At 45.3% G+C, this 144,179-nt stretch overlaps 6 protein-coding genes and 1 non-coding gene across 9 annotated transcripts; 3 read left to right on the top strand and 4 right to left on the bottom strand.

Moving 5' to 3' along the window:
- Window positions 1-21,336: 21,336 nt before the first annotated feature.
- Window positions 21,337-21,410, bottom strand: Trnan-guu (transfer RNA asparagine (anticodon GUU)). The gene has a single exon. It is a non-coding gene; the product is annotated as a tRNA-Asn (tRNA).
- A 27,079-nt stretch (window positions 21,411-48,489) lies between these two features.
- On the top strand, window positions 48,490-91,708 carry LOC128298952 (transcription factor AP-2-epsilon). Of its 2 annotated transcripts, none has more exons than XM_053034767.1 (9): window positions 48,490-48,534; window positions 76,904-76,933; window positions 83,309-83,542; window positions 83,633-83,797; window positions 86,813-87,020; window positions 90,497-90,695; window positions 90,923-91,187; window positions 91,356-91,523; window positions 91,598-91,708. In XM_053034767.1, the coding sequence occupies exons 1-9, from the start codon at window positions 48,490-48,492 to the stop codon at window positions 91,706-91,708; spliced, it is 1,425 nt and encodes a 474-aa protein (XP_052890727.1). The 2 variants fall into 2 exon arrangements, with proteins under 2 accessions (XP_052890727.1, XP_052890726.1); XM_053034766.1 differs by lacking the exon at window positions 48,490-48,534 and adding an exon at window positions 59,073-59,618.
- Window positions 91,709-95,253: 3,545 nt separating this feature from the next.
- On the top strand, window positions 95,254-99,742 carry LOC128298954 (mediator of RNA polymerase II transcription subunit 19). Its single transcript, XM_053034771.1, has 4 exons — window positions 95,254-95,939; window positions 96,017-96,165; window positions 97,057-97,164; window positions 97,242-99,742. Exons 1-4 carry the CDS (start codon window positions 95,723-95,725, stop codon window positions 97,530-97,532), a joined length of 765 nt encoding a protein of 254 aa, XP_052890731.1. The 5' UTR covers window positions 95,254-95,722; the 3' UTR covers window positions 97,533-99,742.
- Window positions 99,743-101,250: 1,508 nt separating this feature from the next.
- Window positions 101,251-108,904, bottom strand: LOC128298953 (polyadenylate-binding protein-interacting protein 1). 2 transcript variants are annotated; one of them, XM_053034768.1, is made up of 8 exons: window positions 108,008-108,904; window positions 105,998-106,299; window positions 104,591-105,046; window positions 103,566-103,736; window positions 103,258-103,476; window positions 103,073-103,177; window positions 102,709-102,995; window positions 101,251-102,633 (listed from the first exon to the last, which is right to left on the bottom strand). In XM_053034768.1, exons 1-8 carry the CDS (start codon window positions 108,048-108,050, stop codon window positions 102,507-102,509), a joined length of 1,710 nt encoding a protein of 569 aa, XP_052890728.1. In that variant the 5' UTR covers window positions 108,051-108,904; the 3' UTR covers window positions 101,251-102,506. The 2 variants fall into 2 exon arrangements, with proteins under 2 accessions (XP_052890728.1, XP_052890730.1); XM_053034770.1 differs by having other exon boundaries at window positions 104,591-105,043.
- Window positions 108,905-110,291: 1,387 nt separating this feature from the next.
- On the bottom strand, window positions 110,292-113,532 carry LOC128299495 (dihydrolipoyl dehydrogenase, mitochondrial). Its single transcript, XM_053035480.1, has 4 exons — window positions 113,481-113,532; window positions 113,045-113,194; window positions 111,092-112,264; window positions 110,292-111,018 (listed from the first exon to the last, which is right to left on the bottom strand). Exons 1-4 carry the CDS (start codon window positions 113,520-113,522, stop codon window positions 110,863-110,865), a joined length of 1,521 nt encoding a protein of 506 aa, XP_052891440.1. The 5' UTR covers window positions 113,523-113,532; the 3' UTR covers window positions 110,292-110,862.
- An 890-nt stretch (window positions 113,533-114,422) lies between these two features.
- Window positions 114,423-127,119, bottom strand: LOC128297873 (serine/threonine-protein kinase phg2-like). The gene is made up of 6 exons (XM_053033586.1): window positions 127,099-127,119; window positions 117,698-117,752; window positions 117,556-117,614; window positions 117,198-117,483; window positions 115,900-117,125; window positions 114,423-115,816 (listed from the first exon to the last, which is right to left on the bottom strand). The coding sequence occupies exons 1-6, from the start codon at window positions 127,117-127,119 to the stop codon at window positions 114,767-114,769; spliced, it is 2,697 nt and encodes an 898-aa protein (XP_052889546.1). The 3' UTR covers window positions 114,423-114,766.
- A 1,062-nt stretch (window positions 127,120-128,181) lies between these two features.
- LOC128309849 (probable salivary secreted peptide) lies at window positions 128,182-128,728 on the top strand. Its single transcript, XM_053046332.1, has one exon. The coding sequence runs from the start codon at window positions 128,268-128,270 to the stop codon at window positions 128,628-128,630; it is 363 nt and encodes a 120-aa protein (XP_052902292.1). The 5' UTR covers window positions 128,182-128,267; the 3' UTR covers window positions 128,631-128,728.
- The last annotated feature ends 15,451 nt before the right edge of the window (window positions 128,729-144,179 follow it).

Genomic DNA, 144,179 nt, shown 5'->3' with positions numbered 1-144,179 from the left:
TATTTCTCATCCTGGTTTCGCCGTCCCCCGTCCCATTCGCCGACCTTCTTCCCAGCAGCATCAGCTTCCCAGGACTCTTAATTAGGAAATCGAGTGACGGCACAAAAGCACCTGAACGGAACACGAACAGCCTGTCAAGTAAAACGTGCCCTGCCAAGGCGCAAGGTCTTGTGCTCGACGAGAGGACAAACATTATTTTGTAACAACAGCTACCAAGGGTGCCGCTTGTTGTTTTGCGTCAACAAACGGGCGTCGTCCGATGCTTATAACTCTCACCCCGATGTCCTCTTCAGTGGCGGCTGCAACCCACGGCCGGTGCTTGACGGTTGATCCAATATCAACAAAACCACTTAATTACGGCATAATACGGTCGGCGAAGTTGATGGATTTCAACAAGCAACACGTGACGCACTGAAATCAATATCCACCCGACAGGGATAGTGTTACCGAAATGAAAAAGTAAAACTTCATTTCTTACTACGAAAGGCGCGTGTTAGCTTCGCCAAAAAAAAGGACTGTGCGTTCTGCTAAAAAAGGTAGCTAACACTGATATAACCTGTAGAGTCGTTGAACTTACTGTATCAGTAAACATTCTTGATTTCAAAACATCACAGATTTTTGAAAACTGATGTTGAAGTTCCTCAAGGCTTGTAAGCCATTAACAAGTAGTAATTAACAACTTGTTCAAATATTCTATGATGATTTCTTAAACTATTAATACACTACTTCATTTTTTAACAAGTATTTTAATAACTGAAAAACCTCCATCATCTACCTTTGATTTTTTACTATTCTTCCAAATCTTCCTCCTTCCCAATAAACCTCGTCTAAGTCAGAAATCTCCCAAACTCCCGATAGTCTCAATGTCCAAAATGAAACGTAACACTCCAAACTGCCACGAGTCAGGCTATCAGCACTTCAAGCGTCCATCCGTAATGGCAGGCGTAATGTAAAGTATCATTACGTTGTTACCGGTTTGTTGGGAGTATTTTATGTTACTTCCCATCCGCCACGTGCCAAACTGCCAAAACATGGCCAACTCAATATTGTGAGAAATGGGTTTGTTATTTTTTTCTCTCTCTCGGATATCACGCCGAAGTACTTTTTTGTTGCTAACTGATCTGTTCAATTCGGATCCGTTTCTCACCACTTTTTAGTATTTACTGCCACTTGTGTTGCAACCCACGAGACCCCGGGTCCTATGATTTTCGCACTTGTTTTGGAAACACAACTTTTTTTTGCCAGAGAATTGATGCCCCTTTTTCTCGAGTGTGTAACAGAAGAATATTCGCTTCTTGCCATAGCAGAGCATTTTTTCAAGAGCCGTGCATCCTGCTAAAGCTTTCCATTTGTAACAAAAACCATACAGTACTGGGACTTACCTTCATTGGATTAATCATAATAATAACCACCTCTCGAGTACTCGCTGGGTGCTGCCACAAATCCACGATGAAGGTAGTCGCGCACACGTCGCTCGTGTGCATAACGAGTCTGTAGCAATGGGAAAACTGTTTGAAAAAGAAAAATAAAAACAACGTACACAACCATCGATTAGGTTCAGTTAGCACCAGGATGGACGCACACGCGGGAGAGAAACAGCCTCCATTAAAGGATCACGATGGATGGTAAAAAGAGGTACCGACATCGATTAGCCAATTAGTTTATGAAATTTAATTGGATACTTGCTCTCTTTGTGCAATCGCCGACCTAACCTTTTTGAGTTTGTTTCGCAACGTTCGCTTCTTTTAACACGTCTTGCGTCCAGCGCGTGTGCCTTCGATTAGGGAAGTCTTGAAGGCTTGGTGCGTTTGGTCAGCAGTGTCAGTACGTACGTGCCCTTTCATCATCATCATCATCAACTCTCGGTCCCAGAATACGTGCACAAGAGCGTCAGTCTCTTGTACGCAGCAAGCAGCCTTTCAATACACGTGATGGGGTAATTCCATGCCGTATCCTTCAATAGATCCTACCCCCCGGTACGAGACCAGTGTGCAAGTGTAGGGTGATCGTTTTTGTAAAACCGTTTGGTACCAAACAGACCGAAACGACCGAAATCGCATCGGTCTCATTTGCATGCGCAGATAAAACCATAAACGAAATTCATCCCCTCGACGAATTTCGTACAACAAATTGTCCCGAACAAATCCCCTTCCAAACGGCATAAAAAACACGAAGCCACCAGAAACAAAGTCGCACCCCTTATTACTATCCCATCAGTGCCGGAAACAACCGGAACCAAATACCCGATTATGAACCCTGCACAATCATCGCTCGTCTGCGCGGCGCGACTTTTGATGGGCTTGCACAGTGAGATGCTGCCGATGACTCGGCCGGTCCACGCGATAAGATACGATAAACCTAATTAAGCACTTAAAAGACCATAAAACCTGTTCCGGGATGGCGTTTGCTTTGTAGCAGCGGTACAGATCCAGCTGGGGCAGATAGTGTGGATTTAACGTTCGACGTGCGCTCTTGACTCCGGCACTATCTGGAGGCCACCATCTTGAATTGTGTGACTTTGTGTCCTTTCTGGGTGTAATACAGGGGATTTCACATTTAACATTCTTATCTCAACAGCGAGTTTTATACGATAAAGATTCCGAAACAGATGCTTCCTAGTGATGGTTGGTTCAAGGCTTTTTTTTAGTTGATTTACATTTGGCCTCTTCTACTACAGGAGTTTGTAAAACTAATTTTACAACAACTGATTGCACGTGAAGAGTCTCACAATGGCGCGGTTCTCGCTCGTCTAACACTAATGAGCATTACTTCTCAAGTGTTTCTAAATCCACACGGCGGATTTAAAATGCCACCCTTGGTATTGAAGTTTGCATTTTGCTCACATTCTAACCTTCCGCCTCAGCAAATATCGTGCTGTGAAATACCATTTAACGCCTCGCACATACCATATACCACCTACTGAGTGCTCCTGGAAGGGTCTTTCTATCTTCCCTCCCCGGTGTGGTGCTCACACCCTCGATGCAGTCAGTGCAATCCTTTTTTTCCCCCCGGAGTACTTCCAAATGCGGGCTAAGGTCTTCTCGTTCATTTTTTCAACCCCCAACAAGCGCTGGGGGAAATGGTTTGGGAAAACAATTTGTTTTATTATTCATGCGTGAAAATAACTTTATTTACATTTTACGCTCGCGCAACAATGACACAACATTGCTCAAGGTGCGTGTGGCTGTATGTGCCTCCGGTGGCATACCTAAATGTACCTATGTTCGAGGTGTCCATACACCTGACACTCTACCTCCCAGTGTTGAAGTCAATGTAATGATGCAGGGAGGTTTATTCAAAGCGATTGTTGCATGTCGTTAAACAATAAGGTGGACAAAGAAAATCGCATTCCAATGGGGCAGTTCCAAACGATATTTTACGAAATTATGACATTCATACATTCATTCAAGATTAAAGGTCCTAGTAATATAGCAAAAATACTATTAATATTACAATTACTTATAGAAATACTTAGTACTCTCCAAATCTGACCCCAAATTCTCGAACGTATTCAAGAATTCTTGAATTTAATGTGGAGTTTGGAAGTCGCATGTCTGTTTGGACATATTCCTTTCTGCAGGGTCCTTTCTGCAAGATATCATAAGATCCATTGAGCTCTAATGTGATTAACTACGTAGAACTTTAATTAATTGAAACATATTTGCCCGTTGTACAACAATATCAACCAAATAAATCTCTTTACATGAATTTAATCAACTCAGAAGAGATCCTTATCATCCTTATCAAGAGATTTTCATCATTTTCAAAAAAAAATTTTAAAGTCATTTTCTTCAAACCCATTTCAATTATTGTCGAGGAAAAGTTCCCTGGGTGCCATATTTCCCTCGCTTCGCTTCGCTCCCACAAACCCCTCCCGAAAACCGATATTAGACTTCACCATGCCATCCCCGCAGGGAGGCAGTGCGCAAATTTCTACGTGAAATTTATCCGCAATTAATGTAGTTCATGACCATTACCGCGTCCCAGTGTAATACCTTTCATTATCCTTGCGCCAGCGCCAGCGCAGTTTGTAAAATAAAAACTGGTTCAAATTATCCTCCGCCCGGCACGACGGCTGAGGCTTGCAAATCTTCCACAATCAACCCATGGCCCTGGTTGGCATGTCGTCAGATCATACCCTACCGATGGCAAAGAAAAAAAACCCCAATGAGCTAACGCTCGAACAAATCGGGTAAGATTGCAGCACCATGCGTCTCCTCCGTCCCTGGCCCACGCCGGGCTGAAGAACCCGGCACAACCCGATAGTTAGACGTTTGGAGGCCATTTTTTCCTTCGTGATGGACGACGCGGTAGCGTGGTGGCTAGCTTCTGCACATACCTGGGCACGCTCGGTATCCGCGGAGGCAAGCTCGGAGGCCATTTTTCTGGCCATTTTTCTCGCACTCCCCCAAGCGCAACACGCAAACTCGTGCTGGTTTGGGGCGAATCGCGCCATCCAAATTGTAGTGCACGGTTGTGCTGTAAACTGCGGACGACGATTGGCGTCGTGGTTCTGCAAACTCCAACGCGGTCATCATACGCACCCTGCTGCTGCTGCTATTGCTGCCCCTGCCCATATACTTCACCGCACATCATTACGCACCAAGCGTCCGCTTGATCTATAGGGACCGAAGGATGCTTTCCGGGAATTCTGGTCGGTCTACTCCCAGTGCGTTCTGATGGCTGGGAAGCAATTCACACAAGTAGAAAGGATCAAAATATAACGAGAGAGTATTGTGCCATTTTAGTCGCACCCGAGGCTATCGCTTAATCGATATGCGTGGGGTTCCCGTGAGCGTTTGACGAAGATCGTCCGTGGTACACGGATCCGTCATACCGAAAGGGTGCCCCGGAATCGATTGCACCGAACGGACAACAATGTGCAAGAAGCTAATCATGGATGCCCATAAAAATGCTGCTGCGTGAGCTGGTGGAAAATTGCAAAACATGTACCACAAGCTTTCCGTATATTGCACACCGGAGCACGATCATTATCGTATCGAATGGTAAGAGTCCGGGTGAGGGTCCATCATTCGAATCGATTGCAGCAATTAGTCTAGAAGACAAAGTTTGAAGTAATTGTTTGTCTGACGGTGAATTCACGCCTGTTTGCTGACTATGAAGTTACAACCAATTATCCTTCGTACTTGGTATGCACATTTAAAATATTGTAAGATCAAAAGAAGTAAAATATCAGAAGTATTTATATTCTAACTGCTGACTAAGAAGTTTAGTGTTGAAGATGACGTTATATGAGTTAAATATGTCCCGCTGGGAATACTTTGCAGTTTTAAAGCATAGATTTAATTTTTAGTTAAATTCAACTAATATTTATATAATATTTAAAACAATGGCAAATGGACAAATTCCAAATGAGAACATTTCCAACCATGTTCACCTTCCAAACTTTGTTTTCCAGCGCAAAAACCATACCACACACACGCAAAAAAAGTAGAATTGATTTTAAATCAGAATATGCAACGGCATTTGCTCTAGGCAATCGATTTAACATTTGTACGTAGCTGGGTGCACCGTTTATTTTTTTTTGTGTAATCCCTTTATTCCCTTGTATGATACGATAAATTATGCTTGCCAGCACCAAACTTGTGATTAATCCCGTAACCCGCAGCCCAAAGCGGGACAGAATTAAAAATATGCATTCGCTCGCCCAAAACCTAAAACCCACTGCGCACGGTAGAATGGATTGATTTTTGTTTGCTGGCCACATCTGTCATCCTGCTCGGGCCTCTCTTCTAGTGTCGGTCCCAGCCCCACCCCATTGCCAACCGCTCGCCGACGATGGCCAACGGCTGTTTTTGGAGCATAACAAATCCATCTTCCCGCAGGACCTGATCTGTGACGAGTTGTTTGGTCCACCAGTGTGGCCAGTGTATGTTTGGGATCTGCATGATAGATACAAGCGCCTACTCCAGCAGCACGCCACCACCAGGTTCGGGATGACTTTTTTTCCCTGGCCCCATGTACACCCCTAGGGTTCGTTCGAACAACAGTCCATGTGAGGAAATGTAGCAAAACTCGTCACGTTCCCACGCAATGATCTCCTACCAAACAAAAAAAAAACACTCCTATCTTGCGGCATACATATTTTTGGGGAATCTGAATTCCGCAGCACACCGAGACGGATTTGCCAAAAGCGACACGAACGTGGACCGAATCGGCATGCCATGGCTCCGACCGATACGGAGGTAAATACGGCAACATTGGAAGGAAGAGATGGGAAAAAAGCGAACTCCGGTAGCCTTATTACCGATTATTATACCTACCTTCGTCCTTGCTTTGGCGTTCTGAGGAGTTCCAGTTCCTAGCTCTATACGCCACGACGTTGGTACGGATTCGTGTTGGACCATTATCGTCCGACGATGAAGACGGCCAGCGGACGATGAGCATATTTAACGAAAATCACAGCAAATTTATTCCTTCGCTACTCCGCAGAGGGTCGAACAATTATCTAAAGGTGTAGGAAGAGATTAAAAAATGCACGATTCAGATTGGATAGCATATACACTGGAAGAATTGGAATTTCTAACCCTATACCGAGCAGCATAACCGTACGACACGATCTTTGCACGATGTCTTCTGAAGATGAGTGTTTCGAGAAGAGGAAGATGATGAAGTGTTCAATGCCAAGGACTTTACCAACCACTAACCCATAATTTCACACGAGGACATTCGTCTAACATCCCCACAAATCCACCCAAAATCCATCCCGGCCCGGGTTGTTGACAAACAGTGACTGACGGGTAGAAAACCTGTACCGAACGACGAACCCGAACGTCAGTTTTTCACCGCGCAGCACTGTGTTTCGTGGGAGAAAAGACCGATAATGCGTGTCTGCATGCGATACCGGGAAGCGTACACCTACAATTTGGCCGTTCTACACAGTCGAAACCGAAACATCAGCGTTACGCCCCGTTTCCCTTGCTGAGTTGAGCGTTCAGTTTGCTTGGCCGGAACGTCTGCCGGACTCGCTTTTTGCTCGGCGACTCGCGCCGGCTAGGTCTAAGCGACTAATGTCTGTCGTGTTGCGGTTGCCACATACCACCAGCCACCAGTCCTGCGGATTCCCATCGGTTTCGCTCGAAATTTGTGGGACCGCTCGATCGGCGGTGGATCGGTTTCGTGACTTGGAAGCATTTTTGCGACGCGCCACTGCTGGCATGGGATTAGTACAAACACAAAAAAAATACACCCGAAACCAGGAATCGTACAAACACCAGCCGATTTGCAGTCCCGTTCTGGTTCTGGTGGTCGTTCGATGGGGTAATCAGCGCAGAGTCCGAAACACAAAACCTCTAAACCAACCCTTTGCCGCCTTGCTTAGTGGAGGGCAGTGAAACAGCGAGAGCGAGCTTTAAGTTATGATTCGTAACAGCGATCCCACGTCACCCACTGCAACAGGGATGCTGGCAAGAAGCGAAGCAGACAGAAGGAACGGCGACAAGGCCCTGTGTGTGCTGTGTTAGTTTCCCAGTTTCTTTTGATATCAAATTATACGTCTCCGAATGTAAAACGGTCCGGCACTGACACTCCCTCGCTAAGGAGAATTGTTCCCAAACTCCTCCGTCCGTCAGGAGTCAATCGTTACTTCTGCTCACCGCACAGCGAATAGTTGCCATTATTTATTAGCTTCGGTATTTCTTTATTTTTTGTCGAAGATGATTCCTACTCGACCTCCGCAGGTACTTAACCAGACACTCCAACACTTCATTACTCGAAAGGGTTCGTTATTCTTCAAACTTTGTTCCCCAAAATTTTCTTCAACAATTCGCAAAATCTTTTTCCTCGGCCGGCCTGCTTTGATTGGTAGCAATAAAATCATTAATTTAATTTAGCTGTCTCAGTAGGTCTATCATTTTATTGATGTCTCTCGCCGATTGCTCCGCCGAACTGTAAAGCGCGGACTTGATCACGATGATAGTTTTCGGCACATATACACACCTTCCAAACTCGCCATTAAAAGAGTCAGCAACAACAAAAAAAAACCTTCCCAAAAATGCATCGTCGCTCGCATATCGCTCGTTAGCCGTTTTTTAGTCGATCGAGGCTTCTCTGCGGCACCGACTCCGACTGCAACCGAAACGTTCAAAAAACAGCGATCGGATGAATACTTTGTGAATTTAAGAATGGCAATTTGTGAGTTATTTGATTTAATTCGTCGGTTCTGCTAACCATTGATTCAATCGAAACCGTCGTAATGCTGGGAGTCGAAGGGAGTTGTGATTTCGTTGGAATTTCCGATAATGTCTACTCTCTGATGAGGAAGGTGAAATGCTTTCTTCCAAACATTCCAAGAAGCAGAACCCTTCTTTGGATCATTATTATCCTCAAGCTTTAAAAGAATAGCAAATATTATGCAAATTGTGTTGTAAAAAAGCACAAGCGATTCTTTGGTAGATATTATTAAGTTAGTTAATTACAAGAACCAAAAAGATATCGTAACATATTATTAGCCATTTAAAAAAGTTCATGGAATGTCTTTAATATACACGCTTCATATACGAAGATGAAATGTAGTGAGTTCAATTCCCAAATATTTTGTTTTGTATCCTTTAAATTTCCACACTCTGCTAAGTGTATACAATTTCCCATGATGTATGTTGCAAGATTTAGTATCTGACTCATCTAAGCTGTTTCAAAATCGATGAGTCTTGCAACGAAGAATTTTTTATAGAACGCATCATTACAAATTATCCAAATACAAGCCTCTAATAAGCGTTTCCTCCTTTTAATTCCCCTTCTCAGCATCGTATCAAAATTCAATTCGCGACAATGTTACACATCGGCGCTTCACTGGTTGTGAAAGATTTGCGACGATGAACCCCAAAACGATAGCGGAACATAAACGAGCCTCATTATCTTTCGCTGTCTGCAGCCCAAACCAAATGTTACCTTTTTCTCAGTCTTGTCCTACAATCAAACTATAAAACGTAACGCGATTTCGAATCCTTTAAACATTCTTTGACCGCACTCTTTGATGTTTGCCTGCCCTTACCAACCGTAACCGATCTAATTATCCCGGCGGGAGGCACGCAGAGAAAGGGGTTTCTGTTTTCGCCCGCCGATAAACATAAAAGCATAAAAGGGGTCATTCTTTGTTTTTCCTCTGATAGGGGAAGACATTTGAATTTAAAGTTTCGTTGGCAGAACAGATGTGACCACGCGAGCGAGCATACATCCTCCACGGTGACGATAGCAATCAATCACCGGAACGATCACAAACGGCGCCCGTAAGGCCGTGAGCAGGTTAAACTGTGCAGATGGGCAGAGAAATGTTTCAATCCCGGGCAGGCACTATGAATTGGGCTCCCGCAGAAGTCATCAACGATCCTTTCACCCTCGGGTAGTGTTCGGAACAAACCGCAACAAAACTCGGCCCCATAAAATGGGGCAGACACCCCAACACCCAAACGGCGCAGGAAAGTCGTAAAAATCGAACCGGCACCATAGCAAAACGCCACAGCATAAAAAGCAAATCATTATTCATAATTCGAAACGATCACGTGCTAACATGTATAAATCACTACCAATTCCGCGTCCGGGTAAGGGTGAGGGTAGTCGCGGCGTTTCGTACTCCTAGGAGTCGTCATTTCGACGGCAAGCAAACATCCCAAACGCCTCCAGCGAACATGATCTCTTCACGGTTTATAGCTCGCACGGGGAAAGGGGGCCTACTAGGCCGTCTATGGTGGCTTAATGTGATGGCCAAGAAGCGCCAGCGTGCGAGGTCCTTCAGGGCAGAACCGAAACCACCGTTAGCTTTAGGATCTGGAACCGTGCGTACTGGAATTAGGACCTTAAAGACAGGTTCGCTATAAACTATTTCGTTTAGAGCAGTCCCAACATCAAACTTCGGATCGGACCGACAAAGGGTGGGTTACGACAACAACGAAAAAACAAACCCACCTTTGACGCATCGGAATGAAACGGTTCCGAATCACCCTAGAGCTAGCGGACAAATTATCGGTCCCCGGGACTCCTGTGTTTCTTTTGTTCTTCCTGTGTTTCGGTGTGTGTGTTTGCGTGCGCCTTGTCCCTTTGGCTATGACTCGTGCTTGTTCAGTGTTCAAGCGCAGGGATGCACGTTGGGCATGGACCTATGGCCAGAAGAAGAAACCAAACAACGAACGAACGACCGAAGATACAACTAGCTTCCACGCGAACACAAACCCCGACAGCGATTTATCATTTTATTTAGTAAATAAAGCCACCGCCATGGCACGAAGTCGATGACCGAAAAATAAAATTAATTAAATCATGCAGTTCGGAAAACGGCACGGCAGTAGTGGCACGTGGTCGCCATGGCTGTCGAGCGGTGTCGAGTCCCACCGGTTGCCGCTGGCGACGTGGTCGTGTGCACTTTTTTCCACGCGTTGTTATTTTTTTTTTGTTCTTTTGTTTTTTGTTTGCGAACGAATGTTTGTACGAATGATCCGTGCTGATCTGACGCTGCGCTGCACAGATTGACTTGATAGCTTGATGTCACATTTAGCTGATGGATGCAGGGCATCCCGGGGTGGTGCTAATGTTGTTAATACTATAACGAGCAATTCTTCATCAGTTGGTGGGAAGTAAAACGATATAGGCGTTGGTGCAAGAGATTAATACAAAGATACAGTTGTACTAAAAATGGAATAATGAGAGGAACTGTGAACAACATTGTGCCGTATTGGTAGTTGTACGACTCGGCATTTTCATGAATTTCTGTTGGAATTTATTGTTGTCCCTAACCCTATTCTTAATCTAATATAAACTATTAAAGAGGGATGTCATAGGCTAGAGCTCACAATACTCAACCTCTACGTCATCCCACCAAACATGCAGGTTGCACCATCCTTTAATCAAGTAGTTCATTTGTTGGTGAGTCTTTGAAGCTTATAACTCACACAGCTGTAGTATATTGTTATAAAAAAGCAATATCAGTGTGAGCAATATCAGCAATGAACAATAGTGCCCTTCAAACGCGTAAAAATCAATACAAATGATAGGACTTTTCACTGGAACTACAGTTTCACGCTCCTTTTCTGCTTCCCGTCTCTGCTCTGCTTATATTACCTCAAACATCAACGTGTTCAACTGCGCACATTTGCATCATTATCAAGCGTTCTTCTTTCACTCACAAAACAAAAAAACACACAGGCTAATTTCCCTACGCTCTTAATCGCGCCATGCATCATGCAATGCGCACGGTTGTGTCCGCTGCAAAGCAACAAAAAACAAGTCAAATTTACGGCCACGCATTCTCCTCCCACGACGCAGATCATTAGGCTACGGTCTCTTATCGGCTTAACCTCCCAAAACATGCAAACCAAGGCCTTCGATTGCACCGCGATAAAGGCCCAAAGGATGGTGAGCGCGAGCGAAGAAGACGAACGTGGCTAATGTTGCACCCATCACACAAACCCGATCGCAACACGCACGAGACGCATAAAGCGAACAGCAGATCATCGACGCTGAAGGACGCGTGTTTCGGGATGATCACAACAGAAAACCATCCCTTTAAGAAAAACAAAACAAAAATGTGTAAATGCAATAAACGCGCCGCCAAACAACGACCGCGGTTGACGCGGTGTAGACGTTCGGCAGACGTGCGGTTCACGAACGCCCACACCCTGGCGATCTGTGTAAAGCCGGCCATCGTAGAACGGACCCTCGTTATAGCCCTTCTCTACCGGCGCCATAAACATGGAGCATTCTGCGCGGGCAGATAATTATAATGCAATGGACCGGAGAGACGCAACGTTTTCGCTGATCTTTCCCCCGCCGAACGCGACCCACTAATTCACCAACGATGCACACTAGCGCAAGGTTAGGAGATCAGGGGACCCCCCTGTGCAAAAAGCACATGCCAAAACATCAGCAAATGTGCAACACACATTCCTTCCACTTTTGAACGGTCTCGGTCGGCCCCTAATTGTGGGGGTGAGTGCATTTTTTCGGGGCCGGTTTCGGTTCTTTCAGATCGCGATGCCGGTTGGGTTGGAAATTTATCATAGCGTTCACGGAGCTTGATCGCTCCGCACTTGTTTGGTATTGCTGCTTCTTCGTACTCTGGATCGTTTATTCTAAGCTGGTCTAACAGATATACTGCACCGAAACGAGCTCGTTTTCTGATGTGCATTCTTGAGGTAATAATTATAGCCTCACTAATTTCTATCTTCAGATCGGTGGTCGGTTGAAGCGTGATTTGTTTTATTCCCTTCTTCTATTGTGGAGGTCAATTATTCAAAGCAGATTTTGAGTCACACTGAACATGGAAAAGAATAAGATTAAATTTAGGGACAGTTTTCATAACTTCCAGTTACAAGTAATTTGTATCGCATTGAATTCAGGAATACTTCAAGGTTCTTTTACAATTCAATCTAGTTTGACACGACGACGCTATCGCTTTGAAAAATCGTCTTTACGGTCAATCTGTTGTCCCTCTAGGATTAGCAGGTTGGCGAAAATCGCATTCACGGTATTTAGCGCTTTGTTTCCGACCACAACAGGGGAAAATATCGGGCGGTAACCTGCGCATATCGTACGCGATCCATCCGTGGCGATGCTGTTTGATTAATAGATTCAACCAGAACCCTTTCCGTCCGTGTGCGTTTCCGAGGCTGTTTCGTGGAAATATGCCATAAAATTAGCACGAAAAAACCGCACCAAGGGGCAACGATGTAGTAATGATCGCGAGCTCACGTCGACGACCTCCGAAAACCGACAGCGGAGTCCCGTCCCGGCGCTTGCGGGAATCGGGGATCCCGACCTCTTGATGTCGGGTGGTCCTAACCGTGCCTGATTACGGATGCCGACCGGGAACCGGGAAGAAAATCTCCAACGAGTCCAGATACATTCTCATAGCGCTGGTGCGCCAGCAGCGCTAAAGTGTTGTTTGTTTGCAAGCACAACGACCACAAAAAATGCCACTAAAACTAAATCATCGGATTCTAATTGTCCATCATTATTAAAGCATCATGTTTTGTGAAGGCACGATTGTTATTTTATGTCATTATAATGATGACGTTTTTCGAGACGATTTCGGCCCGATCCTGCTTGCGCGATGATCCCTCGCACGCATCGCTTTGATATCACATCCTCTCGGTCTCGCATTGAAGCGAAGGAGTTTAGGCCGAACCCACCATCGGTCTATAATCATGCTGTCTTGCGCACGGTTCTAGTGCTTGAATGCTATCTGACGACGGTTTGCGATAGGATTGCGTGAGGCGCCCCTGCATAGTGTACACGGTCCGGGGATCTTTTTCTACCTGTACATCATACTCTCCAAAGGGTCAAGTGGTTTTGATTTGAATATACAATTTAATGAATGGGAAGGCAAGTTTTCTGAATGAAGTTGGTTCCTAGACGAACGTGAAATACAGATTACACACGGTTTTTGAGATGGATACGGAACACTTCAAATGGTCGGTGATGGAAACAGTGCGTGATGGAAGCGGTCTCACATGGCGTGATGTACCAGAAACAAGCCGCACAGGGTAGATCTATTAAAGGCAGACAAGAAATAGAGCTTTAATAGAAACATACGCTAAGCAAAAGGAAGTTGTTCTGTTACTAATTGAACAATACTGAGCATTTTTAACTTTATCTCTTAATTTTTGTTATAATCATTTTCCAAAAGTTCTTTTGTAAAAAGTTTAAATTCAGGATTTTATATTGACCAATTACAGCATTTACTCATACAGTACTTTCGGTAAGATACGGTTCAACAACCTCAGACTCTGAGAGAATTTTCCTCAGAGAAAGACTGGTCGTAGCCTATCACCCTATCGCGTATCGCAACATCAAGATTGTGCTCCGTGTAGATCCTTGAACGAAGATAGCTAATATTTTGGAAGACTTCAGAGAAAAGTGCGATCTCCAATCTATATCTCTTCTCTTGCAGAAGTCACCCGAGAAGTTTTGCCACCTGGTCTATTCTCTGATAAGCATCCTGTACATAAAAGAGCCGTAAACCTTAGACGTCTATGTCTAATACTCAATAAATCGAAGAAGTTCTTTAAAGAGAAAATCATTTGCTGATATAAACATATTATTTCGCATAACTTTCCCATTTTATTTACACCCCAAGAGACTCTTATATTGATGCGCCGCATCAATAGCAGCTCCAATAGCGTAAACCGTCACCGGAAGTGCCGGACATTAAAACATCTTATGCAAACAACCACAAAACCCAGGCTCAATAATCATAAATACGTCGCAATATCGTCGCTCTGCTCCAATGTCGAGACGAAAAACTTCATTACACTCATTAACCGCTTCTCGACCCGAGGGAGAAACAACAGCCGTGTAATAAAAATTGAAGATGAAACATTACGCATAAACCAATCGACGGTGCGGGGAACAGTAAACTTACGATCGAATCCGGACCGAACCGTGGCCGCCTTGGGCTAGAATCTTTTCCTCTTTTTTTTTCGTTGGTAGCAACCATACCGACCGTAGGCGTATGTGAAAGAAAGAATTGGACGTAAAAATAACCCATCCTCCCGCCACTAGCTTTAGTACCCTCACAAGCGCCCGGACCGTAAAGCAAATGAGCATCTCCGCACAGAAACTCTGCATAAATTTTTATTTCCTCCCAAAAATCAATTCGGGATTCTGGTTGGGTTTATGCGAATCAAAATTTAAATCGGCAAACGCAATGCAACGCATCGGAAAACGGGGGTTTGCTCGTTGTTAGTCGCCCACCATCCGCCGAAGGGATGCTGCTGCCTTTTATTTACTGTGCACCCCCGCCAACACACCGTCCGTCCACCGTCGGACAGAGAAGACAAAGAGGCAACGGGCTGCATTTTATCAATGCTCCCTCCCAAGTCCCAAGTTGTGCTGGCAGCTTCTGCTTGTATTTCTTTTTTATCGATCCTTCTTCGCTTTGCTGCTTCTTTTTTTGCCCTTTTTACCATCCTTCCGGATCGCCAATCAGGGAACAAAACTGCAGCACATTACTTGCACATGCACCCGAAAAAAAAAGCCCGCCCGTTGGAAGAGCGAGAGCCAACGGGGCCGCAACCGAACATGTTCGATATCTTCCCGTACGGATCCCGCCACACTCGAAGCCCTTCGCCAAACGCATCCGATGCAACACCGGTACCGCATATTGCCGCGGAATGCAATCGCTCGCGGTCCTGCGCTTCGGTTCGCGGCTATTTGTGTATGTGTCCGCGTGCATTCGCCGGGATTGTTTCCACCTCTTCGGGGCCTCTTCCGCACCACGGCTGGGCGCGCTGGCTCTCTTTCTATCAACGCATCCCGGCGCACGGAACGCTACCCGGGCGACGTTACCGGGCGACTTATGCGTTCGTCTCGCTTGCCGCGCATTGCTTCCTTTGCTGCTTTTCATTACTTCGTGTGTGTACATGGGGCAGTTTCATGCTTATTACACCTTCTTATGTACACGCGGCGGAAGATGCGTTGCTACTGCCCTTTTTGTTTTTGTTTCATGTCGGTTCAATGTAGTTGTTTGGGAAGGTTGCACCACACTGGTGGATGATGATGATGATGACGGTTTGCAAAGCCAACGCTGCTGACGATGACGATTGAGCTCCGCAGTGGGATGATGCTGTCGACATGCCGCATGCAAGGAGTTGAAGGTGTGGAGTTGATTTGATTGGAAAATGGAGACGCACACACGGTAGTTTTTGGGCGGTCGATTCCTTTGAAATCATTGTTTTTGTGACGAGTAATGTAGAGTAAGAAGCAAAGATACTCAGTGTTTCCTTCATTTATGTAACTTTCATCTCTAGAAAGTAATACAATCAAATGCTTAGAAGTGCTAAATTTATATTTCAATGGCCTGTAGACATGTAAATCTTTAAACTCTTATAGCATTTAAGCATTGTCTCGCATTTTAATTTGCCAAATTTAGATAAAATGACTAGTATAACAATTATTTTTATTTCATTTATTGCAATTTTTCCACCAGTCGGAAAAGTTGTCAATAATTTTCAAAAATTTCCATGATTTTTTTGTTACAGACTGCATGTAAAGTCTTTTATTTTACTTGATAAAGGTAACAACGAAAAGTTACTTCTTCAAATAACACACTTGTGTAATTAAAAAAGGGGTTTTATCAGCGCTTATTAAACACTCTTCTATGGTCTTTGGTTAAGGACAATAAAAGCGGTGAAAATCTTTCTACAATGGGCAATCGCTTTCCTTCTGCGCCATTTTGTTGTCACACGCTTGCCACAGAAGACAATTGACCGTCTTCGAATCACCACCCATTGCGAGGGGTAGTTTACGGTATATTTTGGCCGAAATCGCCACAATGTATAACGCACAAGTAATGCTGGTCATATTCCCATTCGCCCCGAGCCATTTTGCTGCCAGGCGCACGCGCTATCAATCCAGCTATTTCATTTGCACCAATCCTTCGCAAAATGAGGGGCAACAACAGTAACAGTAAGAATGTGTATTGATTGTCCGGGTTTTGAGTGTCGTACGGAAATGCCCGCAGCTATTTTGGGCAAGATGCCCTGTGATAGAGCGGTTGCATCAAGCGGATTTGCAACGATGATGCAGGAATGTAGTGCTATTACATTGAACGGCTTCTTTGAGGTTGGAGATGAGTAAGCAGAGAAGCTACGATATGAATTCTAATATACTGATCTAGTTATTTATTTTTTGAACAATTAAATGTATTCAACACCTCCACTTATTATGGATTGTCAAACTTTAATCCTTTCCCTAGAATGATTACTGTTTGAATCGTTAGTAGAGCTCAAATGTCTTCAACACTGCTTGTTGCCCGAATATAACGAATAACACAATATCTCACCCATGAGATACATCATCGTGTAATATACACCCCCGAAGGTAATTATTACTGGATATTAGAAATTACCATCATTCATGCATATCAGTACCCAGCTCACGACTCCCGCATTAGAAACATACCGTACCAAACGAGATACTCCGGAGAGTAGTTCAAGGTAGAATGTACCATTATAAGTTGTAACATAAAATCACCCTTCAATTACTCGTGGTAATGATCGATCGTGCTTCGGAAAAAGACTCCCCAAAATATAGTGAGCTTGACTACATGTACACAATTTACCAATAAAGCATAAACTACACAATAAGTTAATCTCAACTCTGGGAAAACATATTCCTGCCATTATGACTCTGAAAGCTGACAGCATCAGTAGCACAAGCGTTCCCAGTCTCTAAAAGAGAGTAACTACCCTTCTACAGGGGAAACTTCAGCAAGCAGTATATAGTCGTTGGTAATAAGGTATCAATTGCTTCCAATACCAATCGTTTTCTAGCTTCCATTCCTCTCTGCACCCTCCCAGCCGCTCCCACCACAAGGGAAAATTACTTGCCATCGATTCGTCACTTCAAATAGCACAGATGTCCAGATGCACTGCCATCACCCTTGCCCGTTTTTAGTAGTGGTAACCGTGAGCGAGAAAACTTGATCCTCAATTGGTGTTGGAGGCAGTCTCATTCTAGGAAAAATCATATCCCATACTCGAACCCACCCCTACCACCTAGGAACCCTTAGGGTGATGAGCTTATCACGACTTTTCGCGCTCATGCACTACTTTTGCTCCGTCGATCGTAAGTGATTGCAGTGCAGTAGGGAATTGCACGGCTCTGTAAACCAATTCTATGTATACTTGCAATGCTAAACCTTGTTTAATTGTTTAGTCAAATAAAAGGTAAATAAATAACACTGCCCTTTCAAATAACTTAAATTCCTCCGGGCGATTTTCTTCAAAACAGAACGAAACCTCAAATGTGTAACCCCATATTGTGTTCTAATATTTAAGAAAACTCAGTTCATTCCTTCTCTTCACACTCCAATCCTACCTCTTCGCTCCTCATCCTCCTCCGGACCCACCCCACTCATTGCAAAGCATTTAAACAGGATGGCGATCGGGCTATCGGAAGGATCATTAAAATTGATCCGTAATGTGTAATTTAGCAGCGATTGAGCTGTGCGCAGGTTGACTGCGGTCTGTGCCGCGGTAATTGCCGGTGTACCATTCGTTTCCCTCCAACAATTTGCAAGTCACGACTCCCGCACCAAAATGACTCGTCCAACCCATCCCTCCTCCTCCATACTTCCCGCCCTATGTCCCACTTTCCACCATCCTGCAGGATGACTGCTTTTCAGGAAAAATCATACTCCATGCCGTTTGCTTTGCCTCTTCTTTTTTCTACTGCTTTACCGGGTAAGCAACCGCGTGTGGCAAATTATTAGTCAACCTGCGCCTGCCGTCGTCTTGCTTCTCCACCACCGTTACACTAATCGCGCCAGTAATTACGGCCCGGCCACGGTATCGTGCACCGCGTGTGCTGGATGGACTCTTTCTAAATTATTGTTTCAGTTTCAGGATAACACAGCGCATCCATTTTGCACGATACGCGTACCGTTTCGGGGTAAGGTTTCGCAGCACATGCTACAGCTCTGATCTTGGCCGCCACCCGATTGGAGCGTATGGGGTGCGGGATGGGGTAGGAAGCGGCCGGTTGGAGGAGGATAACTGATGGGGCAGGACGCTTATCTCTTGGGGCGGTGCTCGGGACCAAGGATCGCAAATAAATCGGCTCCAACAGCCTCCAAGGCTAGCCACAGCTGGTGTTCTCGTGACCGGTGCTGCGATCTTATTGGTTTGTTCTGTTAGTATCGATGTAGTGAAGAGTTGCGTGTGACGAGGAAAAAATGGCGTCAATATTCTGGTTACACAGAAGGGAAGCTTTTAAATAGTTCTCTCCAGCACAGCAAACAACATTAAGTTGAAGCCCTAAAAGATAACGTAGAGTTCTTAAAATAGTGTAAGAAACCAAGAAAACGACACTTGTTAAGTCATGGGCAACAGTATATAAAGAAAAAAGAAAATAAAACAAAACAATTGTAAAAACATATTTTAAAATATTTAAACAATTATTTAGCATCTTTGATTTTAACAAATAAAAAAAGATGAAGCAAAATTAACATCTAAATTTATTCCATTATGTTATTCTATTTTTTTTAATACTTTAATTAAACTTAACCATTCTTCTGCACCCTTCTTTGGGAAGTATTTTTATCGCTCTTTATCCGTACTATCATTGGCCTATTCCTTGCCGTTTCTGTCTAGTCAAAAAGCCGCCGAACACAATGGCGTCTGTCCAGGAGAACTTTATTAACGATCGCGGTTAACGATTAACGATCAACCACGATCTCTAGTCGATACGACAGACGGTAAAGCGAGCGAACTATGGCAGCAAAGCGAGCGAACCCGAAACAGATTAATGTGCAAGAAGCGCCAACCGTAGGGAAAGAACGAGAGCGCCCTGATGTTGTACTTTATATCGCGTTTTATTCTTCCAGCAGTACGCGGCCGGGGAGCAGTTTTAATTTGTGTAATTTTACCTCGCTTTACCGGTTTTCTTACCGTACCAAGGATCACGCTCGCGGAAAGAATCGTCGGGAGGACGATCTGTTGCCCGGTGCCATTTCGGTGGCCGTGTGGCCTATCTGCAGCTCACAAAAGGGAGACGGTTAAAAATTTTAATGCCCACCCTCCGGTTCGTGGTACTCTTCCTTGTGAGCGTCACCGATCACAAGTGTGCCCACCATCGTGAGATCTCCTCCTACAGGAGCATGTACCGGCTTGGGGCTGCTGTTGCTCCTGCCTAACGCTTTATTTGCTGTTCAACGCAGCCCGCGGTCCAACGCAATTGATGACTCGGCTATTGCTATTTCCCTAAAAACAAAAACAAAAAGAAGCAAAACAGACAACCCCGGCCCAAACGGCCCAAGGAGCCTGATCGGACCACGGCACATAAACGCACACGATTTCTGTTTTTCGCAAAGGGGCGGAATAAATCGGTAAAGACAAGTTCGCCATTTGTCGGACCAAACGGTTTGTGCCTGCCGCCGATGGAACGGATTGCCTGTTCCAGTCGGGACCGTACACAGTACACAGAACAACAGCAGCAACAACATCCACCCAAAGGGCAGATCAGCTAACAACGAACCCACTGTTAACTTGCTTTTTTTAATGTTGTTTCTTGCAAACAAGTACGCCGACAGGGGACTTTATTTTTACCAATTTATTAGTAATTTTTGCATTCTATTCTTACAGTTTGAACGTTAAAATGTTTCTTCGACAAATTTTAATTTTATTCTTTTAAACAATAACATTACATATTAAAAATGTCATGTTTTCAAGATATTCTATACAATTTGCCTTAATGTATAATACATAAGACTTAAGAGAACAATTTAAAAAAAAAAGATTTAAGAATCTGCAATATTTCAAAAACTACTCAAGAACATCAGTAAATAGAAGTAATTGAAGCTTTGGTGCTTGATGAAGAGCCCTGTAATATAAAGCTACCCTCACCCTCAGAGGGCAGCTGAAAAGGGACATAATGCAACGCAACATAAAAACGCCCCAAAACCCCCTGGATGGCCCAGTACCCACATTGCCGTACCCGAAACCAGCCCGCACACATTCCCCTTTTATTTTCAGCCTAATAAGAGAAAACTAAAGCGAAAACGGAAAAATCATATTCACGAACAGCCCCTGGGGTAGTTTCTTATCCAGCTGAAATTTTTCCTCCCATAAAAAAAAGGCTCCAGCGTGTTTGTGCTGCACACATTTTGGGAACACATTCCGTACTGTCGTCTTCTGTCCGTTTTGCTCCTCACGCCGGTATATGTCGTTGCCTTCATCAACATCCACCGTACGGTCGTACGGTTACCCACCCCGCTTCCATTCTGGCTGAGATGCATATTGTGCAGATGCACATTTGTTGCAGCATTAAAAACAAAACAAAAAGGGTGGCCAGGAAGCCCCGCACTGATCTGCCCGGTCGAAGGTATCCGGCTACCATAGTGGCAAGGCTACCGCGAACGGGCCATAAAAATATCGTAAGCACGAAGAACGCAAAGCACCAAGGAAATTGCATATGCATCGGTGTCGCATGTGAGGTACGGAACGCATCAATTCGATCTGTTGCATCGGCACAGGTAAGACTGTCGTTATCGCCACGTTTGCTTTATCGCCGCATTGTCGAGGGCAGTCGTAATGCTACAAAAAGACAATTATTGGCGCGCAGATTTCAGCTTCATTTTCCATCGTGTAGAAGAGGAGCGACGCTCTTTATGAGGGCTTGTTAGAAATACCGCAGAACAGGCTTCTGCAGCGATTAAAACTCACATGAATCATGATTTATTAACACTTAACCGGGCATTTTTCGTTCACGTCAATAAGCACACCCCATCAAACCAAACAACACGTGTATTGAATAAACACAGTGTATATCTAAGGAGAGGAAAAAACTTCCAGCTCAAAACTATTTGCGTGCGCGCATAAAAGCAAGCAGGACGTAGTTTCGATCTACGGACCTCAGGGGGTAACAGCCCATGCGCGCTACCACTGCGCCATCCTGCTTCTGGTGACGAATTACGCAACTAATTTATACATCACTTTCTAATCAAGAGATGCTTCTAAGTATCATATACCCCATTTTCAAAAGCTCAAACATCCTATCGCTTCATACAAAAACATCCCAAACCCATCCGCCTTAATCATCTGTTTCAAATTTAGATATAAATCTATTCAAATTTTACAAATCCTTCATTTGAAAATGGATGTAATTATCTCTAATTATTTGTTAAGGAACAAGTTTTTCATTTAAAACAAAACCACGACACAACAACTATCGTCCTGATTCACTCTGCTACAAGTATTTTCCTCTTTTTTTCAAACTTGCTAATATTATCATACAATCGTCAACCACTCATTCACACAAGCCTTTCCTTTGATGAGTTTTAGTCGCCGGTGCCTTGCCAGACTTTATCTCGTCTCGCATAAAGCCATCCGTACAGTTCAGTCTCACTGCCTTCAGGGTAAAATGACCTGAAACGACAAGAGCAGCAGCAGCAGCAGCACTTTTTTGTCTTTGTGTCCAGAACATAACAAAACTGTACTGCAACCAAAGGTGCGTTGGGCGCAGTTTTGGATTCTTTTTCGCTTTTTATCTTCGCGGACCCATGGGTGCTTTACGGAGGGCATTGTGAAGAGACCGGTGAAGGATTTTGAAAAATTGCCCCCCCTCAAATGCGTTACGTGTATGCAAAAATATTCCTCAGCTTAGCGAAGGTAAAGAGCTGCAGAAGGAGATCCAAGGAACATGGGTGATTTGATTAAGAATGTCCGAGAATCCTTGAGCATCAAGAGGCGTGTACTCCTTTATGCATTGATGATCCAGCACCGTTTGTGTGATGATTCAAGGAAAATGTTGAGAAATTGGCATGTTTTCTAAACATGTTAACTTTTAAATCGTAAAATAAGCTTCTAGTACAAATATTCAAAAATTAATAGAAATTCTCTCAAAAAAATCGTACGTACTTTTTTATGAAAAGCTACTTAATACGAAGATTCCCGTCCGCATTGCATCTTCCAACATCATCCACCCAAAATAACTCACAAGATGCAAAACATTTGAAACATGTCCAGAGTCTGCCACTAGCTGACGGAGTGAAAAACGGCCCTACCTTAACGCATGCATGCCCGTCCATACCTGGAACCGCGATTGTGCACGAGATTATGGCGAAATCTTCCCTCTCTGCACAAGAAATTTCCATCGAAAGCGCACACAAAAATACGGTTTGATGCATATAATTTTGATTGATCATGCGTGCGAGAGGCCGGACATTGGCCAGGACCGTAAAATGCGGGGTCGCAGTAATTATCGTGATTTAGTATCGGCTGATGTTGCACGAGAGCAGCAAGTGCAGTGCATTGGGGGGGTTTTGAGCCATGATTACAAGGCAAGCGTAAGACAAGCGTGTAAGATAAATCGGCAGGATGTATGGCGACCGCATCAAAGCCCGATCCATCCCGTACGCTTGCATCCAGGATTAGAGGAGATTGATCGAACGCGACAGGTCCAATTTTCGTGGCTGTGCACCCGTGGGGCATCGTTGTGACGTCCGAGCAGCAGCAATATGTATCCGATGCACTTACGATAATGACGTTCGACGCAGAGCGGGGAACTGTCCTGGCGACCACATACCGAAACTGTACACTCTTGATTCGAACAATTCCGAAAGCAGGACCTGCAGGTGTGCTACGTTTCACATCCGTCGCTTTCGGACACATACCGACATAGACTTTTTCCAAGCATCGTTTGCGGCCCTGGCAAAAGGAAATTGGGCATGAAATTGGAAATTTTCCACCTGATTTTCGGCCGCAGCACTGGCACTGATTGGTTTCGCGACCCTTTCCTGCATTCACCGGGTTAGAAGCACACAGTTTACCATTCACTGCACGCTAGCCTGCCCTGCTAAACCCTACTCAAAAGCCCAACATTGCACGAGCCTTTTTTCCTATCCTTTCGCTTTCGCTTTGAGCGCCATTCATCCGTTGCGAGACAGTTGAATGCGATGGAAGCAAAAAAGGACAGCAGAAAGCCGGCTATCTTTTTTCGAGGATGTGAAACATATGTGACCTAAAGAGGCCATTTAACGTTTCGGCCATTCTTTCCTAGCGCCCATTGACACGACACAATGCAAAATGCATCTGTTCGAACGGATGAAACAAGGGTGTCGTCTTTTGCTGCTCAGCATTGCATGAGCCAATTATGCGCAATTATGTGACAAAAGATCGTTCTGATGATTGCAACAAATAGATCCACGCAACAGATAATGTTAAGGTCGTGTTGATCACGGAACTGAGTGGTATGAACGCTACTACTACTACTCTGACATACATAATTTCCTGTTCGGTAAGCAATGCAATATTATTTTCAAAAATCACACAACCATTTCTACAACGGTGTATAGTAAGATCTACAGTCAACATCTAATTCTCAGATTCGCATCGATCCGCATCGGAGGGGTAAAATACATTTCTATTCTATTTGCTTTCACTCTTTCGCTCAACGTTTTCACACATTCCATTCAGCTTTGACCCTTGCAAGGAATCACATTCGCAACGCGGCAAGGGGATTAACCAAATAACAACCAACCCGTAAGGATCAACAATCTGCAAGAAATTCGACAAAGTGAAGTGATTTTCGGCAACTATCTTTCGGTGCCGTTTGCAAGCACGCAAGCCTAACGCACCGGTTATGAATATTTATAACATGTTTACACACATCCTTCGGCTTCACCATTCTTCCATCTTCCCAAAACTGGAAAGGCATTGTATCTACAAAGGACCGAGAAAACGAATCGATTCGCTTGGTGCTCGGTTCTGCAAAATAAAGAATGGAAAAAATGAAATTACAATCCCACGACGATTAGAAAGGATGAACTAGAGAAGTTTGTGTTCCCTCGCACCCGTCACGGTCCAATTTCTTTAGTTTCGTTTGCAAATGGACTTATCCCGGAACACCCTTCGCATCCCTTGGTAAACACTTGACTTATTACGAGGACCATCACGACCACCAATGCAATGACGCAAACGAAAGCGACATGGTGATCCCGAAACGCTCCCAGGTACGGTTTTCATCCAACAAAAAATCCTCTCTAACGTACGCGGGGAACAGACAGAAGGCGCATTGGTTTGGTGTGGTGGATTTGGCGTAAGGAAATTGGATCATCCTCCCGCAATTATAATTAAAACCATTGTTCCAAAAGTAATTTTCCTTACAAACTTAATCAAAACAACAGACGAATAGAAGAAAAACTCTCCTTCGCACGACTCGCGGCTTCTTTTGAGCTGTGCTAAGAAATAAGCTTTCTTCTATCCCATTCCTACCGTTTATGGCGTCCGTTTTCCGTTCGCCAGGACACTCCGGCCCCGCATCCGCAGCGGACAAAATAACAAAAACATAGCTAGAGCAAAAAAAAAAAATACGATGGCGGACAGAAAACCGCTTCCTTCCGATTCTGGTGGCTACCAGCAAGAAAAGATGATCCCACTGTTCTCCTTTCTCGCCGCATTTTGCCCTTCCGTGCGCGAAAAGCGGAAAGAAGCAAAAACCACAAAGCCCTATGATGTGCAACAAAGCAATTGGAGCGAGGAAAACACACAGCCCCACCACACCCCATCGTTCGCTTGGGTCGTTTTGGAATGGGCAGGTGGAAAATCTTGCGCACAAACAAACGGCTTCCCAGGATAGATAGGGAACTAATTAAATTTTCTCAAATGAAATGAATCGTTTTTCTCTTTCTGCGTCTCGTCGAAACACCCGCCATTTCCCTTTCATTCGCAGCCCGTCTTAAGTAATTTTCTTTTCCTACCCACCGGTTGCTGAAGGATATTGCAAAAACAAAACAACAACAGCAAAAAAAGCAACTTCACGAAAAGTCCATCGCCCTTTCGCGTAAAATGGGGAAGATTTCCCAACCACGAAACATTCGTTACACTGGACGGCCCAGGCGTGATAGGTTTGCTTCTTGAATCGTCCCGCAGGCAACGATGATCTGATGCCCCCGCGTAATTCTGCTGATTCTGTGCTGCAGAAGTGCGTTGAAAGAAGCGCGCGCGGTACAAAAGTTCTTACTTACCCCACTTAGCAGCACCGTCGTCCAACAAAGCGCGTAACTTCATTTCGTTTCGTATTTGCGATTTTCCATTTCCAGTATTCCAACGGCAGCCAATGTCCGGTCGACGGTTATGATGTTTGTTGCACCGGTTTGCGGAAGGTGAAGCAGCTGGGAGCAATACGGCAGCGCTTTCATGTAATTTCTTTCTGCGGCAAAACTTTCCGCGATGAAGCTTTGTCCCGTATTCTTTTTTCTTCCTTCTTTTTCCGTGTTTCCAAAGGAGATGAAAACTTTTCCTCCGTCCGTTTTGATGGGGAAAGGCGAGATAATGCTCCCCCGGGAAGAGAAGGGAATCTGCCTCTTCACAACATCGAACCGCCCGGTAGCCGGGTGATGTGTTTGTGTATTTGCGCGGGAAGCTTCAGAAGATCCTTCGCCGCAATTCTTCCTGATCCCCAGTACTGCAAATGTAAGAAAAACAGCTAAAACGCACCACACCACACCACATCAGCTTAACTTTTGTGTTTTTCCTTACCGACAACAAAACGCGCTTTTCAATTATTCTGATTTTATCTGGGACGCACGAAGGATGACGCTCCACCGGAAGGTTCGGTGAAAAGTGTGCAATTTAATTACACTTGCAAACTACGCCTGTGGCCAGTGCTTTGAAGATATTTTGGCGTGCGGGCGAACTTTTCATCTGCATCTGCTGAGTGGGAAAAACAATCTGTAAGCTGCGCGATAAGAGACCGAAGCCGAAAAAAGCAACGCACCGACCGAAGTAAATCAGAACAAATGAACCTCGCGTTTAATGTGATGTGGATGTAATCGAGGGAATCAATCAGGTCAGGTGAGCTGGAGGAGCATTACTTACCTAAATTAAGCTGGGTTTATTATGGATTGAAAGCAAACTTTGATAATTACAACACTTTTGATAACGTGCAGCTGAATTGTGCCTCGTGTCACTGCATTTGTTTACATCGTTCAGTGTGTTGACAGTTCTTCTCACTTTTGTAGTGTTCCGTGCTAATGTGTCAAACTAGTAAAAGTCAGTGGTTTATTCTGTTCTAGGTATCACATTAGGTTTCGTTTGGGTTCTTAACTGATAACTTTGGGGGATATCCTTACGATCCTTACAAGTGCATGACATATGTTCAACATTACTGAAAACTATTGTTTACTGTTTTAAAAGTAGTAGACTACTACTAGCACGTACTCTGAAGGTTTGCACCAGAGATGTCCGAGATAATTCACTAGGACTAGCACTACCAGACAACAAGCTTTCACGATATGTCCTTTCAAAAATGTGCCATTTACTAGGCTCAAACACTTGGTTGTTGGGTATCAGACTCCAGCTTGAACGTGCAAGTATACTGGGCATCCATTTTCGCAAGTTTCGCCACCATCCAGAAAAAAACGCCCAAAAAAAACACTCCCAATTCCAATCGTTAAACTTAACTCGCAAAACAAAACATATTCTTCCACCCCAACACATGTGCCAAAAAAAACATCAAAACACACACACACACAGACGAGAACAACCAAAGGCCCAAATCAAGAAGTTATGTTTTAGCAAAAAGCGAATGCGCCAGATCGCCCCAAGCCGAAGAGGAATGCTCACCTGTTGCAAAAACAAGAACATAAAACGCACTCTTCAACAAAAGTGAAACGATCGCCGAGACGAACCAACCAGGCTCGCGGTGGCTAGCGGTGGGCCACGGAACACAGGGGAACGGTTTGGAATAACTTACAACGCGCACCAGCAATAACAAAAAATGGGCACCCACCCATGCTCCCGTCTCATACGCACATACGCTTTTTTTTTGTTGTTGATGTTGCGCCCAAAAGAAAATGTACGCGTCTAGGAAGGTTGGGCGGATGCCTTCCGCAAACTCAAGTTCCTCGTTTATCGCTTGCGGGCGGGCAAAGACGTGTTAAGGAACGGGCATCCCAATCCCGTCGACAGCAGGATATGATGGGGTCGTACTTCTCCAACCGTGCCGTTTTGTTTTCATTTCCGCCACCACGCCACCAGGACCGGCACAGATGCCGGCTAAGACACACCATATCGGAGCCAGCAAACAAGCAGGGAGCAGGGGTTTCGAAGCGGAGGAATAAAAAATGCGGAATATTATTATTATGCACCTTGATTTTTATGCTGTGCTGGCCTATGTTTTTGTTTTCCCACTCTCCCACCCCTGCCTAGTGGCCTGCCTCTCCATGGCCCTCGATGGAGGGCCGTAGCGCCCTCGCAAAACGCCTACTTTGCCGCTGCCTGCCACTAGCTAGGAGGGTCGCTTCATTTTCCTTCGCTTTCGCTCATCGTGCGGGTTCCACCGAAGACGAAGGACGCATTCATTAAAATGCGCGCGATTATCTATCAAAACAATGTGCAATGTGTGCGCTTCCAGAGATTCCAGCCAAAGGATAAGCCGGCTGACGGTTCGGGTTTTGCCGTGCCACGGCAAAAGGGTGGGTCTCGGCAGCTCGGTGAGCATCTCGTGGACTTGTGGTCAGGTGGGCCAGGTACGGAACAGGCACTCTGGGTCGAACGATCACACCCACCCCGAGGGCTTCGGTTGGTCAGATCGTTCGAAGCTTGAGGTCCATTTTTCTTACCGCCCCATACCACCCTATACCGCCCTACCCTTGAGCGAGAGGGTGAGCAAGAAAATCCGGTGTCCAGTTGGGATCTCCGCCTAAGTTGTCCTGACTCCGCAGCAACAACAAAAAACAGCCATCCCTCCGACAAAGGGGAGGATACAAAACACGGAACGAAACCTGACTCGCGACCAACACCGGCTCTTATTACTATTATCGTTCGTATTATTATTATTAAAAATGTGCAATTTTTTATGCAATTTCCGTCCCTGTCGTCATCGTCATCGTTGCAGCTGTATTGCCTCCTAGAGCCCCGTACCGCCCGCCAACTAACTTCAGGTTTTTCATCTCGCAAAAAGCTATGCAAAAGGGACGATTTAAAAGACTCGGCTCGCTAAAGCGCAAGTAAAGACAAGTTCTTTCATTCGTGGTCCTCATCGTTTACATATTCACTTCATTCTGCACTTCCACATTGCAATCGGTGGCTTATGCTCCACGCTCCACCTCCAAGGGAGAAGGACGGTTAAGCTAATCTTTCGAAGCCAACAATTTTGCATATTATCGAATGGTTTTGCATACCGACCGAAGATAGAAAGGAATAAAGAAGATCGGAACATGGGCAAGGATCCTTACCGGCTGAAATATGTTGTGCAGGTGCAACTCAAGACGATACGAAGAAAATCTGCCAGAGCGCGTCATTAGCTCTCAATCCGAAGAAATAATATGCAAAATTGGTTTAATTTGACGCTCACAAAAAAACATATCATAAAGGAAAAGGGAAAGGAATGCGGTAATAAGATGTAAAACCTTTAAACCCAATAATTAACTAAACATAAAAACTAATGGTAGAGTTGAACAAAAAGAAGTTAATACATAAATATAAAACAACAACCAAAACGTTACTAAAACCAACAGGAGTTTAAAAACAATTCTTTCTTCTAACGTAATGTTGGAAAATTCGTCTACTCATCTTCGTTTAAAATTCCCAACGGGACAAAGGTTGTATAAAATAGCCCTTCTAATTAATTACGCCCATTCTCATATATTAGACGAATACATTACCCTCGCAAACCTTTCGTTCAATCATCTCCAACTCATTGCTAGTAGATATCTGTACAGGCAGACACCATAAAGCGTAGCAGAATCACCAAACCCCCCCGCGCAGTTGCCAAGGCTTTGGAAATTAATTTTCCAGCGCACTTGGCGGAATGTAATTATCTTCCAACAAAATGTATTACAAACATCATTGTTTACCGTTTCGTGGCAGGTTATAATGTATTCCACCTATATTCCGGCGATCCGTGGAAAGAAACATTGAACACGCTTTTCCCTTGAGATATAACCGTTCCTTAAGGAAAGGAAAAAAACAGACGTCCTTAAGGAAAACAGCCACAGCGTGTGCCACCCATCGCCATCGTCATTGTTTAGTGTTGAAGCACCGAAGCAACCGTTGCCGATCAGCACAGCACCGGCCAACAATGTTGCTGCCGCTCATTGGTATGCTCTCGGCAGATGTGCTAATATGCCGAGAGTCTCGTGGGTGTGGGTAATAAGTCGTTATCATCGAAAGGTTCGTGGGGAGCGTAGTAGAACCCTCGCGGAAAGATGCTGCTGGCGAGCGAATTCCGTAATATTGTATTTATTATTTGACGGTGTGCATAATTTAGCTTTCCCCCCCCCGTTTAGACCTTGTCCCGCCCGGGATGGTGTGGTCTAGGAAAACATTGGTTGGTGGTTTCACGTGGATCACTGTGTCTGTATGTGTGTTTATGCACGGGCGAGTTGAATAATCCTTCTTCCTAGCCGGGTTGAGCATTTCAGCCAGCACAGTTGTCAGCAAAACCATGACGACAGCATCATAAATTAGAAACCACCCATTTCACCACCGTACCATGATTGCTTGGATCCTGCTCCTCCTGCCGTTGCTTCTTCGTGGGTGTGTTGTCGCCCACTGGCATCATTTGTCCACCGCCACGCTATAATCCATAATGCATGCCGGCATGTATGCTTAATGCTCCAATGATTTCACCTTGCTCGCCTTCTCTCTCTCTCTCTCTCTCTCTCTATGCTAAGAAGTACCATTCCTGGAAGATCCTTTCTAGTAGATCCTTCGTTCCAAAACCCCGATCATCCACGCGTGCACGTGTACACTAGTTGTCACTGGCAGAGGGTCGGTTTCGCGCTAGTACCCGGCAGGCATTTCGGTGGCGTTTCGCGTTGGAATATGTTTATTAATTAAACCGATTATTATTACTACTCTTGCACGCTTTGTCTGTGTGCTGCTGTTACCATAGCAACATATGCCACAAGCGATAACGTACACTGCTTGGTGGCGTATTATGCTGCGCAATGTTAGCCATTGGAATACAAACGATAGATAGGAAGAATTTCAAAACATTTGGTATTAAATAGAAAAAAAAACACGAATTGCCTCTAAAAACTCTTTGACACAAATTTGACATTAAATGTTAGTTGTAATAAAATTGTAAATAAAAAATCATCATAACGGCATTTAAAATTATCGTTCATAAAGTATTGGTTTAAGGGATGCAGGGAATTCCACTTGAAATGATTTCATTAAATATTTTATCGTTTCAAAAGATCGATGGATTCTTGTCAAGATACACTTATCCCCTTAACCCAAGTACGTCCTCATATACATTCCTCACGCACGGCTACAGCACCAACTCAATTTGCACTAAAATGTGACAAAATGGTTCCTCGAATCGGTAAAAACACATAAAACCCACCCTCAACCAACCCGGGATCCCATTCCTCCATCTCCCGTCCCATTAACGAACGTTTCATTAAAGTGCAACCCTTGTAGGAGCATCTCATCTAGCGCAAAATTGTGCCAAACGTCCGTGCACGGGAGCACGGAAAGGACCATCCGACCAAAGGAAAAGGGCTGTTTGTCTTTAATCAGCAGTAAAACCCGGTACGGAAACAACCACCCCGTAAAGTGCTACCCGGTTAAGGGTGTCGTAAAGAGCGTCTCTTTAGACCGACCGGGCACAAACTTTTCCTTCCCTGCTCGACTACCGTGAAAACCGTGGCAGCAAGGAAGAAATTTTTATTGCTCCGCATTCTGCACAAAATGGAAGCCATAACAATATTTCATCCCCCGATGATCTCTTCACCACCAGGGGGCTGGCGAATGCTCCGAATTTTCCATCCATGTAATGACACTCCCGTAACAGCGCCCAGTTAAGGGGGGCGGGGAGGATGGGAAAACCCTGCTGGGTGAAAGTGCAGCAGTAAATTCTGGCATTTTATAGTCTTGCAGATTCTGCCCTCACCGTGCCGCATCGATTGCGCTATTGGAGTGATGAAGATCCGGGGCAATCTAGGAGTTCACCCGCACGGGAAGATGCCCGCCTCGAGCACCCGAGCAGCAGAAAGGATGGCGGAAAAGTTTTATGTAACTTTAATAAATCCCCACCGCTTGCCCTGCTGACCCTTCCGCTGGCGGGGTTTATCACGAAAACGTCGATCGTAACACGGCTTGGATGGAAAAGCGAGGAACTAAACCGGAAAATTCTTTCCCGGTAGCTACCACATCCTTACCCCAAGCCCTAAATCTCGGCCAACACACAAACGCGCGCGCGAAGCATGAATTTTCCTCTGGCCGAAAGCCTGGCCATGGCCTCGGGAGTCGCTTTTCGCGCACCTCGGGCATTATGAAAGGGATAGCATGCGGCGTCCGGGAAAGAGATCACTAGCGAGGATACGATTCCTCGACTCCTTCTTCCCGGGGGCTGGCGAGTGTCATCGCTCGGAGCGGTTGTACATAAGGCTCGGCCAGGAACTCTTCAATGTATTTCCGCGTATGCATCGAGCGGGTGAGGGGACGCGACGAAAAAGATGAGAGAGGGATTGCGCATTTCCAGGATGTAAAAAGTAAGAGCTGCAGATATGTTTTCTTCCACCATTTGGGGCTTTTATAAAGAGGTAAAGCAGAACAGTACACATTTTTTTCCGTTCTCAAATGCACGCAACTACTAATTCCTAAGGAAATGTGTGTCGCGCGGCAAGAAAACGCACTATTTTTGTAGAATTCTTCACAAATTTCCACGAATTTTCCCCCTTTACAAACCAACGGCGTGTGTGTAAAAACTCCACCGACCATCACCACAAACTCTCTGGGGGTAGGAGGTCAAGAATTGAACTCAAGACGGGTGTGTTGTGTGCAGCCGCGCTCTTACCAAGTACACCACGGTACCGCTCCATCGCACCTAGCATTACACTGTGCCAAAATGGTGCAGGGAGCATGGTGCTGCTCGTGAGAGTGAGAGCCAACAATTGCGCTTATGGGCTTTTTGCTGCCGTTTGCTGCCACCGTGTGCAGTAGGGATTCGACTTTTTTTCCCTCTGTGTATGCTTCATCCACCTTTTTTGCTCCCCACTGCCACCCCGTAATAGAGGGTGGTCGGGCGGTCGGGCGGGGGAGAGGGGGTTGATGTACCAGGGTGGCGGAAATGGCAAAGGGACAGATAACTCGGAGATGATGATGCTCGCAGCATCCGCCGAGTGCAAAAAAGGATGGGAAGGCGCATGAGTGAGATGGTGAGTCCGCTCCGAAGCGACAAATAGCCAATAGCCGCGTTTTGCTCGGAGCGATACGGGAAAGAGACGGCTGTGTGTACCATCGTCGAGTAGGCGTTTCCAGCTCGCGAACCGTGCGGTTCTCTCGTACCGGTTCTCTCGCTCGCGTTCGCCCTTCAGTGCCCGAGGATTTACGGCCCTTTCGGCGGGCGCGCGGCAACCCTGCAGCGAGTCATCCCGTGCAGCAAGGACACACAGGGGGAAGGGATGTTTGTGTGCGCGGTGAACGGCGCGGAGCGGGCGCGCGCTTCGGAGAGGACGCACAGCACAACAAACAGGAGAAGCAACAACAAAAAAAAAAACCCAGATACATACAGAAGGCGCCCGAGCATACCCTGCAGCTTCACCTGAGCACACACTTTCAATCGATCGATTGCGCAGAGCATTTGTGCTGCGCTTGCCGTTTCCGCGGGTTCGTTCCCTGAAGGAGAGTTGTTCCTAACCGTAGCCCTCGCTGCATCATCACAACACTCGTGCGGCCTGTGCTGTGTGCTGGTGTCGTGCGTGTGCCGTTTCGTTTGCTTCATATCCGCGCGACCGCGTGTTGTGCGTTTGTCAGTTGACAGGGCCGGACACGGCGGACAGTTCGAATTGCGCCCTCCGCTCGGACAAACGCCACCAAACAAAACGCCAAAACCGAACTGCGGTCGTACGCGGCCTACTACCGTGGAGCAGTACAGTAATACTCGCGGCTGCTCTGGTTAGATGTGGCACTACGATACTACCGCAGGTGCCGATACATTCCACGGGTGTGTACTACAGTGGTGCTTTATAACTTTCCGCGTGTGTTTGTGTGCCAAGTGAGAATGTTCAGAAATCCTGGGAATTAAGTGTCAAAATCACAAGCCACTCTGGGGTCATCCTGTTTTGCTGGTATAAATAAAGGCATCCAAGTAGACTGCTTCGTTATCGTGTCAAAGAGTACTAGATTGAGTGAAAGAGGCATAACAGGAAGGATACGAAAAGCTTCAACTTTCATATCACAAGAACCAAAGGTGTATTTTATCGCGCAACACGGGGAGTACTGGTGTGATAATCTCTTGCGAATCTTTCCAACAAAACGAACCTGCCAAGTAGTGAACACGTGCATGAAAACAATAGTGACGAGCGTCAGAGAGTTAAAATAAAAAAAAATAGCGTGCCAAAGTTGTATCTTACCTCTTATACCATCAAACCGTCAAGTGTCGTCTAGTGGACGGAACACGCGATCTAGAGCATAAACCTCGCTTCTACGCCACTACTCTTGCCAATCTCTGTCATCTACCCAGCACAACCTTAACATCTCACATTTCCAAACCGCATTACTTAAGCGTGATACTTTAATGTGCCTTTTTCCAGAGCTCCGGAAAACCAAGTGCGCGAAAACTTCAACAACCCCCACAGATATACCGTGGCGTGAACTGGGAAGACCACATCGGAGTGCATTAGAGGTGCATATCTTTGGCCGTATACAGTGTTGGTGAGTGTGTTAAGACGAGTGCACCGAAAAAATTTCCCACCAGTCAAACCCCCAGAACTACCGGATAGTGTGCCCCAATATACAAGACGTCTCGGTGAACGTGTTTCTTCGGTTGATGTTGTACACACAGTGAGACTATACCGGAAAATCTATTGTAAAACCAGAGCATTCTGCTGCTGGTTTCGAGCGCTTTAAATTAGCAAAACATCTTGCCACGTGTGCAGTGTGAGTGTGTTGTTTGTTCGTGCAAGTAGTGTGTGGTGTTTCGCTGTGCTGTGGGCAAGTGTTGAAGGACTATTCAGCAGTGTGCGCTCCTGAGTGTGCGTAAAAGAATTCGACCACAGATACGCCAGCTAGCGACCTTTGGGCCACGGAACGGAAGCCAGAAAATTTCCTGCGACATGATTATGGTATGAATAGTTTAGTGTTGCCACTGTTTTCCATTAGCGCCTAAAGTTATGCTACTTCTCATCACCTTTTGTGGAATAATCACTTTCTTCTAACTTTGTCGCTGTTGTTAGTGCACATTTCAAGTATCTTGAACCATATTTCTATACTCCGGAATTCCGTTCCCACGATACGCATAGTCCTTTTAAATCTAACACGAACAAAGCTTCCCACGGATAATTATCATTCCAGAGCCATCAGCTATAAGCGGTACAGCACAAAAAAACCACACAACACCACCACCACAAGAAAATCAATCAGAAAACTTAATATCGCTTCGCATGCAATCGTCAGCGTCCAATAACCGATAGATTGGATGAGCATTTGATCCTGGGATCGGTTGATGCCTTCCATAGCCTCTTTTTTTTTTCTTTTGCTCTAGACTGTGTGCTACTTCAGAAACAGAGGCTTACTGCTGAGCCGTGGAGAGAGAAAAACGTTTGGAAACAGTTAAGCGTCTAGAAATTATTCAAATTGCTATCGCCCACGGTTATTCGGCATGGGTTTTGGCAACGTGATGCATTCGTTCGTGCATGGTGTTGCTGGGTGTTGAAAGAATGAGAAGATTATGGCAAAGAAACTAGCTGAAACAGGTTTATTAAAGGTTAGGTACAAAAATTCTTCAAAAATATCTTAAAAACTATGAAACTTTCATCTAACAACAGGATTCAATGTATCTCTTTTTGATTTTGAATAAAAGATTATAAATAAATTAATGTTCTGGATATTGCTTAACATTTCGATTTGCATATTATGTGTGCTCTCTACAAACTTTCAGACAAATAGTTTTTTAGTTGACTATTTATAGCAAAGATCGCCATGCTCAATGCTGAGGTTTAGTGCAGTGATGAGAGTATGTAAGCAAAACAAATATTGGTGGTTATTTTTACTAATTATATCACTTAGAGCAGGGGTCGGCAAAGTGCAGCCAGTGGACCAAATTCGGCTCGCTAAAAGATCTTACCTGATCCGATAGAGAATTTGAAGGACCTCTCAAACATCACAAGTTCTCGTCACCATGAAACATATCTGTGAAACATCTTCAACATCAAATTTGTCCACCCAAATCTACTAAAGTCTACAAAAGTTATATGGTCGTCTATCACAATGAATGTCGACCAATTAATTATTGACCGATCTCAAAGCCTACTAACACACACCTTCCTCGCACAAATTGAACCCTAATTACTTAAAGAAACTATTGTCGATATCGTGTAACAGCGCTGGAGGATGGAAGAATTCGGTCAATGATTCCAAAATCCAACCCATCAGCAACGTTGTTTTTTACTTTCCGCAGGTATTCTACGGATTTTAAAGCAAGTAACATTGGCAAGCAAAAATTTAAAATTTAAAAGTAAAACGTTAAAATACACTGCCGCCCTATTCATGAAAGGTGTGCCGATCCCTGACTTAGAGTGTCCTCAGACTCTTGAATTTAATTGTTAAAGCTCTTATTCTATGAACCTTAGAATTCCCATCAGCTCATACTCTTTCGCTTGGAAATGTCTTTCGTTTTAACATCACAAACACGAGGGAAATAAAAGTGATCATTAAAATCTTGTCTGCGATGATTACCGACCCAATGCACGCCATTACATTTTGCGTCCCGCTTCGTATACATACTTCTGCTATGAGTCACCCTCCCCTGAGCACATGACATTTCCTGTCGGCCGATCAATTTCATACGTACGGATGCGAAACCGAAACATTGTAAGTCACCTCCCCATGGAAGCGTCCATGTTGTCTGTTCATTTGCCTTCCTTTCGTTCGTCGTTTCGAGTGCATCCGCGCAAGATACGTACGCGCCCGTACTTGTTTGCCTTACTCTGTTTGCTCCACGCCACCCTTCGTTCAACGGTTCCATTTATCACGCTCCTCATCATCATCATCAGGCGGGCGGGCTCCAAGCCATCGAAGGCGTCATCCCGTGCGTCGATCGATCGGATCCGAAACGAATTCCGGTTGGCTGTGGACCGTGTGTGCAGACAGCGTCAACATTGTACCGCGCGGGCTCTAGCTCCCTTTTTTCGGGTGCCGGTTATCGATTTGTTGCTTTCACGATTTTTCGGTATGACCGTACTTCGATCACCATCACCAACTTCCCGGCGACCAATCCGAAACCTTTGCCGACGCTCGTATATACCGCTGGAACGTTTCGCTTATATAATCACTTTACAGACGTTTGTGTTTCGGGCCGGTGAAATTTGCGGCGGTGACTACTTGCGGCAGCTCCGATAAAGCAAACAACGCACAAACTCGGCCGCGCTGTGCCGCGTGAAATATTCGCTTGGCGCATGAATCGCCAAGAACTGGTATCGACCGGGAGCGTGTCCAAAGTTTGCGGTTTCATTCCGACCCCACCGAATCGCTCACCGAACCCGAAACACCGAAATCGCGGTGAGGGTGAGGGATGGTTCCCTTCCGGTGAGTTAACCTTGCCGGTGGCGGGAAAAACTTTCAGGCCATTCAGGCCCAAAACCCCCGAAACCGGTCTGGCGCAGAGGGCGGCGGGTACCATCAATTAGTAGCTGCTGCCGGCGCTGGCGGTAAACTTTAACGAGAAAAACCAGTATCCGGTCGCCGGGTCGTGGAAAGCTTTTTCTGTTGTTTGCGTACACGCACACACGCGACGCAGCGACGGGGTTGCGGTGTATTGGGAGGGGTTCGGTGGTTTTGCAACTCGAGATATGTAGCAGAGGGTTTGTGGTTTGTAAACGTACGCACAGTGTCGGGTTTGAAGATGAAACATAAACGAAAGCGTACATTTTCAAGTAGACGGTTCTTTAATGAGCTCCAGCAGAGGTGGATCGTTGGCTTGATTAGGGTTGTAAGATGAGTAGTACGAACGACACTGGATTCTATTTAAGTTCCTTTTAAAGGGCTTTATAACTTCAAGTCAGCATATGCTGTTCAAAGAACCCAACAGAAATATTCAATTCACATGGTTTTGGATGTATTTCAATCATCATCTTCAAAAGAACCAATTATCTGACGTTTCATTTTATAGCAACAAAGTAACCCAAGCTTAGTAGCATCATCTGACAGCTGTGATAGTATCGCTCCGGTTTCTAGCATTCAGTCCGGCGTTATAAACGTAAACTGTTTGTTCGCTGGCTGCTTCGATCGATATGTACATTTTCCGGTGCCGGCGGGTTTGTAGGGAATACCATTATTCCAGGAAGTTGCCTCTCGTCTACAACAACTTCGTTGGCTCGCTGGCGTCATGATGACATTTGCACTGACACACGGAACAATGTGCGGGCGACTGTACCGAGATACTACACTGCTTCCTACCAGTGTCATGGTAAAACAATCATCTACAAGGCAATGGAGTTAGGGTTTTTTTTGCTGATTGTACCCACCGCTCCACCGCATTTGCATATCCATCACCCTTTCCCATGCTCGGGACGAGCGTTAGGTGGTGCGTGTGCATTATGCGGCCCGGGAGATATCGATCTTACCGGGCTGTTAGTGGAGCAGCCGACGGCAACGAGTTAGCTAGCAATTGTCGCACCGATTAGAGGACACTGCACATACGCGCCAGACATGATGGTGAATGGTGGAACTAATCATACCGACACATGCAGGTGGACATGACAAATGAGTTTGGCTGTGGCGGTTGGAAATGGAAAGGTCACAGGCAGAAGGCTGGCGGACGCGAATGGATACGGACACGGGATGATTGTTAAGATAAATCACACACAAACGGATCTCACATTCCCATCAGCGCCGAGCATTCGAAGCAGTGTAATGGTGTAAAAATAATCACACCGACACGGTGCACCATCACGCATCAGCGGGACATTGTAACGTCACCTCCCCAAGCGCTCCATGCACTCAATTATTTAATAGTTCTTTCAGTGTAAAACAAAAACTGAGCGTTGCGTACAAATTTAATCTAATCCAAACATGGAATCGCACACACAATGCGAGGGGTTGGTGCAAGGGTTCTGGTGGGTAATATGTTACACGCCGGGTAATGAACACATCATCCATAAACCACCGGGCAAAAACGGTACATGATTAATGTCGATCGATTTGTTTCGCCCCCGTGCAATAACTGCCGCAACATTTTCAACACGAGAAATTGGTTTCAATGTGCGGTGTGGATATTGTGGAGTTAGAGTGTGGTCCACTAACTGCCGTCGTCCGGGCTTTTTTTTATTTGCAGGCTCAGTGAGTTTGGCAACGGTGAACATTACACGTATCGATTGATGGGGAGGATTTGGTCTGGTTTTTGACGCTCGTTAGCAGTGGAACTCTTCTATAGATCATCTTTTTTTCCATCCCCGTGATTCATAGCGCTAGGCACTGTGGGACGAAGCAGGCTAATAACTCTTTTACCCTTCTTTTCCGGTGATGAGCACTACACCCGCTTGCAAGGCACGGTAATCTTCCGTAAATGTCCATTAGCTCGTACGTTGCTTTCATTCGACAGCAACGAAAAAAAAAATAACAGAGATTTAAGCTCAACCTTCCACCTTGATTGAGAAATAGGTGACCCATCTTCCAGAATGCGTGGTGCACTCGATTCTAATGATTGGTACTCCACCGACGCCGACCAACACCACCACGCGGTATGATAAAGCTCATTTCCTGTTGTCAATCATGCGGCTGCGCGCAACTAATAATCAATCTAAAAATCGTTTCACCCTTTCGGGACGATCCCCCAACCTGCTGCAGCGATGGGCACAGGCGAACGAAAGAAGTGATTAGGGCAGGTCTATCATTGAGCATTTTCCTTCGAGTTTTTGTTTCCTTCTTGCCCTGATGTTATTTTCACCCATAGTGTAAACGATTAAAAGCATGAAACGAAACCCAGTGACATCCCAACCTCGAACCGGCCGTACACTGGGCATAGTTCAAGCGACATTAGGCCCGATCGGAAATGATCGCTCAGTCCCGGGAGGGGAAAAGTTCATTCATTATTAAGTACCGTTTAGGCACGGGCAAGGCAATTTTAATTCCTTATTTGAGGATGTTTCTTTCCTCGTAAAGAATTATTAAGAGCATTTAAGTTCAGTTTAAAAAATATAGGAAAGACGTAGTTAATTGTAAAGGAAATTTCAGGACTTAATGCCTTTTCTATAAAGGAATAATTGACCTACTTGTATTTAAATTGTTTGATGTACTTTGAACAAATGGCCTGGAACTCAAATCAAGTGACCTCGTAGCCTTCATGCTAAATATTAGCCTCTCGATAAGTTTATTTAATTTTTTTTTTACATTTTATATTCATTTTATTACACAAAATAATTATGTAATAAATAATAGCAATCATTTTTTGATCCTCGCAAATCAATTTCAATATTCATCTTTTTAATAGTTCAATAGTCCAAGAATAACGTTGACATATAACGTTTCTTAATATTATTAATCGATGTTTTCAATTATGGAATGTTTAATGTAGTGTTTAATGTTTAATGTTATTTAGTTATTACTGTCTGTTCTCGATCGTATCTCTGATTTACTTCATAAGTTTATTTACAACTTTTTATTGTTCAAATGTTTTAATGATTCTTGTACTTATTGTACTTGTACTTACTTGTTTAAATTTTAATTACTGTTTATATTTTTATGCTATTTTTCAACCCTAACTTAAATTTTTAAACCAACATTCCTGTTAATGAAAACAAAAAAATCGCTTCAAATTGGCAACAAACCTTCCACTCGTAACACACACGCTTCAAAGAGCACCAAATTAAACCGATCATTAAAAGCAACCGAATCTTACTGCATGGCCCCGTTTTATGTTATCAATTATCAGTACCCCCTGTATTTTTTTATTGCCCACGGAAAATGGTGGGCCTTCGGTCAGCCAAAATCAAAGCCTGCCCAACAATGAGCGATAATTTACCTCAGAGTGGGCGATCGCACACTTTTTTGTGCCAATTTTATGAGCCCGGTTTTTTTCGGGTTTTCGGTCCACCCAGCCCAGCGCATCGCCTTCGATCATCCTTCAAATCTTGAAAGCTCAATCTTTTGGAATTGAAAAAAAACGGGCAACAACACACAGAGCTCAGGAAAAAGGCTTACAGCTTGGAGTGTGCCGAGGATGATGTGTTGGGATGGGTTTTCTTTTTTTGTTGTGCTGTGGCTGCCTTACTGTGTTGCCGGGTCGCTTTTAGTTAGGTATCGTAAAAGCACACCACCAGCAACGCTGAAAGGAAAAAAGATTGTTGCGTTTGTTGCGGCCTTTTCTCGCCACTTATGCCATCATCTCGCGCTGTCCATACCTTTTAGTCACGAAAGCCTGTCGAAGCCTGTGCGGTGCTCGTCCCTGGCGAGCAGTCGAGACCAGGGCTTCGAAACACGAACGCAACCGGTCGCAAAATTCCTAAACGCAGTTCCCTTTCACGTGGTTGGAAATAATGCAAAAAAAAAAGTGGACGGGCGTGCAGAAAAAAAAACAATACACAGCATAAACGAAACACACGAACCATAAAGAAGCATAAAAGGTACCTCAAACACGCATAGAGGAACCAGCCAGGAAATTCAGGATAAAGACGACGTGCAACAAGCAATTGACCCAAATTGTGTAATTATAAAATTCTTCAAATTCGTTGATGCGCTTCGACAGAATTTTCGTCGCCGGGGCTGCCCATGTCCACCCAGGCGTGGTATGCGGAGATTGTACAATTCGCAATCGGGGTCCGTCGAACCGAACCTGGCGATCAGTCGTCAGCGTTTCATGCGATCACGATAATGTGCGCTTGTCATCAGTTCAGAGCCGAGTGCAGGCTCTAAGTGAATCATAATGCTGGCAAGTGCATCAAACGATTAGTTTACTTAACACATTACGACGAGTGGGTAGTCTCCGGTATCCATCACCCCTTGTACGCAAAACCAGAGTAAGGAATGGAGAAATAAAACATAAACAAGATTACGATCATCTCCGTGTGGAAGACTTCTAATGTCAAACGGATAATAGAAGATAGCAGTTGTGACGCTGTGAGGCAAGCCCTATTCCCTGTCTGGTACATGATCGATCGCTAATTAGTGAGTATGACTTGATTGCGGTCATTAGGATAATTAATGAGTGTGGCATTGCTGGTTCTGCAAATGGCGCAGGTAATGCCAACATTTATCATATGCTTAAGAAAGTCGTCATTCGACAGAGATGTAAGGTGACACACGGTAGAAGTGACACGAGCACTGAATATCATTTATTACAGGTTGATAAAGGCTCTCCAACAGTTGTTAGAGGTGAGATTGGATCGGTATATTAGATCGAACGTCATAGAGAACGATCATTTCCCTCCTTACTCCCTTAGAAATCCCTTAGAATTAGTTCAGATATCTGTGTTTTGCCCAACAGTTCTTGAATATAATAGTTCTTAATTTTTAAAGATGTTAAAAATGCCTTAATATTGACACTGCACTGATGATCATGAATAAACGATCCCATCGACTTCATTTAAAAATTAAAATTAGTAAACCTTCGAATAATTATTGTGTATCTTGACGAACTCTCAATATAAATTCCATTTATCAATTTGGAGTTCCGAATTCGAACTCCATCTACAAAACTCGCCAACACCAACTGATCATCTGGAAAGCGATTCGAAACGCCGGTTAGTAAGACGATGCCACTACCGTTCATTATCATCAATGGAAAACCGATACGGGATAACGACAACACTCCTTCTATATCCATTCCGCCAAGGCATGCGCGAGGGATGGTTCAGCTCGAATCAATCATTCCTGCTGGAGTCAAAAAACCGATACACACTGACAGGCGGCAACGATCTTGATCCTTGCGTTGACCCCGTTGTCCGGATGCCGACCTGGCCGGAGAGCACACTGTTCGCTTTCGCTTCCAACGTTATTTGTTATACCATAATTATATCGTTAAAGGAAGCGAGCTGAAGCGAGTCGAGCATGTTTGGAAAGGCACCCAATCACACCCAGACGCTCAAAAGTGAACTCCAAAATAGTTCCAAACGCCCGGTACAGTTTTTGTTTTGTAACGCGCAGAAGATCGAGATACGACAAAGAGCCGGCATAGAATCGGTATCATTAAAATGTTATTAGTTTTGGAGCGTTGCAAGAGTGCTGCTCTAGCGTTAAGCAGAGTGCGCAACCGTCTGCGTCCTAGGCGTCGGTGGCTGAGCGTGCCACGTGATTGTGGTGGCACCACCCCATAAAACCACAAACTAATAGCACCCGTGTGGCCAACGTGGACGAGGAAAAAAACACATAATTCGTCTAGAATGAAATTGTAACGGCTCGGGGATGGAAAGGGCTCGGCGAAGAAGTTTAACGAAAAAAAAACCTCTCCCTGCGTCCATCGAACTCCATCGGTCAACAGGAGAAGGAAAAAAAAACGTAAAACACTCAGCATGAGCCTCACCGCATTCGGTTTGTGGTCGGATTCTACAAGGGAGGCGTTCTGTCTTCTCCTCCGTTACCAAGCACAACACAACAAGGAAAATGCTACAACTGTCCCGGTCGCAGCAAGGGCCGGGGCGAAAGATAAATAAATTAAGTTACATCACGCTCTTTGGCGTGATTCCAGCCAAACCGCAAAAAGGCAGTTCCATTCAAATCCGACCGTTCGGCCGTGTTACAATTAAACCAGACAAACCGGAGCAGTTTTCATTCGAACGGGCTTAATTCGATTCTTTCATTCGCGTCCATTAGCACTCGCCGGGTCGTACCAGTTCAGCTGGTGGAAATCCATTCCCGAGCACAATAACCGTCCGTTCTAGGAGGCTGTGCCTGGTTGTAACGCCTAATGCCTAAGATCACTCTCGTCGTTTTTTTTTTTGTACAGAAATGACGAAGCACGAGACTTTGCGGTGCATAGATGCACCAGCTATTGCAGCAAATCGCTCATTATGGTGCTGCACGTGCATTCATCGCCAGTCGGAATGACCACGAGCAAAAAGGGCGTCAACCACAGCTAGCCGGCATGGTTGCATTGTCGCGCGCCCCGAGCGTGACAAATTGAATATTACTCGACGTTTTCATTGTAAGCTTCATGCGCGGTCAGCGAGATAGATCGCTTGGCAAACATTGCCCGAAGCGAGTTTGATAAGAATAAAACCCTTTTTTTTGCAATTGGTTCGAGCGAGTACCGGAGTCCCATAATGCTAAACGATTTGACCCGTGCTCAACCACCCCAACCCCCGCTTGGGGTAGAACGAGTGCGGAGTTAAGCGGAGTAACCGCCATCCAGTACCCGTTAGATGGTGTTCAGCACAACGAATGATTTATGTGCAGCCGAGCAATAAACTTTGGCAATCAATCCCGCAACGCCGGGTATAAGTAACATATTTGTTTTACCGTTTCGAGAATAAGTGTGTGGTTTTGCTTCTTTGGCTGTTGGTTTTTTTTTTTTGCACCAATTCCTCCGGTGCTCCAATCGTGTGCTGCATTCTTAACCGAGTACCGCGCATAAATCATGGCATTTCTTGCTTACACCAAGTGCCAGCGCATGCCACCCGATGGCTGCTCTCTCGTATGTGCTCATCTTCCTTCAACCGGGTGTGTTTGTCATCGACGGAAAGGAATGGATCTGCCGAGCAGAAGAAGAAGGTTCGGGATAAGCCCTAGCACAATGCTATCCCCTCTTGGTCTCTTGACCACTGCCGGTGGTTATCGGAGATCGGTGAGGAAGTTATGGATCATGTCTTGCGTGATTTTTTTTCTTTCTCGACACGGTGAGTCGTAAGTGGAAGCATTTATTTGCACCATTAACTACTGCTGTGTGGAGCCGGCCCACCAGACCAGATTCCGGATTCCGGTATGCCCTCCCATATGATGATGATATGCCTGCCCCCAGTTGGCTTCTGGTTGTCTGGTTTGACTTTGAGATGGATTTGCTTGGAGATCCTGCAAATGGAGATGAAAAATAATTGTAAAGGATATTGGTGTGAAGCATTCGGAAGAAGGAAACTTCAATTTATGAGAGTAAAATAATAAAAGGGATGAGAAAACAGGGGAAGGGCTTAACTAACTTACACTCACTTGATAAAATTCCAATTCGGTTTAGATGGGAATTGAACTCAAAATCTATCAGATGGAACCCAATCACCTTAACCATTGTACTCGTACGCTCTTCAGGACATTAACGTTAATATCTCAACAAAAACCATTAGCCAATCCAGAGCTGTGGCCCTTTTTCGAGTACTTCGAGCGTTTGTTGTGTTTTTCTGTCTCCTTTGATTGCTTGTAATCCTTTTATGTGCCGTCGAGCCTTGTATTTATGCAAAAAAGGTAAAATTGTTACAAGCATGCTTTATGTTGTTGTTTTTTTTTCTTTTACATATTTTCTCTCCCTTTTGTAAATAATTAATAATTAAACAAAAAAGCGATAACAAAAATTTATTCCACTGCTTCAGGGATTGACTGAAAGGCGGGGAGAGAGAAGAAAAAAACGACATATCGCCAAGGTGAAAACAATAAAACAGGATCAAGCAAATCAGTTTTGCTACCACCATCAACTGTAGAAAGCGTTGTTTGTCAGAACGACAGTCCTTGGTTGCTACGCAACGCGTCAAGATTGCGGTAAGAAGCACAACGCTGTAAAACTATTTCGCAACAGCAAACAAAAAAATACAATTTCCTGTCTGTTTTTTTTTTTTTGCATTTGGGACCGATAGCCTTTGCGGTGCCCACCAATTGGTGCAATGTTTTGAGCCGGAGCTGTCCTTGGCTCGCCAGTGTGACCATCTGGTTTCGGGAGGGGGACCCCGAACCGGGACCGGGACCGTAGGCACGGGCCAAACACACCCGGGACACACCAGAGTCCGTGGTCCGTGCGGTGCAAAAGTTATTAAATTGTGAAGTACGAAATTAATGACTTTTTTATTTTCTCTTGCTACATTCTGTGCGCACAAACAAAACCAAACGCAAACGAATGGGCCAGCGCGTTTCGCTTGGCGGTGCAGCATCAGCAACCCGAACAGCTGAGCATCCGCTGAGACGTTCTGAAGACGTCCTCGGCACGGCATCGGAGGCTGAAGTCTGAATGAAATGAAATGGACAACGGAACGGAACGAATTGTGCGCGGGATGAATGCAGTGTTTAAAAGACAATCCGTTTAATGGCCGAACCTGGAAGCAGAAAATGGAAACTCATTAAAATATAGATTAGAGAGAGGCATACCACCATTTCGCAATTGGTGCGAGTCGCTTTATGTTTCGGGTTTTACTACCAAAAAAATATTATCCCTTTTTCATTTTTAACCCGTGGATTAGATTTCCAAAAATGTGAAGCGACCGGCAGCGTGCCCTTTTCGCTGTTGCTGAACGACCAGTGCGCGGCCCTGCGTACCCCGGTCTTCAAGGGCGTACGGGGAGAACATTTTACAGATATATGATTTATGTGTTCCAGCCAGCTTCTTGTCCCCTTCCCGTGCTCCTCCTTTTCGCCTCATCATTACAGCATCCTTTCGCTGCCACGGCCGTGGACGGAAATACAAAACAATCAAATTTAAATTTACGAGCTCATTTAAACACGAAAAATCATTAGTTGACCCACAAACCGAAACCAGAAGGATTCAAATGCTCACCTTCACCCGTACTGCTTCCGACGCTGTGCCAATTTTGCTGGCAGCAGTTTTACAGCTCTAGCTTGGAATGTTTTGCCCATAAAAAATCTCGACCCTCGGCCGAAAGGAACATCCCGCGTCCGCGTATGAATGACATGCGCACCTAGCGTTGGCCAACTAGGAGCGAACCACTTAAAACGGTTACAGCGCCGGACCCCGGACTGCAATTGCTTGCACCGGCTGCGTCGCGTTTTGTCCGTACCGGATTTTCGCATTTTATCTTTAATTTTTACTCCCGTGTCTTTTGTTTTTTTAACTGCTGGTGCATTTTTAATCTCCATAAATTATACCTGCGCATACGTCATTGCGCAGTCATTGGCAGGACGGACGGTTTCGGCTCGCACTGCGCGCGCTCATTGCGAAGCTCCTGCTGCTTTGTGCCTTTTTACGGCTGCGCAATGCGCCAAGCTCCCAATCATAATTCCCCTTTGTGCGCGAGCTGCAGCGGCGATGAAACAAAAAAGGGATAAGGGACGAAAAATGCGAAAACAAAACACTCGCATCGCTGACCGTCACTCCCAGGTCTGTCTGGGTGGAATGCAGCCGAACATGAAACCGTGAATGAAACGACGGGGTGCAATTATGATTTCCGCACAACACTGGCGCGCACACCTGAACGCAAACCTTCAGGAGGTCTTGTTGCAGTGGATATCCCTCGAAGTCTCTCGTTTTCTCCCCGTTGCCATTTGCTTTTCCTTCCGAAGCGCCCGCGCGATCGCGATCTCGGGGGTCGACACGATCTCGGCACAAGGGCTAACAACCAACCCGGGCGTTGTTGTTCCCGGGCCGGGCCTGTAGTGTAAGCTCGGTAGCATGCCACCACTAATATGTTAGTTGAAAATTACACCCTGCCCAGGTGGTTCCAGGTCGGTCCAGGTTAAAGCGAACGCGCCGCGTGCAAATTCCGGTGGCCACGGATTGACTGGTTTGGCTTGCCCAAAGCTCGAGACAGGCGAATTACATACCCGGCACCGTACGTACGGCACGTACCAAACCAAATCGGAAGCACCGCAGCGGGAGCACTACCGCGAGATACAAACCTTTTGTATCGGCCCCTTGCACTGGTTGGGCATGGGTTTGCAATTTAACGGAAGCACAGTGGAAGCAAATGGGTTTTAAGGATGGACTTTCCACCCTTCCTAATTCGATCGAACGATGATTTGGGGGTTCTCGTTAATTGAGCTGTACGATCGATTTACTGATCTCATCAACATTCCAAAAAACCCCGTGGAGCATTCGTGCGCGGACCCGCGGGTGCGTAATTACGATAATCGTGTCGATTGTTGCACTGGAATGAATTAGTCATACTTAAGGTGGGCCTTTAAAATGAGGTGGAGGATGATGGGTGATGATTGAAATTTAATCAATTAAAAACTTTCAACGATTCTTCGTCAACTGCCTTCAAAATTTGACTTGTTGATTACAAAAATGTATAAATAATATTGAGGTTTGTTTTAAACTAAGCTCTAGGACCTCGTCCTGTTTTCGATTAATTTTAGTCTAATTGTTTGATTCCAATGACCTACATCACTCATTTTATATAAAATAGTCTAGACAACTCAGTCTAATTACTCAGTTTTCTGTTATACTCAGCTCCTACTCACTTTTCTGTTATACAAACTAGCGATAGCACTTTTTTCTTCTGAATTCTCTCCATCTTAAGCACCCATAATTGTAAGCTCAGAACTTGTTACATGCTAACTAAGTGTTTTGTTTGTTCTAGGTAAGCCGGCAATGAAAGCATAATTCACGCACCTGACCAATACCTTTCCCCGCGGAGTACGTAACCACATTGAACCGACGCGTGATTGGAAACTCGTGCCGCGCGAAAAGAGAGATAGAGCGTAACATATCCTTCCTTGCGTACAGCATCTTAAAGACCGTACATCGTTTAGATCCGATTAAAGTAAAACCAAAAGGTGCGTGCGCCATCGGAAAAGGGGGCGCAACACGGGGCAGAAAAATCGTGAGCCAAAGAGGAAGGATAAGGAACAAATTCGAAACGAAACGTGTGCAAAGAACACATCACGGGTAATCACTGTAATCGACGCGTGGATTAATGTGTCCAAAACGGGCACCGAAACACGTGCTTTTGGGAGAATTCAAACATGCACCACATGTGTGGTGAGCGAAGAGTTCATTACACACACACCACCGTTCGTATCCTTAGAGTTTGAAGCACAATTATTGGCTTCTTAACCTCCAAAACCACCAACAAACTGCAGCCCAAAAATTACATCCAAAACAGCGCGCTAACCTCTCTCAGCCGGCACGTGACAGCAACATTGGCAGCATAACTGCCGCACCCAGCATAAACCGTAGCGGCCGTAACAGCCGCCATCGGTTTGGCCGCCCCACAGGAGTATGACATTTCGCTGCGTTCCTCCGTACGACGCTAGCGCACAATGGGTAAGACATTTAGTGTTTGCGTTAATCAATACTGGTTTCAGGCATGTATTACAGAGATATTTGCGAAAAAGCATTATACTGCGGGGGTTATGTCTGTCATTCCTGACAATACTAGACTTTTGTACCATGCAGGATAGTCAAAGGAGGCATTGCTCCTTTTATGCGTTCCACTTTTCAGCAAACAATACTTTGACGTGGAAGTGCTTCTTGTTAAGCTTTACCAAGCCTACTTCATACCAGGATATTCTGAAGGATATTTGACTGAAATACACAACACAAAAGCCATGAGACGTGACGTGACTCCCAGATGACAGCGTGGATAAACAAAGGAATCAACCATATTTTTACACCCCCCTGGAAAACCCTGTAATTTACTAATTTAATCAACAAGCATAAACCGATGTTGTCGCAATCGTGAACGGAGCCGCAAGGATTACGGCGGCCGAAACGTAACAGACCGGATTGGACGAGCAGACCTTCAGCGACCCTCCCCCTTTGCGGCGGGGTGAGAAAATGGTTTCTTCTTACAACCCTTCGTCAAATCTTGTTTTTCTTTCATCCCTAGCGCGTTTTCACGGCGTCATCTAGCGTTTGATAGTCAGCATCTCGGTGATGCTAGCGTCATCTGTTTACTGCTAGCGGCAATACGCATTGCTCCTATTGTATGCAATTTGCGTGCCACTGTTCCTTCCGCGGTATGCAAATAATTCGTTGTGGAATTTATTTTATTTTCTGGTGGCCCATTTATTGATCCGCGAGGGATTTGAAGCTGCTACAAAGTATCTCCGAGCGTCAATTAATGGGCAAACGCATTAGAATAGTATAGACTCATTAAATGGATCTAGGAGTCAAAATAAGGGTGAACTCCTTCCAGATATGAATGAGCTCAGAAGCTGCTCAGATCAATGCCATTAGAGAACCAATCGCTAATGTATTTGTGATGTTGGTCAATAGTTTAGGGTTGGGACCCAACGTCCTAAGAACTCATTGTATTACAGACACCTAATAAAAATTTCCGGCAGCAGGAGACCTCGTTCAATCCAATCCACAGCATCCCGCAGCCTATTTCCTCATATGATATCCAACATCTGACAATGTAATGGTCCTGCGAATCAATCGCGATTATGAGATAATTCCCGTTTCACTGTATGTATATATACTTCATGGACTTCAAGTACTGAAGTATAATAATACAGAAATAATACTATAAAAAGGATAATACGAAATAGGACGAAGCTTCTTTTGAAAAGATTAATAATATTTCTTACACACCCCTAAATAAGGAGCCTGTTTGTATTAGAAAAAAATATTCTAAATTATACTATGTATATTACAGCACTAAATGAGTTTTGAAGTCATTCAACAGTTGGTTTGAATCTCATATTTTATTGCCGTGGAAGAGCTGTCATTGTACTCCGGAAGGTGATAGACATTCCTGCTAAACTATAAAATGATGCTATACATTTAAATATTCTCTACAAATAAGTTCCAAATAAGTTCAATAATTTGGCTGGACCATCATAAAAACATACATCCATCCATATAAAGTCATTCTGTTCTTTTGTCAGCCGCTTACCAAACTGTCACCAAACTATGTGCCATAAAATCCATTCCGATTGAACCCACTTCCAGGGTGCTTGAGGATGAGAAAGAGGCGGGAAAGAAATGTTCCCACCGTGACAGAGAATTCTCTTCCGGTCCTGTGTCTTCTCTTTGAAAAACCTATCCCCAGCAAGATGCTACCCCTTCTCCAGAATTCCGTCCCCAAAAAAGACAAGCGCGCGCGTGTGTGCGTGTGTGCATATATGTTGGCGCGTATTTTTGTGCGATTTCATGTCATTGCCGATTGTTGGTGAAATTTTTACGAGAATGACCACCTCGTTAAGATGGACCCAGTGCCAGAGAATTGAAACGTTCGCCGGAACGCACCAGGGTTCCGGAATGTATCCCGGGTGCGGTTTTGTGTGTCCGGTCGGTGTTGGCTCAACCTTACGCACCGAGGGCGAGAGTTGGGAAGGGAGAAAACACCCCAAAAGATCTTCATCAGAACGGCATGAAAAGAAAGTTCCGGGAGACCCAACCCGAGCACCTACACGTTACCGGAGGACCTGCTGCTGTTAGCATTACTGCCGGGGTAACATGAATTTTCGCATCACCACCCTTAATTCCACGAGCGAACGGCCCAATAAAAGCTAATTTACTGGCACATTCGAAATTATTTACAGTGCTCCACTGGCAGTGTCGGTGGCAGTTTCTTCCCACCCTCCGCACAGTCGAACCACAACCGAGCAGGTTTTTGTTTTGGATGTCGCGCAAAAACGGTCCGAAAAATAACGAATCGGACCCGAAGCGGACGCGGGCGCGGTGTGGATTGTTTTGACATTTCTGATTGTTTCGATCGCTCGTTTGGGGAGGAAATAAAGTGAGATAAATGGTCGCGAGTGACTTCTTCCTCACCGTGGTACAATCTGCTCAATTATCATCTCCATTCACCGGGGGAAGAAATTCCCTTTTTTTGAAACTAAAAAAAACAAGCAGGGCTAACTGTTGTTAGCAATAATAGGTACAAACACACACTGGCAAAGACACACGTGCGTATGGTGCAAATCGCGAAAGAAACACACCGAGATTATATCGCGCACACTTGATCTCCGGGGCAATCAAAAGTCCGCCCCGAATCGCTCGGAACGCGAAAAACTCACCCAAATCAAACTCCCAGCGCGCCCCGGTGTTGGCATCCCTGCTGCGTTTGATGGACCGCTGGTTTCGGTTTAAGTGTCGTTGTTTTCTGTTTGCCAGATTGATTGCCCCGTCCGGGGCCGGGGTACGGGTTTGGATTTGTAGGTTCCAATTTTTTGGCAGTCAATAAATCACGCATCGATCCGTGCGCTGCGGAAGTCCGTGGTGGATGGCGGGTTTTATTTGACAGCTACGGAAACATTGGCTTTCGAAACATTCTCATGTCGCGCGACGCTTGTAATTACCTGCGTGGTTACACTATTTTTCCTTTTACCCCGTTCGGTTTGACATTTGGCGAGCGTAAAGTAGTTACCGCGCTACGGTACTGTTTTTGCAGTTCGTTTGTACATTGTGACTGCCATTGGTACGGTTTCATGGGGCAGTTCTTTCAGGGGTTTTAGGTATGCGGGAAGGCCTGCAAAGCTAGGGCATGTCTTGTTAAAGAGAGTACGACCAGGCAAAGGCTGGGTGTGCTGGAATAACGACACGACACCAAAACGCCCATTGTATGTAGAATATGACATAAACAGGTATCGCGGCATTTAGGTTGGATCTGCAAAATGGGAAGGTGTGAAGATATTGTACACACGAAAGCGTACTTCCAGCGCACTCTTTTCTAAGTTACAGTAAAAAAAAAGGTACTTACACAACACCTCACAGCTGTTGTTTCAGCCTCCTGTTTCAACTGAGCAAGCCATGAAAAACAGCTATGGATTTGAAGCTAGTTAAGCTATTCTAATTGTAATTCTTTTTGATTCTCCCAAATGTTTAGACATTATTTTTATAATTTAATTTCTACTTTACTAATAATTGACTATTTATACTATCAACTCATTTATATAAAATGGCAGAATGCCTGGGCCTTATAATTTAATCTTTTATTTCAATTTAAATACAAATATTCCAATATTATTAAGAAAAAAAAATCGAACCAAGTAAATATTTTATCCAAATTTAACTTCAACTCCCATTATATAAACTCCTATATATCCGCAAATTAATACTAAATCACAGTCGCAAACACAACGTTCCAAAATCGATGGCATCAGATGATGAAGTTGGTCGCCACGTACGCTCGAGATATAAAAAATGAATGACCACAAAATAAACGAACTGTTAACGGTATGTACACGGTCGTGCGAATGTTTCAGGAGTGCACCAGCAAACACGAAATGGAGAAAACCCACCATCGATTGGGTTGCCGTTTCGCCACCTTCCTAGTTGGTGCCGCCCGAAACTAAATAATAATTTAACATGAGCATGAGCATGAGCCGCATGAGAAAATGATTTTCCGACCGAGTTAAGCATTGATGAGGGTGAGTCGGTGGTCGGTTTGCTGGTTAAATTCCATTCGATGAAGTTACAAACCATACCGGCGCGACAAATTCTTCAAGACTGTGCACTGGGCAAGCACGGGGGAGGTAAATGCTCATCCAGATAGCAGAAATTAAACAGCCATTCGGGCCTAATGAATTACGAAGTTTGTCAAACAATCAGCACCTAGAAGTCCGTGAGGCGTGACACACACACACACACGCACGTGGGTATCTATCACTGGCCAGATGTAATGGGCTTTTAATTCGAGTGTTGACTCCTTTTAAGGGCTCATAAATTATTGCTAGCAAAGCCGAGTTTGTAGCAGAGTGTGGACAAGCGGGAGAGCGAAAAAAAATGCTCATGGTGCCAAAGATAGTCCGCCGTCTACCCGAAAGGAACTCGCTATGGTATCGATGGTGGAGTGTTGCTTTTTTCGCACACCTACCACCGTACGTCATCGGGCATGTTTTTATGTCCCTCCCCAGCCACAACGTCCAAGATCCAGTTTTAATGTAATTTAGCACCGTTTTTTTTCTTGCTCATTCCGCCCATCTGACGATTGTGTGAAGGGGGGGTGTAGATCGCTGGGGACACTTTTCGTAGCGTGGTGCTAGTTCATTAAGCATAAAAGCAAAACGCTTGGCAGATGGCACCATAACGCAGACGTACCGATCGACATGGTAAAGCGCTTTGCGGGCGAACTGCAACATTAAAGCGCTCGCAGCAGCGTGTGAGGATGTGTCCACTTCTAATAAACTTCAAAAGCAATCTAACGAACGGTTGGTGGGAATTGGTAAGTTTTCCGATCTAGAAGCAATCATGCAGGAGGGCAAGATGGTAGTGAGAAGGGTCCCTACCGATGGCTGCAATTACACACGTTTTCACAAATTAAGTTCAACCCCGCGTGCTTGGGTCGAGATGGCGTTGATGCTGGTGCCACGCATTGGGAGGACAGCGTGGCAAGATGTAGAAGGGTGTACATAAAAGGAGGTCCTGCTGTTGATTGAAAACAGAATAGGCAAAGGCTGCATAGCCCATTTCAATTTCCTTGGGGCCATTCAGTCCTCTGCAAGCGTTTATGAAGAGTTTGCAGAAGATTTTTATTAACCTCTGCGAAGGTATTGCGGGCAGGTACATAACATAACTAACCAATAAAGTTGTGTTACTTGCTCGGGTTATGACATCTCCTTCCAGCCATTTGGAAGCGATCATTTCATCCTACAAGAATGCTCACATTGCCTGGTCCGTAATGATCTCAGCAACCCGTGAGCTCTTCTGTAACACCTCTAAATCATTCACGATCGTGTCCCGCGTTCAGCCGCCAGTGGGCTGAAATGACACAACCACCAACATAAACCACTGTAAACAGCTACTTAAATGAAGGAAGAAAAAAAAAACAACGCATTACGGTGAAATTTTCGCCACTTACCAAGTGCAAACACCCAAAACCTTTGGAAGGTGAAGAACATAAAACAGCAATGCGATTAAAAACCTTTGCCAACCTGCCACGGAGCAGAGCGGAATCGGAATGAATAGGAAACAACAGCTAAAAACAACAGCAGCAGCAAAAAAACGAATCGAATCTTTCACAGGAAACTCTCAAATCTCTTCTTTGCCGGCGAGTAATTCTACAAGACCTTACCCCGCCACGGCCACGGCAGTGCCTTTCTTTTTCCGGTGTGTTCAAGCGCCCCAAACACACACACACACACCGCCAATGACCATATTTCGTTGTGTCATATTTATGTTTCATCGAGGTGCGTTTATTTTTCATGTCTTTTTTGCTTTTGATTGGCCGTTTTTTTCGTTCGTTCATTCCTTTCCGTTTTATTTCGTTTGGCACAGGTTCTGTTACCTTTGTTTTTTGTTTTGTTGGCCCCCAAGATCGCAGGGTCGATCGCGAATGATTGGAAGGGGAGGGTGGGTGCCATTTACCTGTTGTTATTAATTTGAATGTTCGAACCTGGGACGCGATCTGCGCCAAATAAAAGCCGAGCGGAAAGACCACCGAGTGCTGTTGATGATTACAAAATGAAATTCAGCAGCATCGCAAACGGCACACGGGAAGATAAAAACCCGCGAACCCGGGAATGGAAGCAACTGGTACCAGCGGAAGGTACCATTCGTTGCGATCGCGACCCGGGCTCGATGAATGAAACCGGCGGGGATAACAATAATTGGCACCAGCGGTGACGGTGACGGGGTCGATGCCGATTCCTGAAACCGACATTATCCTCACCTTTAAGGCTAAATATGCAGTATACACACATGGAGCGGACCCGATCACGGTCTCGGGCCCACATATCGTGAGCGAATTTATGAATGAAAACCCCCACAGCACCGGTGCGACTTTGTAGAGATGACATCGCTTCGGGTCACAAACGCGCGGTTCGTCGCTTGCGCATTTAAGTCTTTTGTTAGAACGCGCGCCCGGCCACGGTTGAGCTAGTTTCGCGCGGATGCGTTTGCTGGTCGTGTAAAGTACAGCGAGCCCAGTGCGACCCTGCGTGATCCCCCCCCCCCTCCCCTTCCCCCCTGTTTTGATCCCGGTCACCTTAAATGGGTCTTCCGCTACCACGCCAGCCGCGGGTGTTGAACGGTTTCTATTTACGCGGTGACCCATTCCGTGCAGTGTGTAAGGTTCTGCTGTGCTTTTTTGTTTATTGTACATTGCCGCTGGCATTACGCTTCGCGCTACGATCCGCAGTGCAGTGGACGGTTTTTGTGGCGTCCTGGGCGACGAAAAAATAAAACCGGATCGACTAAAATGACCAACTAACTCGCGTGTGCGCGCGCGCGCTCGTGCGCTTTAGATATTTGCCGTTTTTGTTTTTGGTTTTTGCTGCGGTGTGTGCTTACGGTTGCTTTCAGCACATTCAAGGCATTCTTTTGTTGCACATCTTGAGACCTCGATCGATCGATTTGGTTGCTGGGTGGTACCGGCCTTATAGGTGAGGCTTTTATTTATTTTACTGATTTTTTCCACCTCCTTTCTCTGTGTGTCGCGCTGTGGCCGTGGTAGCATTTTATGTGTAGAATGCATGCGACAATAAACCCGCAGCCCTTTAGCTTGCTATCATATCGGAGAAAAGTAAAATAGTGTCACGAGCTTTGAGCTCGAAGCGGGATGTTAAACGCATAACGTACCGTTGCCTTGTTCCCGAAATGGTCTCTAATCTAATCCAGTTCAACTGCTGCACTATCAAGCGTTAATTAAATTGAAATGTCATCCTCATCGCACGCGCGACCGCCTGTATACCGATGAATCCGGCCAAAGTGTTGAAACGATATTTCACTTCACCGGGATTATCTTTTTCTCCAACTTTATGAGCCGCTTTCAATCCACCAAGCTCGCGGGAAAAAAATCACCCCGAATTTTGTGTTTGTTTTTTTTTCCCTGTTCGTGCGCAAAGCACATGACAAAAACGCATCATATTCTACAGCACCGCGTTCACGTAATAAGACCGATCCTGAGTCGCTCCTTCCAGGCCAAAGCGAAACGATCCCGCGCCTTATCGTGGCAGCAATTTCGCACGACGTTAAAACCACTTTTAAGCGTCCCGCAAGGCGACCGGAGGCCTACCGTCTTTTGGGCACTTAAATTTGACACTTTCCTCTACCGCGGGCGCGTTTTTGGGGATGCGCGTGCCGTCCACGACCTAACGGGCCAACTGTGCTCGGGGAGCGTCGAACTTCAATGGCACGTTAAAGCGATACGAACTGTACCGAGCAAACGCAACGGTACGTTAATTAAGTTAAAGGACCCGCACCAGCATCAGAGGGACAGGTAAACTGCCTTATCGCTTTCGCTCTCCTTCCCCTGAGGTTCGGTACGGATTCGTGAACTCCTGCAAGTCCAAATATTCTTTTAATTGCGTCCCAGTCCCGGTCAACACGTCCAGTGCTTTTTTTCCCTCAATACTTAATTAATATAATTTTATTTCGCCACCGTTTTCAACCGAGCGAACTGCGCTGAATTTGCGTACCGAGCATCCGCTGCACGGTGTATTCAGCGCACATCTCACGTTTTGCGCACCCATGACAGCAGAGATCGCTTGTGCGTATTTTGCAGGCAGAATGTAAAAGGGAAATAGTACCGCCGCTACACCATATGTAGCTGCATACATTAGCATTAATCGTTTCGAGACTAAAATATTGCGCTTCCTCGCTTGATTTGGGCAGGTTCGACGGTTCGACCCACGGGGAGCATAATCTGGAGTAAGTAGCACTTAAATGTACCTCTTGACACTTTATTTGGGTTTGGGATGTCAAGTGTATTGCTATTGTAGGGCATTCATATCAAAGCTCATTCAGAGCTTGTTTTATGTTTTATACTAATAGAAAGTATATTTACAAGTCGTTTCTAAATGCTAGACTCATAACGATGAAGAAACAAAAGAAATATTTAAAGAAGATCATGGTTTTTATGTTTTTTTTTACATGAATAAATTTTGGTCTCTATAAAAAAGTTATATAAGCTACTTTAAAATAATCAAATGCCAGCAAATAGTAATCCTAATCGTTTTCATATCTTTTTATATGTTTGTGAGTGGGAAGGTTGCCAAATCTGATGCTCTAACGTATCAAAGCGCTCCACTAATCCCCGTGAAACTCCACTTCAAACGCTCTGAAGCAGTCCCAACACCATCTCAACCCCATCCAACTCGCATGTTATTTTAACACACATTTTTCTGTCACCTAGACCACCGCCGGCCCCGGGTCGGGATCGTACCACAACGGCAACAGCAAACGTACGCGGCCCCCGGGCCGGACCCGAAGAAGAGTGGTACAGAAATCCACCTCGAGTGCGCTCGTAGCCCCACTCGACAGCATCACTCGAGCCCGAAAAATTTCTTCGCGCGCAACAAGTCGCTTTAGCAATTGTATCGCTTTGTACGCCCCACGCGCTATCAAACTGTTTTTGGGGAGTTTGTCTTCCGCTCGGCCACCAAAAACCCAGCGCAATTGTGCTTCGCCTCACCTTGACCGACCCGTACGGCTTGTGTACATACTGCCTTCGCAGTGCAAAGCCGGGCCAAGAAATTACAACAACAAAGCCAAATCTCTCCACTGGCTCCACAATCGCACACCGCGGCCGATAAGTCTTCGATTGGATGTGTATATGTGGGTCACCGTGCGTGCCGTGGAAGACTGATCATCGTCAACGCGAAAAAAAAAAATCCCGCACGGCCGCTTAAAGCGTATGAAGATTCCCACGATGCCCCTCCCGCGCAACGACCGACCGACACGTTCAGGTTTTGAACACAATTGAGTCAATTTGTCACAGGTGAACGATCGATCAAGTGTGTTTTATCGTACCGCGGCAACATAAGCCCGCTCGTGCGCCACATGCGCGCGACGAGTGAATCGAATCTCGCGCGCTCGCCCATCGCCCGGCTCACCAACCGGGATCGTGTTAAGTCTCCCTCGAAAATAAAAAAAAAAACACACAATCCAAACCAACATACAACACACGAAACCACACGATCGCATGGTGAGCATCGCTGGAAGGAGAGCAAAAGATCGCCAGAGAGAGAAGCAGCTTCCTTCGCGCTATTATGTAGCAGCCCAAACGCCAGGGCCAGCATAAGAGCACGCATGAAGAGAATCTCGTCCCTTCTGCAGAGCACGGACAGGCACGGACAAAAGCGACGAACCCGACCCGACCCAGGCATCGCTGGAAAATCGCTCCGGGGCTTTGCGGTTGACCCGACGGCCACTAGTTTACATGCGATCTTTCGATCGTACGCATCGGCGTGTTCGGTTTCGTGTGTTTTTGCACCCCTTTTCCCTATCTATTTGCACCTGCTTCACAGCAAGACATCGCTTTCCTTCCGTGTCGGGTTAAAGTTTTGGCTGAGTTTTTGGTTTCATGCACAATTAGATTTATCGTCCTACGATGTTTGGTTGGTGTTTTCGTGTGTTTGAATCATTCACACTCGCTTCGTTTCACCGGTCGCTCCTTTCTCTCGCGCTAATAAGTGTTATCTTAACTGCTTCCTCTAACCGATCCGGACGCGATAGTGAAGCGATGATTTGAGCGGGGGTTCGTCGCTTGATTCTCGATACCCGCAAAAAAGCGTTGAAGTCTTTCGTCGGGTTTTGCTGCTATCGCATGAAATCTTAGTGCCATTTCCGTGTCCGTTTGTGTATTTGGGTTAATTTATTGTGGTGCACAGTTCAACACACGCATACGGCCATATTTATGCTAGAGAGAACATAGTGGTGCCACCTTCTTGCCATGTGTAATGTGTCTGCGGATCGAAGTGAATTAAATGTGCCTTATTTTGCTATTGGAAGCTAGGAACCGGTGGTTCATTAGAATAGTTCTAACATGTACCGCATTTCACCGAAACGATTCGCCATTTGAACTATTTACATCTTCTTCCGTTTCTTGATGGTTGATGGAGTCGCATGGTGATCGTAAGTGTTAAGCAAAGTGCCGCGCATACCGAGTGATCTGTGAACTTTGCAACTACACGATGAAGAACAATAACGTACCGCAGCTCGCTGAGCTGTCCGATCTTGGTCAGCAGCAGCACCAGCAGCAGCACCATCAGCAGCATGACCCGGGTCAGATACAAATCACCGACCTGCGGCACCAGTCTTTGAACGAAATCCTGAAGAATAACATGGAGATCATGAAACCGTCCGGCCATCATCATCACGATCATGATCATCACCACACGCTGCACGTACTCCACCACGGGTACGATGAGCACCATTCCGGCTCCGGCATGGACTGCACCGATCTGGTCGGTGCGGCCGGTGACAACAACAATAATCGCCGAAGTGACAGCAACAACAACCATGCCACCGCGACTACCGTCACCACCAGCCACCAGCAGCTCACCGTCAACCAACGGGGCATCGCTCACGGTGGCAGTCACGCAACGCCGGGCACTACGACTACCTCCGCTGTGGCCGGGACCACCGCCACCACCGCCAACGACTGTGACGATGACCTGAGCAAAAGCCAATTGATTTTGATTGATGATGAGCGCAGTTCCCTGCACGACGATGACGACGTAAGTTCGATCCTGATCGCGCGCGCACACACTCTTCGATGCGCTTCCTTTCATTCCTCGGTGCGCGTTCGGCACTTTCTGATTTATTCCGCGCGCACCAGTGGCGACCTTTCAACCTGGTCGCCGTTGAGCCTTTTCCTCCCTGGAGGGAAATTTACAGCGCATTTCGACGTCTTCATCTTGATTTGCATTTGATTCGATGCAGAGCTATTCATGAACGAAAAGGTACAGCTGGATCACTTGCAGGAGCAACTCAATCTGAAGCGATTGTCTAATATGGCCAGCCAGTGTCGAATGTATTTCTCTTGCTCAACCATACCAACACATCTAAAGGAACATGGATGGAGCATATACGTACACAAACATTAAGTTAAACATTTGTTGACCAAAATAAGCTTACATTTAGCTCATAAGATAATGGAAACTTCGGACTCTCCTTGTGATGATACAACGATCTTCAAAATCAGACCGTCCAGTATCGTGTTTATGTCTTTTCTTGCTTTCATTTAAAGTTGTATTATAAAAAAATATTTAAATACTTTATTTTAAAGTTTTTGAACACAATAGTCAACTCACCAAGACCACCTCTCTGTAGTCTATTGTTAACTGTTCAACATCTCTGCTGTTTGATGTACTAATTCATGTTCGTTCGATCTAGTTTTTTCCACTACAAAACATCATTTTCTCCTATCCTTTTGCTCTTACTTCTCCGAAATCGGTTCATCTTCTTTGCGCTCTTTTTGCCCTACTCTTCCCAGCCGTTCCAGGCTCTTTCGATCGTTTGTTTCCAAATTTTCTAATCACTTTTTCTCCAACACGAAACTCCTTCTCTAGCAGCGAAAAGTGATCGTCCTTCGTGCTGTTGTTGTTGTTTCGTTGTTTCTGCACATACTTTTGACTTGCTCCCGTTTCTGCTTCCAACCGTCGTCACCCCGTTTATCAGATTCTCGACATTTGTGTAGATCGATCGATTGTCGATGATTTTTAATTTCACCTCCTCCGCTCGCAAACATCGACATCGTACCTCGTAGCCACTTTTCTATCGCTCTCTTTCGCTTGCCTCATTGACTCACTCCCATCCTCCAATCCGATCAGATAGCATGAGGATCGGGAAAGAGTAGCAAAAGGTGTTCAACAAAAACTGCTCCCCTAAAATAAAAGAATCTTGCAAGTAATCCGAGCTACGTCAATCATTCAAGATTACTGAATTAATTATTACCCCCTCGCTATGTCCCTCTCGCACACACTCGCTTTAGCTGCGTTCGGTTTTTGCGTTCAGTTTCAAACGATGGTGCGAGTTATTTCTCTTTAGACGGCGAGCCCTTCAAACGACGATTGCGTCCACACTATGTCGATTTCACGCAGCATTTGAACGACGCGTCGGGTGCTTCATCTGGGGGGGATAGGAATGGAAACTATCCCTTTTTCGGGAAGGAAATCGATCGCTACTCGGACGATCGACTACGCATTGACCCAATTTCTGATGGAGCATTACAGATTACATTTCGCCCGGCAGCCCTCGACAAACACACCGGCCTCAAGTGATGCTACGCAAAGGGGGTAACGAAATTGGGGAACCGTCACGCCGCATTCGGTTGTGGCGTTTGTTTTAATTTGTTCGACAACCGAACCTAACTGAACTGCGATTTAATCAAAACATTGTAGCCGTTGGGTTTTATGCCGAGGTTTTTTGGAAACCGCTTCGTCGCATGTTGGAAGGACGAATTATGTTTTCTTTTCTGAAGAAGGGTATGAATGTTTATTTCTCTCTTAGATGCTATTAAACATTCAAATTATTACGCCAAAACAAAACAAATCTATTTAAAGATCATAACTCATAATCCCACGAACCCTCTGTTTTTTTTGGTTTGGCCGTACATTAAGCTTCCACACGATTTGTACCGAACCGTTAAATAATTTGCTTCACCACCAAAACACATTGCACGATTCGGACGAATCATGATCGGATCGTGGCGTGTTTGAACGCCTCACGAGACAATCCTGAAAATTGTCCCTACCGTTCTGGTCGCTTGCTTCAACAGTGCGCAAACTCTCCTTGCAGCCATGCATAAATTAATATCGAACACTCGCGTGATTTCGTTTAGAAGAGGAAGCGGACAAACAACGGCCAAAGAACCACCGGGCTAACTCCATCTAAGTGACGCGAGGGAACTCTCCGACATGCCAAAACACTTGTTCTCATGTAGTGTTATTTCTTTCCGCTTTGCCTGGTTTGCTTCCATCATTCCATGCGATCTTTCGTTTTGGCAACACTTTTCTTTCCTCAGGTCGTGTGTGTGTGTGTGAGAGAGAATTATGTCTTTGACAGTGTAGAAAGATCGTCTCGATTCGTGAGGACAGGAAACGTTGTTTTATTTTTTGTTTTGGCCGGGTAACCCCTACTCGACAGTGGGTAAACTCTTCCGATTCGTACGGTCGGAAAAGCAAACGGGAAAAAAGGGGCGAAGAAAGGTTAGCAAAATTATGGATCCCATGAACCCCCCAAACCTCCCCCCCTAAAAAAAGAAACTAACAATATAACGAACAAAACGGCGATCGCAACGATCACGATGAGTGGTTTGAAAAAGGAGCCGGAATCCTCCAATTTATGTGGCACCCAACATCATGTCACTCGCCACCGCAGTTTAACCACGACCTATGGCGGACACACTAATGTATGGCCGCAAGGGAGATCCCCACACACACACGCATGTGCATTTTTGGGGGATCTCTTTTGCACTCGTTCCCGAACGGTAACCTCCCCGTAGCGCATTAATCGCATCCTACGTAGCGGGAGGCGACATCACATAAACCGTTTTCAGGTAATCTCATTACAACCATTAGGTCAGGTTTTTTGATTTCTGAACTTTGTTCGGGTTCGCTCTTCTCGCTCACTTTTGGGTGTTGGTATGTTTGGGAGTGTGAAAAGCGCTTAGAAAGCGTATGAATGAATGAAACGTTTTGCCAAACCCCGAAAACCGCAAACAGTCCGACAAATGGGTGGAAGAAAGTGTCAAGTGTAGGCTGTCGGACATAATTTCGGTATTTAAACCACTTCTTGCTTAACCTATTGCCATCGATTTTATAAGACGGAAGAGAAAACATAAATTCCTTAGCGTATGTTAACGCAGGTCACAAGAATAACAATGTCCTGCTGCTCTTGCTTGATACAATCGCCACTAAATTCTACATCCGGTTGCCTATACTCCCACAAGCTTGTAAACCATTTTAAGATGGGCATACTATGTTAACTTTTTTGCAAAATTCATGTACTATTGATGTTATATTTTTAGGTCAAGAAGTCTCAGTAATAGCAACAGAAAATTAAAAGACACATAAATAAAAATGCTTATGACTATTTACTCGAAAAAGGTAGAAACAATATTTGGAACATAACTAAAGATCATCACCATACTCAAAAAGAAATGCACACAACAAAAAAAACACACACAATCAAGGCCCATCCACATCTTGCAATTATCACTTTTCGCTTAAGATCGTTAAGAGATCAAAAGTGCCAGACAAATGCCTTCAACTTGGCCACATAATGCAACTCCGTGCGCGACGATCAATCTAGCGCGAAACTAGGACAGCTAAGCGACGAACCCTGACGGCGATACATGCACCACCGGAGTCCGCGATCCACCGGTTAAGCCCTTTATCGCGAGGCGCCGAAAAACATCAAACACGGTACGGCAATGAACCCCGTGGCCGGTGCTGAAAATTGGACGCAATTTTTATTTCCTTCTCATCCCGAAAACGCGCAAAAAAAGGGAACGTGAAAATCACTGAACCACTTCTTCCTTTTTAACTCCTTTCCTCTCGCTATTTCATCCCCCCTCACCTTCCACTCGCCCCATTACTTTATCCTCTCGAATGCCAACATCGAAGTTCTGGTGACCCAAATTTCAAGTGTCGATTCCGGCGGCTCAATTCTTGCATTAAGTCCCCCACGGGATTGCCCACCGGGAAGGGTTTTTGTTTCGCGATCGCGATACCCTTTTTCTTCGTTTTGGGGGTTCGCTTCCACCTTGCATGCGTTCGGGGTTTTAATGATGCGAGTTCTCTTAACCACCCATCCATACGTTCCTCGTTGCTTGACATACGCAGGACAAAAGGTTCCGCCACATTCCCACACACACACACACACATGTATACTCATGCACTGTTTCTGTTGCGATCGGAACAGGTTGCAGATTCTTTGGCAGCAAAAATCAGCTGTAAGTGCTAATAAAAATAAAAATCGACACTTGAGCCCATTCAAAGCACATAACATGAAAAACCCTCAATCGGTGCGGTTCTCATCGGATCGATTTGGTACGTATGCATGATCGGTTTTTTCTTTTTTTTTATTTGGTGACCGATGAGAAGCGACAGACCCCCCAAAAAAAAAAATGAAAGGCTGGCACCAAAAAAAAAAAACACGAGTGAAAAATAAAACTGTCAAATCATTTCTTCTTTTGCGAACCCGCGTGTGCTTTCCCGCCGTGTAAAAGCAGCCGAACAAAAGTTATGACAGGCCGTTATTCCTGGCCGAATCTTTATGCTGATCCTTGCAATGCGATGAAAAATCGCACAGAACCGTCCCGTTCATCCGGCGGTTTCGTCCGCTTCAGGTGGGCAGCTCGTGCCACCGCGGTTCGGTTGATTGTTCGGGCGCGATACCGCCACCGTGGCGGCCATTAATTTGCTGAACCCAAAACCGCTTGTGCAAATAAAGCGAAATAAACAATAAAAATAATTACAAGTTAATAATAATTTATTAACCGTTGGTGCGGTGTCCCCTGTGTTCTTTTGCCGAACAGCTGGAATCCGGCCGGTAAGCAGTAACGGATTCGCACACGCTGCAGCTCGCAGACCCGGTCGGTCTGCGACCTACAATAACAAAAATGCTTCCACAGCAAGGAACAAGTGGTGGGTCATCATGGTATTCATCTCGTACACATCTTTTAATTGCACCAATGGGGAAGAATTCTATGCATATGCCTTCCTCGCAGTACACCTTGCCAATCCGATCTGTCACGTGGTGTTGCGGGAATAAAACAAGGAACGTTCCCCTTGAGGCTTCCCCCGAGGCCAAGATTTATGACAATCTGTTGCATTTTAAACGATGCAGAAGAAATTGATTTAAAGCACACGCGCGATTCGACCAATAAATGCTAATTTGTCTTCCGATATGGTGCCGCCGAAAGGTGCAGATCGTATGACAAACACCGTCATCATGTGGTTGTGATAAAGCATTTGTTTGATTCTTACAGCTCGAAACGAAGATCACTTGTAGTACAAATGGAGGTGATTGATTTTCCCACGATTACTTTGTTTTTTTTTGGCTTTCTTCCCTTTTCTGGTATTTTTAAAAGCATTTCAATAAAAGGGAATCACTTCTTTTATCAAAAGCGAATTAAAAACTTTCGTTCGACGCAAGGCACTTGTTTTGCGAAAAAGCACCAAAGCAAGAAACAGGGTCAATCGCTCCATGGCGCGATCAATACTTACCCTAGAAGGCAGGCGACTTGGATGTAAAGCCAAGTAATTGGATGATCATTTATTTTTCCCTTGGAATGAGGAAAAGTTAACCATTTGGCGCTACTCGATGGGTTTAAACATGTGGAAAGGACTGGCCCTTTGTGCGTTTTTTTGGCTTTTTGTAAACCATTAATTATGCTACTTATACTAACACTTGTAACCAATATATTCCCCCGTGACGTTAATGCCTACCGTTTTGAATGGATTCATTTAATAATGCTACGAAAAACTGTTTCCCCCGAATGAAAAATAGCTAGCACGCAGCTCTCATTACCCACTTTCAAATGATCGTACCGTGTTCAACTCTTGCAGCAAGTGACACGAACAATCGTGTCCGACCGTTGAACGTGAACCGATCGCTTTCCGATCGCCTTGCATTGTTAATCGTTCTGACACAAAAATACCAACGAAATGGTATGAAATGCATTCGCTTTGATTGATCTCTCTTCAATAAAGACAGTCGATGAATATGGGGCAGTGTAAGAGCAAGGGTGCATTCTTGAAAAGTCCAAAAAAGCGAATCCCCCTTGCGCACCGCACGCAACAGCTCACAAAAGACGTCGGGCTGATCTTTTGTCAGTGTATGGAAGAAAGTACCCGAAAGGAGGGAGGAGACGGGGGGGATAGTGGAGAAGGTAGACAGTGGGAGCTATTGGTAGTTGTTGATTGATTAACGTGTAAGCCTCTGCATTATCGCACGCGCGTATTAACTCGCTGCAAGCAAAGCGGCGCTTTTAATCGATAGACTTCCAACTTCCAACAAGTGACGAACCTCGCCGAACGACGGTTTTATCGTGTGTCGCCCCTTTCAAAACCCTTCTCCTTGCTCGATTCTTTTAACCCCGGTGTGCCTTTTCAAATGAAGTGACCATTTTTCATCGCCGTTCACGAGAAACGGCTGCCGTACGGAGCAACGAATGCGCGTGCGATCGATACCCAATCCAGACGACACACAACAATGAGCCTGGGTGAATCGTTTCCGTGGGGCTGCGGCAACCAACCAAATTTGTGTTCATCTCTTCGACTTAATTGCTCGCGATGGGGTAAAGTTTCGACCGGTACGAAAAAAAAGTTCAAAAACATCGCGTTTCGTTGTACTTTGGGGTTTCGCCTCCCGTTCAAACTGTTTTGTTTTCCTTTAATTGGTGTACAACATACTCGCGAGCGCACGAGACAACCACGAGATCACGTGGTGACCAGCGCCCCAAAAACTAAGGCAGTAAAGGAGAGAAAAAAAACAATCGATGATTTAAATTGATCTAAAACTGCTTCCTTTACATCGAAACCCGTGTGTCGGTGAATGGTTCATCACCCAATTCCTCCGGTTTTTGCAGTTCAAAATCAAACCACTATACCAAAGAAGGAAAAAAGGCAGGAGAACGGGAGGATTAGCGGCGACAGGGGCGAACCGAAAACAAAATGTAGCGTTAGGTAAGGCGCTTTTTTAATTGCTGACCACCTCGCGGAGGGATTCGAATGATTTGAGCATTTTTTAGACTCGAGCGCTCCGTAGCACACGAACCTCCCGGTAAAGGCGTTTAGTGGTACGCGTGTGTCTGTGTGTAGAGTTTATAGAGCAAAAGTTTCCGATTCGCTTTAATCATCGCCAATCATGAAACGTTAAACTATCATTCCAAACATTCTGCAGCGCACAGCGGCGTCAGCGCATAATTATAGCCATTAACCCGAAACCGAACCGTTTGGAAGGTCCCCGGGTTGTTTCGACGTTCGCTTACACGCTTTTATTGCGAGCCGGGCTCGGTGTTTTTTTTTTGGTCGTACGCCGCAACTACGGTCCGAGCGGGTGTGCTTTCTTCAAACTATTAATTTCATCACAATCACCTAAAGCCCCCGGAACAGGGGAACCGAATTCGAAAACAAGGCACGAAAACAACGGCGCGGTAGATATTAGTTTTAATCGATTGGAATTGTTTAATGTCGACTCTCGTTGAAGCGTTGTGATTAGGGTTGGGGATGTATTTCTTTCGCTTCATTTCATCTATTCTTATTCTTCTTTTCTACTCTACGTAGTCATTTGCGTGTGATATTCCACTATCTAATTAGCGTGCGAGGTTTGGTTCGATTTATTAATTTGTTTTAAGTTTTTCTTTTGCAAGTGGTCCTTAAATACAAGTTACATTTTGACATTAGAATTATTTTTTGTCAAGTTCTATTTTTATCTAAATGATTTTAGATTTGTAAGCCTTTTTAATGTTTATTTCCCATATTTGAATATTTTCCCTTTTTTCGAGTATTTCTTTCATTTTGTTTTTATCTTTACAAGAAGCCGAATAATATTTCACAGCAAAGCGAGTCCTTCTTTTTTTCCTTCCTAATGTAATCGAGAGACCGGATATTGTTGCCAAATTTCATTGCTAATGTGAAAACTGCCAAACATTGCGAAATGGATGCAATTTCCTAATTCAATTCAAGCATGTCCTGCTAAGGCCCGCCCTTTCCCAACATTAAAGCGTAGACATTGATTCTTCCCCTCGCGAAAGAATTTTCCTGCTCAGTTCGCTCTCATCATCTCACCACACCTTGCGTCTATAGATACCTTGGGCCCACTTTTAAAACCTTCCTTTTGGTAAAAAAACTACAACAAATATCAGGGGTTTAATGCTGCTCACTTCCCATTCCGATCATGGCGTCAGACCGTCTGCTGCTGGTTTGCCTGTGTTTGTGTGCACGGGAGTGAGAAAGGTCCGTGTGTTCTACCCTTCTTTATCCTTCTTGCTTCTAATACGTACTATATTTAGCTTGTGTGTCGCTCTGTTGCTTTAAATTACATCCAAGTTCACTCGGCTCGGTGTGTAGGACCTTTTATAGGAAACATCAAATACTACGGTACGAAAAAAAATCCTGCAACAACATCAAACCGGCTTCCCCGGTAGGGTTCTTTACCGAGTAGAACCCCTTCAGCTGTCGGTCGGCTGATGCCTTGGGGGCAAACAGATACTTTTTGCCCCCTTTTTTTACTGTCGAAAGAACCTCCATTCACAAAACGCTCAGCGCTCGGTGGGTTCTCTGGGACTATTGACACGATCTACCCACGGCGCGGCTAGGGATGCTTCTGTTTGCTTAGTGCGACCGGGCGATTGTTGAAGCATAACTGAAACATATTGCTAATTGTCTTCTAAGGGGAAGCGTAACCGTTTCACCCAGTAAGGGGTTTTGCATTCGCTTTGGCTACTTTAAATGGAACTTCTCTTTTTCTCTCACTCGTTTTTTTTTTGTATTATTCCTTTCAACAAATCAGCGAATAAAGCGAATATATCGTGCGTATGCGCCACAAAGTATTGTGCAGCCCAGGCGTGACGTCTCACTTTAACGGGATGATTCGCTAGCACCGCTCGTTGACGACGAGGACGCTTTGCAGACAATCGTACATCGTACGCACTCGATCAAACAAATTGCACCTAATGAAGCGCACCTAACCTCGAAACAGAACCCGGCCCTGCTCCGGTGCCGAGCTTATCCGATAGTTGAGCGATCCTGCCGCGGTTGAGATTAGCAATTATTTCGCACAGCCAAATCCCGAACCGCATTCCACATTATGCGCGGGTCTCGCGGGAGATTACCGTTTAGAAGAACATTAATCATCGAAACCCGTGCGCGCATACTCGCAAACCCCGTCAACCAGGGGGCACAACTGCGCAACAGAAAAAAACTCCCGTCGGCAAGCACACATCGTTAGGCAAACCGCGCACGGATGGAATTCCTCGTCCTCGTCAGCCCGGGCATGATGGGGCCTGGGTTCACGATCGTACGAAATGACACAAAACTTTTATCAAACCGTGCCGGCCGCGGTCGCGGTTCTGCCTAACCGAAGCAGGTCACACCATCGGTCACGATCGATTCGGTCGCGTAAATCGCGTCGCGTTTCGGTCGGGTGGATTTGGCCTCGGCCTGCCGAATAAATGAGTTCGCATTCCGGGCTTTTTATTTTTAATACGTGGACATTCCGTTCGATTCGTGTGATGATGTCCACCGGCACTGGTTGAAACATTCCAATCATTAGTGTTTCTTTTCTGCGGCTTTCTGCAGATCATCCTGCGAGCGATAAATAGTTTCTTTCTCTTACGGGATAAAGGTCACGTGCTTGATTGGTACGAGTGATATGCAATTGTTCTGACACACATTTTACCACCTTATTCAGTGTAATTATTATACACAAAACATTAAAACTAACTAACTCCATTTATTATAGCAAACAATACTGTTTCTTCGACGCACCAGTTTGAGGTATTTTGGAGGTAATTTTGAGGTATTTATTTTGAGGTATTTAGTTAAACTTTCACGTAAAACAAACTACAATATCAAATGTTCTTTCTGTAATTAGAATGAGGCCTGTAATTTGTTGACTATAAAATCGTTTAATAAAATTCCGGGTTCGTCGCTTACATTCTTCCACAAGACAAACAGCTACTACCAGCTGATTTTGACTTTGGGTTTCGCGATTCGCACACTGATAGATCAAAACCGGAAAGGTCGGACGGAGTGAAACGGAGGAAAAATTCAGCTATACCAACATATACCGTGCACTTTTAGCAAACCCCAGAGCCATGTTCGCGACGCCCCGACGCAAAACTTCAAATAAACTTCACATGATTACGGTTTGACCATTTCTTACGTGCCTCCCGATAGGCGAGTCGGTGGATATCGGCTCACTATCGGCTTAACCTCGTTCCATCCACTTCGACTTACGTTTGTGAGTGTGCAAACGGGGCCGCGGTGGAGGCAGAGCGAACATCTTTCCCTTCGCTGGGCGAGTTCGCGACCGGGTGCTATAAAAGTGCAGTCCGCACACAGAATCTGGACCGGAAACCGCGACAACCTGCGAGCTTTCGGGGTCCGGGAGGGTTGGGTTTTGGAACTCGATCGTTTGGAAAATAAAACCTAACCGGGTCCCGGTGCTGAACGAGAGGTCGGCGCGTGTGCGCACAACATTTATGGTTCGACCGATCGCATCATCATCATCCTGCACGGTTTCGAACGGAAGGTGCGGCGACATCGGTGCGAACTGTTCGCTCGTGGTGTTGGTGGTGGTGGTCGTAGAAATTAATAAATTATTTCGTTTGATTCTTTTACGAATAGGGCGCCCTTTCCTTGAGATTATTCGTAAGCTCATTCACAACCAGGTGCTACTATGCACTCACACATCCGCACCGAAACCGACCGGGTATGAATGGGAATCACAGCGGTTTTTGCCTCACGTTCGCATTGCTTGGGACGAGGCAAAGCACACCAAACGATCGGAAACAGCTTCCCAGAATGTTGCGACTATCCGCCCCAAACGGTTGGGACGGTTTTGTTTCACCCATCCCATTCACCATCGATGGTTTGGTCCTTCGTACTTCTAAAATCATCCCCAAACCGCACGATCAGCGCGGTCCAACTCTTCGCATGCAAATGAACCACCGCCGGGGAGGAACCGCCGCTGCCACCGGATATCCGATAGCTATTTTTCATGACATTTTTCAGCCGGCATTCGCTCGCTCGCCACCATTCGTTTCCCATTCGGGGCGTTGCTTCTTCCATTCGGACGGACGCAAACCGCTGCGCTATTGGAACTTATCACAACACTCGATACACCACACCATCAGCGCACCATGGGTGCTCCGGCTAAATTGCCCCACAAAGCAACGCTAATCGATCGCGGAAAGGGGTTCGTTTTGACAGAAAAGTGTTCGAAACGGGATTTTTTCTTCTCTTTTTATTTATGTCAACTCTATTTCCACCCAGTCGTCCACCCAGTTCGGGAATCGAACGTTATCGAACGCGACGCTCCGGCTAAGCTGAATCGTTCTTCCGCTCTGTCTACCGCGTTGCCGCGTACGAACGAGCGAGAAGCGCATGGAAACATGGAAAACAAAAATCGCTGTCAATTAATAAATTAATTGGTCACACATTAACATTCGCTGGGAACGCACCGACCTGTGCCGTGGATCATTTTCAAGCATTCGAACCCGATCCGGAAGCCGATTTCGTGCGGGATCGTGCGTAAGAATGCGGTGGGAAACCCGCGACCCCCGGAGGATATTTTGTCATCGTCGTTCAGCGTCGTCTACGTTTTGCTTCAGATGTTTTTTGGTTGCTGTGCAACCGTAACCTGAGCCTGCTGCGTGAAGTGCTGTTCGCTTTTTCTCTCTAAACCTTGAGTCTTTTCGCTGGGAAGTTTCAGACTTTTAGAGAGGGATATAGTGAGGGTGTTCAACAAAAAAGGGTTTCAAGTCCTTGCTTCTAAACCGCAAGCTATTTTGATTTATTGTGAATATTGTATTTCGTTCAATTTATCACCAATATTCTCGGTTTAAGCCTAGACCAAGGACAGTCCATATTTAGCAACAATATTAGAACTAAGTTAATTAGTACAAACTTCATGAAGAATTTAAAAGAAATCATCGATTGTTACTAATAATAAACCTGAACTAATAATCACTATTTTCTAAAGATTATTCTATCCTTATTCATAATTAAACCTCAATTTCTTAGTCAATATGTTATGACTTTTAAGAATATCCCTTTACATCTCAAGAGGTGGGACTCTTCCATATTTATATTTTATAAATTACAATCTTATTACAACCCTACTTTCAAAACCCCGATGGAAAGATATGAAATATTTTAATTAAACCATCTGCAACCATGGCCTTATTCGTTATAGATGAGATCTCTAAACGACTCCACCTGTGGCAGCTTTCAATACCTTCTCCGTCGGCCACCATGTCACACCAGCTAGAAGCGTTGAAATTAATTACACATCCTAATGCTTGGCACTGGCGATTTTTCAATCAGCACCGGGTGCCACAAAAATCCGTCAAATCCGGCGCTCCAATGCGCCAACGGTCCAACAAGCCGATGGGATCGACCGAGCCATGTTGACCACCGGTTGGTTCGGTTCGAAAACTCATCGCGGCCGGTGAGGTGTTCCCGAACAGTTTGACCTAGCATTTCATCTCCTTTCGCCCGTGTTCCAAAGCGGGGACCAGCTGTACCACGAGGGGGACATGATTAATGATAGAATTGTATTAAACATGATTTATATTCAAATCTGGAAATGAACTTCGAGTTGTGATTTGGTTGTTTCGGTGAGATTGGGGTTTTCGCGTCACCGTCCACACTGCTGTTCGATCGCATTATCTTTGCTCATGTCACCCATTCGCCCGGGCCCACGGTGAATGGTGATGATGCGAGCATATTTTGCCTTACCTACGGAGGCGCGACTGCACGCGTGTCTAGCCACCGCGGCGAACTATGTTTCAATTTATTTCACTTTGTACCCGGGTGGATTTTTCATTTTTCCCCTCGCTGTCGGATGGAGCTTGGCTTGTGGTACAAATAAATTGGTCGATCAAATGCCACCAAAACGGCAAAAGAAGTCATCATCGGTGGCGTCGATGTTTGCTGGGCAGACTGTGAACTGAATAGAGGGGGGGACCTCTTCTACTTGCCGATCGCTGGTAGGACTCCTGATGGGAAGGTGGGAAGGTGGGATAAATTTTTCATTTTATGTTTCACTTTTTTTGGTGGAGTTTGCTCTCGATTCGATTCGATCAATCTGCTGCTGATGATGATGCTGCCGGTCAGTGTTCGGTCTAATCGTCCGTCTTGTTTTTATGTTCCCTCTCTCCCCCTCTCCCTCACTCTCGTTCGAAGAGAAAGAGCTCCAGATGGACTCTTCATCCGCCACGAGTGATCAAATTAAGTTATTATCCTCTACAAACGAGATTGTTAATGCGTTTTCTTGATCGTATGTTCGATGGGTGTAACAGGTCGAACAACTGTTTCTGCTGGGGGTGATGATTTTGGACGACCACTTCTCGCGTTCAACACACATTTTATTGACACGCCCCAAAACCACGGGAAGGACATTACGGCGTGTGCCAGGATCACGGCCACAGACTGCTGCAGACTGTCGGTCGCATCGCGCTCGGTAGTTCATTTATCAAGCGCGCGCCAATAAACCTAATTCCCTTCGGGGAATACACATGTCCACATATGCTTTTCCTAACGGTTGTTTGTTTGGCTAGCGTCTTTGAAATGGTTCGAAAGTGTAGTGTGACATTTAAGCTTCGGTAGCTTTTATTATTTTAGTTGCCAAGCCATTTCTTTTAATTCCGTGTGTGTGTTGCTCGTAGGAAATTAATTGTTTCACACGGCTCGCTACGTTCAGTCCGAGCACTTGCTCTAGCCGAAAGAGAGTGCCTTTAACGCTATTAACATAAACATGTTCGCTATGTTACGCGGATGCGTCCTTTACCCATCGCCCCTCCCGCGTGCTCCACCGTGCCCCACCCGCGTGGTGCGATTCCGATTGACTGAAGAAGCCACCCCAGCGCTTAATTATCAACCTGCGTTTCGAAGTCGAGCCGGTCCAATCACGCGAAGGAAGCATAAACAATCGACCGACCCAGCGTGCCACTGGGTGGCCACAATGTTACTGTTACTGTTGTTTTTTTTCTACGTTTCATTTTAGTCAGGGTGAAATTTACGAGTGGGAAAAATCGATTGCACCACCAAACCAACCTGAAATCCTGCGATTTGGAAGCTTGGATTTGAGAATTTATGTACGAGGTCTCTCATCTAAAAATGAAGATTTATTTGGCACCAACTCATTTAGCCTTCCTAGATTTTTTAGCTCGTTTGCAAAGAAAGCTTGCTTCATGTTTGAAAACCGCATTGGGGTTATATTTTCGCAAACGTTTGGCTTACCATTGACCTACGGTATTTTTGAAACTGCGAGCTTCTATCCAAAGCAGCCCTTTAACCAGAGTTTCAAAATCGGCTTCGGTTCCCATACCAGCCCCACAGTATTCAATTTCATCGCCCGAGTTATAAACGGTCTCCAAATTATGACTAATGTGTAGGGGATGATATTTCACCACGCGCAGGCAAGCTAAAGATGCGCCACGGTTGTGGATTCGCGCCTCCTTAAAAGCCATCCGGGTGAATTGATTTTACAATTAATTTTAATCACAACATGCCATTTCCCGTTCCTGATAGTGTTTTTTTTTTTTTGTTTGGTGGAGAATATCGAGCGTTGAGTTTTAATTTGAAACGAAAAAAGGGCGCGTGAGACAACGCATTCGCGCATCTGCGAATCTGAACAGTCAAGATGTTCTCACGGTTTGCAGAAAGAAATGAATTATTAGCCATTTCGTTTTTGTGCGAATAGAAACGTTTTTGTATAATTTTGTTTGCTTTAAAGAATTTAATTTCTTTATGAAATATGTTGGTTCCATGTTTGCTGTATTTCAAACGTCCTGTATAATATTTGTTTGAATTGTTTTACGATAGATGGCGCTATAAGGATGGCAAATAGTGTCACCAGTCTTCATGTCATTTCAAACTGACATTTAAACAAGTCTGGATAAATATAAGTAAAGACAGTTCCCGTGATATCTTCTTGCCCGAAGATCTCGAAGATTGACGCTTGTCTAGTCAGGGTTGGAATTTTGGAGTTGATATCATAGTATTTGTTGTTATACTTCAGTAATACTTGAGAATTTTTTGGTTTGAGTTTTGTACTATTTTAAAACCGAGCTATCAGATTTGCATATCTGCTCACATTGGCGCACACACTGGAGGAACTGTATGTTCCATTTGCTATAATTTATCTATCAAGCATTATTCATCCCTATCGCATATCTTTGCTGAAGTTCAATACGACGTTATCACGATGTTTCGCCAAATTGCAGCACTTGCTACCCTTTCCAAAATCCTTGGAGCTTCACAAAATAACACCTGCAGCGTTGTGCTATAAATTTTATCGTTAAATTCCAACCCAAACGGTTGCACGTTGCCTCAACATCTGATCGCACTTCAAACAAACCATCAATTCCAACCCACGCGCAACACCAATTACTGCGCACCGACTCCGCTCCATCAGCTCCTCGGCCAGCCTTTATCTATGACAATTTATCGATCGTTTTGTCTGCATAATATGCCTAGTGATTTTGTTTTTTATGCTCTGCAGAACCGAAGGTGAACGCAACCAAGTGTTTGCTGCTAAACGGTGCGCCCGAAACAATGATGAAAATTAATGTTTACGTTTCGCTTTCGACCGGTGGGATTGAGTGACCTCACCACGGTGGGAGTCATCTCCTTAAATCTACTCGTGAAAGCTTTTACACGTCGTACACTGGAAGCCTCATATAACTTCGACTTAAATGCTTAGGTGGATGGGTTTTTTCTCCTTCTGAGCCAGGAAGATCCATATGATGGACGGGTTTTCGCGTGTATTCAGTTCAAACCCAACAGATTGGATCTGCTTTTTTATTGAGAAAACAGTGAACCAACGAGGGAATTCAATCCTGCGTTCCCCCCTCACAAAAAAAGGAGATCCACTGATAGCGAACCATTCCAGCGTGCGTAGCTTCTATTTCACTCCATTACGAATTCCCGCGATACGATCTACCCGCCACGATCGGTCACATTTTTCACCCGTTCGGAGCAAAAGGGAAGAAAAATGCGGGAAATTTATTGGTCATCATCCACCCGCGAAACTCTAGCCTGGAAGTCGTGTGTCTTCGAAACAGCTTCCGAAATACAAGCTACAAGCTGGGGGGAGGGCGAAAAAAAAACCCTCCTCAACAGTCGACACACATTCCAACCGACGCGTAAAACATCTCATCGCTCTTATCTTGCGAACCGCTTTCGGGGCGAGTGTGTAAAATTGTCTTTAAATTACAGTCCAATCTCCGCGTCCGAGTGGAGTACCGGGGTTAAGGGGTTGTAAAAACTACTACAAAAGCCTTTTATTGAACAGTAATCCATCATTTTAATGGCTTCCTTCGGTGGGGCCCCATCGATCGTCCGGTACGCGGCTGCACATGTGATAGATCCTGCCAAACGTTGAATGGGTGTGAGAATGGGGCAGGCAAATGTTGTTGATGATGAAACTTACACCACCCCAAACCCCCCCCCCCCCCCCCCCTTCCCGACACCTACCCAACATTCCGGCCAAATCGTTTTCTAAAAACTAATCGGGGGGCCCTGAATGGGAAGCCAAATCGTTCGCTTATCGCCGATCTAAATAGTCCTGCCGATGTATCCTTCCCTTCGCGTGACGGGGTGGGTGCACAAAACATTGCACCCAGCTCCGCTTTGTTGCCATTTTTCACCTTACCAAAAGGCATAAAGCATACCCAACAAACCTGTGGACATCAGTTTGCCACAGAAGCAGAGTAACAAATAGCAACTTTCCATTCAACCAGCGACCAGCACATCATTTTCGGCTGCTTGGTACCTTGGTACCTTATCGTCACCTTGTATGTCGTCCGGCCGACAGAAAAGAAGGCCATTATTCATCGCCGAAAGGATTCCTGAGCGCATCCTGACTGCTTCGGTTTTGCGTCAACCCACACCTTCACGCGGCACGCCATGTGTTTGGACGTCCGGAAATGGTTTTCTGTGCTAAGGCGAGAAGACATCGAACACAGGATGCGATACCATTCATCTCTTCCATGCCCCATGCCAGGACCTCCCCACCCTCTAGATGCTAGAGCCTGGTTGCGCTTTATTCACCGTTTTTTTCTATTTTTACTTCCGTTACCGGTTGCCTTCCTTTAAGGAAGCTTTACCGTCTATCAACACTCCTTAAGAAGCGTTGGAGATGTGTACCTTCATCATTCAGCTTTATCGTGCTCCTGAACATAAATAAAGATAAATGCATTTAAACCCCAAAAACATGAACTTTAGTACCAACAATATTTGCTGAATTGCTTCTCTTCTCTTTTTTCTCTTTCTAATTCCAGACACTCACACCGTCCCTACAATCACAGCTGGTAATTGAATTAATTAGTTCCATTTAATTACATTCCCCTCCCTGTTCTGTACACGTCGTATGTCGTGTGTTTTCTTTTCCATCTTTTTTGCTAGCGAAAGCGACCATTTTTTTTAATAATATCTCTGCTACTTACTCCTTTTCTGCTCGCTTATCTGCCCACTTTTATTCTCTATGCCTGCATTTTTCTTCGCCTGCTCAGTTTTTCAACTGTCATTTTCATCTTTCATAAACAGTACGCACCCATACATTAATACACACATGCACACATACTTTACATACAACCGCTTTGAATGCTTCTTCTTCGCATTGGCGATATTTGCATTCTTTTTATTCTGTTTTATTTCCCACTGCTCCCTTGTTCCCTCTTTAACATTGTGCCGCCTTACGCGCTCTTGCTAAAGCGAAACAAAATGAAAACAAAACAAAAAACGCACTATTCAACCCCTCCGGTGGTATGACACCGGTAACCCTGCACTGCATTATTGATGCATCGCTTTTCGCCAAAAAAAGAATATTTCAGAACCACCCTTCCGGTGAAGGTTTTGGCTCCTCCTCCTAGCCGCCGTCAATGTGTGGCTCCCTTTTGTGCCGATGGTTGCATTAACCATCATCGAACGGCAGGACCGGTCGCCAGGGACCTCATTTTCGTGTGTGTGTGTAACTTCATGTAACTGTGGTCGGTGCGCTCGACAGGAGGTACTCTCGAACCGATGTGCCCGGTTTTGCCTTCAGGGCAAAACGGCAAATCAGACCGAAGTGAAGTTTTTCCTTTAGTTTTTCCCCCTTATTGTGTAATCTGCACGCGTTTTGTACTGCACATTGGAACAGATGTTCTGCATTGATTGTGCTTAAGTGATGATATAACATCGATTATTCAATCATACGATGGGAAGCCATTTTCCATGGCCATCGCTCTCTAAAGGCGGAGTTCTTCCTGTTCCGGTGCAAGAGTTGTTCATATCTCGCAAAGTATTCTAACATCTCGAAAGTTTTATAATGAAACTTCGACTAAGACCACTTCGTTACAAAACCAATTCCAATATGTCGCTTCCCATATGTTCCCCAGTGTTCCAATGTCCAACGTCACTTGCAGTTATCTAACGCCTTCTGTACCACCCCTTCCCAAGGGTGATGGCCCAGGATGGATATACACCTCATAACAGACCCGGCACACCTTACCCCCGTCCAAAACAACCGTCAAACCGCTTCTAGTCACCTCATTATCAGCCGCACGTCGAAGAGAAAAACGAGAAACACACCGAAAAACCTAAGCGTCTGGGTGAAAAATGAGAAACAACCCAGGGTCAGCTGCCGCTACGGATCCACCCGGATCCGTCCATTAACCCACAATTATATTCGCATTCATCAGTGGCCCCGGACCGGGGGTTTTGCAAAAGCGCAATTAAACACGCAGACCGCTTGGACCGGATTTTTCGGGCACTGGGCATACCGTACCCGGTGTCCGGGAGTGGTTTTTGCTACGTTTTTCCGTGTATCGTGCTGGCCGATTCTTGCCGGCGGTGCAACAGGTTTCCCCTGGGCGGGATGGTGGTGGGACGGCTTTTTGGGACAATCAGCCAAACTCACCTGTTGCCTCGGTTTGCGAACCGTCTGGACGGCTGGACGTGCTTTCTCCTGCGTGCAAACAGAATTGAACGATCATTATGTTCGTTTCTTAAAATCACTGTCACGCTGCAAGATAGTGCAAATAAAACTCCCCATTTTGCCAGATTATGACTGTTAAATGGTATTAAATATGTATCAATTTTGCTACTTGATCGAATGAACTGATGATCTTGAAATCTTCTCGGAACATAAAAATGAAGTTACATATCTCATCTTGTAAAACAAAATTTCCAACCCCATAAACTACATCCATTCCGATCTCTATAGATCATAAATCTGTTAGAAAGTGATCATTAATAATTGGTAAATTATGTCCAACATTCCTGGCATACCTTCAAAGCTGCCTCGACTCTTTTGCAGCAAATGCAAACCTTACGCAAGGAACGCAAACCAGAAGCAAGGATAGGAATAAACACAAAAAAAAACATTCATTCAGGAATGTGGAAGAGGCGCACATATTATGTGTGTTTTTTTTTTGGTTGTTGCTCTGCTTCTTCTGTGTTACTCTCCTTGGCACACACACAAACGCGTAAGTTCGCCTCATCAGCATAATTTCAGTAGCGCAGGTCTCCATCGCTATGATGCATCATCATCACACGGCCAGAAAAGTGCATACTACCGACAGCCATGAATTAAAATGCCTTCCTTCTTGGTGCTGTTTTTTGTCTTTCCTGCCCGAATCCTTCCGATCCAGCCGAGACGAGCGGCAATCGCGGTGTCCTTTTCCACCGCACAGGAGCTGCACGGGAGCAAGGAAAATTTTCGTATTGCCAAACGTTAACCATCCGAAGCAGTTGCTTTCCCTTCTAGGCTCCCAGTGCGAAGGGTAAAACAGGGAGGGAATTTTCAAAAATTTGCCACCACGGCAGTGAGCCAGAGATGGCGGTCAAAAAGGGACAAAAAAGCAGCCAAAGTAAGGTGGCACGAAAGGGAACACCGACCCCAGGGGGAGAAAAGCTGGCAGAGAAAAAGAAATGTCAAAGCACTTTTCGTCACAGGAAGGGGCCTGTGCGTGATTAGTTTGTGTGTGTGAGAGACAGAGAGAGAGAAAGGGCAAGCGAAAGAGCGAGCGAAAGAGAGAGAGCGAAAGATGCAGCATATTTTGAGCATAATTTAGTGAGAGCATAGAGAGCATAAATGCGGGACGGGTTTGGGCAAACGCTGCGGCGTCGGGGGAACGCAACGAAGCCAAACAAATCGTCGCTACCGATTTTATGCTCAGTTTGCGTTAGATCCCCCGGCTGTTATGATTGATTGGGGGATGCTTGTCGTATGTCCTAGCAGGAAGGAACCGAATCGGTACAAGCGCGATCGTACGTTAAAACCTAAAACACTGTTTGGGGTGTGACTAGTGAGCGGGGACTTTTTCACACACAAAAAAAGAAAATTTATAGTGCTGTTGCTACGAATGTAACCTCAAATTGAGTTGATGGAAAGATACCTCACGAAAACCATCGAAAGATCCTTGCTAAAGTAGTGCTGTGTGATTGCGTGTGCAGTTCGTTTGCAGTGTACTTCTAATTTTCCCACTTTCGTGATCAACTTAACCTACAACCCCAGCACGCCCAGCTACCGATCGTGACGCGATCAGCACGTGCAGCACAGTGGTTCTCTTTTGGCGCTTTGTTTTTTGTTTTCTGTGACTGTGGTGTATTGTGTATTTGGTCGGTTTTTTGAAGTGTCCAATGGTGTGTGTGTGCCGATTTGCAATATTATTTTTCCTTCAAAGTCCGGTTTTGACGTCCCCGTCGGTGAAGTGGTTGGTGCAATTCGTACATTATCCACTTAGTGAAAATACGAGCAGCGGGCAAATACACCGAGAGCGCCAGCCAATGATTGAGCATAATTGAAAAATAATTAGACCTCATGGACGCGGTTTCGTAGCGGCAAGGATCGTGTTTCCGCGTAGCCGAAGAAGGAGTGGGCAATTATCGAATTTACCATGCAGAGGGAAAGAATTTCGGCACTAGTTCCGTGTTGCGCGTTTGTCAGTGGTGCAGAATTGGAATGTCGATCGTATTAGGTGCAGCTTTGAAGCTGATTACTACTCAGCGCTGAAGAGATCCAGTACCGCCAGAAGGATTCTCGATCACGATCGACCATCCTTCAGTGAATCATTTCCTGCCACTCGATTTCCGGAGCATCGAACGTTGATGTAATTGCTTCATTGCTGCGAAATAGTAGCGCACGGCACGGCACGGTTTTGACACGTTAAATGCCATTTTGCTGTTGGATTTTTTTTTTCCCTGTCAAATAGAGATCATGACCGTAATGCCGGCGGGTGTTTTGCTTGAATATAATTATTGCATTTATATGCACTTTGCCCTCGAGGCGAAAGTTGTGCAGTGACGACAAACGTGCCAGGCTGGTCGGCTCGTGTCCTTACCGACCCGCACACTTGGTAATCACTTAATGGACGGTGCAGATTAATTCTATTAAATTCCAATTTGTCCAATTTCGCTTACACATCTGTTATGTGACATACAAGTTATGCAAACGGGAAGTTAGCGATCTTTCCTAATCTCCTTGATGTAATGACTACCACTGTTTAATTTGCTGGAGATAACAGTCAAATGATATCTTTATTTGTACTAAGGCCTGCTAAAATCTTTAATATATAACAGCAATATTTTGATTGTTTTAATAGAGGACTTTTAATAGGATCATCCTGGTCACGGAACCAAATATCAAATATTCCAAGAAACTGATCTTATGCTCTAACCGTCCCTTATTCTTCAGTACTCGTTCGCATCTGCATGCTGTTATAAGTGAAGTGATAAAAAATTGTGTGGTAGTATTCGCCATGGCAGTGTGTAATGAAAACATCCACCAACTCCACCACAGCTCTGCGCTTATAAACTGCTACAGACGCAACTAAACCGTCACCTAAACGAATCGACGCAGTTTTACCGCAAAATACCTAAAATTATTCCGTGAGTGATCGCGCGGTTTGAGCCAAATTTGGTCGATCCATTCTCAAAAGCAAACTGATCGGAAAAATCAATCGACGCGTTCACCAGCACAAGCGACGAACCTGATCCGAGATGGCTTTGGCGTACGTGGACATGTCATCCGTTATAGAAGTGCAGGTAATGGCCGGCGAGTGGTTTCCGTCTCTCTTCCAACTGAATGCATATTTTATCAACGATAATTGTTTTAATTAAACACACACCGAGAAAGTAAAAGGGAGTGTTGGGCTCTTCCGATCAGAAAACGCATCAGCGGTACGTTCGATGCGGGAGACTGTGAGTGACCTCTGGTTTAAATTTATTGTACTTTGCTGATTGCACACTCAAAACATTTGTATGCTTTCCCACCATCAATGGCAAGAAGAATTGTGTGTCCCACTCGTGTGTTCCAACGCTCGTGGAAATAGCGATCCATACACAAGCGCGTTTTGGGGCTTTGATTCGGTGAGCCATTCAACAACTCGGTCCCTCGAAGACGCTCACGATACACACGGGCCGCAGAAAAGAAGGAGCATACCCCCTCCCGGTTTGACCAATTTCAGAGTTTGATTGCAATTTTTATGACCTCACCTCACTGGACCCGTTTCCCTGCGAAAGATAAGCGGCGGGTGGGTTCCACGGGAACATGGTTCCAAAATGAATACAACGTGCGCCAACAAAAAAAAGCGCAAACGATCACCAACCGAACAATCCTATTCAGGCACGATGGCGCTGTTTCGGAGGAGGCACCACATTACGGGGGGGGGAATCACGTCAATAAAACTACTACCACACTGGAGGCCTGTAGCTTTCACGATAGATTTAGATCAAACGGGTGTAAAAATGCCAAACGCCCGAAACGTCGGATGAAGACAGATTTTCGTCGGAAATGTGATAAAACTGAGGTTATCCGGCCACCCGTTCACGCCACCTTATACCATCAGACGGGCGGTTAATCAAACGGAGCGAATCGATTCAATCGCTGAGGACCTCGAGCGCCCCCTGCAACACACCGCTCCCCAATTCCCCCCTCATCGCTGGAATTCACCAAACAAACCATGTTAAAATAAACAAAATAGCGATTTGGGTTAACAGTGGCTATAAGCCGTAGCCGCTTTGCCTAGCGATCTGTTAAATTGTTTAATGGGTCCTGTTGAAATCAAGCGAAGGAACTCATTTTTATGCATCTTGGCTAGCGTTTTTGCTCGTTGCTCGTCGATGCCTCGCATAGTTGTAGCTGACAAAGTCAAATTTGAATAAACTTAGCAATATATGTTTTTAATATGACACGTTTTCGATTCCATATGAAAACATTTTTACTTTGTTTTTATTTTACTTTTACTTTTAGTGCTTGAACATGTACTCTATCGCTTGTTGGATTTCTTCTAAAATTCATAATCCTGTTTACGAACATTTAAAAATGCATTTATTAATAATTTATGTAAACCCCTTCATGTATGCAATTTGTATTACATTCAATCGTTTTCTAGTCTTTAGAGAAATTGTTATTTAATAATTTAAATAAATTTATGCTCAAACTCACGAGTATTTGTTTAGACGTAATCCTTCACAACAAATCCTATGTATAAATATCGATTTCTCCCATCTTCTTATTTTTATCATAAAACCATAAATATAATTTTATTGGAAACTGTTTATTATAGCATAAAAAAGGTCACCCGCAATCTCTTTTTTCTATAATTTAGCAAATTTTACAGCTTGAATTCTTCAAATTGCGCTAGTTTCACCAAACTAATAGACATCTTTTTGTGTTTGTTTCTCTTCCTTCGACTTTACAGGAGCGGCTCACTAGTCATGGAGGCATAGGACTGTCGAGCGGAAGTCCTGCATACTCAGCGCACACCGGCGGACACACGGGGAGAAACGGACCGGCGAGCGGACACAGCGGTAGCCACGGTGGTTCACACGGTCCCGGTCCCACCATGCATCACCAGACGCTCCAGTCCGACTTCCAACCGCCCTACTTCCCGCCACCCTTCCACCATACCACCCAAAGTCCACCGCAGCAACAGGTACAGTATGCACAGTGGGGCATCCCGCATCCCCCAAAAGGTTGTCAGTTGTTAACTGTCATGTTGGTTATTCTTTCCGGATCACCACAGAACCACGGGCTCGACTATCTCAGTACGGATCCGTACGGGCAACCACTGTCCTCGCTACATCATGCGCCCCTGCACCATTACAATCAGCTGGCCGGGCTAAGACCCTCGCAGGACCAGCTCGGACTACATCGATCTCACCGCGAGTCCGAACTGCAACAGCACGTGGTAAGTAGCCAGACAAGCTTAACCAGCCCAACAACAACAACGAAAAACAAAATCCACTCCGGCCACTGGCAAACGGTACACCCGAGTGCTGCGTTCGGCACTCAATCAAATCACTCCGACTCCGAGCCGAACGTCCCAATCCTAAAGCCGTCACAATCCTATCACACGTCGACCAGCGGTGGTCATCACGAGCAATAAAACAAATCAACGGTGATTTCCTTCTCTCACGTTGGCTGTTGTCAGTGCTCCACTGCCATCGCCATCACCATCACCAGCATCATCATCATCATCATCATCACCCCTTCCGGTTCACCTACCCCGATTTGTGCAGCAGGGGTTCGTACAAACCGGATAAATGAGAAATAGAAACGAAATCGACAAAATGAGATCACACATTTTTGTTAATTAATTTTTATAAACTGCTGCTGCTGTTTCTGATGCCGTTTGCCGAACTTTAACATCCTGAAACGGTTCGATTCTCGGTGTCCCAATTTCCGCTCCGTCGGGGCAGCGACAGCTGTGGGTAAGGGTGAGCCTCAAACCAGGGGCGAGATGATTAACTTAGCCGCGCGCGTACAATTTCGATCGACGATCGGAATTGAGCCATTTCGGTGAGTGGCTGTCGTTGATCACTCGTCAGGGGATGCGATTGGAGGGGTGGGGAGTGGGAGGGTTCGAAGTTCGAGGGAGTGTGATCACGCGTCGCGAACGACTGTCGCTTCCCTGACTTTGTTGCAGATGGGCGAACAGTTTCGGGAGCAAATGTTTTTGTCTTTCTTTTTATTACTAACATCATTATTTTTAACGCCATGTGCTGCCTTCAACATCTGCCAGCCCCAGCTTCCGAATATTGGAAAGACCACGTTCTCGATTCTCCACTTAACCTCCCCCCCTGCCAACCCCTTCACCTTTGCTCACGATCACTTCGCTTAAACTGTCGCTTTCTCCAAAATCAAAACTTCTCCTTGGGCGACTTCTTTAACCGTCGTCCCGGGGTGGAAGGAATTATGAAAGTCATGTTGGGCTTGTTAGGTCGAATTAATTTCTTTTCTTTCCTCAAAAATAACACAATCACGCGCATCAGGGAAGGACGATGGCCGGATAGCGGCACGCTGGACAGTCGAAGAAAAACCGTTGTCCATAAATTTATGAACCTGCGAAAGGGAAAAAGGTTTTCATCCTGTGGACTGGGGTGGTGGCCCTCTCTCTCCCCATCTCTGTCTATCTACAGCTGCAAACCCTCCCGTACTAGTACATGCCACGGTATTAAAATGTTTTTAATGCCAAAAAGGGCAAGGGGATGAAAACAAAACTCCTCCACGTCGTACGAACATTCCAACCCCTGCTAGGACGGAGGGGGGGGAGCACAGGCCAGCTAAGAAGAAAATAAACTTCCAGCCAAACTATTTCAGCTTCTCAAGAAAACTTCCTCCATCCAGCTAAGCACACTGTGTATTCGACAATCCTCCAGTATGCCTTAAACATTTGCACTCGGAAGGGAAGCCTCGGTGCCGGAGATTTCCTCGTAACACAGCGCCGAACCCACCGTAAACGGGATCCGTTCGCGAGCTCCGAGATTTTAAGGATAAATAGCTTTGTGTCCGCGTTTTTTTTTCTCCTATTCTTACCCTCGCTTACCCTACTACCCAACGCACACACAAGCAAGAGAGAAAGGGAAATACCTGCTGCTAAACTTTCCTCCCCGGAAAAATCCTTCCCTCGCCGCACGCAAAACCGCCTTCCCTTTCGGCGCCACATACTGCCACATACTTCCGGCACTGTGCGCGCGGGTTTTTGACAGGAAGAATGTCAACAATTTGGTATCATAAACGAGCGAAATATTTATCAACTACATGCTCATCTTCCCGGGGAAGGATGAGTTAAGCCACGGTTGCAGTAACAACCGATCGATTACGCAACAGCCACCCGGTCGTGCTATCGTTTGTGTCCGCTACTACTGGTGGGCGATTTAATAAAGTCGATTAGCGTCTCGGTGGTTTGCTCTTCACTGTTGCACATGAGGGTGTGTGAGGTTTTTTCTTAAACATAATTTCTCCCCATTGCGTTTATCCTATATCACCGGAAGGAATTTTCATAAATTTCCGATTGACGCTCGAATCGATATTGGGTTGCATTTTGGAGATTTTTTTTTTGGGAATAAAAATGGAGCGGAGCGGTCGATAAGAATGGAATACGTATTCAAGATGTTGTACACATGAGACCCTTTTTAAAACAGGCAATAAATCAGTAATCAACCGTTATTCACAGTTGCACCATCTCAAAAATCAATAATCGTATCAATTTCTTCCCCTATTCTTACATCGTACTCAGTATACAAGCTTGAGGGAAACATATTTTTCTGTTGTGTAAAGAGTTTAAAAAAATATAATTACTTAAAGGAATGCATGGTCATGGACATGGACTATTTTTAGACATTTTTCGTACGAGTTCCTTCCAACCTAGTTATGTATCCGCCTTGGTTTCACCTTTTGTTGCTTTATTATTGTGCATATTGGACTACGTTATCAGTTAATTTGGAAAAGCCACTAGGAAAATAATCTGCCTACCGGTTTTAAAAGCTATGTACGAACGTCAGGATGTCTTTTCCAATATTTTTGAGACGCTAACAATTGATTAAAAAGCCACGAATAAATTCTCACCACCACTGTTAATATTAATGTTTTTAGAGTCTCTTTGCTTAGGCTCTGAATAACCTACAACCAACAACTTAGCCTCAAATTAATTGCATACATTTAGGCTCTATGTGGCTATCAAAGCCACACTAAGCTATAAATTCGAAATATTTAAACCTGGCGCGAAAATCCATTTTGCTCTGTAATCTGTTGCTTCCTGCCCTAACCGTCACAAGTGGATCATCTTCCTTTACATAAACTTCTGCATTAAGATTAACCTTTCTTATCGCATCGTCACAAACACTTAGCTCGCATTACTTATCATCGATTACAAATCTCTTTCCGTTTCTATCTCTCTCTCTCTCTACCTCCTTATTTGCAGACGCAACTGTCACACGGGTTCCCGTACTCCGACCGGCGCAGCGATTACAGCGGCTCGATCGGATCCGGTGCCGGTGCAACCCGGCTCGGTGCCCACGAACATGACCCGCTGGCACTGCACCAAGCCCTACAGAGTGCCGTCGACGATGGGCAAAACCCGGTGATAGACGAGAACGCGGGCTTCATGAGTGATCTGCCACTGCTCAAAAGTAAGTACAGCTAATAATTAGCCAACTCCCAGCCAGCCAGCCAGCCTGCCAGCACGGGTGCCGTAATAATAATGTCGCAGAACACGATCCCAACATCGGGTATGCACCGGGTGAACATGAGATGCATCGCACCGGTGTGCCAACCGCTCCGCCTAGCTTTTTTGTATTGCCTGCTTTTATATATTGTACTGCAGATGGGTTGTCCTGGGCGCAAACAACAAAAACACGTCACTCGAATCTGACACCTTTCGGGAGTGAACCCTCCTTTCTGCCTCACACGCCATTCGTAGGCTTCGGCGGGCTCAGTGGGAAGCATCAAAACTGAGCCACTCAATTCCACCGCTCAGTGTGGCACCTCATATTACACGTGACGAGAAGTGACGAGCGGGAAAAAAGCAGGCCCCGGATAATGGTCCTTTCTTGTACGGGCCTTTTTCGCTGTCTCCCCGTTTGCATCACATTCATCCCAAAGATGACCCGCGAGTGTGTAACGTTTTGAGAGGTTAGCTTCTATTAGGGTCTTTAGACGTTGTCGTTTTCGAGGCGGCTTTGTACAGCATCGTGTAATAGCACCAGCGCACAATAATAGTCCCATATCGATAAAGACCTCCGACATTCGCGCGTGAAGGAACTGTTTTTTTTTCGCAACCTTTCGCTTTGTGCCAATTTCGGAATCTTCTTGCTGGCCCGAATCGATGATGTCTAAATTAAGGTCCGTTTTCCAACGCGGTACTCTCGCTCCAGCCCCGGCACAGTGCGGTGGTAATTAATGTTCGATTTGATTCATTCGGTACGAGTTCAAAGCTGGTGTGTTAATGGGCTGTGCTACAAGCTGTTAGATTCCCCCGTTTCGATGGGAACCGTGCATGATGGGGCGCGTGTATCCCTCCGCACCGGGAACCGATGCATCATTGCCGCGTTTGGACCATTCTCCTTCCTTCGGCTTATCGAACACCGATCTGTGTGTGTGTGTGCGTATCTCTTCCGATGCTCTTCCGTTGACCAACACCCTCCGGGATAATCTGTTGTGCGTTTGGAGGAAGTATCCATTGATCGAGATATCGCGTCCGAGATTGGTCGACCGAAGGCCCGATGACACCCGGTTGACAATATTAGTATGCTAATGAGAATGCCCCGTGCTTCTCATCCGCTCCGGGATCCGGGATCATGATCAGAATGGGCAAGATAGGTTCGTGTCCGTTCCTAAAACCGGAGCCATATTTAAGTCACACGGGATTTGTTGCCTTCTCGCAGAGTGGCATGTACACAAACCCCTGGTTGCTGCACGTTGGGTCCACGTTGGATGCATTCTTCATCTCTTTCGTCTCGATCGTTCATAGAACAAGGCCCAAGGCAAGGATAACATTTCTTGAGCATACAAACATTTCTGGTTTTATTTATTGGTCAGCTCACCACATTGCGGTATGTGTCCATCGCTGACGTACTCATTAGCATTTTTCTGCTCTGTTCCTACGGCGAAGAAGCAAGATTTACTGTCTGGTTGCAATGGTTGCGTAGAAGAGGTGGAGAAAATCATTTCACCACCAGAAATGGGCCACTGGAATTCTCCTCGATGCGTTTTCGGTAGTCCGGAATGTGCTACCGCGGATTGCTGTTGCCGTCTGGAGGAATGCTAGGCGAATGATTATGTGGAAGGCAGGCTTTTGTTTTGCCCGGTCAATCCGTACCGGTCGCGTGGTAATACACAAACTCCAAACCGGTCCGCAAATATAACACTGTGACCGTTCGCAGCTGCTCGGCTTATCGGAACCAGATTGGCCGATTGCTCAATTGCGATGCGGTGCACGATTGGTGTACCTTTTGCGGTAAGCCCTCCAGTAATGACACTTTTACGACCCCGGAATTCCAGGAGGAACTCTTTTGCCGCAAAGCGCTGTAGTAAGATCTCATTCAAGAAGCTACCGATAGTGATATACGCTTTCCCGGAATGCATCAAATTCGGAGTCTGGCAGGGTCGTCGTCGCTTTCCTCACATGGATGTTACCTATCAACATCATCTACACCTATCGCTACTTCTACTCGCCAAAGCCAAAGAGCCAGCGACACGATACGATCAAGCTTTCCATCCAAATCCAAGCGACGAAACCGAGACGCAATGAGCAATGGTGGATGTAAGAATTTGCGTGTATCATTGTTGGAACCAGCAAGCATGGTACGACAGGAGGGTATAAACTATCCCCAGCCACATCTAGGTGATATCCACACCCAAAACGACGCGTAGTTTGTAGTAAACATTCCGCCCCTTATTCAGGCATCAGCTCACCACCACCCGGTTCTAGTGAAATAATCTCGCCGGAGCGTTTAAATTAAAAGTGCACGATAAGATCTTTTGCGTAGAGGATTCCCTCCGCATCGTTGTCTTCTACCGCCACCGCTTTATCTGGGGCTGCCAGAATTGGCTAATCGCCTGCCGTCGGTTTGGATTTTATGTCCGTAGCCTTCCGTAGTCGGAACTTTATATAACCCGCCCCAGTCCATCACCCTCGCCGGTATGGTAGCGTGATGTGGAGTGGATCCAAATTGGCAAACCATTCGCTTGTGTAGGGTGGGTTGCATGAGCCACAAAAAAAAACGACGACAACTCGTAACCTCTAACAACGGCAACGATGACTCCCTAATGAATCATGTGCATGAGTATAAAAATGGTTTTGCCCCGAAACTCCCAAACGGTCTGGACGGCGAATTCGGAGAGTCCAACACGAGTCGTATCCATTTCAGACGCCAAACCAAGCAGCTAAACAGTTTTCCAGGTCAAGTCCAGCTGCGATATTGTCATTACTGTGATGTTGTCCTCTCACCGCAAACCGAGCGGATTTAGATTCTGTCGTTTATTTAATCTTCTTTCGCGTGGCATTTATCCGCGGCAGGTTGTCGATGAAACAGTTGCCGGGTGCGATGTACAAGGTTTGGAGTTCTTCTGGTTCCTTATTTGGGAGGAAGTCAGCTGACCCCCAGCGGTTTCTAGGTCAAAGTGAGCAGATTTCGCACAACGGTCATCGTAAATTGTTTGAGGTCTGGTAATTGACAAGACTTCAGAAATTGAGCAACATTGACCAAGGGGATGGTACAATCTAGTATTGATTTGGTTTAAAAGAGCAAGTACGATGTAATTCATTGTTTACCTTCAATTGTGGACTTTATTTTATTCTAATCTAAATTAGTAAGATAAAGTAATTATAAATAAATTAGGTCAAACAGCTTTCACAAAGGTTATAACACTCAGGAATGCCCACGTCGGAATACCTTCTCTCAAATTTTCCTACCCTTCGAATACTTCTCCACACAATATTCGCACAACTCTGGTGGGACGGGAGTGGAAATTCCACCCATTTCCACAACGTTACCTAGACCTCGAAGGTTCAATGTCATCGTGCTGTACCGTGTTCAACCCGTTTAATTCCACAACACATTCCTCTGCTAACGTTCCACCCTTCTCTTCCACCCTTCGCTCACAGACTTCCCCATCACCGACATCAAAAAGGATAGCAGCCAAATCAATCTCGGTTCGCCGAGCGATGTGTTCTGTTCCGTGCCCGGCCGGCTAAGTCTTCTATCGAGCACCTCAAAATACAAAGTAACCGTAGCGGAAGTGCAGCGCCGACTGTCGCCACCAGAGTGTTTGAATGCGTCCCTGCTGGGAGGTGTCCTGAGACGGTAAGTACACTGCTTGCTTTCTGCATTCCCATCGTTTCGCATGCACTTGCCAGGGATGTGAAGAAACGCGAATAATTAAAACGATGGCACGAACGAACGTAACGTAACGATCGTGTAATTAATCCATCGTTAATGATATCACACTCTTGGCCAACTTTAAATCCCGGCTGGCGTGTGTTCTTCACTTCATTTCTCACGTATTTCGCATTGTCTTCGACCACTTGCAGAGCGAAGAGTAAAAACGGGGGACGATTGCTGAGGGAAAAGTTGGAAAAGATTGGTCTGAACCTGCCGGCCGGTCGGCGCAAGGCGGCAAACGTTACACTGCTGACGTCCTTGGTTGAAGGTGAGGCAATCCATCTGGCGCGTGACTTTGGGTACGTGTGCGAAACGGAGTTCCCGGCCCGGCAGGTGGCAGAGTATCTATCCCGTCAGTACTCGGAACCGCAGGAGTCTTATCGACGGAAGGAGCTATTGCTCAACACGAAACAGGTAGGTTTGCGTGTTAGAATTTTCCACGCCCAAATGTATGCAATCTAACGCACATGGACACAAGTAGTGCAGTTAATCGCTTTTTGCATACCTTTAGGCGCACAAGTAACACATTTGCCACTTTCAATGCACAATTAATACCAAATGTTTTTTTACCTTTCCAAATAGGTCACAAAAGAGCTAATGGATCTGCTGAACCAGGATCGATCGCCCCTCTGCAACACCAGACCCCAGCACATCCTGGACCCCTCGATACAGCGACATCTGACGCATTTTTCGCTGATCTCACACGGTTTCGGTTCGCCGGCGATCGTTGCCGCACTGACAGCAATACAGGTGAGATCAACTAAACGCATCTGAAATTTGAAGTGTGTACTAATCTTTGCTCTCGTTCTTCCTCTCCCTTCTAGAACTATCTAAACGAATCGATCAAACACCTGGACAAGATGTATCCGGGCAATGGCGGCAGTATGGTCACCTCCTCGCTAGACAAGAACAAAATGGAAAGCGACAAGAAATGACAGTTATAAAATTATCTCTTCACTAAAATTGATCGATTTTAGTGCGTGGGAACAACCGGGCGGGTGGAGGAAAACGTACGACAGGAGCGTTTGCTTATCGAACGATGCGCGAAATCGAACTGACGACTAGAGAGATCCGGTGTGCCAAGTGTTTGGGGCTGACAAAAAAAAAGCACATCTAAAAACCACCAAAAACACAATTCTGAGTTCTTGCAGCTGTACATTATTCCAGGTTCGAGTAGCACTAGACGTATTGCACGCTTGGTAAAGACAGAACAGACAAAATGGACAAAGTGGGCAGGTTACGTTTGAGAAAAAGGTACAACTGTGATTGCAGGTGCGAAACAAAAAGCAAAAGGCTCTAGAACACAAGTTACAGTATGAGATTTCAACGCGCACAACGATCACTCACCGACAAGATTCACCCGGATAACGAGCGAACAAAAAAATGTAAAGAAGGTTAAATAATTAAGTTAGCTAAGTTTAAAGCGTGTACCGGACAGGGCAAACAACTCACGGCACTATGTCGGACGGTAGTATTTTAGTTGTTTTGTTTTTTTTTATATATACATTCCGCCTGGACCCGGTTTGTTTTGGTTCTTGGTTCCATCCTTTATATACGAGTATGATATAAGCAATAGCATAAGTACGAACGAGTATTATACTTAGGTTTTTTTTTTGTATTTTTCACATCCCCAACTCCCCCTGAAGCGTCCAACCCTATTGTCGTTGATAGTGCTTGATCTTCCTTGTGATAAAGGTATTATTTAAATGTGTATCTAACATAGCTCAAAGATAGTATTCGGTTAATGGAGACATACGCACAGGAACGAAGCTTGCAAGAACAAAACCGTAAATGAGGATGATGCTGAAGGTGAATGAAAGTGGATCGTTTCGCATTTGTAACTCGTCCACCAAATTGGCCCTCGCTCACGAATTCTCTGTTGTTCTATACGACAAAACACACGCACGTGCGCACGCAGCAAAAAAGAGTAATTTATTTTTAGTGATAACACTTCTCGCCTAGCTGAAGCTGAAACGGTAAAACATTTGTGCCAAAAATTGACGCTTTCGATTACTGCACTAGACCAAGCTACTAAATTCTGCGCCATACTGTTCCCAACAAAATTCGTGCGTGCCAAAATAGAAACAAATTGAGTTTTCCCAACTAGCAGAAAAAAGAGAGAAAGAGCGCGGGTGAAGGACGAAGGACCTTTTATGCCTTTCGTTGTTGTGCTGCAGCGTCGCTAAAGGATCTCGTGAGTGAGCGACTAAAAACCATCGCCAATCGTCATCGAGAAGTGCCATCGCTACCGAAGCGTCCCTCGTCCTTCGTTTTGTATGGAGATTTGTCCGTTTTAGAACCACTGAACAAGGGTTCGCAATTCTTTGCCATAAGAACCTGGGTGCTGTTAACCCGTGCATGCCAAAACCAGATGCTGCGCATATCTTCCAATGTTCTCCCTGCCCCTCACTATCTGGAAGGGGTCTTAGATAATTAATCAAGCAAGAAAATAAACTTAGCACACTCGGTCGCACCAAAAACAAGAAAAAAAAAGAAACAAACCTCTTGGTAGCTGTGTACATTCTGAATGAAAGCATAACACTTTGCACATGTGGCATATGGGTGTTGTCCCGTTGACCATCATAGACCATCATAGAGAACGGTTAGGGCGTGTGTGTATGTTATCTGTACAAAGGCAAATAGAATCAAATAATTTAGTTTCTAGCTGTACAGCCACGATAGGGACAGCCAGAGAACGAGAAGCTTCGCAAGATATAATAAAAATGTACACGTTACGGAGAGATAGAGAGAAAGAGAAAGAGAGGAAGAAGAAACCGACGAGTTCGAACGGGCTAAATTTGAATCAATAATCGTTTCAAATTTCACTTCATTCCATTTTACGGCATATCCTTAGTAAGATATTTAACGCGATCAGAACCGCACCCTGCATATATCAGTATATACACACGTGGAACATGAAAGCCGTTGCAATTCGGGGAATAAAACTTCTCGATCACCGTTACGCGATACGGTCAGCTATAACACAAAATCGCGTGTACGTGTGTGCACATACGCCATTGGTTTTCAAATGATTTATAAATTTATGTAAACATACAGCAACAGACATCACCTTGCGCAAAAAAAAAAAACGATCAATTTCCACCTGTCCATAAAGTGCACAAAGAGAGCATAAATGAAACAAAACAAAACAGAGCAAATCCAGGATGACAAACAACATAAGGTTAAATGCAACTTGAATGTCCCTGCACCGAACCACGTGGCCAAGCACTCCGAAAGGACAAATTTTGTGTCAATAACAAAACAAACAAACAGTTGATTATGGACTAGAGTTATAGAGGAAAATAAACCAAGTTGTATAATAAATCAGAAGCCACTCCAAAACAGCAAGGACGAATAAAAGGAAAGCAGCACACACAAACACGCAATTTACCTACATGGACACTACGAGAAGAAACAACAGCAAGAAACAAAATGTTTATGAAGTACATTTCTGAACTATTGAAAATTTAAATTAAATAAAATATATATTTTAAACTCATCACACCAATGCCTTCACTTCCTTTGAAGATGATGAAGTTGTCTTTTGATTTCGGATTTTTGTGTAGTGTAGCTATATGACCAAACATACAGACCAGTTAATGGTTGGTAAAAAAAATACTGGTCGGGAACGATTGGGATATTGGATTGGCAGAAGACGGCGCTCGACTTTTTTAGAGTACAACTGTTGTAGTCCAAGACCATGCAGCGGTTTTAGTAGCGTCGGATAAGTAAGTATATATTTGAATAAGAATTTTCACAACATTATATGCATAACAAATCACGAAATCAGAGAATACCGTGAAAGTTTCACTGCTTTCTGATTTTTTTTTATTTAACGGAAGAACGGCCATATATCTACTTACTACTACTGACTGTACTGAAATGTTTCCAAATATAGAACTGTCTGTTTAGCACCTGTTTAGTGTGCAATATACAGCTATGTCTACTGGGGAGGAAACTGAACGCAATTTGAACCTACACATCAAATGACAGTTAAACGATAACTCGAATCCCGCTAAAATAATTCAGCCTAGTTATTATTTTTCATAAGCTGCTGGTTAATAATGAAAGCAATAACATTGGCAAGAAAAATGTCGATACATTCACGAAAACCTATTGCTTTTTAATTCGGAAAACACAAATAGAACGCACCTGACACATGAAACGAAACAATTCAAACTCTATCTGTGATATTGATTAAAAATTCCTAAACTACTTGTCTTGCAAGATCAATTTATTCGATTTAGCTTAGTTTAGCGATTCAGCTAACAGGTTTTTATTTCGTTTTTGTTTTATTTAAACGCAACAGCAAGAAACGACAGCAAATCGTTTCCCGCGACGAGAACGCTTCGTTGCAGTATGCAGCACTATAGTATAAACGGTATGACAAGCGAAGAAAAACATAAGCCAAAATTTAGCGAAAAAAAAGAAATACACACTCAGCGACGAAGAAGAAAACGCAGAAGAAGAGTAACGTTTCTGCTGCCTGGTGTTCGTATCCGTGTCTCTTCTTTCGGATAATCGGTGGTTTTGCTGCGAAATTACGTACGATACTAGTCGCGATATCGTCCCCGTTCGTACACCGTCCACCGTTCGGGGACACTGGCGGTGTTGCGGGGGTCCGTTTTTCCACGGATTGCCACGCTACCCGTACGCGTTCTGTTTGAGGCCACAGTGAAAGAGGGCCTTGGAACGACACGACACGACGAAGAAGTAGGACTGTCCACTGCACGTCTCCGTGTTTTACGTACAGATCCCGTAGCTGCGGGCGACGGATTTCAATTGCTCCGTGAAGTGCCTCCCATATCCGTTTGCATCGACCGTGAATGTCGTCTGGTAACACCGCTGGCAGTACCCTCGGTCGCTGCAGACTGCCTTGGCTCGCCACTGTGTGACTCTTTGCAACAAAAAACGTACAGTACGTGCGGGGCGGTTACCAAACGCGCAACATGTTTAACAATTACGGCAACACGATGGCGACGGATCCGTTCCGGAAGGTGGAACAATACTCGCCCAAATCGTCGCCCCGTGCTGGAGGGGCTGGGGGTCGATCGCCCGTCGTCGCCCGTCAGGATTCCTCCGGCACATTAAAGACCACGATCCAGCTTGGGAAAAACCCCTCGATACTCCACAGTGGACCGTTTTACTTAATGAAGGAACCACCCGGTAAGGAAGAGGTCCACTTTACGCTTTTAAGAATGATCCAACATATGCGCTTCATTGCATTTCCTATTGTTTTGCAGGGGAAGGTGAACTGACCGGAGCCACGAATCTGATGGCACACTATGGTTTAGAGCATTCGTATAGTAAATTTAGTGGTAAAAAGGTTAAGGAACAGCTATCATCATTTCTCCCGAATTTACCTGGTGTCATCGATGGACCGGGACACCTCGTAAGTATCGATCCAAGATAAAGAAGTCTGTTGGAAGAAATGGCGCTGCTGAGTGGAGAGACAAAGGATGATGAACACCTTATTTGTGGTTGTAGTCCCCAGTGAATGAGATTAACAGTGATTTATGATGTGAAAGATCTTTCCTACAGAGCGATAGGTGGTACTATTGAGATTGTAGTTGTCGTTAATGTTGCTCAAGAACCAATCAATCCCACGATTTGAACATTACTTGTGGGGTTCTATCGTGTGCCAACACAGGACCATGATTAAGAGATATTCGTACTGTAGTGACAAATGATGAAAAATCGTGTCCTGAGAAATGATGGATAATGATATCCACAAGTGAAGTGATCAGTTAAAAGCATTGTAATGTATGTTGCAATCTCGATCTTCGACTCCGTTGATAAAACTAGCTATTCATCTACGTGGCACACAAAGATCCTTTATGATAATTCCGCACAACTATCAAATTGAGCATGATTTAAACGATTACTTTAGAGAATATATTGAAACAAATAATCTATTATTTGTACGAGACGGCGTTTATTGCTGTGATTTCAAAATGGTCAGATTTATTATAACAGAAACAACGTATAATTCCAGTATTGTTAGACTTAATCGTGAAACAATTTCTCGATCATTAGATCGAGAATTATCATTCTCGAAGAGTAGATACAGGTAGAGTGGAACTTGATAGGTTTAATAATAGGCTTGGTACAAATAATTTAAGTATTTTGGTTGACGCGCATATGGATATTATTATAAACTACCGAATTGTCGAGCTGGTTGTTACCACTATTCTGACAATGATACAGTGGATGTCTGTTACTCTCATATCAAGTTCGCGCTCCCATCAACCCGATATTAAAAATTATGTTTTCATACTTGTAGGATAATAGTTCCCTTCGAAGTGTGATCGAAAAACCACCGATCGTGGGTAAAGAACTGCTTCCACTCACCAGCGTACAGCTCGCTGGATTCCGTCTACATCCCGGACCGGTAAGAATCATCTTTTCCGCGCACCCACCAAGCATCCATTGCTAACATCAAAACTGTGTGTTTTTTTTATTTCACAGCTTCCGGAGCAGTACAAACACTTAAAAACAGCACCAACTAGAAAGCATAAGAATAAGCATAAGAAACACAAACACAAGGATGGCGTTGCGCCACCGGAACAGTCTGCGCTCGAGGCGGCCGGGCTCGATACGCACGAGAAGAAGCACAAAAAGCAGAAAAGACACGAAGACGACAAGGAGCGCAAGAAGCGGAAAAAGGAGAAAAAGCGCAAAAAACAGCGCCACAGTCCGGAGCATCCTGCTGGTGGTGGTGGGACAGCATCGGTACCACCGCAAACGCAAGTCTATTAAGTCTGGTCCTGCGGAAGTGGTACACTTATCCATACACCCACACACACACACACACACACACACACACACACACACACACACACACACAAACACATACACATCCACACACCTACAAATACGCATATATTGATATACAAAGATACAAATAACTAGGGCGAGATAAGGGAAATTCGAAACAAACTAAAAAAAGAAAGCCTCTTATCAGCTCGACCTTGCTCTCCTGTGTTCCGCATCCACACGCATGTGAACCACTCATACGGTGGACCATTGTGTGGTGGATAGAAATATGAAGCAAGATCGCGAGGATCTACATGCGATTCGGCCAAAGTTTCAATGCGTGTTTAGCTCGGGGGTGCAAATAGTACATTCTTGCGAGAAGAATGGCTTCCGATGACGGGGGTTTCGTTGTTTTTTGAAGCAAATTTTGCCTTCCTTCTCCATAATGCCGTACTATCCCGTGACTCAATTACACCAAGGAAGAGAAGGCGTTGAACCTGTCTCACTAGAAAAACGCTCACCATACAAGGCGAACCTGATGCAGGAACGATAGTATATGCGGCTCCTCACGCGAGTTTCGATTAAGCCTATGATATAGTGCCAGGAAAACGAACACCGCAAAGTGGATTGCGAATCCACGTTCGAAATCTACTGTTGAATCTTAATTTAATGCAAAGCAAGGGCAAAGAAGGTTGCAACGAAAGCAGGTTAAAGTCGAGCTGTCCATCTTCCACTTGTCGCACTTGGAAGCTCAAGAAAAAAGGAACGATCAGCATCCTTCTGTTTTATTATTAAAGGAAAAAGTGCGCCAGCCTAAGAGCACGCATTGTCCTATCCTCTCTCGGCACACCTTTGATAAGTATGTTTATTTTCTGTTTTGTTAAATATGTGTAATATCTCTAATGTTTCGCCCGCCAACCCTCGAGTGTGAGGCACTCGATCCTTACAGAGCTCTTTTAACTTGTGACTCTCCACCCGGTTCCCGTTTTACACTTTGATACGTAAACACTTTTGTTTAGCTACATGTATATTATTGTATAAGACAGAAGCAGCAAAAACAAAACAACAAACAAAAAAAATCCGATATCCTTAAGGTATGTTGGGAGTGTGTAATATTAAGAAGTTTTTGTTTCACTTTGCGGCACGCACCTGCACGGAATGGGACTGACCAGATAGTCGCGTAGGAGGATCAGATTTAGACATATGGGCATCGCCAACCATCCACCATATCGGGAACGAAGGGCAAGCGAAGGGTTTTGATGCGTGCGACGGGAACCAAACAATGGAATGGAACGGGATTGGGTGTGATGTGAAGTGTTGCAAAAAAAAAAGAAACATTATCCGTGCGGTTGCAATATCAGGTGCCTGGACGACGGGTTGAAGTGTGTATAAAGTACTGAGCGATAGAATGATAGCGAGAACGAATGAGCGTGTGTGTTTGTCCGCGAAATACTAAACACGGGGAAAATTAGTAGGATTGTGGGTGGCCCCATCCCAGAAACTCGTACTAATCATACAAGCAGCATAATGAAAAATAGGAAGCGAGAAAGGTGATGAGAAATAATACCACACAAAACACATGTTACAAAACAATACAACAAAGTGTAACAAGTAGGAAAACCATTATTTCCCAATAAGATGGACACTCCCGGTAGCCTTTTTTCTCGGTTCTTTTTGGCGATGGCGACACTCACGGGGATTGATTGATATTTTAGTAAAATGCAGTTCACAAAACTAATGCTCTGATGGGAAGAACCGCAAGAGAAACCAACAGGATGGCATTCTGGAACAGGTTCTTCACCAACCTTATTCAGCTAAGTCCAACCAATTGTAGTTCTATCGTGTTTCATACTCTTCGGCAGTTGTTTACTCGAGGCGATATTACGGTATGCCAAGCAAGATCTTCGAAGAAATTTCATTTAACGATCGTGTGTAGCTATGTGTCGTCCCTCAATGAATGGGTTTGGGTTGTGTCCAGCAAAGACCATAACGACGGAACCACCCCCGTTGATGTTGGCCATCGCTAAATAGACGAGGACAAGCCACCGATGTTGCGTCAAATAAAGGAGAGGAGTGTACATGGCGGTAGGAAAACAAAACAAATAGTGAAAGCCTCTCGCCCGCCACACTCCGTTTTGTATTTATGATCGTACTGTGGAATTATTTAACTTTTATTTACTATATTTTAGCAATAAACACTGAACGAAAAACAAACTGACAAAATGATCCCTAAAATGTCTTTCTTTTTGTGTGTGTCTCCTCGGCGGAGCGTGATCGCTAGAGTAAATAGCTCAGCTACTGTGATGAGAATCCTCCGTCTCATTTTATCCATCCAGTTCATACAGTGCGTGTCATAACTGTACAGCAGGTAAGTTTTTTAATTATTAGGAGTAAGAAACATGGAGTGCCACTATTTCCGATGACATTATTTATTGTTCATTGTTCGGTTATTTTCCAATATTCATATCTCTTGTCGTCATGGACTGTCCGGGGGGTTTAGAAGGATACCATATGAAAATATATTCCATAAATATTCCACATTGTTATTTCCTTAAAAATGAGCTTGTGTATAGTTATGGTACGCGCTGTACTGTTTGGACGAACGGAAAGAGATGAAAGATCAGGCGGCGGATCAAGCGCTATGATCACCAGAGAGAAGGGTGCAGCTATATGAAATGCTGCCTGCTGGTACGGAAATTTGTGCTACCTCTTCGTTGATCATGCTCTCTTGGTGTCAGAAACCAAAACTTCCATCGTTGCTGAAGCGTTTTCAGCAAACGGCGAAATGATGCGAACGATGCGAATGATGCGAGAATGATACGGCGGATACGAAAGAGATGCAGGATCCGTTTTGCCCTTTGCCCCCACACACTAATGCGTTTGATAGGAATGTGACACCGACAGGCCCATGGATATTTTTTTATATGTGGAGCATTTTTGATCTCTTCTTTAAACTCTTTTCTTTCTACGCCTTCTATGATCCCTTCGCCAACAATTTATGTTTCCATGTATACTATCCTTTTACCAAATGGACCAAATTTTCCAGTTGTTGCTGGGATCGAGGGATTGGTCCGGATGTAATTAAGACTGGCGCCGTTACCAAATACACTCCTAGGCACATATGATAAAATGCTACCGAATTAAATCTAAACATGTATGTTTACTGGAAGGGCCTGGGCTGACTGGGCCTGTTACTGGAAGGGCATGACTCAAATAGACTGTATCTGAGAAAAAAAGTCAGGAAAAAAGCTGGGTAATCTGAGGTATCTGGAAGACGTCCACCTTCGACGATATTATGTCAGGATCAGCAGGAATGCATAGTAAGCAACAAGGGGCATAATCTGACGCAAGATTGATAAGAACTGCTTAAGTACTCATGTTAAAATGATATGTTGCATATGAGCATCACAGTCCAGGTGGGAGTTGAACGCAAACCGGACGTGTCGTATATTTTTACGTTAAAACCTATAACAGCACCAATAAAATGTACAACGTCCACCAATTGGGATGAAACCCTCTTTGAAATATCTTTGACTTTGCGTACACAACGGAATTCTCTCGTATAGACCTTTAACCGGGTCGATTAGCTAGTTTAAACAAATGGAAAGAAGGAACTATATTTCTCATGTACTTCATAGCCAGGTTATGTATATACACATAAATAACTTTACGCTTCTATAATTCGGATGCATTTGTATGGATGCACAATACAAATCAGAGATCATTTTCGTATAGTTTATTAGTTTTTTTTTCATGGTTTTATATTCCAGAGAACACTTTGTGCATTCCTAACCAAAAAGCGAATTCATGTAAAAGTGGATTTGCAGATGAATGGGACATACATACATTGCGCAAATTACATTACGGGAACATTACGTTAAAGCTTACCAATTTTACCACAATCGAACATTTCAGCTGAACCGAGAACAAAAATTAACGACAGAACTGACAAAGCAAAAACGTCACGATGATCACACACGCACACGATCATTGTATGATGTTTAAGAGCAGTAATTTAAATTGGGGGTTTCTTTGTTTTTCCTTTCGTGCTGAGATCATGAGACGGAGTTTTCGAGAATAGCCGTGTGTGTGTGTGTGTGTGTTTGCATGTTGGGAACAAAAATCATCCTCTGTAATATTTCCTGAGTATTGCGGAAGCACTACTCTTACACGCTAGCGTACGAGAAAAAGCCATGCCGTAACATTAAGAAACACCTTCGAATTCATTGTAATTGGGTACCACATTATACAGCATACAATTGCTTTCCTTCCGTTGCGAAGCCATGCCCTGTTTGACTTGCATCATTCCCACTCATCCACCTTATCCACCATCTGATTGCAACTGATCACTGATCCTCGGCATTGTTGTACGGTTTACGAAGGTTGAACAAACACAAATACAAGCACGGAAAAAATACGTTAAAATACCACTTTCATTTGGACACAGTTTAAAATGCAGCTCTCCGATCGCGCACACGGCGCTGCTAAAGTGTTACTTTTCTTATATCATTCTCTCCATTAGACTAAATAGGTTCTCGTTTCCCCTGCTGCGTTTTTGCCTTACTTTAACTCTTGACTGTGTTTCTTCTTTTTTTATGCGAGCTATTGCTAGCTATTTCTAATTGCTATTGTATTAATCTATTGCTAATGTTCTCTGGAGTTTTTTTTTTAGTTTTGTTTTACCATTATTCTATTTGTTTGCTAATGTGGTTTTATCGTTTTTTTTTGTTTCTTTGAAGTATCTCATTCTATTCTATCGACCATTTGAATGTATAAGTGTAGAGGTGTTGTAGCTGGAGAACCTTACTTTAGTTCGGTTGCATTTCCTCTCTCCTCGGCGCCCCCTCGCATTGGTTGTGGTGTTGTGGGGTTTGGGTGTGACGCACGTGGCCAATCACGAGACCAAAAGAGCCGAAGCAGACCATTAAGAAGGGAAGAAAAGCATCGACGAGACAAACTGTGGTGCCCGATGGATCCTTACGCGTCAGGCCGGTATCGCGCTGCTGGTTGCTGAAGCCGGTTTTGGACATTGCTCTGTTGTAAGAATTCCTCAAAGGCTTCCTGCACCTCCAGATCGTCATCCATGCCAAACTCATCATCATCGCTGAGGGAAGCAAAAAAGAAACGCATTAATTTGAATGAAGAAACAGGCATTTAGGGTGGTTTTTCCGTGTCTTACTCGTAACTTGAGGGATTCTGCCCCCCGGTAGCCAGGAAGGAACTTTCCTCCTCCGTCAACATTTTACCATCGGGACCGTAAAACACCGGTTCATGTTGATACTCGGGACCGGGCGCTACGGCTGCGGGAGCGATCTCCTCACTACGGCCCCAAGAGTTCTTTCGCAGTTCGATCACCGATTTGATCATCGCTTCCGACGAAGATTGTATCGCTGTCAGGCTCTGCAGCTTCTTCAGGATCGATTCCAACTTTTCACGACAGTCTTGTTCCAGTTCGTACCCACAGAGCTAGCAGCCATTGGCGAATGATAGAGAATCGTGATTATTATAACACCGCACAGCACATCGAGCGTTCCCAACCATACCTTTAAACATTGGCAAACACATTTAATGTTTTCCGGTCCTTCCTTGCTTAACAAAATCTCGATCGCGCTAATGATGTGCTCCGAAACAATCTTATCGAAAGGATCCTAGCAGAAAGTATAACAAAAAACGAACAAATCAAAACCCCACTCATGACTGGCAAGGTGGCATTCTATCGCGGTCGTACCTGCGGTTTTCGCAGCTGCATGTACAGTTCGGCTAGGAAGAGTGTGGCGCCGCGTACCTTCACCTGCTCCTTCGACATAAACTGCTGCAGCTCACAGTTCTGGTCCTCCATCTTGAGCTGCAACAGTCGTCGCACGGATATGTCTGGCCCACAGTCCAAACTGTCCAGCAGTTGGCACATACGCGCACCCATGTAGCGGAAGTTGGATTCCCTGATGGACTGGAGAGAGAGAGAGAGAGAGTAAAGGTGAACATTATTAACACATTGCCCAAATCACTCGACAGCAACAACACTCGACCATTTCTCACCTGCTCGAAAATCATCTCGATCGTGCTGCTCAACACAAAATTATCTTGGCGTAATTCACCCAGCTTGGCCGGCAGCTGCTTCTGGACCTCGTCGAACATGCCCGGATTGTCTAGCAGTTCGGCAATCACCTCCGTCAGATAGTCCATCACTTCCGTTTGTCGGTACGATATCTGAAACGATGGGTGGGGAGAAAACGATGATAGAGCGCTGATGAAGGCATAGCAAAGCACAGCGCAGCAATGGAAGTGTATGCAAGCAGGTTAAAAGGGGAAGAGAGGTGTGAAGGTGGTGAAAAACAGACGATAGCAACACAAACCAAACAAAAACGTGAAACGAATAGAACCGAACCGAAAGATTCAAACATACCCACAAAGTGCAAAAAGGGAAACAACACAAAAATCAACAAGAGCAAAACCAAACAAATCCACAGTTGAGGTTAGTAGAAACATTTGCGTGAAACATACAAATGTAAAGAGATTAACAGAAAAAGTAGTGCAAAATATAAAACAGGTACAGGTGGTAAACATAGGTAAACACTACAGTGGTATTTTGCATTCGTTTTACCACAATTCTTACCTAAATGTATAATGAATGGCGGTGTGAGTAATAGAAGTAATTAATAAAGCAAAAAATACGAAAGTTTATTTAAAACCAAAAACTACAAACGCAAAGTTGCAGCTATAAACCAGGGGTCTCCAAACTGTGGCCTCGACAGCCTCTAGTTTCAATTCCAATGCGACCCCGTGGACTGAAAAGTTTGGAGACCCCTGCTACAAACGAATGCTAGGAAAGCACATCAGTTCGATACGACGGATTCGTTCCAAAGCTTGTTAAATGTGCTCGCTGATGAATGATGAAGGATTCTGTCGGGGACATTCATGAAGATGAGGACTCATTGAGGTTTTTGGATACACAAACACACACAAACACACACACATAGGAACTGTGGATGGTGCGGATATGTGCGTTTTCTTCTTCCTGTAGAGCCCCCACTGCTTCTGTGTCTCTCTCTCTCTCACCCTACCTGTTCGGGGGCTTCCTGAGCGTTGGAATCCCAGTAGGTAGGCACCACAGTGTAATTGGCAGGCCATCTAGGATCCACATAATCGCTATGATGGTTGCCACCATACTGTTGCTGCTGCTGCTGATGTTGCTGACGTTGCTGGTGCGGCTGCTGATGGTGATGATGGTGTTGCTGCCGGGAGCGATGGTGCTGGTATGGTTGATGATGCTGCTGGCCAGCATTGTTGTACTTTCGGTGATCACTAACCATGCCTCCTGCAGCTACCTGCTGTGCGTAATGGTTGTTCGGGTATCCGACCTCATACCCATACGGCTGCTGCTGCTGCTGATGGTGGTGATAACCATGGTGGCCGCCACCAGGATGCTGCTGGCCACGATGCTGCTGATGGTGCTGATGATGCATGGACTGCTGGTTGTGATGATGATGATGCTGATGATGATGATGCTGCTGCTGCTGCTGGTGATGGAGATTGTTTGCGCGCGCGTTTGCAAGGCGTGTGTTTCATTCCCGAACACGAAGGAGGCGAGGAGGGGTTAACATTTACCAAGGTTTATGTACACAAAAAATGAGTAAAGGTGTGCGTGCAGGTTGGACGGTTGTCCAAGTGGAGGGCGTGAGGCAACCAGCATCGGGGTGTGCGCAATTTTACAAGACAGAATCGAGAATAATTCATATATTAGTACATATCGGGCATTTTTGTACAATCAATATATTCACATTCACGTGTGTATTATATGGAGCAGAAACAGGGATCGATGTACAGTGTGGAAAGACGACACACAGTGTGAGAGCGATTGGTTGGTTAGGGACATGAATGTTTTCGGTAGCGAAATTAGTTTGAAGATCCCAGACGATAAATGTGTTAGCAAGAGAAGAAAATCACCCACAGACACAAATGAAGAATAACAGTGAAATAAAATTAAGAGATGAATATAGGCGATAGATAAAGAAATAAAGCAAAGAAGAGCATGTAGAATAAGATAGAAAAAGAACAGATTAATAAAGAATAGATAAATAATGTCCCACACAACACTGGGAAAGAAGAGATGAAAAACACTTATTGCAAGTCCCTACACGAAACACCTAAACGTGTACAACGGATCCAAATAACAGTTAACTAACCATGAAAAGGAAAAGGATTCCAATTATTTTTCTTATTAAACAACACTTTAGCGAGACTGTTGACCTCAAAGATTCAAAGATCACAATTGAGAGAACTGTTGTTTGATTGAATGTGGCTTAGCTGATCGGAGCAGAACCGACAATATCCTATCACTAGTACCTTGGATAAGACACACACACAAACCGATACTATAGCGAAGAAGGGTAGCAGAGGATAGAACTTTCTACACACAAAAACATACAAAATTCTTCGCCACCCCCGTATCCGACAGACGCAACACTTACCTCGTTCCCATTATCACCAGTGTTGTCCCCAATCTGCATATTGCTTAGCTGGTTCGGCAATGACGATTGGTTGCTGGTTCCGCCGGGATGGACCGATATTAGTCTGTGATCATATCCGCCGCCGCCACCACCACTTCCATCACCTCCACCCTGCTCGACGCCAACCTGCGCCATCACTAACCGTTGGCTAACGTCCGAAGGAGGTCTAGGTTTCGGGTACTGATCGGCACAATATTTCTCGTAAGGTTCGTGCGGTTTATGCGGTACGAACTCTTTCGCATGCACCGACAGTTTGCTAATAACTAAAATTTCAAATCAGTATTAACGTTTTTTTTTTTTCGTGGATATTAGTTACATTAAGGAGAAAGTATCGTTCGTAATGCTGGCCAGTGTTCTGTACTGCGGTGGAAAGCTGACCTTCCCGTGGTAGGTTGATAAAGTGATCAACTGTTTATCCTAGGTTTGGCGGTAAGAAATCGGTCAGGTGTATACGCACCCTATAGGGACGGAATCAAAACCCTACTGCAAGCAGTCCGAACGAAACACAGTCTACGATCGTGCGCACTTGCAAGTGTCACGCATGCTGATCGAGAGACGCTGACAAACGGTGCCAACGACCGTCAAGCTTTTCATTGCGTTACGGGGATTCTGCTTGCAATCGCAACGAGTGGGAAAAGTGCAATTTCATCTACCACACACACACACACACACACCTACATACACGCTATTTTCTTTTCGATGGTTTGTGGGTGGGGGTTCCGGTTTTACAATAACGGCGCATTATTGAGGTTTTCGGAACTGTATCCGCGAATTTAGTTGCGAATTGAACAACACATCATTTCCTGTAGTCCGCAACGCAATCGATTGCTGAGCATGACTTTCTCCTTAACCCAAAATCAGCCGCCACCAGGTGAAAACGGAAGCCGGAATTATCGCTTCTCTTCTCTTTCTCTCTTGAAGTTTCTATTTCAAGACATTTTTTGGCACGATACACAGCCGGTAATGGTGTAGAATTTTGTTTACGGCAAGCACTCCCGAGCAAGTGAGCTTCATTCATGGGCGATGAATCATGGTGAATGGGCGATTAAACAGATGCAAAATTAACGCATCTAATAACACATTCCGAGCACGCGCTCGTCAGGTGAAATAATTTCAATTTTAACCCCTCTACATTCTATACTTTGCACCGTGAGTTTGACTCGAATAGCACACTAACATTATCATAACAAACGGATTTCAGGGGTTTTTATTCCAAATCATATACGTCTTTTGTAATATTTGCTTCAATTTATCATCTTACAGAAAGCTCTTCGACCAAACATCAGCAGAATCAACAATGAGGATCTGTTTGTTTCGTGTCCAACAATAATCGATCAGCTGTTTCCTGTTTAAAAACCCGGGAAACGTCTGATGCGCTTTGCTGTGTGATTATTCTAAATCAAAACATTCACACTGATTGTGGGAAATAAAAATTACTTCTCTATAACCTTCTTCATCTCAAACGCAGTTCTTCTACCTCAAGCAATGTGAACCAGCGGGAGCATTTCTAAAAGGACACATACATTAAAGTAAGCTATGGAAAGGATCTTCGTTAATGGCAATGAAGCACAACTTACGGCTGTACCGCCTTTCCATTTGAAGCAACCTGTTTTTTCTCCACCTTAAGAGGTTTTCTTGCTGCCGAATTCTTATACTATGCGTGCTCTTTTTGTGTCAACATGGAATCAATTGGAACACACGCACGCAACTGCCCACCGTCATTTTATGCACGTATGCAATCACCCATTTTTCTCATGGCGACCATCTTTCTTTTTTGATTCTCATTTTCCACTAACGAATCTGCTGGCAAAGCTGCTACTTCTGCTGCGCTCGGAAGGATTACGCTTTTTCCTAGCTCTGAATCGCATAAGCGTTTTGTCTCGTCACGCACAAGTAACTAAAGCAACAAAGAACACTACAAAACGAACGATACTTTCCAGTGTTTTACGTCAATTCGGCAATTTTACTCACAGTTTGGGGAACGCAATGATGGGTAATTTTCCTGTTGAGCCATTGCGTGGATATCGGTTGCTGAAGAGTAATCTTCAGCTTTTAATCCAGAGAATTAAGCACCGTTCGCCCGGAGCGATTTTTCCCGTCAGTTTTCCTGCTTGGGATGATTGTAATACGGCCTGTGCACTGTGTGTGTGTGTGTTTGTGTGTGCGTATGTGGGTATGGAACTTTTATTAGGCCACACTCGTTTTTTTCCCGTCGCTTTTTAGTCACCTTTTCAACCTTCTAGCGTTGCTTCTTCACAATCCTGCTTTTACGTCGCCGTTTCGTCACAGGTCATGCAGCCTCCTTCTCACGGTCAATACAACGCAACGAGGGCAAGAACACACGGGGAAGAAGCGACTCCCGCAATGAAAAACTATCACAGAACACAATGAAAATGATGCGATTACTCCACTTGGCAGAAGAAATATGCGAAAAGGACCTCATAAAGGATTACGTGCACAAGTTTAATACACGGTTTACGCATTTATGCTAGGAGCTTCTGCATGTGTATGCGGTTGCAATCGTCTGTTATTTATTCAACTGATAGAAAATATTCTCACTTCCGCGTGGACACCCTTGTGTGTGTTTTTTATTTCTTCTTCGTCGTTTGCCCACACACCGCACCAACAAACACCGTTCTTTTACGCCTCTATGTACCGCGTGGCGAGCAATGCGTGTCGCACTGTTGCAACACGCAAGAAAAGATATTAATGATTGCGCGAACCAACACTTTTATTTTTACGCAGCACTGTTCCCTTTTTCTTTCACCAAATTGCTCAATTCACTTTTCCGGACTGTCTGACGTGCGTGATTAGTATTTTTTCCACCCTCGATAATTTTCATCGAATCGTTTCTTCACACGAGCATTCACACGCACGCACACGCGGCTAGTGTCAAAGATCGGGTTGACGTTTGTGGCTCGAATTGTCAAAAGCATGCTCGTGCAAACGTTTGTAGCATCGGGTTGGAAACTCGCCACACAAGAAGAGTGTATCATTTGAGAGTTTAACCGTAGAGTTAACAAAACAATTTGCACACAAATTTACAAAATTAAGTAAGCAACCGGCATACCCGAATATTCCATACCGCATACACGTATACAATCAACGGTTTTCGTAGCTAAACAATGCTTTATATCTATTTATATTCTTGCTAATCTTTGTAAATCAGAATGTTGAATGAGTATGAAAGTATTATGCAAAATTATATACATTTTTTATATTACACATATTATAATATAAAAAAGAAACAAGTACTCATTCGTATATTCGTAATGAATCATTCGGTGATCATTCGTAAATAATGAAAAACTGAAATGTAAGTATAAAATTTGTATTCAAATTTACTCGCAATAACATATTGCTTGGAAAAATAACCATTATGGACGTATGGTTTGCCTCTGAGTTAGCAGGGTGAAAATGGAATTTAATGTACTCTTCACAAGGTTTTGAGGAATACTGGACGGAGCTTATCTTGTAGGGTACTTTGCTGCATTGTGCTCGTACATGAAACATTTCAGAAAACCAATTGCAACGTGAAAAGACTTTCTTATACAATTATGTTTTTCATGTAGTGTAATGTATTTATTTATTATTTAGTTATTTTTCTAGACTTTTTGTTGCACACCTGCAGCGTGGAATAAATTTGCCCATCCCTATTGCATTGCACACTATCAAACCCGTGAGAGCGATCGCTAATGTAAAGTAGGCGTGGCATAAAATTGCCCATCCCACACATTTGCAGGTGTCACCTCTTGAAAAACATGCACCCCTGGTGTCGGAAATCTGAAAACAGGTGGTTTTGTATGGAATTTCGTTTGAGCGGATGGAATGAAAACTTTCGACGGAAAGTTTGAGCGACATGAAGGAGATGCTTTCCATTTCATCCATCTTGCTTACACTCTAGCGATCGCTCTCACGAGTTTGATAGTATGCAATGCAATAGTGATGGGCAAATTTATTCCACGCTGCTTCTACACCAAAAAATCGAAAATAAAAAGTTGGGAGGTTACTGAAAATCAATACAGCAATGAATCAAAAGTAATTGTAAATTGAATTGAATTGAAGGTTAAAAATGGTTCAACGATGTTTCAAAATTGTTTGCCGCAGCCTGGAAAATTTACGCTTTCTCACTTTTTCTATGGTAAACCTTTAGCTCAAACCAGTCCCAGTTCAAATTCATCGACACATTTCTTTGGGAATTGGTACGAATCTCAATACAAGTTCGGAAGCAATAAAAAACCTCTTCTCCGTACAGTTATGAGCTAATAAATAATGTTGCTTTTGGGTTTCATTTTATTCGCATCGTTTTATACTGCACTGTTTCCAACAGCAAAAAAAGAAACTAATCCAATGGCTCCAGATTCAAAAAACGCTATATGCCCTTGTTACACCCCCATCTGCACCTTGTGATCCCGCCGGGAAGGGTGGCACGGAACGGGCGAATGGCAATCATTATTATTTATCTCTATCTCGCGTTACACTCTTACAAAGGGATTGTAAGGATTTCCCATGGAGGTTAATAAATTGCTTCGCTATCGCTTCGTTTACGCCCTTGTGTCCATATTGCTGGCTTTCAGCCGGCATCATCACATGTGTCGTCGGTCGTTTTGCTATCAAAAATCTCTACCGTCTTGTTCTCTTTTGTCCATTCCCCAGAAAAGCAGTACATCGAAAAAACACGGGGAAACAGCAGAGTACACCCTGGGATGTGTTTAACATTTCACACGCGCACACATGTTGCTGATTTACTTCATCAAAACGGCCTCTTCCCTCGATGATGGTGGTGGTAGTGGTTGAGTTTTGTTGTTTGTTTATCTTTTTACAAATTAAAAGTTAATCGGTTTGCCGAAGCTGGCAGCCGTATGCGCTTCCCTAAGGGCTTCTGCACAGGTCGGGTGAGCGTGGCAGACGCGTGCAACATCCTCAGCCGACGCACCGTACTCCATGGCGAGGACAGATTCGTTAATCAGCTCACCAGCGGCCTAAAAATGTAAATAGTGTGAGTCAAAGGATCAATAATGCTAGCTAAAGTAACTCTTTCCCACACTATCTTACCGGTCCAATGATATGCACTCCCAGCACACGATCTGTTTGCTTATCTGCCAGCACCTTCACGAAACCGTCCGTGTCGTTGTTCGTCTTGGCACGAGAGTTCGCCGCGAACGGGAATTTGCCGACGTTGAACGCGACACCTTCCGCCTTCAGTTCCTCCTCGTTCTTGCCCACCCAAGCCACCTCCGGGTGCGTGTACACCACGCTTGGCACACAGTTGTAGTCGATGTGCACGTGTCCACCGAGCATACCCTCCACGCACACGATACCCTCATCTTCCGCCTTGTGCGCCAACATCGGACCATGGATACAATCACCGATCGCGTAAACGCTTGGAACAATCGTCTGAAACTGACTGTTCACCGGTACCCGTCCTCGGTCATCCTTCACGATGCCTACGTTTTCCAGGCCGAGTCCCTCCGTGTACGGTCTGCGACCAACGCACACCAGCAGCACATCAAACTCCAGATTCTGCTGCGAACCATCCTTCACGTTCTCAACCGTCACAGTAACACCGCTGCCTCCCTTCGACGCACTGATCACCTTCGTGCCGAGCATAAACTTCATTCCCTGCTTGGTGAGAATCTTCTGGAAGTTCTTGGACACCTCCTGGTCGATACCCACACCGCCGATCGTGCTTAGAAATTCGATCGCAGTCACATCCGCGCCGAGACGGCCCCAAACCGAACCGAGCTCGAGTCCAATAACACCGGCACCGATCAAACCGAGCCTTCGCGGTACTTCGTTCAGCTTGAGGGCACCAGTGGACGAAACGATCGTTTCCTCGTCTACTTCAATGCCGGGGAACGGTGTTACCTCCGAGCCGGTAGCAATCAGAATGTTCTTCGTGTTGACCGTCTCTTCGCTACCGTCCGCCTTCTTTGCAACCACCGTGTTAGGGCCAGTAATCGTACCGAATCCGTTGATGTGTGTTATTTTGTTCTTCTTGAAGAGCTGCGCGATACCACCGGTTAGCGATTTGACCGCTTTCGTCTTCTGGCCCATCAGTACGCTCAAGTCAAGGCGCACATTCTCCACGAGAATACCACGCGAGGCAAGATCGCCCGAATGAGCCATGTGGTAGTAGTGCGAATTGTTCAGCAGGGCTTTCGAGGGGATGCAGCCAACGTTCAAGCAGGTTCCGCCTAGTGTGTCATTCTTTTCGATGCACACGGTCTAGTGGGAGAAATTGAATATGGGAATTGTATCAGAAGAGTATTACGGGTGTCGCTTTAACTACTTAATGCGATTATTCGATGAATTGTCCAGTAAGACCGTGCATTGTGTCCTTAAAAGATCACCTTATTGTAAACTCATTACTCTCACAATCCACCATGAAGAAAAGAAGGCATGTTACCTTTCAAAACGACACCGTTTTCAATCTTTACAGTTCCTTATTCTTATCGATGTATCACTCATTATGTAAATCATAATTGATCCATTTCCAAAACCCAACCGAGCATCACAGCTGACCGAGTATACCGTATGGTATGGATGTTTAATTATAGGCGCACTATGGGACGATATACATATGCTTGCAACATGTACACATGTTTACAGGTCATAAGAGGACACATATCTACCAGCGATCTCGGCAACCGATACGCTAGGAACGACTCTTTAAGGAACTATTTATAACCAAGCCAGTTATATGGGGACACCAGCGATTGTGGCCACTACACTACACTTTCACTTGTTTGTCCACAATACGTGCGTGCGTGCGTGCGTGTCTATGACCTTGGGATCCGCGATGTATGTTACGCGCGTCATAAACACAACTGACGTTCATGCTGCGAATGTCCGCAAACAGCAGCGGTACCAGCAGCAGGTCATGCCTCCACTTTATCACAACCGAATCATCATGTGTATCAGCTCTTATCAGCTGTCCGTTGTCCATACTCGACGTTCTGCATCGTGTGCCCTTCTCTCATCCCGTCACGCATTCCTGCTACTCACCTTCATACCGAGCTGTGCAGCTTTGATGGAGGCAACATATCCTCCCGGACCGGAACCGATAACCACCAGGTCGGCATCGTGTGTCGTCGAGTAGTATCGGCCATATAGCGCTCCCAGCACTGCGCCATGATTTCGAAGGCTTGCGTTACCCTACAAAAAGAGAAAGGAACCGGGATGACGTACACGTATCGAAACCGGCGGTGTGTGATTGTGGCGTGTTTTGGACGGATTTTCATAACATTGTGCACGCTTTCTTGTCGATACGACCCCTCATCATGCCACTAGGTTAGCATTTGCGTCGTCCAGCAACATAATGCCATCGATAATGTGGCAGCGATGATTGGTGGGGATTGCATAATCGATCCCTTTTCTTCTACCATTTAGCGAGTTGGTACGTACCACACACCGTACCCCTCCTGGCGCACGCACTACTAACCTTGACGGCAACATTCACCAAATATCGAATGTTGGACTGCATGATGGTATAATGCTGAGCGGGTAGATTCTTCGGTTCCCACTATAGGGCGCACAGATTGGAGGAATGCTTTTCTCAGCTGGTCAGTGCCGTTCGAAGGTCCGGTTCGTTGTTGGGGTGGTTTCGTGTGCCGCAAAAAGTCCACTCTCGCGCAATACCAAACGGCAACCTTTTTTCCGATTCGCGAATCTGCTGGCAAACGTCAGTGTGACGTTTACTCATTTTGACGGCACGATGTTTCGTTAACTTTTCGAACGAACAGTGGGAACACCGAATGTAAAACGTCCTTGCAGCTATTCTCTTATTTTGAAGATTTCTGAAATGATTTATTGCTTATACTCATGAATAATTTATCGGATAAATGAAGAGATTATCTTTCTAGAAACAGATTCAGAACCTCAAAGTAGCATATTCATGCCCTTTGTATTGGACACAGAGCATAGAAGATAAAGCATACGCTAGAACGATTGACTTATCGTTTCGGATAGTTCGTCTGAAGTTTTGAAACAACCCGTAAGTATTTACGAACATTGTGCTTTATTCTTTATTTTTACATGTTTCTCATCGATCAATTTTAGTTTTCTAGCCACATTGCTTCCATCAGTTTGGCATCGTTGGACGGGGAAATGTTCGGGAGGAGAAATACACTAAAATATGGTGTGGGTACTTGTCCTACTCGCTACGGGGTGAGTATAGAAGGATATCTTTTCTTTTTTCCATGCGGCTGTAATTCTTGTTGTAATAATAGTAAACTGGTTCATACAACGTGTCTGCTGCCTATGAGCTAGAGGAAAACATAAAACAAACCTACAACTTATAAAAATTGCTGACAGTATATTCAGTGGAAGAAGAAATAGAATTTTACCTTTAAAGGGAGCAGAATATGGGGAAAAATCGGTCAAAAGTACTTTATCAATCTGTACAATTACATCGCTGCACACTCCACAATGTGTTACGCGATCCCACTAACGATATTGAAATTAAATTAAAATAGCTTTGACAAAAAAAAACACATTACTTTAAATTAGCTAATCGAAAGGACAGTAAAATAACCGCGGGAGAGTGCTACTTTTTCCAATAAAACGCTTACACATCCTGCTTCCGAAAATCGAGACGTATATAGCGAGAAGAGCGTGTATCACGTGGCTTAACCATGAAGGGAAGGAAGGCATGAGTATTTTGCTTTGCATCGGCATCACCTGTGACGAAATATTTACAAGCGCACATACAAGCGTGCAGTGCAGCGGCTACATGAATCGAGGAACGAGCAGTATGTAACGCTTTCGGCGCGATCGCACTCCCTCATCCAGCGATCGTTTGGTTCTGGCACGTTGGCGCGGAACGTCCAGATAAAACGGATCGCTCAGTACGTCACTCTCTTTGTACTCGTCGTACCCTCTGACTGTGGCGGTCGGTTGCGGTGCCTTGGGACGCGCCGTAGTGCTGACCGCTGGCGTGGCAGTGCTCGAAATGGAACCGCCACCGTTGCTGGTGATGGAGTAGTTGATCGTACGACCGTGATTATCCCGGATGGAGGTACTGGTTGTTACGATCACTTTTGGATGGCCGGGCGGCATCGGCGATACACCAACACGAGACGCGGAAGGCTGTACGCGCGGTGGCGAACTGCTACTGTGGCTCTTGTGATGCTCGTTGTTAATGATAAACCTACTAGTGTTGCTGGTGGTTGTGCCACCTCCTCCGTTGGAGAGTTTTTTAGAACTACGATCGTTACTACTGTTAACGCTACCACTATTACTGCTGCTGCTGCTGCTGCTGCTACCATTATTACTATTAACTCTATTACTGCTAGAACTATTTGCGCTAGGATTAGTATTAGTTCTATCGCTATCACTTCTCGTCCCACTGGCAGTTTCCTTCGGGAAGCGATCGTCACCCGTCTTGCCGGGTGATGCATTCTTGGCGATAACAAATTCACTATTGGTGTTAGACTTAACGCTATCTAGGCTAGGATTTCCCGGTTCCGAATCATCCCCCTCGGAACTGTAATCCTCATACTCATACTCCACCACCGGTTCCTGCTCCTGAACACCGGCGGCGTGCGTTTGCTGTCCACTGTCGACCTTACGGTCTCCGGCCCCTATCTGCTCCTTAGAAGCGGCCGGACTCTTACCCTGGTGGTGAAACGGTGGATCGGAACGCTTCAGCTCCTTGTGCTGCGGAATCTGCGTCAAATCTTCTACCTCCGTGTCAAACTGTAGCGAGATGTCCTTCTGGTTGCGCATCTGCTGCTGCTCGAAGGGTAGATGCAGCGGTACCTGAAAACGAACCGGATACTGTCCGGGGTCAGAAACGGGACGTAAAGGTCGGGCATGGTGCAAAGTGCGAAACGTGCGTCATATCACTGGCCAACACTCACCTGAGGCGGTGGTTGTCTTCGGTAGCCTTCGAAGCGTTCCTCCTGCTGGTGATGATGATGATGGTGCTGCTGCTGCTGTTGTTGCTGCTGTTGGCGCAATATATCCTGCCGCTGCTGGGGTGACATTTGAGGGGCGACCGATTGCGGTAGCTTGAAACCCTGAGCCCTCAAGCGGAACGGTGTCAGTGGGGAGGCAGGCGAAGGCAATGCTAGAGGCGACGACGAGGCAAGCAGCGGTATTCTCTTTGGTGCTTGTGTTTGCTGTTGCTGCTGACTGGAACCGAATCCGGTCGCTGCGGTAGCGAACGGTGATCGCTGCGTCGGCGGTGGCGCTACGGACTGTGGTGCATTTTGTTGCTTCTGCTGCTGTCGATTGATCTTCTGGGTGTGGAGCAGCAGCAGTGCCTGATGATTCTTGATTTCGGCTTCATGCTGCTGGACCTGTTTCTGCTGCTGCTGTAGCGCCTTCTGCTGCTGCTTAACGGCCGCTTCCTGCTGACGTTTCTGCAGCTCCTCGTGCTGCTTGGTGATGGCTTGCTGTTGTAGCAATTGCTCCTGCTGTTGACGACGCTGGTGCTCCAGCTGCTGCTTCTGTTTGTGCGTCAAGGGTGGTTGGGATGGTTGGGATTTGGGTTTTGTAACAGTGGCGGGTGGCGTTGCGCCATCGTTACCACTACCGGTTGGTCCACCATTCCCACCGCTTGCAAGGCCCGTCGTATGTGTGGTTACCGTGACGTGCGAGTTCGTGACGGTCAGGGTACCACCGTTCTGGAAGTGCTGCTGTTGGAAGGATACGGCAGGTTTGACTCCACCACCGGCTTTGGTCGGTGGTTCCGTCTTTGGTTGATTGCCCTGCTGTTGCTGTTGCAGTGTAAACTGCTGTGGCGAAAAGCTGCCCCCTTCTTCCAGCGCTGGAACAACAACCGAATCCTGATCGGCTGTCTTCTCGTCTGTATACTCCTCATCCTCATACTCGTAGTCTTCCTCCTCGGATGGCGGCTTGCGAGTAGTGCTCGAGTACGCGTGCATCGGTGTCGCAATCGTTGAGGATGAGATGGGCTGTGTGAAGCCCTTGTTACCGTTGCTGAATACGAACCTTCTCGACGGTGTCGTTGTTACCGGTGGTTTGGGGGTCGTAGTGGTAGTCGTGGTAGTAGTGGTTGTCGTCGTACTGGTAGTAGATGAAGAACCTCCTCCTTCACTACCATCTTCTTCGGAGCTGCCATCTGTAATACGTAAGAGATTCGCATGTTAATAAGACTAATTCTTATACCTCACACCACAGCGACAAGGCTTACCATCCGGCGAAGGAATGATCGTGTTGCCGTACAGCTCCAAGTTCAGATAGTAGAACTTCTCCGACTTGGAGCAATCGACTTCATCGACACGCTCGCATACACGCGTCTCCTGGTCGAATACCGTCCCGTTCAGGCACAGGAACTTGATGTCCATCGGTTCGTCGCCCTGCCCGATGGTGCACACGTGGAACATCTGACAGGATGCCTCCAGGTCAGCATAGTATCCACCGATCACTTTGCCCGCGCAGGTAAAATTCGTCTCCGGAAGGTTATCAAAGTCAAGGTACTAGACGGTATTGCAGTAGAAAGCGTTGATTAAGTATTAAATAAAAGCAAACGAAACCGCAGAATAGCATACCCCTGGTTCACCCATACAATCCACGCCGAAGAAAAGCAGCAAAAACGCAATGAACGTTCCTGAGGTGGAAGAAGAGGTGTGACATGTAAAGCTGCTTGTTCGAGCTGGTGTTGTTGAACACTTTCGACGCGGTACAACTTACCTTGCGAAAAGGACTGCAATATCTTTAGAACCTTCATTCTGGATCGTCGCCGCATCTGGAAGATCCCGAAGCGGACAGAGAAAGGTTAGAAGAGGTACAGGAATTTGGAGCAAGAATCAAAATTCCACCATTAATTAACATGAAGTGTGTCTTATGCGGAATTCGATCGTTGATTGTGGTTAAGAAATCAATTCAGTACATAATGTGCGTGCAGGTGCCGAGATTAGGAAGGCATTAGGGTTCGGTGTGGCGAAGGAAAGAGAGAGAGAGAAAAAAAAAACAGCAAAAACGGAAGAAATTCCATTCATTTCCATTCGTACCACACAGAACCAAATCGAATCTCGTTAGGGCTCCCCATTAAAAGTATTGCACCTGCTTTACGCCACACGGAAGGTTAAATCCCTCCACCACCGCACATGTGTGTGTGTGTGGGGAGCGGCGTGCAGAGTTTGCAAGTGACCGAGTCGTTATTTAATTGAAACCAAGCCCGCAAACGGAAAGATACGACGAGTAGTAGTACATGGATGCAATTGGCTGCGGTCGGTGTTGGTTTCGTCTGTTTTTCTTCTGTCCCTCCCAAGCGCTTCCATAACCACCCCACAGGATAAGTTGACCCTCCCCGGTGGGCTTCTGGTGGGGGCTGGTGAGTTTTTCGTACAAACGGGCACCTGGGAAACAAGGGCAAATTTGCGTTTTCTCACCCGGATTTCGGTTCGTTTGGCTTCCTGTTCTGCGGTGTTGGTTACGATTGTTCAGTGCGGAAGGGTCGGTCGGACCACTTTTTCCCACCCCTAAACAGCACCCGCCTACTGGGCGCATCAATGGTGGTGGTGGGCCGGACGGACGGACATTGAGGTCGCATAAAAGTAAGTTGTCACTCGTGTGCACGAAAGGGACGAGGTGAAAACATTGCGTGAAGGCGTTTGAGAAGCTTTAATGCGACGGAAACAACACCAGATCCGATCTGCATTCATAATCGATTGGATTCTGCGGTTTGTCAGGCGATCGTCTATGAGCGGCTTAAGATGTGCCAGCAGATGCTTCTTGTTTTTTTTTATTTAGCTTCTGTTGATTGTGTCTTACATTTCCGATTCGGAGTGTCTTTTGCCCCGTGTGTCTCTTTCATTCGGCTTTTTTTTTCGTTGCCACTTTTTTGACCAATTCCTCTTTTGAACACTCTTCGTACGGTTACAGGTGACGCTAACCTACCGTAACATCCTGCTGCTGCACCTGATGCAGACACATGCTGGGGGGGTTGGGAAAGGGCCATCGCGGCATGAAGAGGCCGCCGTACGCGAATGATGAAGCTCAACAGGGAAGATGCTCGAGCAGGTTCTATGTGACTGGGAAAGTGCGACTTTTTGCTAAAGGAAAACCGCGAAAAATTCCCCGATCCCAGTGTAATCGATACCTTGAGCACCAAGAACGAAGAAACAGACAGGAACGCCCCGTTTGGTAGTCCCTTTTTTGTGTGGTATCGTTTTTTCCCATTCCTTTTCGGGAGTTCCTTCGGTATCGTGTTGCTCCACACACCTCGCAACGGTGTTGTGTATGCAGAGATTACGGACAGAAATTATGAATGAACCTGGCCGCTACATCTTCCTCCTCTGGATCCTCCCATCCACGATCCGGATGGAGCAAGTGCACAACAGATGATTGTGATGCTGGTGCTAGGGAAACCGAGGCACACGATCGTACTTTAAATCTTGCAAATGTAGAACACAAAGCGGCTTTCTTTCACAAAAAATGTGTTCCCAACGGATGCATTGGTTCTATTGTTTTCACCTGAAGCTATCTTTATTTGTACCTTGTGTCACTGCTCGTTCTAGACGGAATTATGCAAAGCTCGTGCCCTATTGTATTCCTTGCTGGTGCTTGGTGTCGCACCATGATAAACGGTTTGCGCGAAATGTTGAACCTCCACCACCAAGCGCGGATAGAACTGCGCGTTTTTCGGGGTAGCGCACGTGCCACAACAAGAAGGCGCCTTTTGCAAACGCCTCTCGCCGATCTTTCGCTGCGCTTTTGGTACAATTTATTAACCTAGCGTTTGATAATGGGAACCCCGTTTCAATGGACGGTGGCTTGTTCGGACGCGTCGTTCGCATCCATTCCATGGCGATTAGCGACGGTGTACAGAAGATGTGGAAAAGTTTCTAGCTCGTTGTCTTCCGTTGTTTTGTAGCGTGTAAGTGTGTGCACCTGTTGACCCTTGGAGGACGCTATAATTTGTAAACAATTGCATAGAAACACGGTTGCATAGGATCTGAAGATGGTGCCCGACTACTTCAGAAGAATGGTACGATGGCACACGTGGTTTCCTGTGTTATTTTCTGAATTGTAACAGAGCTATATTATATACATAGATTTATGTACATTATAAAATTCCGTTACTATAACATTTAATAATTTACAAGTTTAATAATTGTAAAATTTTGAGAACAGCTAAGTTCCTTTTAGAATACGTCATAATAAGACATTGCCAAGCCTGTTATATAAACATTTTAGAATTAATTTCGAATCGTAACTTTTTCTTCTTCCAAACTAATCAAACTTCCACAACGATTGTTTTAATTTTTTCTATTTATTTACCCGCTTGTTACCGTCCAACGAAATGATCGACAAGGTCGATAACACGAACATGGCACCATACGGGAAAAAAGGACCCTGCAGGATATTCTTCCAACGTCTCTTTTTTTTTGTGTGTGCCGTCTGTTCCTTCCAAGTCATGCGGGAAAAGGGTAAAAAACCCCCCTCTTAAACGATCGCTCCAATTCGGAGGGAATTCCAACGACCCTTTGGCTTAAAGCTTTTGTACACTTTCTCCCGGGCCACTTGCCGGGCCATTGTAACGACAGGTTCTTATGTACTATGTAGCCTGTCCCTCCAGAATGCAGCTATGCTGAAGGGTGGGGAGGATCCCGGCCAGGTACATAACAAACCCCCAGACACAGTGTCGCACATTTGTAACCTACGATGAAAATGGGATCGCGATCACCACAAAACACAGTTTTCCAACTGTGCTGCTCTCCGTTCCGACCCTTAACGCCTGTTCTCGCTCCGTTGCGTACGACCCAACGAAGTGTGAACCGTTGTGAGCAAAACTGGCGACTGGCGGAATGGCCGAGGGGGGGGGATCAAAAAACTCGTTGGCTAACGCTAACGGAGCACGTCGCTCGGGTGTACAAGAACTCCCGGCAGCGGCCTGCAGCGGGTTGCAATAGACAAAATGTAAGATCATTCCTTTCGATTTCGATCGGCCGGCTCGTATCGGCCGATCGGATAGAATATGGAACAAAAATTACGAACCATTTTTTAGAAACCTTTCCCAACAGTGAATTAAATTTCCTCGGCGAAAGGGTACTATCGAACAAACAAAAATCTAATCCGAACAATATCAATATCCGAAAAATCATTTAAAAAATGAGTTGCTGTGGGTTGTGTGTGGTGTTTGCAGGGAAAGTGATAATGCAAAATTTTATACTTGCAGAACAGATTAATAATATCGTTCAATTAAAGAAGTGTCATGAGGTCGAGAGGTTCTTTTTAAATATTTAGTGTAATATAGATAAATGTGACCAGAAGTTTTGGTGGCACAAAACAAAGTGTCGCGAAAAAAGGAAAAGGAAGAAAGCTTCAGTAAATTCGTTACTGGTAAAGTTATGTCGCTTGAAATTTTTAAACCATTTTGCGATGTTGTTCCTATTGTTAAAAACTATTTGTCGAAAGTTGTATTTAATCAAGGCTGATTCTGAAAGCTCATTGGACACTCTGTACCTCAGCACATAATGTGAAGTCCACCATGATGATAATTTAAAACTGTGAAATTATTATAAGAATCTTAAAAAAACCAATTTATTCAATAGCAGAAATGTGAAATTTGCAGAACTTTTGAATAGTACATTGAAGAATATTTGTTCATCAATTTTAACCATTTCTACCAAAATCCCAAACCTCACAAAAGCACATAACCAGAACATTTTTCCAAAGAATAATTGCCGGAAATGTAAGCAACATTTGTTGAAAATATAATTTAAAGTTCTTACACCTTGAACAATCCCCAAACGCCCAAAAACGACATTGGCCTTCATGGTTGGCTGCGCCCGGGCGAGCTGATAGCGTTCGGGTTCGGTGGGAAAAACAATTTTCAATTGTTTGCAAACCAGTGCCACGAAGTGCCACGCAGCAGAAACAAACCGCCGCTTTTCAGTTTGTCAAGCAAATGTGGTGCGTTATTTCGTTCGGCTGGCTATGAACCGAAGCGCTTCTCGAGATTCACTGTCATGGGTAGGCCGCTGGGTTGGGTTAAACAAACGGTGTGCGGCTTCTGCTTTTGGTGGGTGGATGACTGGACCGTGGCCTCCCCAAAGAAGGGTATGTAGTAACGAAAAAAAAGAGATTCGGTTCCGGTTCTCTGCCGATCGACTTTTGGTGTTGCTGAAAGGAAGGAACTCTCGTTCAGCACTGGCGCTCTTGTCCGTTTACATAGCGTGCGGTCACGCGTGGCGGGAAAGCGAATTCAAATCCAACGCAGAACCCTATGCAACATTTGTAGGTTTCCGCAAGCGTGATGAATGGTTGGACGAAGCAAACGCAAAGAAAAGGGAGTTTTCCAACCGCATGGTGGCGGAAGATACACACGCATCATCAACACTTGTCTCGATGACGGTTTAGAACGAAGAGTGTGAAATGGAAGGAAATGAACGATCCACCTAGAGAATTATCGCTTGGAGTTGCTTTTAACATTTAAACTTATTCATACTACACTGATATGAATTAATGTTATTGACAAGAATGTTATTACCAAAGGCAACTTTTGCGGTAAAGCTCAGTTTTGTTGCGGTAAAGCTAGTTTTGCTTCAGAAAGCTAGAAATTCAAATTGCAATACTTTTCCCAGTGAACGACCATAAACAGTGAGGACGCAAAAGTCTAGCCAAGTTTACACGCTTTTTCTCCTTATCTTATTACTTTGACCCCGCAGCAGCAGGTCATCGGTGGCCCGGCGGTAGCAGCAGGTGAAAGGCCCATACAATAGTCGTCCTGAAGCAAAGCCACACCAGAAGCGAATCCTTTAATGAACGAGCGCTCGAGTCCTAGACCGCGGCTAGAGCGAAGGACTCACCAAAAAAAAGGACACTGCATTACATAAGACAGAGATACACGCACACACGCGACATGACAATCATAATTATCACCGCGCTGTCGTTGTCCTTTGCGTACGATAGCGGCATTACTACACGGCCAGTGCATGATGTCCTTACATTATGTAGCATCGTCCCTATCTTGTCCGACAGCGCATTAGGGTTGCAGGGAACCAGCTGCTGGTTGGGTTGGGTTTTTATTCAAAGTTGCCACATTCGGAAGGCGCTTTCGCCGTTTTCGATCAAACGTACCCCGGAAGGAAGTTTATTGCGCCGCGTACAGTCGGTTCCCTTTCGGAGGGTGTGTGTAGCCCACTCGGTGTGCGTGTATGCATCCAATTCCACCGGGGAACCGAGTCGGAGGGTTTCGTTTTTTTTTTCTCGTAGTGAATGAGAAAAAGAGGGTCGAAAGTGCAACGTACGCACACTCATTAAGGAGTCCTGCGGATCCAGGACATTCGCTCTTACCGCGAGTCATATGTTGTGCCTGGTCATAGTGGAAAAGCCGTCCCGTCATTATTATCCTTGCGCGCCGTTCTTTCACCACGGTTTTCGGTACCAAGGCTGCATAAATTACCAACGTTTATGATCAACGGTATTTAACGTCAGTTTCATTCGCCCCTTCGTAGACATTCCATTTCGGCGGTGTATCAAGTCGGTGTATTTTTTTTCACCTTCTCCTTACCGCTCTGTTTGGCGTTACTCACGACGTTAAGGGTTGTTTCATCCCCCTCTAGTCGCTTCTCCATTCCATTTCATCGCGTGCCGGTGCATTTCACCTGTTGCACACTTGCTCGACAGCCGTTCCGGTACCAAAGGGTCGCTTTAATACCCCTCCCGGATGGTATTATTTATTTGTTTATTATGGATACAGTAAAACCCTGGATTAAGTAGCAACCCACGGAAGAAAGCTCTCGGGCAGCTAATAAAACTTGTTTACATATGGGAACTCCGCTGTGTGTGTGTTTTTATGTGCCAATTGTTCAGTTTTAGTTGTTTTGTATAAAATGAGGAACAAAGAGCATAAAACGGAAAAAAACATAAATTTACAACATGAGCTTTTAACATAACGGACGACGACATTTGTAAGGTTCGGAGCGAGAGCTTTTAGAGTTGCGAATGGAAGCTTTATAGAGTTGAGAAACGGAGCTTTTAAGACGAAAGTTGCACATGAGCAAAAGTGTCAGGTCAGCTTGCTCTTGTTTTCCAAATATTATTTTCATTTTCCTTTAGTTTATCTAATCTTTTTTTAAAATAATTCTCTGAAAAGTAAGCAATAAGTTCAACTTAATTATAATACTTTTGATCGGTTTGTTGTCACAAGATTAGTGCAAATAACATTTCAGTTTGTTTTCATTGGATATAATTGTTCAGAGCATTTACATTCAACGTATATGTTGAATCATTATCAGAATTAAATTAAATTTAATTAAATAATAGATTAATTATCAACGTCGTCCACACGCTATCGTCACCATCGTCAGCCGACAAAACAGATAACAGAAGCTGTACACAGCAACGGGGGGGCAAAAATAGCGCCCAAAAGCTCATCAACTTAATGAGTTAATTCATTGCCGCTTGATCGTTACCCTGCAATCAACGGTTTAGCGATCAGCTGCTGCTGCTTAAATGCTCTGGCAGAAGATTAGCCCACTGCTTGTACTTGGTACAGACACGAACACACTTGCCGTGCTTTATTCGTACCATTACAACATCCGAGATCGGTTTAACGTGGTGCTAATGGATGTACGACGCAGGTTGGAAGTGGAAAAATAAGTGGATGTCTTAAATGAGGCATTTGATGCGTGATGATAAACGAAAGGGAAAGTATGACACACGTAAATATGATGAACATTTTTCACAAATCGGAACTTTTATCGGATATTAACTGGACAAATATTGGAGCACCTGAAGATCTTGATATAGAAATATAGATACCTCTTTGATAAAATATACTTTTTCATTATACCATGAAGATCAGTTACATAAGCACCCATAAGGCCAGTTCTGGGGTCACTTAGAGTAATGGGTGGAATTTATGAGTTTCTCTATAAGTTGATCCAGTTTGCAAGTTTCGGTCCGCATGAGCACGTACGCACGGCTCCCCCCCTTCGTACCATTCCATATTGGCTTATCGTTCTCCCTGGACAACTTTCAACCGAGTTGAATCCTTTTTAGGTAACGAGATCAACTATCCGGTCCAAGAAACAATTAATCCACCGATCCTGTGACAGTATTTACAGCAGCAAGGACAAGGCGGCAACAAGTATCCGTTGACGACTTTAGTGTTTCTTGCTTGTCCACGGTATTGTTACAGAATTGTTTATTATGCGCGAAGTGACATTTTCCTTTGTGCGCCCTGCAATAACCTCCTCTCCGTTAAGATTTAATACACATCCAAAGACCTCCACTAATCTGGTTTGCGACGGTCCAGAATAAGTGGCGCGCACATGCCGGCGCACATTCAACGGATGCCTGCGGACATACATAGGCTGTGCAAAATCTTAAAATAGTTCCCCGACGGTACAAGTCCCCCACTCCCCCGCTTGGGATTGCTATCAAAATAATTGCCATTGGTACGCCAGGAACGTCCATTCGAAGAAGCTGAGGCTGAAACAAGAATTTCCCAATTGCCGCGGACCGCCTTTTGCCCCGGCTCCGGTTGGAGGCGGTAATCTGACCCGCGCTCTATGTCGGACATCTTCGTATTGGGGCACGGCGTATTAGGGAGAGAATTCTTCGCAACCGGTGTAAACGATGGTGTGTGCCTCGCGGCGGCACCTTAACCCAGTGCGGAGAGGTTCCCTTTGGTGTACGCCAGCTTCTAACGGTACGTGTACGTACACTCCCGCTCGTTTAACGCCGAAAACGAGCATCGGTATTTCTGTAATGAATGCTAATGATACTTCTCTTTTTCGCTCGGTGTGTATTTCTGCGACTTCACCACCATCAACCCCACTGCGGCGAGGTGTGCATTTTTATGCTTAATTTCACGTTTTCTTCGTGTTTGCCCTCCAATAGGGGATGTGCTTTCCTGCCGTCCACAAATCCAATCGAACGATTCACTTCGATCGTTGGCCGGTGGCCCACCAGCGACGACAGCACTGAAATGGCGACCAGAGGTTGCTGCTCTCTTCTGCTTTGCCTGTGGCGTTTGGGCACTGCTTGGGTGGAAAGATTTATGTGGGAAGCCTGCCTGCGCGAGGCTTCGGTGCCTGCCCGTGTCGCGAGTTATCTAAACCGCGTTGGTGACCATTGCGAAAGTAACGCGAACGCTCACCACCTACGACACATCATGCGCTCTTTGCACGAGCAGGATATGGTCATAATGAGATATTCATTGGACGCTTCGTTTACGGTTGGTATTTAGCGTTCTTAGTCGCTGCCGGCGCGTATCGGGGTAAGGGGAGATATTAGTCTCACGGTAACCTTTAACCTTCCACGCGAGATTTTCGTTAGCTTCATCAGTCATAATCAAGCCACACGGGCCCGCTGTTTTGGTGCTAAATGTCAGATGACCCTGGTGCGCTATAAGTGAGGTCCCCCCCCCCCCGAACACCTAACCAATCAGGATCCCCAATCAGGATGCGAGGTCTCAGGAATTTGGATTTTGGAAATGTTCCTATGCGTTCCGTGCTCATTAGACCCGGGTTTCGGGTGAGTTTATATGAGGGTGCATCATTAGCATTTCCTTGCGGATCAGTTTCATCGCCGAACCAAGATGCCCTCCTCTGGTCTTATCATGGAAGAAAAAGGTCAGAAGGTATTTGCGTTCTTTCCAAAAGCGATTACGTAAGCGTTGATCCATCTAATGCTCATCAGCACAACGAACCTCAAATCTTGACATCCATATCCAATCTGCTCGTGTCGTACTTTCGCCCCCTCTCCGCTTGGCGCTTCGTTTAAGGGCAGCAAAGATTTATGTTACCCATCTCGGCTGGGAAGCATTCAATTAAATTTATTATTATGTCTGTGTTGGTTTCACAATCACAAACATGCCGGAGTGCAACAATGATGTGCCGGTGTTGACCTTTCTCTTCATTTCCTGCACAGCATAACTCGTTTGAGACATTTGCCTCAACAGTGGATAACGCAATTGACAAAGGCTCTCCAAGCAGCGTGGTATCTTGTGTGAAAGTAAAAACATTATTAAACTTAATTAATTACACACATCACACAGATTAACTGAGCATTACCATGTTCATAACTTTAAGATAACTCACGAAGCTGGATCTCGATCAAATGGTATTCTCAGCTACTTTTCGGAACATAGTAGCCATGGATTAAGCTTTCGGGACAACAAACCTCAATGAAGGACTCCTTACAGACATCAAAGCGTAGGGCAAGGAGTTCAAGACCTCACTTTGGTCTACATGAACATGGACTAAACATAGTTTGAGAGGAAATTGTTTCTACGTCAAAAGATCCTGAGAATAGACAATGAATACAACGGTTTGTAGGCCATCCTCAACGTATCTCAACCCGCAATATCCTTGAGGATGTATCTGTCAGAATTGCAGTGTCTAAAATGAAATTCACAAGTCTTTGGAAGTAACTGATACGCCATTAAGTCAGTTTTATCATATATACATCCGGAAGCTGATGGAATCTTCTTGTGATTAATGTGTATACAGCTGTTGTCCATGAAAATTCCAGTCGCTCGTCTATATTTGCTTCCGAGTAATAACTGTTTCATGAATCATGTGAGATCGATTTTCATCGTGTTCCATCTCAACCATCTGGCACACCTTGACAATTTCGTTGACTCGCACCGGTGATCCACATTATCAACAAAATGATCATCTCTGATGATAGCGCGCAGTATCTTCGTCATATCTCCAACACCTAAAGATCCGCCCCAGAAGCGGATGATTCACTGTAGCACGATCATAATCAAGTGTGATAGCGTAGTGTAATGACAATGATCGCTTCCACCTGATGTGGTTTCCAATGTCGATAAATGTTATATCGATGTTCTGTACATAAAACGTATCAGCAAGAGTACATACGGTGATTTACCCGTGTGTTGTAACATCTGAGCCGCTAGACACACACCTAGACACATTGACAAACGACAAGCAAATACTTGTAACAGAAAGTGCACTTTTTTGTCCGCTTTGCTGAAAAGCAGCGAGAGAGATGAATCGTACTGTTTAAACACTACGGCTTGTGAAATGTTTTCAAACGAAAACAAAAAATTCGTACAGGGGAAAAACAAACACTCCGTCCGGTGTCGCGTATGTATCGGAGCGGGTTCCACGTTTCTCCACAAGGAACCACATGCGGAAGATAAGATACGCGAACGTCGCATATAAACAGTACGGTACCGGCCTATCAGTTGGTAGTCTGCTTTGCGATCTGTTCGATACTTGCACGATCCACACGGAAGTGTTCTGCCATTTTCCACAAGGAAACTTTCGCAAACGAGATGAAATTCGCCACCGCGTTTGTTGTGCTAGCCGCCGTGCTCGGTAGCTGCTATCTGGTGACTGCTCAGACGCACAACTATTTCTTCGGAGCCCGCGTCCCGTACGACACGCTCCTGAATCAGACCACCGTGATCCAGTCGAGTTCGTTCCTGCGCGTCAAGTCACTCAACGTGGAGTATCCCGGGAAGGGACAGCGCGGTCGCAACATTACCGCCATCTACGTGTACGATCGGCTCGGTTCGGGCCGTGGAGGGTTCGCCAGCATTACGAAAGGTGGTATCGGTCAGAACTACACCCGCATCCATCTGAAGACGCAGCGCGGCAATGGCATGAACTTCCAGGTGGAAATTTACGGCCGATAAACTGAAGGATGCCGAATGCATCGTGTGAAATATTGTAAAAAGAAGCACATAAAAAGGAAATAGATAATATCTGCTAACATGATTTTATATCAAAGCAACCATCCCGCGCGTATTATATGTGACGTACATCTGACAGTGCAAATAAGATGGCGTGAGAAAGATGGTATTCCGTTGTAAAACACCTTCTCCAAAACAGTTTGCGCGGTAGCAGTCACCTCTTATCAGTGTGCGCTCTTGGATGGGAAGGTGTGGTTCCGCACACGCTTAATAGTTAGCCAGAGTTAATTAAAACAAAAAGGCAACAGTTTCAACAGTGATGATTTATTTCAGCAGATACACAAGGTGTGATTGTTTCGCTTGACTCGACTTTGACCGTGACCACCGCGGCAGGAAGTTTGATAAACTTTAAGCATCCACTACTGAAGTAGCTGAAACAAATCGGAGCATGCTTTACGTTCGATGAATAAACATCAGTTTGGTTTGGGTGGCGCAGTGTGGCGTGAAATATATCTGCTGGACATTAAGGTGGCATCCACCGTGGAAACGTTTGAGCATTTGTGTTGCTTGAAGTTGCTTTTACGGTGTGAGTTGGAAGAGGTCATCCGTCGTCGGCTGGTTTGTGATGCCTTCCGTACATTAGGCTACCAAAACCCGTCGCACCTTGCGATGTGTGCAATAGGAGGCAAAGGCCAAAGCTACCCCCAGCAAGGCTTTAATTGCTGTTTATGGAAATCACAAACGCGCGCGAAACCTTTTGCCTGTGTGCAATCAAATGTCAGATCTGCACACGTTCTACTGAGCTTCTGGTCTGAAGAGCGGGAAGAATTGAGGCCACCATGCCAGCGATCTTCTGAAAGAGTTCATAGTACGATCATTCCAGTAGAGCTCTAATTTGGATTACTGGAGTGAATGAATGTAATTATAACACGTCAACGGTATTGGGGTGTTTAAGAGAGTAAGAGTTTTCCACGTTGTAGACAAGAAAGCAGGTGTTTGCATGTGAACAACCTTCGCTACGATTGCATCACTTGCTACACGCAACATTGTCTGACTGATTGGACGTTTTGGTAATGTCTAAAGCTGTCTGAACAAATAGGCAAACCGTGTGCTGCGGATTAGAGCAACCACAGATCGGATTAATTATCCACCTGTCCACAGCTGACCACAGCTTACTTTAACCATAAAACGCAAACCAATCCCGCACGGAAGCACGTCGACCACCGTTTCGTTCGTCGGAGTTCCGCACAACTTGCTAGCAGCTTAGACACGATAATTGAGACGTTGCGATCGTCCCTGTATGCTTCTTTCGTGTCGTTTGTCGTTTGCGGTCAATTTGTTCCAAGACCTTCCACCGGCATGGGTTGCGCACGTTGGTGCGAGTAAGCCACCGCGTGGCAGACATTGTAGCGCCAAGTAATGCCCCGCACACACTGCAACGCGGTGGGAGATCATTATTTGACGTGAAGTTTTGATTGCCCGTTCCCGAAAGCTCGTAAAGCACAAAACCCCGGTCGGACATTAAAGGTCGCACATAACACGGCGGAGAAACCCGGTGCGGGTTGGAAAATTTATTAGGATCTTTATGTCCCGCGGTGTTGACCCGTGAAGCGGACCCTTTTTTTCGCTAAGAAGACTCATTTCCAATTCGCTCCGGGTCGTTGTTTGTTGTGGGATATTGGAAGCTTACTGGTGAAAGAGGTCTAAATATCAATTAAGTGTGTTATGCTTTTTTTTCGTAGACGATATTGAAACCCCTCCTCGAGTTTTGAAATGTCAAATGCCCTCCTCAAAAAAAAAAATCAGCCCATACGATCACAAGGTCAGTTGCAAATGAAATCGCGATCAAGTGTTTCGTCTTAATTTCACCAAGACAATTTTAGGCAGTGTTAACACACATGCCACTAACTGCATTATCGTATCGAAAGTTCCCGTTCGCGAGGCCTTGTTGTTCTGCAGCTGGTTGGTTTCATTTTAACGTGCAAAACCTTCCGATTGGATTGCAGTTTGAACCACCCCAAAAACACACCCCAACCGTGTACCACCTTACGCGAATGTACGCGAGGGTATTTGGGTGGGTAATTATCATTCGTAACGCTCATTAGGCACCTTGGCCGGTTGCGGGCTGAAATTGAAAACTAGCCCAGCAGTTTGCAGCAATTTTCAATTATGCGCTTAGCACCTCGCTGGAAGGCCCTTCCGACAGATGTGGCAGGAAGGTGGTATGGTACAAAATAGGCAAATAACATAAATCATCGCCTCATGACGGAAACGAGAAGCTGACACGTGGGGTCGAATTTTCCATGCACATCATCCTCCTCCCCATTCGATCGCTCGCAGCAAGCGACGGGGCAGGACTCGACACACCGGGGACCGCATTCCATCAATCATCGTTAGGATCGGTGCTACACCTGATTTGGCAAAGAATGTACCACACATAGTTGTGGATTATTGTCATTAGGCCGTCTTGCATCATCGCTTCTTCAGTTCAGCAGCGTCTGATTGAGGCTTTATTGATCCCCCTGCGCTGGCAGCAGCCAAAGACCCGGGGGAACCCGTCCGAAATGTAAAGCCTTTAACAACCCGCAATTTGAATTGTTGCAATCGTGTGCATGCGCAAAATCCCCCCCCAGCAGACCAACCTCTGGCTTGATTGATTTATTTGCCGAATCGGTACGCGGCATGGAAGTAGGACCCATTAGTCAGCGGTATGCCGCGACCTCAAAATGCCACAAACGGGGACATCTTCCGAATGCACTACCAACAACCCTTGCTTAACCAACCAGCTCGAAAGAGGATTGGCCTGAACCTGACCCACTATTACCGGGTTCGGGTTCGGGTGCTTTATGTTTCTTCTTTTTTGAGCAAAACAAATTCCATCTTCACTCCCCGCACTCTTTCCCCGAACTCGCCAACAACACAAGCGCCCACAGAAAGGAAGGTTTTATAGTTCGATCGTTCCGCGCTCGCTGGTAGGTCCACAAGGTCACACCCGTCCATAGATTGCCCGATTGGAGGAGACGCAACACAAAAAAACATCACAAAGTGGTCAAAATCCCGATGATGCAAACTCCATCAGCATCGTAACTTCCACACGATCGACACTTTCACGATCATGCAGTAGAAAGGGGGAGGGGGTGGATATTCGCTTGCATTGTAAAGCTTAAATATCTCACCAGCTCCACCCGTTTTATTCCAGCCCGAGCTGGAGCTACGCAGCTGTTCAGCTTCATCATTATGTAAAAGTTGATCGAGAAACAGAAAGCTACTTGTCGGGTTAATCACGCGCGCGCACAGTCGGCCACCATTAGCGGATGTGGGGTGGGTCCAGCCCAGACGGGGTGGGCAGCTGGGGGGTGGGTAACCACAAAACCGCAAAATCCGTTTGTCAACCATTTTTTCCTTCTTCTTCCATGTAGCACTGTCTCATTTCATCCTTCTTTCGCGTTCCTCATTTCCTGCGCCGGCTGGCTGTTAGTGTCCTCGCACTTAGTTTAGCGGTAGTAGCTGCTTAGCGGACTGCGGTCGGTGTACCGTTTGTGTGTTTCTCAATTGAAATTACCAATCATTGAACTGTTGGCGTCGGTACTGTCGGCGTCTGTGACAACATTCGGCGGGGGCCGTTGTTTTACTTCGGCTTCTTCGGAGCGACGAACGCGTACCGAGGTTCAAGCATTGAATTTGGTCATGTAAACACACAAGCGCGAAACGGGAATTCCGTGGTCAAACACGAACACTAAAACTACCCTCGCCAGTATACATGGTCAGCATCATAATCATCATCATCATCATCATCATCATCCTTTCATATCAACAAAACCAGTAAACTAACCAATCAACCTTGCGCCGGGTGCGTGTTGCATAAAAACGGTGGGCTAATTAAATTGAGCTTAATCATCGGCCGACAAACGGTTCGCGTGGGTGGAACAAACAGATTTGTTTGGTAATTTTGGCTTTCTTGTTTCTTTCTTCTTTCCACCACCCTCCTGAAGCGGCCCGAAACAGATCTAGATCGCTCGCAGAGTTGATCGATTGTTAACAATTTTTATCATACGTTTGCGAGGGCGCCATTAAATAAGTGTTACTAATGTGCTTACGAGCGTTACAGCAGGTCCATTAGCTACTAATAGAAAGGCGGGAAACAAACCCGACGGTCGGGTAGGTCTCGTAAACAATCCGGTACAAATTGTGCACACCACGCTTCAGACACCTTCCATTGCGCAACACCCGCACACACGAATGCGCGGCGATGGTGGCATGTGGCGTTTTAATTTGTAAGTAATATTAAAACACATTTTTCACAGCTCGCACAGGATCATCTTTCTTGTCTTTTACTGTGGAACTGTGCCACTATGCAAAGCATTCCATCTAACGAGTTGTGTCATTTTATATTCAACCCATGTGTTTCCTACTCCACACATCAGGGCAAACCCTTCGACCTCAATTGCATCGGCATGCATCGTTGGCCGTGATTCGGTGACGTTTGGGATGGTGGTGCCGCTCGTGCTACAATTAATTTACCCACCGGAGGACCACAATTTGCGTAGCACTTAAAGGTGCGTCAGGTTGACCTCCTCACTGCGGGGAAGACACACACGACGCGATGTTTTGATACATCGGCTGATCCTGATCCGGTACCTGTTTGTGTGTCGATCGATCAGGACAGCTTGCGATGGCCTTTTCCGATTCGTGATGGAGCACGTGTCAGTGTTTTGCAAAGCACTTAAGCTTCTAGATCGCGTATGCTGTGACGTTTGATGAAGGTCGATCGGAGATAGTGTCATAGATATAAAGGAAGACATCGGCGATTGGATGTCCGAAAGATCATTAGTTGCAACAACACTGTCACGTACTCTTAGAATCGATCTACATTATACAACGCAGAATATCCATAAACTATGAGGTTTGCTATAAAATTCTACTACTAAGATTGTTTGCTATAATTTAGCCAACTACTGATAAACTTGTGGTTTTTCGGTTAAAATAGACACTGAGATTTATGGAAAGTGATCTAATCATACAAAATATCGTGCCAGATAAATTATACTTGTTGGGAGCTATATTATCAACTACTTTGTGATAACAGTAGAGATACAGAATTTCTGCCCCAAAATAAATCCCTGGTCACAATATCTCTTTCGCATCACTCGGTGAAATTAGGAACCACAAATAATGGATTAAAAATCTTCACGGTTCAAATAATTGTCAGACCTACATAATGAAACTAACAGTAACTGACGAATATCTAATGGGATTTATCGTATCCGTAAGTAATGACTGTAAGATGACTAATTGGTCATCTATCGAATCAGTTATAAGTATTTACTACTCTATAAGGTTTTTCTAGCAATAATTTTACACTGAAAACAGGTATGATTATATTTGACTAAATAGACATGCCAAATATAGTCTTCTTTCCGCTATAACCTCTCCATTTCCTGCACCAACAATACGGACATGATCGATGACGCACACGCAAATACGTACACATTCGATTCAACCTTCCGGGGCATGTCTAATGCATGTTTATCTCCCTCGTCGATGCCTAATGCTAATGCACCTCATTCATCTTCATCCCGCCGGCACGTGGTACGTGATTGTGTCATATTTTATAGCGTCGATCCGATCGAAACCGTTCCACCGTGAAGGCGCGTTCAGGTGCAGCGAAGGGAAATAAACTATCCCAACTCTCGGTAACGCTCACACGTACACGCGAACGAAAACATTGATCGGGCAGGCGCGTTACACACACACAGCACGGTGACAATTTCACAATTTACACGGGAGTGTACACGATTTCCGCGGCGATCTGCATCATACGCTGTACGAAACGAAAGTTGTGTATAAATCTGTGTGTGTGTGTACTGAAATGGTGTGAAGCATATGCATCATTTCCGTTGACCGGCTTGCCCCGATCTGCATCCTTCCCTGTGGCGTGTACCGATCGCTTCTTCATTGCGTACTGTCACGAAACGGAAGTATCCAGGTCCGGTACGCCGTGGTGCGCCGGCACAGCGTGGGTCCCAACCGTGGAAAAACGGGTCGAGGACACGCGGCGTTCATGGACTTCAATGTGAAGAATTTATTGCAACTTTCCACACCGTGCGCGCGTGGAAAAACACCTCCAGGTGTGTGTGCGCGGAGGACTAATTGAGCATACAAACTAGTGGGATGTTGGGAGGTTTATGAATATGCGTCATTTGTCCCACACAGGCGGAAGAGGAAAGTGACCAGTTTAGGTTTGCATTTCGATGTGAAAACAAACGGAGCCAATTTATAGCGTTCGACGCATTCGCCCAGCTCCAGCAGGGGGGAAAGAGGTTCGTTTACATCGTTCCATCATTATTCCCAACGACGAAAAGAAAATGTGTTGATTATTCAGCTTTCTAAAACCAAAAATATTACCCTACGAAAGAATTATTACTGTCAAACTTACGCGTTAGATCTCTCTTTTTTATGCTCCGTATCGTACGAAATGAGACATCTGGCTTCCGTTTCAGGTTTTGTCGGTTAATTTAAGCATAATTTGTATCACTGTTCAACATCATCAATTCACGTGAATCCAGTTACCTGCAAAAGAGTAGAGAAAGCGACAAAATGAACGTTAAATCGATATCAATTAAGGAGAACAATTTATTGCCGTTTAATTGATGCGTAAGGCTCGTTAATCATCGAACAAAAGATCAATGTCGTGGTGGTAGGGTTTTAATTATAGATTGCATATATTTTCATAAAATGCAAATCAAAGCTCAACCTCAAGGCGATGGGTCGTGTCATCAAGGTTTTTAAAGCTACAATCAGTTTGCGGCTTTTATGCTTTAAAAACCCGGAGCCTTTGCCTTATGCCTTTTAAAAAAGGAGCTAATAAAACAATAATCAAAAAGGATAATTTCAATGCGGCTCGAGTCACAATGTACCATGACAAAGCTGTCGGCAATCCAGATGGAATATGGGATATACTGGTTTGTTATTGCATAAGGTGGTATTTTATACACATGCCGGACTTTTCAGACCGTGTGTGCCCTGGCGCCATCGAGGGCACTTTGAGCGAGTGGCATAAATTTGCCACCACTTGCTCGGTTCTCTACCCTGTTGAACGAAACTAGTGCAAAGGCGGATAGAAAACTACCAAGACAGTACCGCACACTATCACTGTCCTACTGCGACACGTCTGGCTAGTTCTTGGGTGGAACAACAGTTACTACAACAAGGAACACTGCTCACTTCGGTGGTTGAAAACAGCTCCAGAGAGTTCAGAGTTCATTTGGGGTCCACATGGGGGTTTTTTATGGGAGATTATTGGGACAGGCCTGAAATGTGAGTACCATGATCATGGGAGCTTGAAACTGGAAAGGTCGAGGTTATGTTGGGCTTGCTCTGGATGACCTTTTTGGCGGCCCGCTGTGACGGAATTAATTTTTCCATTTTTAATTCGATCATTCGGAGCGCCACAGTGGTTTGCACATAAATCGATGGTTTTAAGGTTAATTTTTAATCTCCATCGTACTGTTTCTTTTCATATAATTATGGCAACACCATTGCATAGTTTACTATAACTCACAACTATGTAATATAAACGAACGATAGATTGACAGCTAGTATCAATAACGGGATGATAGGAAAGTTGATCGATAGACTGTATAATACATTGAATAATCGAAATATAATTAAACATATAATGGAGTGTTGAGTTTTCTGATTCTAGACATTCGAATTCGTGTACAAAATTGAAAGAACACTCTGGCTGCTCTGAGTTCCAGACTCTGTGTGCGAAGAACCAGGATGTCACCTAGATATGCGTCAAACCGGAGAGAATTTTCTCGATCGAGCTGACCTTAGCTGCAACAATAATAGCCCGCACACTAAACGTTAGCATAACACAAAGCAACTCCCCGCATGGGGACTTCCCAAGGCCAAGGGGAGGTTTGGCACGAACGTGAAAACTCCTTTCGCATCCGTCCGGCACCGATCGGTCGGGTTCTCCGGCATCGGTGTTGCTGCGCTGTGGCAGCCCAAGGTGAAATTCCTTCGCGCAACTCCGTCCAATTCCTTCAATTTCCAGCCAGCCAAGATCGATCGATCGAGGCGCATCGGAGTTTTGTGAGTCAACCGCAGAGGGTCTCGGGTTTGTGGGTTTGGAAGGCGTACAACACACAATGGCCTGCTGCGTGTACGTACACGCCAGCAACTGCAACGCAGTCGATCGAGCACGTACCTCCACCCTCCCCCACCCCATCTCTAGGGACCGTATTGGGCGAGAGAATGCCTCGGCCACAAAGTAAACATTCACCTGTGGCGTGCAAACGCGTGCCACCTTTGTAAGGGTCGTTATTTATTTTATTTCTGCACCGGGCAGCGGGAGTGGGTAATGCGGAATTGGAATGGTAACAAACGCACCACGAAGCGCGATGCCGTGATTTGAGTGTGCCTCACCTTCGCGCACAGACCGATCTCGCACCATCATTAACAGGTACCCGCAACCATCCACATCCTAAACAGCCCCCACCGTGCAGTGATGTCGATTCGATGTCCATTGATGGCAAAACAAACCGTTTCATAATTAAAGTACCGGGCCGCCAGGTCTAATTGAATCATAACAGGAGATTATTGGCCCGAGCGGCAAACCCTGCCGACGTGGAGCGCGGAGGGCGGTGTCTTGTTGAGCATTCGCGGGGCCGTAGAGCCCTTCGGTGTTTTGGTAGCGCCGCGTTTGCTCGAAGAATGGTAACAGGTTCACCGTACTCTCGCGACCATAGCTAATGAATTTAGTTCTACTCGATCATGGTTCGATGGGAAAACAAGTGATGCTGTTTGCTTAACACCGGCACCCCGAGAAGGTGTACAACAGAATAATGGATCGGCTACAATTTCGTACCTCATAAATGCTTGTTGGGAATTAAATAAAAATTCAATTTAACAACCGCACGACACAGGGCATGGGTTGGTTTATGGGTTTAATAAAAAGCGATAACCTGTCATGTACTTAATTTACAGTTGCCATAATTTTATGGCTGCTCTTCTATTTGTTGTTAAGGGAGCCTTTAAGCGGATTTCATTTGGTCGATGACGAATAATTACAATGATCGAAGAACACACATTTTGAAGTCAATATCGTAGTAGGCGTTTCATTAAACTTGATTAATGTCTCATGAGCTCCTTCGTCCAATTTCTGACGCATCTTTAGTAATGTCTGCCTACTATGATCAAACTCTGCTATGTTGTGGGAGTTTATAATCCATCCTCTTTTCCTGAGGAATACTTCGTTTTCACTCAACTGGACTGTTTGATACCAGTCTCGTTAAGTATTCTGGATCTTTTGTTTAGGGGGCCAATCCTCAAGGTTTTGTCAATTATTTCCAACAAAACCCAAAATTCATCTTTTGCGCTACAGTTCAAACGTTATTCGTTATTTCTACGATTGAGTCACACCTGAGGTCCAAACACAGTATCTTTTTAATGGTCGGCTTACTTTCAGTTGCCCATATCGCATCACAACCAGCCTAACCATAATGTACACCTCCACAGCAGCGACACAATCCCAGCGACGGCGGAAAAGGTATCCTCGAGGACAAAGCGCACCAGTTCCCAGCACTATTCGACCACTAGAGCGAGGTGTGTTTGTAAGTATCTAAATGTATGTCCAGTAAGCACGCGTAAATTATGGACTCACAAATGATTATGATTTTAGATATGTCTGTCTGTGTATATAGGTGTCTCATGTGTTGCTATCGGTGTGTGCAGGAAACCACTCCGCCCGGATCATATGGTCAGTGGGTCATTGGCGCGATCGAGTTGGAATGCACGTCGTCCAACGAAGGCAAAAGGAACAGTTTAACGATTTTGCAGTCACATTTCTGATAACCTTCGGCTAGTGGGTGGGTGGATTTAAATCTAATGGTCAAGATTGCGATCGGCACACGGTGCGGATTTTATCTTCCCATTCAAGGTGGCTTAGTCAGCGCGATTTTGCGATCAGATCTTAATGCTTTTATTTTACGTATAAGTTGCTCTAGTAAACAACAAGGGTGTTACCGATAAGAGCTACCACATGCGGTGAATTAATAGGCTTAACACCCCACACAAAAGACGAATAACTGCCAGCCATTAAATTGTATTCCATCGCAAGAGCCGTTCGCGCATACACCTGCTGCCCATCATCCACGATCGTCCCTGGTCGAATGTCAAGATCTACCTGATTGCGCAAAACGCGCTACGCGTGTACTGTTTTGTTCGGGCATTTCGGTCGGTCGCATCGCCCGCAAACTGGATCCATGACCGCGCTAATGGCCAGTGAAGACCCCCAACGACCCCGGCCAACGGCCTCAGCAGAAGACGAGTACAAAAAGGCGCGTGCCCAACAATAAGGAAGCCATCGAAGAAAAAAAAAACAGCCGAAGGGGCGTCAGTGTCGCAAAATGTTGGCGCGCGCGTCCGCTCATTGAACCGAATCCACGAACCTGTCCGGTCGAGTCCATCAACTTTTACCTTGACACTCCGGGGTCCACAAGTTGAGGAAGCGTGTCCGCTACTAGTTTTCCCTTTCCCTGGGTAGGAGTGCTTTTTAATTGCACGTATGGTGAGATGCACCCTGGCAAACGAACGTCCGCACACACCATCCTGATTTCAACGTGATTATTTGCAGAGCCTGAGCCCATCCGTTGCTTCGGGAATCGGCCAAGCAGATTCCCCTCAACCGGCAACGATGAACTGTGTTGTTGCTGTTGTTGATACCATACCGATTAACTGCCCTGCGCACCGGTAAATTGTACGGTTCATTACGCTTTTCTGCCCAAGTGCCGGCGTGTATAGTGTCGATGCGGAATTCCGTAATTGAGCTGAGCGGCTACTGTGGCACAGGCTAAACGGTCGTTCGTTCGGCTCTGTTTAAGATTCAATTTTGGGCTGACGATTTAAGTCCGAGCGCTATAATTCCTTTTTTATTGCTTTTTAAGTGCTCTTTTTAACAGATAATTTAATCTCGTCTTCATATATTTGTATAAGTAACACACAGGTGGACATCATTTAGTCTCTTCATGCATTACGGATGAAGAGACGGAATGGCTGAAGTTTTTGACACAAAGCTGCCCATTTAGAGGATCTGAGTTCGGAACGAATGACGAAAGAGGGCGCCACCGTCAGTGGGGATAAAAAGGGATCGCATAACGAGGATCGAGCCCTATTCCCGTTGCAGATCAGCAAAAACGCAATAATAAATGTTGAACGTCTCTGATGATCGTTGGACATTCGAGATGAGGATTAAATCTACAACTGAGTATAACAAAGAAGAGCATTTCGGAACGCAGGGTCTTGGGTTGAGGATTACTCCTATAAACTCATTCTTCTATAGAATCCATAGAAGAACACTCATGCTCCTATAGAATCTTCAATAGTTTCAATAGATCTCCAATTGCGATCACACGCCCAAAGCAATGCCTAGAACCGATCTTTCAACATCACTCCCCCACGAGAGAACTAAATGATTCATCGCCCCGACAGAGCACACACTCCACCCTACACCAAGGTTAAGCATGTACGCTGGCGGGGCCAACTATTAGCTTCCATTAACCGTCAACCACCCAGCAGCGGCGCGGCCCCGTTCGATGGCTAATTAATATTCTTAATACGTCGAACCGGTGCGCGGGTTAAGCCAACGCTACCACCGCTTCTAGCCGAACGACGACCGACCAATTTCCGCCCTCGAATATTCAGCATCGGCCAACCCGCCACATCCGCCATTGCACAAGAACGCATCGCACCGGAAAAAAGGGGGCGCAGTGCTGTGCCGGGTGCGTACCCATCAGCTTCACAATTAATAACTTCATTACGATACACGCGTAAAGGTTTGCAACCGGTTGCGTTTGCGCTGCAAATGGCGTTAGGCTCTTCCGACTTCCGATGCAAGTGCAGCCGCGGGTCTCGCTTGTATTAAAATGTCCGACATACTTTTCGAACCCGCAGCGCAAGCGAACTTTGGCAACATGCGCCGAACGGAACGCGTAAGGTGGGTACGTGAAGGCATCTGGAAAAAAGGAGCGCGAACCAGACAAGATTTACGATACGAATGTGGTGAGTGCCGTACAAATTGCCGTATTATGTCGATTTGAGGCTAGAAGCAGTTGGATGTTATAATACACTTCGGTGGATGAATTTCACTTACATTTAGTGTAGAAGAAGGAAGTATGCACTGCGAGTGAAGATCACTTGGATGATCGCACATCTACTGGCGGAGTGATTCATTCACAACCCTGCCAAGTCAGCGTTGTAGTCACCGTAAGATCTTAATCCCGTCACATTCACCCTTTTCACCACACACGTCACATAAATTACACACGCACGCAGTGAGTCCCCGACAAGAATGCTAATTGTGGACTCGCAATCCACTTCAACAGCTACAAGTGCATCCTCACATCTTCCCCACAACCTCCTCGCGTGTCCAGCTTTTGGAGCAGTTTTCTGACTTTACTGTTACTGCTCGCGAATTCGTACCAGCATCGATTAGAATTCTACTCAGCTCAAAAACACACTTCGAACGGACGGTACAACACACACACACAGTCTGAATCGATCACATCTTACTCGTCCGGCTCGTGCACCGGCCGCAGCACAACTCACGCAATCGAAACCACCGCCGGGATTCGGGACCTCACGGTGACTGTGAACAGCTGATACACAAGTGCACATAATAACCGCGCCCACCGAATCCTGTACGCGCCCCGACATGAGAGTTTCCGTTCCGTCGATAGATCACCGTTACCGTCCCCTGCCCGGTGGGAGAAGTGAATGGTAAAAATGAGCCCCTTCTACCCTCTTTTTGAAACGGGGCTTTTGCTGGAGGGGATCATTGCGCGAATCAAAAGGATCACCCCGTACGTAGGGTGGACAGTTACAGTAAGGTAGGTTACAAATTTCCCTACCAAGAAGTTGCTGTGTGGCTAATGTTGCTAATTGAATCGTGTTGTTTTAGGTACAGAGCCTGTCCAGGCGCGCTCCACCGGGAGATCATGGGGTAAAAGATCAGTTCCTTAAACGGACGGTGAGCATAAGCGCGCGTATGAAGAAACCTTCACCCTTAAAGGTGCGAATTAGGTGCAAAAATGAGAGTTCCGGAACAAAAAAAAAACCCTCCGAACCGGGTGGCACAAAATGACCGTGGCATACCGATCGCTCCCTCGCTACCTTCAGGTAAGTAGCAGTGTAGCAATTTTCGGCCTCCCCCCTGTCAAGATCACACGTTCTAAATGCATTCAGCTCGAGCCTGTATGCAGTACTACGATGATGGTGATTACCTTCATAATCATATTAACACAATCGTTCGCTTCAGATTCCAAATCGGAGTCGAAAGAAATAATGGGGGTTCGTCGCCTAGTCGGCGTGGTATGCACTTTTAAAAGTGACCACTCCCGCAATACCGGACATGAGAAGGTGAAAATTAGCTCTATTTATTTGGCCCCCTCCCTGTTTTGCGCTTATGACACACGTTATGTTACGAAAATGGAATCAATTCATCTTAACCGTAGGACACACCGCTGGACCGTTTGCTCTAGAATATCCTTGAAGAGTGCAGGCTGTCATTTCGGGGGTGACCATTCACTACAGCCAGGTGGAGAGCGTATTGGGTGCCGATTTCAGGGATTTTCGAGTGTACTTCAACCGCACCACGGTGTTGGGGGGTTGTGTGTATCGTTAGCTCTTAAACAAATATGCATACCACCTTCGAGTACCTTCACTCACCAGCAAACCCTACGAACACGAACACCATTACCTGATCGCGAAAAAGGGAGAGAAAAAAAAAACAAGATGCATGTTTCTATCCTACACCCAAAGCTGGAGGAACAGCTAACAAGACAAATATTAAACTGACATTTTACATCTCAATTTCTCAAAGACCTTCTCAAACCTCAAGTCAATCCAGTGCCACCCCGGCTTGCGGTGCGTACCTTAGAAAGGGAACCGTGCGTGAGCTATGCGCGTGCGTCGATCGTACGCAATGATTGAACGGTGGCAAACGGTGGTGCCCTCTGACAGTGTGAAATATTGGGAGCCTTTAACGACGAACACATCTCTCGCCCGGGTTGCTGACGGGGGTGTAGCAAATAGAATGTCCTTCTCGTCGTGTGTATATCGATCCGATCGGATAAGGGACCTGGGGTGTGCGTGTTGTGCGTTTTTTTTCTTCTTCTTGGCAGGTCATAAATCCTTGACCCGCACCTCCCGCCGAACCCGTTGACAGAACAATTTTCGGGGAACTCCGAATGTCCCACCCACGAGAATGTCTCTATTTCAACGCGATCCTAATCGCGGCGGTGCGTTGTAATCGGCTCGTTAAAGCAAACCGATCAAATTTTATACGATTGTTCAGTGCGGGCCTATAGGCTAACGTTCCAGCCTAAGATAGTCATTCGTTTCAACAGCAAAAAGCGTTTGAAGTAATGCGGATCGCTGAACGATACATCAATTGCATCAATTTGCTCGATGATGATGATGAAAATGGACCTCCATCGGAGTTTCAGCGTAAAACCCTCAAGGACGCCAGCAATTATGAGATTTAAACGACAGTAATTCTGCATCTCTTGCACATGCACCGAATTGTGCAGGGATCTGCATGGCTGCATTATCTGCCCACGCGTGCAACAAAAGGCCACCTCCTTCTACCGGGAGGATAATAGAAACCGTGGCCCGGGTGGCCTTATTTAAAACGTTGGCTAATGCTTCGATCTCACCCGGCTGTGCGGCGGCACCTTTTCCGATAATGATGCCTAAACCGACAATTTCCTCTTTTTGTTACGAATACAACAAAAAAAAAAACCCATGCACTGGGGCATTTGGTAACAACAAAAGAAGAAAATGCAACTCCCCTGCAGATGTTTCGCAAACTGCATGCAAACTTCCTCTTTAGTGCATATCGCGCCTCGATCGACGGTAGCACCTCGCGGTTTTCACGAATTGTGACCCTTGACGAGTAGTTCTCGTTTTTCCTTATTTTGTTCTGGGGTTATTTTGTTTTTTTGCTAAGGCTAAGCGATCTAACTGCAGCTAACCCCCTTACACGTGGGACGTGCAGCGACCCATAACCTCGCAGCACAAAATCATCGACATTATCGATTCGATTTGCATGCTTACAGTACTAACTTCCAGTAGTAGTAGATCCCGCAGGTGGGTGAACGGGTGAGCTCGTTGAAAAGCACGGGTTAATTTGAGGTGTCGTATTTAGGTAACGAGGGTTGAAGGGTTGCACCGAAACCACCACCGGGGGTAAATGATAGCCCGCGAGAATTATTGCTACACCGGCGGTTCGGCCCGATCGGAACAAGGAACGATGTGTCGCAATGCAATGCGGCGGGCAATGGCTTTGTTCGGTTTGCAGCCGTATCGCATGCCGTTTGTGGTTAATTCGATATGATTAAAGGGTGCCTGTTGGTAGGAAGCGTATGTTAGCTAGCGTGAAGGTGGTTACTGGCTGAGGACGCAGCAAGTGTCTTCAAGCAGTACGAATGTACAAGCAATAAGTTACAAAATTAAATTTAAAATAATGAAGCTATAAAAGTCACTAAA

Source organism: Anopheles moucheti, chromosome 2, assembly GCF_943734755.1.
Source record: "Anopheles moucheti chromosome 2, idAnoMoucSN_F20_07, whole genome shotgun sequence".
NCBI classification, from domain to species: Eukaryota; Metazoa; Arthropoda; class Insecta; order Diptera; family Culicidae; genus Anopheles; species Anopheles moucheti.
Note: the sequence above shows the minus strand (reverse complement) of the source record. Positions and strands in the feature narration are given on the sequence as shown.

Coding starts and splice junctions, on each gene's coding strand:
- LOC128309849 (XM_053046332.1), top strand. CDS start 128,268: ATGAAATTCGCCACCGCGTTTGTTGTGCTAGCCGCCGTGCTCGGTAGC.
- LOC128298954 (XM_053034771.1), top strand. CDS start 95,723: ATGTTTAACAATTACGGCAACACGATGGCGACGGATCCGTTCCGGAAG. Junction 95,940..96,016: donor CTTAATGAAGGAACCACCCG/GTAAGGAAGAGG, acceptor ATTGTTTTGCAG/GGGAAGGTGAACTGACCGGA. Junction 97,165..97,241: donor TCCGTCTACATCCCGGACCG/GTAAGAATCATC, acceptor TTTATTTCACAG/CTTCCGGAGCAGTACAAACA.
- LOC128298952 (XM_053034766.1), top strand. CDS start 59,073: ATGAAGAACAATAACGTACCGCAGCTCGCTGAGCTGTCCGATCTTGGT. Junction 76,934..83,308: donor CGTCCCTACAATCACAGCTG/GTAATTGAATTA, acceptor TCGACTTTACAG/GAGCGGCTCACTAGTCATGG. Junction 91,188..91,355: donor TATTGCTCAACACGAAACAG/GTAGGTTTGCGT, acceptor CTTTCCAAATAG/GTCACAAAAGAGCTAATGGA.
- LOC128298953 (XM_053034768.1), bottom strand. CDS start 108,050: ATGGCTCAACAGGAAAATTACCCATCATTGCGTTCCCCAAACT. Junction 103,737..104,590: donor CTCAGGAAGCCCCCGAACAG/GTAGGGTGAGAG, acceptor CCATCGTTTCAG/ATATCGTACCGACAAACGGA. Junction 103,178..103,257: donor TGCAGCTGCGAAAACCGCAG/GTACGACCGCGA, acceptor ACTTTCTGCTAG/GATCCTTTCGATAAGATTGT.
- LOC128297873 (XM_053033586.1), bottom strand. CDS start 127,119: ATGGCTACTATGTTCCGAAAA. Junction 117,484..117,555: donor ATTGTATGGGTGAACCAGGG/GTATGCTATTCT, acceptor AATACCGTCTAG/TACCTTGACTTTGATAACCT. Junction 115,817..115,899: donor GAAGACAACCACCGCCTCAG/GTGAGTGTTGGC, acceptor GACCCCGGACAG/TATCCGGTTCGTTTTCAGGT.
- LOC128299495 (XM_053035480.1), bottom strand. CDS start 113,522: ATGCAGTCCAACATTCGATATTTGGTGAATGTTGCCGTCAAG. Junction 112,265..113,044: donor CTGCACAGCTCGGTATGAAG/GTGAGTAGCAGG, acceptor TTCTCCCACTAG/ACCGTGTGCATCGAAAAGAA. Junction 111,019..111,091: donor GAGTGCATATCATTGGACCG/GTAAGATAGTGT, acceptor TTACATTTTTAG/GCCGCTGGTGAGCTGATTAA.